The sequence below is a fragment of the Zonotrichia leucophrys genome, chromosome 4A, assembly GCF_028769735.1.
Source record: "Zonotrichia leucophrys gambelii isolate GWCS_2022_RI chromosome 4A, RI_Zleu_2.0, whole genome shotgun sequence".
Classification (NCBI taxonomy): domain Eukaryota; kingdom Metazoa; phylum Chordata; class Aves; order Passeriformes; family Passerellidae; genus Zonotrichia; species Zonotrichia leucophrys.
In genome coordinates, this window is record NC_088174.1 from 6334295 (window position 1) to 6478473 (window position 144179).

General features: G+C 38.1%; 1 protein-coding gene and 2 long non-coding RNA genes across 4 annotated transcripts in view; 1 reads left to right on the forward strand and 2 right to left on the reverse strand.

The window, feature by feature from the left end:
* Positions 1-7240: 7240 nt before the first annotated feature.
* On the reverse strand, positions 7241-99874 carry LOC135447960 (uncharacterized). Of its 2 annotated transcripts, none has more exons than XR_010440357.1 (3): positions 99841-99874; positions 75618-75748; positions 7241-7456 (listed from the first exon to the last, which is right to left on the reverse strand). It is a non-coding gene; the product is annotated as an uncharacterized LOC135447960 (long non-coding RNA). The 2 variants fall into 2 exon arrangements; XR_010440356.1 differs by lacking the exon at positions 7241-7456 and adding an exon at positions 42006-42270.
* Positions 36572-37540, forward strand: LOC135447749 (testis-specific serine/threonine-protein kinase 2-like). The gene has a single exon (XM_064712830.1). It carries the CDS (start codon positions 36572-36574, stop codon positions 37538-37540), a length of 969 nt encoding a protein of 322 aa, XP_064568900.1.
* Positions 99875-128986: 29112 nt separating the features above from the next.
* Positions 128987-144179, reverse strand: part of LOC135447959 (uncharacterized) — a 20570-nt gene continuing 5377 nt past the window's right edge. The window contains exons 2-3 of the long non-coding RNA XR_010440355.1: positions 131006-131197; positions 128987-130751 (exon numbers count right to left, since the gene is read on the reverse strand). This is a non-coding gene — a long non-coding RNA (uncharacterized LOC135447959). The remainder of the gene's footprint in view (positions 130752-131005; positions 131198-144179) is intronic.

Sequence of the window (144179 nt, forward strand, 5' to 3'; positions counted from 1 at the left end):
ATATTATAAAAATATGATATAAGTGAGAATTGTTAGTCTTGTTTTCATTGGCTATAAATGCAAAGTGGGCATCCAACCACATTCTTCAACACTAAAACTAATCTGTCCTGTTAGTAGGTTTGCCACAGCTCTTGGAGGACTTTCTTTTCATATTGAAAAGAACCCAAATAAGTAAAATTTATCACCAAAATAGTTGGTCTGGAAAATTTATCTACATGCAAAAATCTATTTTAAAAATCCCCAAACTTCCTCAAGCTTAGAGACAGACAGGAGCTGTGTGAAAATATACATCTTGCTGGAAGGTTTGGGGTTTTTTAGTTAGTGAAACCCAAAGTAACTGGACAAAAATTAAAACTTGGCCAACAGTTTACTGATAAACTGTTAGCTTGGTTTGTGCTCTGGAGTCCACAATGGTGCTTAAGAAATGAAAAATGCAAAACTGTTAAAGCTCCCCTATCTCTTTTTTGGTGCCTTATTCTTTACCAAAAGAGAAATCACCCATATGCAGCATTGTCTTAAGATTATTTTTATATAGTTATATAAATATTATTGTGATAAAATAGTGATTTTTTAAAATAAATGGCATAGTTGCAGCCTTTCACTTGACTCTTCATTGTGAAGGCAAACACTACTTTACAATAAAATACAGTAACAATGGAATTCCCTCTGCCTTCAGCTTGACTCTCAAATGGTGCCAAAAATCTTGCAAAGTGCCAGGCTTGCAAGCAATCCTCCATTCCCCAGCCTATTCAGAGACCATGCCTGCTGTTTCTCATCCAGAACACCTTTATACAGAACATTTTGCTTTTAAAACAAGTCTCAAAATTGTAAACCAGGCATGACCACAATCCATAAAAATTCTCAAAGTAAGGAAGTTAATAGATTGAGGTGTCAAAAAAAATACCTAATTACTTTAAAAGATAGCTGGAGCAAAGCAAAAGTCAATAGATAAAGTTGATCTGAGCCAGTAAAAGAGTTTGCAAAAAAGAGATACAGAAAAAACACACAGAAGCTAAATCATTTTTATATCAAATCCATAGTCACACAGAATGTTTTTAACCAGCAGGACTACAACTTCTTTGTGACAGCTGGGAGCTGAATAATAAGTTCATGCAACATTTTATCATATCTGCTTTACACTTGTTTCTAGTTCCATTCTATAATCCCAATATATTCCCTTCTCAATTTATTACCTGCAGGCTTTATTAGGTAAAACTTCTAAAAGCTAATATTATGTATTTTATCTACTTCTGAGCTGGGTTTTGAAGACACTATAAAAGAGGAATTTTGGAAAAAAAAAATTAAATTAGGATTTTTTTTCACTTTTTTTTTTTCATTTACAATTTTGCATGCCACATTTTTAATAACGAGAAGAAAACATCAATTTCCAACAGGTCATGTGTATATTTACCCTGTAACTCCAGATTTAAAGAATCAGAAAAAGAAGACAAATTCAGCACCACACAATAAAAAGACATAGCGACTTTGCAAAATGTTCTAATTTGGTCTTAAAATACTATCCAGCTATTTAAAATTCTAAAAGATTGTCATCTCATATGTCTGAATCACATGAAAAACTAAATAAGCACAAGACTGATCCTCCCTTTACAGATTGTAGCTACACACCCTCCCACTAGTCACTGATCAAATGCTTTATTTCACATATCCAAGGAATTTAATGCAAAATCACCCCCTCCAAGTCTTAAGTGTCACTTTCTGGACACAGACCAGCACCTCAAAGAATCTTCAATGTCTCTACATATCAAATCCTTGACCCTGCAAGACAAACTTGGAGGTAAAACCTGAAATCATGTCTCATCATAGATAACTTCTCAATTTTCCACAGCCCTGAGCAGTCCACTTATTCTGTAAATGGAGAATTAATGACTCCTTTCACCCAGAAATATTAGATATTTGAAAATGTTCAATCACAGCTCAGGGTATTTTAGAAATTTACTCTGGCAATGCTCTCACAGAATTATTAATAATTAACTGCCTTTATAATACAAAGCCTCTCCATCTAGGAGCACAATGACCCACCACTGAAGGGTAATTTTCAGCCCAATGACCCTGTGATAGGTGAGGTACCAATGATTATCTCGCCTTCCTTCACTTTGAAGATCCATTACAGAACAAGACAAAGGACTAGAAAACATCAAGTAATTTGGAGAATGAGGCTGTAGGGGCAAAAGCCTGGATGGGAGGGTTGTTTTCTTCCTGAAGCTACCAGACTGAAACCCTAAACAGAGTGATATAATTACAAAACTGCTTCCTTAAAATCTCCATGAGCTGCTACAGGAGAAGAGTTTCTAGCTGGCTTTACAATCCAGATGTAGGGAATAGGTTAAGGTAACACAAAGGTAGAAAGCTTTGGGGAGGAATAAAAGGCAAAAGCCACCAAATCATGATTCAGAACTGCTTTTCAGTTCTCTGCCTCCCATAATTAAAAAGAATGAAAGTTGCACTTTATCATGGTTTTTTAAAAGACCTGTTAATAAACTTAATATTACATTAATGCATGGGTGATTTGCTGAATAAGAATGGAAGCTCATTTATTTAAAAAGGCCATGCACAGAGTAAGTTCCCATTCAAGAATAGCTGAGAACCTTGTTTAGCAGGGAATAACATTCAAAAAACAAGAATAAACCCACTCTATACTTCATTTTCTTCTAGAAATTATTTGAATGGTTCCAAGTGAATTAATTTAACAATATTTGAAGATTGAAAATCTGGTTGCCAAAATTATTCAATTAAAACACAAAATGGCTCATATCACTTTTTATATACAACTATATAAGGGATTACATCAAAGAGAATGCCTTACAATTACTGTGATAGTCAGAAATAAACAAGTATGGAAACAATTATTTGCCTCCAGAGTGGATAACACTTCCAGTTTAACAGTCACGAGCAAAGTAATTTGGGAAGTTTATTAAGATAATGGTTTTACAGGCTTTAATTTATTGAGACAAAGCCACATTTATGCAGAAACATTAGGACTCATTTGATATCAAATATTCTTCCTGGAATAAAATTTTCACATAATTACTTCAAATAAATGAGGTGTTTACAGTCAATGAACTGATTCCCTTTAATCTGTTTCTGAAATAATACGTACTTATGGAAAAATAGCATAAGTTTTTTTCAAATTAAAATTAACTTTATAGTGAAACAGATGAAGTGCCTTCCTAAAGAAATCCTTTTACTTGAATAAATGTATTCCTATATAATGTAAACAATTCATTTTCTAACTATGCACTGACTAGGTCTCAAATTGCTGACTCATTTCTCAGGTTCTTGTACACAGAATAGGCATTATCAGATCAAATTGCCACACTGTTGAGAAGCTGGTTTTTTAATACATTTTCAGTGTCTTGGACCAGACCTACTGTGAACAACAGCAGAGTGTTCATATCCAAATCTAAATTAAAGCAACATTTCTGAATCCAGTGAATGTTGTTGCAAGTGCAACTTCTATGTATCTGCTTCTCAGTATTTAAATTAGGGAAATCTTATAGAAATCTTGCAGGGAAGATACATGAACAAAGCTCTCTCCACAGTCTTCTCATCCCTGCCAAGAGATCTATTTGTCAGTGGCAGATGAAGCTCAGACCCCCCGTGATTTACTGACTCCATGGTTCCTGACTCAGGCTGGGAAATCTCATCATGTCTATGCACTGAATAATTCACAGCATCAAAACAGAATTCCCTGAATAATGGGAACAAAGGAGTATCAAAAATATTGCTAGTGGACCACAGAACCAATGCCTTAATGATAAGGTGATTTACATTCACAGTGGCATTTTAAACATATTGCTCAAAGTTGTCTTCAGCATTCAGTTACCTCCAGTAAAAAAAAAAAAAAAAAAAAAAAAAAAGAAAAGAAAGGAGTTCTTTATATTCCTGTGTTTCAGCTTGTGCACATTGCGTCTTGCCCTCTCACTAGACACCACTGAAAAGGGACTGCTCCATTTCCTAATCATCCTCCCTTCAAGATATTTTCATATTTTCAAGCAGTCCTGCTGAGTGGTTTCTGCACCAGGATAAACAGTCCCAGCCTTTCTGCATGTGTGAGGTGCTCCCATCCCTTAATCACCTTAGCAGCCCTTTGCTGGTATCCTAAAAAAGAAGTTTTCCTCCTAGCTGGGAATAGATTGAGCCCCTGCCTGAGCTGAAGTTTTGCAAATGTGACCTCCCTCAACAGGCAGCCCAGTACAGAACAGGCTGGCCTCTCATGGCTGTGAGCAATTCCTAACATCTGAAGATTTCTAAAGGCAAAAGGAGTGAAAAATTGAGTCCCTTTGAGTTCAGCTGGTAGAACTCTGCTAAACTTCAGTAACTCCATAAGCCAAACCCTATTCTGTGCCTACTGCTTGTCTCTGATGGCAGATGTGTTCATAATACACTTTACCCTGGAGGAATTTGTGCATTTTTATGTCAATCCAGTAATGGTAACCTGATTTACATAAAGTCTACCAATGCAATTCTAAAGCTCTGCAAAACTATTCTCCAGGGTTTGGTTGTTTCGGGTTCCAGTTGCTGTTCCTATTTTTTTTTTTTGTTTTTCTTTAAGAAGACTCAAATGCATTTTATTAGGGATGAGAACATGGGAAAGAAAGAAGGGAAAGAAGTACCTCAAACTCTCTGGGAATACAGTAAATTCAGTGCTTGGAAGATTAATGCAAATAATTGCAATTAAAATACTATCTGGCTGCTACTACTGACTCACATTGCAGCTTTTTAACAGAATATTGACTTACTCTTCTCAAGCTAACAAACACTGTAAATATATATGTTAATCTCTTTGGAAGTCAGTATTCAAGAATTTAATCTAAGCTTTCTTTTCCTCAACAGGACAAATCTCTTCTTGTGGCAAAAATCAGTTAGAAGAACATTCTGTAAGAGTTGATTAGAAAAACCTTATAACTTATTTCAAAGAGACAAAACTACTTTCTTTTCCTTAATAAGTAGTGACATAAACTAGTAAAATCTTCAGATCATTAGGATGACTTTGTAATTTTCCTCTTATTTATTACTATGAAATCCATATGTGTCTCCCCACTCCCAGATATTGTTGGACACAATGAACTGAACCAACTGCACTTCCTTAAAGAAATGCAAGTACCAATATGATAGATCTTCAAAATTTGTGTGTTCAGACCCAGTCTTCAGCAACCTCAGAACGTATAACAACTTTTAAAATCTGTTTTTAAACCTAAAAAAACCCCAGCATTTCCATTTTTTAAGCAATTTAAGTACAGTACAGGGAAATTTGCAGCACAGGCAGCATATCACATAATTAATTGCAATATTTAAAAGACAGAAATTTGTTTTATCTAAAAATGTAGCCTTGATCTCTTTCTTCTATGTGAAACTTGATTTTCCTGAGTAGATGATCAGTTATTATTCATGTTCTTTCTTATTGAGTCCAAATAATGATCATGTAAAGATAATGAGGGATTGTTAATGTATTTTTGTTGGTATATTGGTTAATTTAAAAAAAAATCTCAGCCAGGGTGAACAAAGCTGTGCTGGTCCAGCAGGTGGTAAAGATCAAAAATGAAATAAATCAAAGAGGATGTGCAATAGTTGCAGGCACTATTATAGCAACTCACTTATGATGTGATAGCTGAGGGTTTAACTATCAGTTTCATTAGAAGTTCCTATTCCTTGGTGTAGACAGCTTTGAAGTGAAAACTCCCTTGATGTACAGACTTGGAAATAGGAGTTCTCAGCTAAAAGCAAACACCTCCTCCCCTATGACAATCCTGTGCTTTTAGTTATATTTCTTCCTTTAAAAGAAGTAGTTCCAAAAAAGAAAATGTCATAGTTTATCGTCAGTGTGCTTGCTTCTAACAAGCTGGTAAAAATTCTTCATTTCTTCCCCTGTTTACCCTCATGAACAGAAGCTCTTCACAGGCCACTGTTTTTCATAGGAGGCATCTCTTATTACATACAAAAAGTAGACCTTTTTTTCCACCAGTCTTGCTGAGCCTTTGTATTCCTTGTGTTCCTTTTATATAAATTGATCACTTAAAATTCACTACCAATTGAACACTGCCATGCACATGATAGGACTGTGCCTCTTAGAGCAAGCAACTATATTTGGGGATTCCCACATTCTGTTCCTAGGGAGGAAATATGCAACTTTTCATTTTCTACCATGCAGGTTTAAGGAACTGAATCCTAGAGTCCAGTCCCTCCTTCAGACACCTGAGAGACAGCACAAATTAAAATTCTGTTCTGAATCATCCCCTAGAGAAGCTCCTCTGTTCAGCAATGGTAGAGTGCACTTTGATTAAGCAGGTAATGCAGTAATTATTTGTTCACAGTGGTATGAAAATAACTTCCACTGTCTGAAATGGGGAAGAGGAGGCATTTGCAGAGCTCACCGTGGTCCTTGTCTTTGGGGACAAACCACACATGGCACATCAGGAACACATCAGGGGCCAGAGAAGACACCCCAGAGCATGTCAGCCTCTCTCCTAGCTTAGCACAGAAATGTTCACCCCTGGTGTGCCCCTTGCAGGAGAGAAAATAGGTCCTGCTGCTCTGTGCCTTGTCCCAAAGAGCAGGCAGGAGGGGAGAGAGGCAGCAGAGCCCTTTGCCAGGAGCCAGCTCAAGTGCAGGGCTGGGATTTGGCTGCTCAAAGACAGGAAACAACTTATTCCTCACTGATATGAGATGTTCAAGCAGAAAAGTGCTAGGGTTTCTTTGTTCTTCCCGGGATAATAGAATTACCCAGGAAACTCAGAGCACTTTCTAAAATTACATTTCAGTCCTGTGTAATCTTAAGATTAATTAACTTCTGTGTTCCTTCATTCTTCCTCTGTGTATAATACTGTTTTATTGACATGTAAATTTGGGGGTGTGGGGGAAGAAATCCTCAGAAGTTCAATATCTTTTGCAGCAGAGCAGGAAAAGTAAAGGCGAGGTCATGCAGAAATTCAAAGCAAGGGAGTCACAAACGAATATATTTTCCATACACGTTCCCAGAACTCTGCTTAAATGACTGCTGCACATATAAGAAAAGCAAATCCAAATGAATGTCAACCAGATATTGCCTTTTCCTTCACCTCATCTTCGTAAACACAGGGAGGTAATTTCTAATTAAACTTGCCCTTCCTCAATTGAAAAATTAATCTGCAAGCACAATTAAGACATCTTTTCCCATATCCCTCCCACACAGAAAATGTTGGTAATTTTGGTTCAAATACAAAGGGCTCCTTTAAGCTCAAAACATTTTTTCCTTGCCCAGTATGTGCATTTACAGTTCTCCATCAATGCCACTGTTAGATGTTTGATGTGTTGCTATAGTTAACTTCAATGTGTAGAACTTTTTTGAACTGTTCATTCTTCTATGCTACAGTTTCCTTTGCTCAACAGAGATTTATTTTTCTTTACAGTTATTAGAGTACTTCCACCTTATTGTTTTCCACCAGCCAATTTCTATCACCTGTGAGGAAGAAATCAAGAAACAATGAAAGTACACTAAAAATACCACCAACACTGGAGGAAACTATAAATCATGTTTTTGTTTGATTTCTCTGGTCATCTTATTTTATGACTACATGGAATTAGGTGCCATACACATATACTGAGATTTTATTTAAGCACAAAATTCATATGGCTAAGATGGGTAACTACTTGTAATGTTTAAACAACTTTGATCAGATCAAGCTAGGGGCTTTTTTGTTTTCTGTTTCCTATATTAGTGTAATTAATTTAGAATATTTCCACCAGCAACCAAAGAGATTTTGCTGAAAATGTTACAAAATACCAACAACAACAAAAAAAGAAAAAAAAAAAACACACCAAAAAACCCAACAACCAAAAATTAAAAGCCATGAAAATAGTTACCATTTTTGGTAACATTTTTGGAGAATATGCAGAATGGATTTAAATATCTTTAAGCATTTCTGCATCTCACATTTTGAACAAGAATATCAAACAAACATATTCCATCCTGGTCCATATAGACACTCCAAGGTGCAGCAAATCTGCAGCCAGTGAAGTGCTGTGACCTCTCCTGGTATGAGTCCAACCCCAATGCCATTGCAAACTTCATCAGCCATCAGTGTCACAGCAGAATTTCACAGCAAACAGTGCTCAGACACAAATCATGATCCAAGTTCCAGGCAGATGCTAAAGTGGCAGCAAGCCCTGAAAAGTCTCATTGAAAGAAGAGGCCTGTATGTTCTTGTAGAGCTAAAAATATCAGAGTACACTATCTAAACACACAAAACCTAGAGGAGATGAGTTATTTGACTACAAGGGACAAAGTCATAATGAAACACTTTCTTCTGGGCATACCAAACTCTTTCATTTAAAAAAAATAAAAAAAATAAAGCCTAAAATGTGCTTTCACACAAAATTGTATTAGACAGTTGTCTGTTGGCAAAGATGCCCACAGACTGCTAACATGTTGGCACCTTTGTCAGCTCCAGTCTTTATAGTGTCTTTCAGCCACAACCTCCTTGATTTAAACATTAGTGCTTCTGACCTTCAGGATTATGTAAAACCATATTCTTTACCTTCTCTGCATGCCAGGATATGTCTTGTCTAGTGTTAGAGGGTATTTTTTTCACTGCTTAATCAGTGAAGTAACTCTCCAAAATAGACAGAGCTCTATTTATTTGGCAATTATGTACCTGGGGAAAGGGAATGTGGGAATACATCCTTTGAGAGCTACAGAGGGTTAAAAGTAGGGAAGTACTGAAGAACAACCATATGTGTCACAGAAAATTAACACCCTCCATTAATCCAAGGCTCTAGCTATATCCTAGATGTGCTTCTATCTTATTCCTAGCAGATAATTTCCAACTGATCTTCCTTGTCATCCTGTACACTTGTATTGGCAGCAATCCCCTTAATGCACAGTTAACCACAGATGGCAGGACTCCAGCTTCAGATGCAAGATTTTGAGATATAACATATAAATAAACCTTGAAGCACCCTAAAGCAGAGCTGTGAAAACTTGTTAGTGCTACTTTATGTATTTAGCTTGAAAGGCAGTGCCATTCTAAATAAGGATGCAGGGAAGGACAACATGATCGTACATGGAAGCAACAAGTCTTTCTGCACATGATTTAACTCTGTGTTTAGTCTCAACTTGCTCATCATCCATCAGTAAAAAGATTATGATTCATATACATAAAAATAAAATTTTCAAATAAACTACTTGCAGTTTTTCTTTTTAAGAATGTTTTTTATCAAAAATAATCACTCAGTGAGTCCAAAACCAATAGGAAAAAAAATAAGTAAATATATAAAATCTAAATGAGATGAGCTATTTAACAGCAAAGGAAAGAGAAAGAATGAAATGTTTTCTTCTGGGAATACCAAACCCTTCCATTTAATAAAAGAACCAAAATATTGTCCTTTTACATGAAATTCAATTAGGCTCCTCCATAGGGCTCCCTTTAGAACTCTGAAGATAAGATTTCCATCTGCTCTTACTGTCATGTTACTTAGAAATCTGCATTTCATTTTTCATTAAAAAACAGCATCACAAATTAGAATAAAATGGGCTTATGTTAAGGATTTTGTATTTATGATTCACAATAAGGAAAATAATCAAGCAGCTCACTGCTTTTGGGGAAGTGGACAAGGAACTCAGTTTGCAAAGCATTACAGGAAATGTTTGACACAGAGCAGCTGTGGCTGCCTCCTCTCTGGAAGTGTCCAAGGTCAGGCAGGACATTGGGGTTCAGAGCAGCCTGGGACAGTGGGAGGTGTCCCTGCCCATGGCAGGGGGCTGCAACAGGGTGACCTTCAAGGTCACTCCAAACTCAAGCCTGTCTATGATTCTGATTATGTATTACCCTTTATCAATTAAACAACCCTTTATCAATTAAAAAAAAGTATCAAAACAAAAAATTTTAAATTAAACTGCAAACAACAAAAACAAATTGTGTGAGTATATAGAAGTGAAAGTTCTATACAACACAAATTCATCGAACCACTTGAAGAGTTCTCAGTCTCCCTTTGATTCTAGCACCAGTACCACCTTGGTGTCAAGCAGAGGTTTAGTTCCTGGGAGATTTACTTACAATTAAGAGGGAAGAAATTAAGGTTTGTTTTGTAGTTTGCTTTTTTTTGTTGTTGGTTTTTTTTGTTTGTTTTATTATTATTATTAAGAGGGTTGAGCATTATCAGCAAATCCAAGAGCTGCTAGAGAGAAACTGATACCCTGGTATAGAAGCTTACAGAAGAACCACCAGGAGTTGTCAAGCACAAATCCAGGTTACAAGAATACTACTTCAGTTGCAGAGAAATATGGAGATTTGTACTCCAAACAGTTTTCCAAGTGGGATATATGTGGTCTTGCATGTTCATAATAAATGGAAGTAATGTGTAAAAATGCAGCATAAATAGGGAATTTGGTCAGAAGAACCTTGCTCTCTGAATTGGAAAACTCAAGGTGTGCACTTAGCATGAATAAAATATAGAATTCATAATTTTTTATAATGTTTTCTTAAAATATGAGGCAATTAGTTAAGTCTCATTGTCATGGAGCCTTTCCACACTCTTATTCAGTAAAGAGTATCTTAAACATGGTCTACCCTGCAGGCAGTCATTATCTTATGACTGCCTCTTTTGCACTTGTGGTTATTCTGGTGGATTGAGAATGTTCCAGTTACACTGCTGTTAATTTATTCTTCCTGTTTGGTTGGATCATAGATCAGCATCATTGGTGCCCTGCCAGGCAGCAGAAGAGCAACAATATCTGGCAACTAAAGAGATTTAAAATAATTGGTGGCAATATACCAGCTCCAAAATGACTGAAGGTCTGGCTCCTGTTCAGTTGTCAAATGAAATGTTATCTTAATTATAGGGTCTAGGCTTTTCTCTGAGCATAGTAGGATGGTTTTTTTCTCCTTTTTCTCTACAGCCACTGAATCCCAACTGTTACAGGATTACCTTTTCATATCTTAATACTCCAGTCAACACAGTCATAGAGAAGCTGCCGCTTGAGAAAAAGAAATACAGAAAGGATAATTTCCAGAGGTAAACAACATAATGAGCTCCAACTCTGCAAGTAATACAGAGAATGCTCCCATGAACTGAGAATATTGGTGTTCTCTCATTTCTATGCATCATTTCAGTTTATATAATTGCCAAATTTGTTAATTAAAGTCAGACCTTAACAAAAGAAAAAAAGTAGAAATTGAACATTGTAGTGTTTCATGAATAAAATAGGACACTGTACTGGTCCAGGTACTTTATTCCAATTTCCCCCATCACCAGTCTTGCAGTACTGCCACTTTCCTGATGTCAACAGACACACTCAAGATTCCCACCACGTGCATACCAGAATCAGAGTAGATGGTAGGGAGGAATTTTCAAAGTGGTAATACATTCATGGGAGAATTTCAATCACAGACCTTCTGTGCTGACTTTCACATATTTTTCTACACCTTAAACTGTAAGGAATTAATAAACGAAACACTCAGCTTTGTTTCCTCTATGAAAAATCTGGCTTCCCATTGCCAGGACTAGCAGAGCTGGGGGGTTTCAGATACTTCTTGTATCTTTCTCTTCAGTCAGTCTGAATATTTGGCATATCCCTCAGGCTTGAATATCTCCTACAGCAGTAACTCAAAACCATTATTAACAGGGTAAAAACATTGTTACATGCAAATTATTTCAGTCTAACTTGTGTTAAAATCATAAAAACACTTCTGTAATTAAATTCTTCAATGTTTCATAATGCAATATTGTTTGGGATAGAATGAGAGAATGTGGGATAGATGGGCTAAAATTAGCAAATCAGACTTCTCAATACAGAAGGGTTAGAGGGAGTTCCAGTCACCACAGGTTAGTCAAAATCATTAATGAAACTAGTAATAAATAATATATTCTGTTATTTTATTCCATAAATCATGGACTCTCACTAGAACTACTAATCCCAAAGTATTGCCAAACCAACTTTGTGTAGATTAAGACCCAAACTACTTCAGTTTCTGCTCACAAATGAAAAAAGTACAAGGACAAAGGATTCTCTGAGACCAAATAGATCCTCTGTAATTGTATTATTGAATCAACAACATAATACAGCAAAAGAGATTTATAGATGAAGTGTAAAGTCTGCTTTAGAAATGTCACCTTGATCTAAAGATTTCAGGTGATAAAGAACTTTGGAAATTTGTTCATACAGTTGCTGTTAAAATTTGGTCCCTATTTCCAACTTGAATTTTTCCAGACATTGATTCTTTTATTGCTTTTATCTGCTAGATTAAATCAGATAAAAACAATAAATGATTCTTGATTTGAGAAAATTAGGAATAGCTGGAAGATGATGATGCAAATACCTCAACTCAGCTTTATTTTTTGAGCAGAGCACATAGTGTGGAACTGCAAAAAATATATATCCTTCCTTTGGAATGACAATTAATTTGATCAGCACAAGAGACAAATTGTCAGTAATTTCCTATATGCTGTACAGCAGCAACAACTGTTTAAGTGATAATGAATCACCTATTCAGCCTAAGCCTATGAAAATCCCACAGAAAATCGGAGTAATAACAGCCACAGAAAATCTGAATAACAACATCTCCACCAGTGCCCACATTGCACATTTGGGCAATCCACATCTTCTCTGCACTATCTACTTCTTTCTAGCAGACTTTGTGAAATGATTGTTTCTTGGCTCTGTACCCATGAAAGGCATAGTACTCCTGCTCTTCAGGGTTACAGCAAATACATCTGTGATAAACATCAAGTTCAGTCTGGGGCAGCTCACAAAAACTGGAACACAAGCAACAGAAAAGAAAAATTACAAGTGAGGAAAAGAAGAAGTAGTAACAAAATGAGTTTCTTGTACAGTGCTGGTCCTCCCATGTACTTCATCTAAATGCCATTTCTTTTGGCCTTCCCAAATGACAGAAAAGCACACCTAAGGCTTGACTTCTACAAAAATCACGGTGTTTTGATTAAAATAGCTACAACTTCAATGGAGGATGACTTCTCAGTCATCTTAAAGCCACTGACATACTATTGTGCATATATAAAATATACATATATATATAATGCTGATTCTCCATTAAGTTCTGTAAAGTCATGTCATATAACACCAGGTGATTTCTATGGCATTTTCTAACACAAAATGATTATCTATTGTGTGTTGCACTGCCTTCTTGCAAAATGCTACATTTTTAGTATGTCCATAGGCAATAAGAAAGCAAATTACGTTACCTGAGGGGCGGTAGGCTCTGTGCTCCACTGCCAAAAATGTAAGCAGTCATGCACACTTATGAAATAGATTTTTTCCCATTTCTCCCTTCTTGGGGGCAAAAAAGTAAATTAACAAAAAATGCCAGCTTCTGCAGCCTGCAAAAATTGCTTTTTTAAACTTCAATTCTTGTTATCTTTGCAGTTCCTGGAATAAGGATCCCCTCTCATGCAGGGTAAGTCCTGTCTGAGTGCATCACATCGCACAGCAGCACGTAACCCCCAGAAAGGAAAAGTAAATGTCATCTCACACCCCTACAAAAGATGTAGGATTTTTTTCTGGTGGTAAATCCAGATAAGGAGTTTAACAGCCTAATTCATAAACACAGAGGAATGTTTAATATCTTTAGCACCTGAAAAATCCCATAAGAATACAATCCCTCTAAGACAGCAGTTTTCACTACAATACACAACAAACCCCATGCGGTGACTTTTATTTGCAGGCCTCCTCCTGCCTCTCCATGTGCCCCAGCTCTTGTGAAAGCACTGGACCTGGGAAATAGGTCATGCCTTGCCTGGGACCCTGAGGGACACCGAGCATCCCCAGGGCCCTGCACAGGTACAGGTGTGTGCAGCTGCCCTGGGGAACCCATCCTCACCCACAGGCATTCCTTGTTTCACGGCAGAACTGCAGCTGCCCCCACAGAGCAGGTTACTGTCCAACCCTTTAATCTTTATTAGTACAAATCTCACATTGAACACAGAGAAATGGAGGGGAAAACCACACACACATGCTAGAAGTCTCTGTTATTTTATGAACCTTCTACAAGGTTCCCTCTCAGAAGCACCCACTGTACTGTGGTTCCCTCCTCTTCTTGTTTTGCAATATTTTCCATGACCTATTACATGAGAAAAGGAGCGCTAAACTTCAAAAAATGAACTGTTTCAATCTTTGTCTTAAAGTCTTACTCTCACAGCTTATTAGTCATTAAAAAACTACTAGATTATGCTCACCACAGTGCAGATATTTTACCATGTGGAAATAACTCTGCTGGGTCCCGCACTTTATTTGGACTGAAACCTGAAATAACTTTGAGACAACTGCACTACAGCCCATTGAATTTCACCTTGTGCCAAAGAATTAGGCTTCATTCCTAGACTCCAGACTCAAATTAGAATTTGAATTTTCTTTGCCTAATGCTAAAATCAATGAAATAATCTGTCTCCAGAATGAGATTTGTTGAAATGGAAAATAAGAGGCTCTCTATTGAAAATCTTTTACATGTTAAATCTAATAAAACTAAACAGATATCCAATCTAAATTACACCAGTAGGACTTGGGCAGACTATGGTTAAGCTACAGCAAAATAAAATCTAGAAGCCTGAAAATTAAAGGACTGAGGAAATACTGTTAAATACTTGTCTGCAGTAAAATGTGGCCAGAATTCATTCATAGGTTATATACCTATTCTGAACTCCACAGAGGAAAATCTGATACACATGAGGTCAATAAAGGACTTCACTCAAGCAAAATTTAATTTTGCAGATCAGAAATAGCAAGGGGAAAGAATGACTTACTGGAGAAAATATTATACATTCTTTTAGTTGAAAAAGAAATTAATAATTTGGAACACTTTGTTTAAAAAAAATGTACATTTTATCTTTAACTTCAGTTGGAATGCATTGTGTGTCCTCCCTTCATACTTGGAAGGAACCCCAATTGCTTTGAAGCTCATCAGCCTAATGAGGAAGTCCATATAGCTCAGGCAACTGCTGCATACTTAGCAGCTCTTGAAAAGGAGAACCATTTATAAACTTAAAGGGATGGTTATTCAGACATAAATATAAATTCACTTACTAGCTCTGCCTCTGACATGACTCATTGGACTCTGAGTGCTACATTTTGATATAACATGGGAAGACATTACTGAAGTTTTCTTGTTTTAATTCACTGCAGCAGAGAACATGATCTATCTACAGCAAAAACAAAGACACAGCTTCCATCAAAGTTTTTCAGTCTTGGCATCAGATGTGTTCAATTACTGCACCATCTGAATGCTTTAAGGATTTCAACACCACTCTAGCAGCCTGAATAAAGGACTGCACTTTAAATGATTTACCAATGGTTTAATAACAAATAATAAATATTTACTGTATTTTATTTCTTGCCTTATACAGTATTTAATCTTCTTTTGAATGCCATAAGCTTGGACAAAGTCTCATGTCTGAAAAAAACAGTAAAAGTGTCATTTTCTATTGGTACTGAAGCACACTGTATTTAAAATCTACCTCTGGGAAGATGTAGATATTAAACACAGTTTAATAGAAACCTGTAATCCAGTTAATTCCCTTATACTCTAAATTTCAGCTTCTAATCACATACAAGAAACACTTATTTAAACCACTAGTAAAGTCATGAATTTGGATCACATGAGGGGAAGGAGAAATATAATGTCTGCATGCTGCACACTTCATGAAGTATTTTTGCTGCCTGCATATTCACACATTTCCATTGCTTGGGGTTTTTTTTCTGTTCTTAATTACACTGTAGATAAATTTCTTAAGAGAAAAAGAATTTGGAAGGAACAGACCTCTCAGAGACAAGGGCAACAATTAAGCTGGAAATGCCTGCTTTTTCTTCAGCATAAACTGAAGCATAATTATGCAAGTGATGTTGCTGCCATACCATTTCATTATCTGTGTGCCAGCATAGAGGATTTCTGTTCCTTTTGGATGGAGGTACCCGAGTCAATCTAGGCTGTGCCAGCATGGAAAAATCTGAAGTTGCCCAGTAATTGTGAATGCAAATATAAATAGCAGAAAATCAGAAATGGAGTATTTATAGATGTGCATGCTTCCTCAATACCCACGATTATCTGGAGATAAAGACTAGCAGAGTTATCCCAAAGTGCATTTGCAGGATGCAGTTTCTTTCTGGTAACTTCAGAGGCTGTTGTATTTCTGCTTCCTGCAGTGCACATAAAATTTAACTCTGAAGTTTGCAGACCATGAAAAAGGAAGCTAAAACAAGGTATTCCAGAGTCAGGCAAATCCAGAGTAAAAAGGGCAAAGAAGGGCATGTGATAAAATGTCACTCCAACTGCAAAATAAGATTTTTAATAAAAATTAAAAATAAGTATTAAATATTTTCAAAATAAATTCAGCTTCACTCCTTTGATCTGGGATGACTACTTTCAATATTACAATATAAAGCTTCTAAGGTAGCATTATATACCTCACAAATTAATGAGGGGTGAATACTAACTGCCTTGTATTTTTCCATGTATTCAAACAGTTTTCTTGTTTTTATGTGTAAGCAGAGGTGTTTGCAGAGATACTGAAGACATTAATGGACATTTTCAACCTCCAAAGTAAACTGTAGGAACTTTTTAAAAATCTGTAGAACTTTTAAGTTTGCCTAGTCCTCAATTTGCAGGTTAAACATGTAATTAAGTTACAGCATTCCACAGACGCCACCATGTAAAACAACCAGAGGAAATAAAAGGGGAGGAGAAAACAAGGAAATTTCATTTTACATACACGGATAAATAGATGGCAAACATAGCCATGAAAGCACATTAGCAGAGAGCAAAAGCACAGGGAATTAAAAGTAAAGAACACCATCTGGGTATCCTGGATGGTGTGACGGTTCCCTCCCCTCAGTCCAGCTGGCAGGGGCTGGGACATGGTGCAGCTCACACTGCTAATGGAGCTGAGAGGCTCAGCCAGCTCGGGGCTGCCCAGAAATCTTCGTGTCTGGCTGCAGCAGGAATGAGGGCACTGGCACTTTCTGTGGCCAAAACGCAGTTCCTGTGATTCAGGATCACTTTCCTATCCCTTCAATCAGCATCAGATCAAGCCCTGAAGGTAACTGGCTTAGCAACACCCATCATTTTGAATTAAATTCTCTTTGAGTTGGTCACTTCTTTTAAGGACTAAATTCATAAAGGAGCAGATAGAAGGAAAACAAGAATGATTTTTCATATTTGCTACCGCAAAGAAAAAGTCTCTAAGCTCTTCTCTGTGACCATTATATTCAAAGTAGTCATAAGGAAATTAAAGTACAGCTAGGAGAATTTATACTGGATTTTGCCACATTTTCTAATTAGGGTAGTTGATAGGAGTCACCAGGGACACTGTGATACCCATCATTGTATGATTTCAACAACACCTTGGAGAACTTTAGAGAGAAAGCTTTAGATACAGTCCCTTCTGATTCAGGAAAAGATGATGGAATGGTTGGAATAGCACCACTCCTGACTCAAAATCTCATGCCTGTCACCTCCTGGGGAAAAAACAAATGGTGAATATTTGGTGAGCTGACTACATTTTCCACAACCAACACACAAAATACCATTCCTTTATCACTGTGAATTTCAGCAATTTTGCTTTAAGTTACAATGCAGCTGTCCTCATTCTTCAGTAATATTTTTCTCTTCTCCTTCCTAATTATCTGTTAGAATAATTACCATGTCATGGCTTGCAGTCTATCCTCAGTTGTAATCACTGGTAATTTGTCTGAGAAACAGACAGCAAGTTCAAATTTTGCAAGAATCTGAGGACTAGGACGACCCCTCCAGAGAAAACAGCACCATAGGATGGTCTTTTATCTGAAGCTATTCTTAAACTTTCCAAGTGGCCACAGTTAACCTGTTATCATTCCAAACATGATAACAGACTCCCAGAGAGTCCATGGCTCTGCCTGAGTGTCTTGCCAAGGCAGGATGGAGCTGTTGCTAACAGCTGCTGAGGCTGATGTAGGTGATAGTCTGTTCATAAAAAACTACCTTTTGTATTTATTTATTTGTACTGTCCTTGCACCCAGGAAGTGAGACATAAACACACATCTACGATTAAATAGGTGGAGCAGGGGGCCTTCGTACCCAGCCTGTGCTGACCAAGATCAAACTAGCTCATAAACAAGAGGAAATTTTTCTCTCCTGTGTACTACATGACAGTTCACAGCAGACAGGCTAAGTTAGCCAAGAGTTCTTTCTCACACTGAAATATATACTGCAGAAATTGTATCATTCTGTCCATCACATTTCATAGTGTTCAGCTATAGCCCAATAAAATGGATATGCAACCTGAATATGCCAAAAAATTCCTCCTGAGAAATATTTTCATTAACTATTCCTGAAATAGAATGTGCAAGTATAACTGAACCAGCAGCTTTTTCCAGAGAGAAATCAAGAACCATTGCCAAATGATGTGTCAATTGATATGATCAGGAACTATATATCCAATGACAATAGCATACAATTATCACCGTTTAAAGGTTATCTGGTGCCAAATGCTATTAAAATTCTTTTTAAAACCTCAGTTTAATACAGATGTTAATGTGCAAGATATGTTGGCACCCTTTAACAAACTTCCAGTTTGAGGTTGTCAAGAGTGTCAAGGATCAAACAGAGGTTAGTGCAAATTCCAGGCTGTCAAGAAATACCTGACAGAGAAAAAAGAGCAAAATTCTGCAATCTGTTTTAATTTGACACTGATGGGTTTTACCTTGGAAAGAACTAAAGTATGCAGTAAGGTATTTAAGGCTAGATACAGAAAATGCAGAAGTTATTGTGCTACTAACAGGTATTTACAGATTCTTATAAATGCATGAACCATGAGCAAAATAAAACAAAAATAAGTGGATTGTAGAGAAAAAAAAAACCTGAATGGAAAGTTTCTAAGCCAGGATGTGCTGAGATGAGGGAAAGTACTTAAAGTTTCAAGGAGATGTAATGCTCTTTTTGAGATTCAGAATGCACAATTCCAATGCAATTGTTTCATGATGCCATTGAATTTAAAGAAAAATCTAGCAATGATAATTCTACAGAAAGACATGGAAAATCTTTGCCATCTGAAGAGTAATCTTACTTTGGCTTTACAGGGAACAAACAGAGGGTTTTTTTGGTTAGATTAAAATAGCAAATGCCCCTTCACATCCCCCAGTTTGTTTTGTCTCTTCATGTGTTCTGAAATCAAAAATCTGACAGTGTAGGGCCAGAAGTATCTTTATTTTCATATTTGATGGTCATTTCTTTCCTTAAAATCATGATGTTGTTTCCCTTATTTTGCTATCTAGAGGATGTACGAGTAATCAATATTATTCTAAGCACTGAATAAATAATCTATTGAGAACTATTTAACATGCTTATTTCTCATCTTTTTTTCATGCAAATCTCCCTTCTTAATTATACTACAGAATATAATCCTTTTGTTTCAGTACTCCCCTGAAGCCACTGAAAGAAAACTGAAGGCTGCCATTCTCCAAGAACAAAGTTTTAGTCTTAGTTACATTTTATGACTCCTGTGAGTTGGAGTAGGTGTTAAATCTGTTCTTGTAATATTAAAATATCCACATGCTTATGACAGTTTAGTTGTCTGTGTCACACTAGAATTTCTTTTAGTTGTCTGGTGCTGACTGGCCATCCTACTTTACCATAAAGATTTTAGTTATTCCCTTCACATTTGAAAGTGCTGGTAGCTACAATGAAGTTATGTCCTTTGGTTTTAAGCTTTTATAAAGAAAAAAAAATTCCCATCCCTACTCTTAAAGTATAGAGAAAAGCTTGAAAGACACCAAAGATCCAACACCCAAAATCAAGGATAAATTTCTACCAATGTAATGTTTTTAATTTCATTAGTTTGTTGGATTTTTTTTGCGCCTGATTTCTTCTGAATGCCTCAATTTGACATTGCCAAACAAAAGTGTGCTTTGCATTTACCATCAGCAGCACTGTCCTTCACAGAGACTGTGCTCTTCTTGCAGTGCCTCAACAGGGCAGCTTGGTTTTAGCATGTGCATATTTGTCTTTAGATAAATCATTGAGCTCCCTAAAGAGGGCTCTTCTCCCTCTGAAATGCAACAAGAGGCCAACGTGTGCCCTGGACGGGTTCTCATCACAGAGACCTGGGAGGTGGCTCTGAGAGCTGCATCCATCTGCCACGAGTAGCTTTGTCTGAGATCAATAGCAGTCCTGGTAATTAGCAGCCCAGATAATCAGAACCTAACCTGGGTCTGTCACACCCTCTGCCTCTGTCAGTGAGTGGACACCCTGCCCTGCATGCAGAGTGACATTTCCATGAGGATAAGACTGTGACACTGCAAACAAAGCCCATGGAACTCCAAGCCTGAAAAGCAAAGCTAAGCTGTACATGCCCCTTTGGGACAGTTCCACAGCTTTAGAATAAAAACAAAAACACCCTAGAAATACATAAGATAGGGTTTGAATTTGGAAGAGAAAAATGCCTTAGAAACTCTTCTTTGATTTTTGCATCACCACTGGTTGACTTACTGGAGAGAAACCAGTAGAGCTCAAAGCCTTATTTATTTTCCACAGAAATTTTTCACAAAGTTTGGTGCTGTCCACAACTTTGCACTTAAAGTTTAAATGCTCCATGTTTAAAAACTTTCTCTTTCTTTGCTTGGAAATGCTAATCCTGCACTGATAACTTTCAGTATTCACTCATTACCAGTGCCACTGAGCCTAATTGATACCTTATAAACAAACAATGACTGCAAATGGACATAGTTACAATGGTACCAACTTCACTTTCAGTAAATAAATTATGTTTATAACTCTCAGCTACATAATACCCCATAAGCAGCAATCCCCATGTGCCTTCCCTGCTGGGCAAGACTATTAATCCTATTTCAAAACAAAGTCACCTAGGGAAGATGGAACTAACCCCAGAGAAGGCAGGTTCTAAGTGTATGCAATTGGATCTTTGTCAAACCATTTCATCCTTTCACTGTGTTAGCTCAGAAAAGTTAAGCAGGCAATCCCATCATCTCAAACCTAAGGGCCCACTGAACCCAAATATCTTCCCTTTATTCTGCTTTTAAGTAGCAAGAGCTTTATCCAGTAGAGATTTTATTTTTTTAAGCTTAAAACTGATTCTAGATTTTTACTTTAAGACAGCACAGTCAGCTCAAGATGTCATTGGCACCAAGCCACTCAGAGATATTCAAACCTCCTATGGGCTGCGCTGGCACATGTACAGTACACAGTGTTTTTGTTCAATAAGTTCTTAGCACAAAAATGTAAAAATTAGGTGCTTCTGAGTATTATAATTTACAAAAAGGTTCCAAGCAGCTAATTCAAATAACTTCAGGATTAGAAAATTTATCTCTCCCAGTGTTGAAGTGGTGAAATGAGCAATAGCTCATAAAGTAAAAGTACTGTTGGAATCCATTCATTCCCCTATGACCTTGTGTTGGCATTGAACTTCAGCTGGCACTGAGATGCAGAAGAGAACCAACAGTGCTTACTGATGAAAAACATAATGAATGCAACCTGCTTTCTGGAATCTTTTGTACCTTGTACAAATGTTCTGATTTCTCATTAATTCTGTTGCTTCTCTGTTAGTGCAAAGAGACTAATTTTTAATAATTTCAGCAGCTTTTTATATTGCCCATATAGCATGCTTAAAGTTTAAAAAATTATCATGATCCTGATATAAATTCCACAGCCATTAAGCTGTTAATATCCAAAAAACTAATTTAAAACTACAGAACTCATTTTGACCTGCAACACTGTGAAAACTTATTACAATAGATAAAAAATTATGCCTTGAAAAATCATCTGTTTTGTAGCCTACTGTAGCTGAAATAGACTTCTACTAAAAAAATTAATGTATTCAAACTAAAACTTAAGTGGCCCATTCTCATTTACTGCCTGGGGTAATTAGATTTTTTTTTTTTTTAAGTTCAATTACATTTTAAAAATACTGTTTGTTTTCTTTCACTGATATAATGAAATGGGGATAAAGATCACCTAACGTTCCAGCCAGAGGGCTCTTTTAATACTTCTAAGATGAAGAGCACATAGATGACAGCAAGAAGGAAAAGATGGCTTTTTGTACTACCACGAAATATGCCAAATACATGACTAAGAAGTTGTTAAAAGGCAAAGAAAAATTGTTGAAACAAATTGGGTTTTAGGCTATGTGAGCATGCTTCACTAGGAACATCCTTATTATTTTTAGAAATAGGAAAGTATCCTAAGCTTTGAAAACTAAGATAACAAATGCTATTGAACAGGAAGATATTCTTAATCTCTAAAGACTTTAATTGATGTCAAATAATTCCATAGGGTCTATCAGGCTCTGTTTCCATACACTCAGCCAAATCTGATTTGCAATACAATTCATTTTATCCAAAAGAATAACAGAGGGGGCTAATTTTACTGGTCTTACCAAATTTGGATTAACATACTTGTACTGAAGTGATTTACTGATTTGAAATGTTACATCACTAGGATTGCACACAACCACACAGAACTCAACTGTCCTTGAGTTATTCAAAGGTCAGAAGTGCATCAGACTGGTTATTGGTTTCTCAATGGAACAAAAGACAATAGGAACTCAATAGACAGCAAAAGATAATAGTCTTGCTCACTGTGTTTTTTGTTACCTATTTTCTATTTTTATTTGAATAGAGCACAGCTTTGTGAGCTGAAAATAAACACTTGAAAGCTTCAGTACTGTGCTAATTTTATCTTAATGTCTGTTTAAAATTTAGTTGCTGGTCATGGTCTGTCATATAATCAACTAAGGAAACTAAAATTTAAAGCTAGATGCTAGTTTTTAACATGGAACAGAGCTATCAATTCTAATAGAGTCAAATGAAAATGTCCAGAATGATAGAAAGGGAAAATGCTTTTAAAAAGACACTAATGTAACTCCCACAATTTGAATAATTATCTGTAAAGTTAAATACATTTGCATAAAATATTTTTCTTTTAATGGTACCACTGAGAAATTATTAGCTTTATAACTTTGGTAATGTTCAGAGACAGCTGTGCCTCTGATCTTGCCCCTTTATGAACACTATTAATCAGCATAATTTCTGACACACACACCAAAAAAAAAATCCAGAAGGCAATTAAAATTTTTGGGCCTTTCTAAAATATATTTACAGAAAAATCCACTCCACATGTACCTAAGAAAATCAGTGAGTGTTGTATGAAGCAGACACAACTCTGGGGTTTCTGAAAAGCACGTGAGTGGCAAGGGCAGGGAGAGATTTCCTCCATCAGTGCCCTCCCCAGCTCAGGCTGAGCTGTACCCTGTGGGATTATTCACCCTTTGGGCTCCTGTTCCTACCTTTCCCTTCACCTAGAGGAGCAGCTCCCATCCAGCCTGACTGAGCCCCAGCAGTTTGTGACACTCTCTCACAGCCCAATCTCCTCTGCTCTTGTCATCAGGAAACATCTATTTACCAATATATATACTATATATATATACACACATATATATATATACACACACACTCTATATACTACATATAATATAATAACTCATATTATTATAGTAATTAATTAGTAATTAATTGGAGCTAACAAGACCTTTCAGGTAACAACAGTTGGCTTTAACTGCATTTATTGTCTCCCTTCTACACTTTTTTATTGGCCTGCTTCAGAAGTGTTTTGAGTAGAAACTACAAAGAAAATGAAATGCCTCTTTGGATACTTATGGAGATGCTCTGAATGTGTAATTAGGGTCCTGATTTTAGGGTTCCTCAAGAGGCTGGATCCCAGGGAAGTTTTTTATATGCTTAGTCCTTCTACTCACTCAAAAACACATTGCCATAGTCACATCCAATCACCTCACCTACTTTGCTGGAAATGGAGAAAAATGAAAAAAATTAAACATTTCTCCAATTAAAAACTCAAGAGTTAAAAAGAAGACAATAAAAATCATATCTCAGACATATTTTTTTTTTTGCTCAAGAAATCTGCTTCAAAAACTAGACAAAACTCTCCACTGTTCCTAGCTTTTCATCTGCTTTGTCTGTGCTTGGGTTTTCTGTATCTCTCCGTGGCCAAGGGTTCTGCTTTTGAAAACTGTCCATCTGTTCCTGTGTTAATTGTTAATATGCTTATGCTAACTCCTAATGGTTAGGTTTCCTTATGTGCACTTTTTTCCACAGAAACTTTTCATCAGAGCTGACTCGAGACAGCCCAGTGATTATGGGGTGTTAGGCACACAGGTGGGTGCAGAAGCCCATTGTAAGCCAACAGCTAATCTACAAGTTTGGAAAAAATATTATATTGATGAACATGACTTGCAGTATGGAATCCATAGCTCACCTTCAGAACCCTGTAATAATCTGTAAAACAAAGCTTGTTCATTTACTCATATCCAAAATTCAGGAGGTATAAAAAATGCGAAGTAAATCAGTTGCAAAAAAAAAAGCAAAGTCATCCTCATGTATGACAGGAGAATATCCAACTGAAAATGTTCTTTTTCTTCCAGGCAATGGTATTCCTGTAATCTGAAACAGTCCTCCCTAAAACAGAGGGATTTTCCTATTTTATTCAATTCTATTTAGTGGGTTACAGCAACCTAGCTCCAACTTCCGATAAAAGAAATTTGTTTTGCAAATATGTTGAGGATGAACAAGTTGTCAAGACTTTGCATCTGATCTTGTAGCTTCAAGAATAAATAGCTGCAAGTCTAAAAGTCAAACTGACAAACTTCTACCTACTGAAATTACTAATTTTTGGTTAAGGTTTGACATATCTGGCCAGAATATCCCCAGAACTGTGCATTTCAAAGCTGTTATAAAATGACAGATGTTATAAGCAGTTATGCAGGTTTAGCCAATCTGATGACTGAGCAAGGTCAAGGCTCTACTGCTATCAAGGAACCCTCTCTGCTGCCAGAGAACAGATTTCCTTTCTAATGGACAATCCTGTTAATTTACTTGTAGAAAGAAAGGCTCCAGTAACCTGAGACACGATACACAGTGTTTAGATCAAATAAGGGGAAAAAAAAAATCTGTAATACAACCACTACAGCAGCAATACAACTACTACTGCAGCAATACAACCACTACTGAATGCATTCCCATTGTCTAAAAGATAAATAAAAGACACTAAAAACACCCTGAGATACTCTCTGGGAGTAAGTGCAAATGATTATTTTTTGCATAACCTGAACATCCACTTAAATTATTAATAAATTGCATCTGTGTCATTTCTGAGCACCAGAATCCTTTTCCTGTATGCACAACACCCCTAAGGTAGATTGTTTATTCCAATTTCTAATCTTAATAAATATTTTTCCATCTTAATGTAATTTCATGTGAACTAGAATGAAACTCAGATCCTTTTGTTTTTACTGTCACAAAAAATTCAAGATGTCCACTGATCTCTGTCCCTCTCCCAACAGAATCAAAGTTGCCAATTCATTTACACAAGATGCTTTAGTTTTCAAGTCATGTGGGTCAAACCAAAATTTTTAACTTGCTCTTTAAATTCTTAGCTTAACACAAAAACTTTTAATGAACACTGGGGCTTTTCACTTTTCAAAGGTTGAACATAGCAAAATACACACTGTAAAGTCTAATAGTGGGATAGTACTACTGAAAGAACACAATAAAACTGTTTTACTTGTAAGAGTTAATGTTTCATTTAAACACTCAGTCCATTTGAAGATGTAGAAAGAGCATGAAACTAAGATGTTTATGTTAATGTATTTTGCCTGATAACCCTGTTTATATTTGTTTACAGTTCAGCAGCACATTAGCAGTAAAGTAGAATAAACATCATAAAGTGATGGTAAGACTTGACTGCCTTAGCACAAATAGGGAAAAGTGTTCACACCACACTGAATTTAGATTAAAATCTCTCAATGTAGCGACTTTCAGAAGTGCATAAATGCAGACACAATTAGAAAAGGAAGAATAGATCCTAAATTAGCTCTGTGAATTCTGCATGTCTTACTCCTCCTAATGCATGGCACCAATAAATGTTGGAATAACCATGCTGGTGCCAAGGCTCCCATTGTCCTTAATAAGCTTTTCCATTTACAAAGCAGTCTCATGCAGGCAGGTAGAGGGTAAAAGCAGATTACTTAATGGAAAGTGTCAGTTCTGAAGGAACAGAGCTATTTCTGGGTCCACCAGGAAAACCAGTGCTTCAATGGCCAAACACAATAATTAATATCATCATCCAAAAGCCAAATGGCAGGAGAAGTTCAATAAGCTTTACCTCTTAATAAAAACCTCATTAGCTTGGCTTGGCTTCTATTATGTTATTTTCACAATTCCTGTCTTAAGTCATTGTTCTTCCCCTGTATTCTCAGGGTTACTCAAAATTGCAGTTCCACTGTGAGACTTCAACAGGAATGAGGAAGCTCTTCCATTTCAGGCACAATACAGAGGCTTTTCTACTAATCCAGTCTTTGACAAAATTATTATATCATTTATATGCAACATTGTGAATATCTCCAAGGAACCACAGCATCACTTATTCACAAACTAGACTGTTTGATCTTTAGGAAATGTCAATGTGATTTTGGGGTACTTACACTACTGTGTCAAAAACCTGGTACCAAAATTTATCATAAAGTCTGATTCAGTCTTGCAAGGAAAAAGTCAGAATAAGGTCACTGTCACACCAGACCCAGCCTCAGCTCCCACACTCTTAATTCCATCACACAGCTTTGTAATGGAAAAAAAGAGAACTACATTAATAGCTGCCTCCTGAAAAGGAGCTTTGCTCTTTCTAAAGCTAAAAACCAATTAGCTAACACCTACCACAAAGATGAGTTTGAAGAAAAATCAATCAACATGTTAAAATATAAAACAAAAATTGGGAACTTGATGTTCAGGAATATGCCATTGATCAGAAAGAAATCACTTGTGACAAAACAGAAAAGAAAATTTCACTACACAATGTCCAATAATTTTTTTGGTCCTTTTTGTCCCTCATTTCTTAGACTCTTTCTGTGCTTCTGATTTAGGAAGAAAAATTTCAACTACAAATACACACCAAAAATTCATCTACAGACTGCTTTAAACATTTATTATGATTCAAGGGGAATGAAGAGAACTTTAAAAGTCTGTTTTGATTTTTTATTACTATAATGCTGTACCAAGACTGCACAAGTGACGGTTCCATTGAAATAATTATCCTGCTATAGTGAGTTAAGTGACAGAAAATGTGTATTAGAGAAAGAATGCTGATATTAGGCAATAATTACTGTAGCAAAATCCCTGAAACAACAGTTGTGACAAATTAGGTATAACTAATTCTGTGCTCTCCCCTGATTTTAGATGTACTGAGACACAGCTGAATCCTGCCCAAAGAGATGACAGTTGCCTTCCTAACAGCCAGTGAGGCATCGTGGTCTTCCCCAAAGTTACCCAACATTCACAGCATCCCTACATCCCCCCATATCATAGGAAACCTGATGGATACCCTGGAAGAGAGGCTTTTGCCTTGGTGTGGATTTTATTTTCCATTTAGCAAATTTAATTTGGGGGTTTTGCTTTTTGGGTACTTTTCCACTGATCTTCAAAACATGGCAAAAGAACTTAAGAATGTACAAGCTCCATTGCAAACATTATGGGATTTTACCAACACCTTGTTTTCCCTCTCCTGAAAGACAGAAGATACACAGAAATACAGGTAATAAACCACAGATACAATGGAAGTTCTGGTTTTTTTCTCATTACTTTCTTAAGTAACATTTAGTCATACTTCCTTCCTTCTGGGTATTTGGAAGCTCATGATTTAAAAGGAAGCTTATGATTTAATGTTAAAAATGGCAGTTCTGGAAACTAAAATCAAAACAGGTCAAAGTTGTGCGTGGTAGCACTGTCAGGAATCATTTGACTACAACTTAGGAAAAGACACTGAGAAAATATACATGATAATACTAGCAATTATAAGTAATTATAACAGTGACTTTCTAGAAATAAACTGGCAGCTATAGGCCTTTATTCCATTCAAACATAATTTATCAATTAACTAAACAGCACAGAAGTCCAAGAAGGAATTAGAGAAACGACAAATAAGAAAATCTGTCCACTATCCACATTATTTTAATGTTATTTGCAAGTTCAATATCCCATAACCTCACTTTGCAATAAAATCCCATTGTGGTTTCTGCAATATTGAGTTATTTATATCACTGAAGGCCAATTTTTCTCCACTTAATACAGTCAACAAGAATTTGAACAAAAAAAAGGTGTCATACACCAAACCACACAGAAATTGCTGTTGTTATTGACCTTAAATCACTGAAGTCAACCAGTCAAATCAAATCTACAAATAGATAAAATAAGTAATATTTTACAGATAAATAAATAGATTAAAAGAGTAAATAGTTCTTACTTTATAAAAAGCTCCATCAGAAAAGTCATTCTGACTTCTGACAGCTGACAGAGCAGGTGTTGACATATGTGGTCAATGCATTAAAAGGATTATGCCCAGTATTCTCTGCTGATGCAGTGATTGCAGGAATTGAGAGGGAAGAAGGCAGAGCCAAAATTATTTAATTATTGATTTTCTACACATGGTTTAAATTTTCTGTATTATCAGCTAATTTGAGAGAGAGAGAAGCTCAAACAATTGGCATGAGAGCATGAAATTACATAATAGTAAAGTAAAAAGTTTCAGGATCAGATCTGTTTGAAAAGCAACTTGCTGCAACAGCTTAGTCTAGAATTTCACTCATGATTTCAGGCTCAAGAAATGTTAAGGCTCTCTGAAGAAGGGGAGAATCTTAGAAACACCCTATGAGGAGTACACGAAGCTCAAAAAAGGAGGATCACAAACACATTAAGGATAGTCTGCATTATTGAAACATTTGTAAAACAAAAATTCAAGAAAATAAATAACTCTGAATTACTAAAGGACCACCTGTTTCCACAATTAAACCTGTTTCATTATGAGGGAAAAAGACTGAAAGAAACCAAAGAATAAAAATTTCATGATTAACAGAACAGAGCTCTGAAAAGAAATACTTTGCTACTTGTGAAATGTAGCAGCTTTTATTTTTAATTCAGTGCTGTTCAGACCAGATCTTGGGGATTAAAGCAGCAAAGAGAGACAGGAAAAAAAATATAAATGGATAAAAAAAGTTTGCACATAGCCACCTCAATAATTCAACCATCAGAAAACTCCACTTGCTGCCTCCTCTGACTCAGATGGGACACACAAACTCAGGCCCTCAGATCAGCTTGGCAGAGATTTCGTGCATCTATGCTTAGTTCTATATTAAGATGATCAACACTGTGCTACTCCTTATACACCATATGCCATTTTCAACACATCACATCCATCCATGCTCTGTGCTTGCTGCTTCATTTCTTTGCATTTAATTTGTGGCCTTTGTCCACAGGAGCTGTGTACAGAAACGCAAAGGCCTAAGGAGAGGTGAGGAATTCAGCCCTGTGCAAGCCAGGCTCCAAGGAGCAATCACCAGGGCAACAGCAGCTGCCTGCATCCTTCAGGGGAGCAGCAGCCCTGGAATGAAGGGACCCAGCATAATTTATCTGACTCATAGGTATTTATATCTGCTCATTACCCACCACAGTCTGCATCCTGTTTTTACTACAGAAAATAATGGAGGGTAAAACACAGTCATTGGTAAAAAAATCCAAAGTTGTAAATTTGAGGTTTGAGCTAAGGTATTGGATGAAGTGGGATACATGAAAAAAGTATTTTCAAGTCCTTAGAAACAATATTTCCTATTGTACATGATGAATTCTACCCTGACTGATTTAATGTGGTTTGATCTGCAGCCATGAACTCCTAAGACAAACAAAAATACTGACTTGCAAATTACTTGCAGATACTATTAATGATTTTCAGAAATTCGTGTTATTGGGTTTACCAACTTTCACACTATTAATTACACATTCAAGTAAATTTTTTCTTTAAACTGTAGTCCGTGAGCTAATGTTTCTCTGTTGCTCTACATCATCATTTTGGACAGTTCCAAACACAGCTCAGACACGAATCATTTCCCTACGTTACCCTCTGCTGTCACTTTTTTTGTTCTATGTAAACGTCTCTTTTGGCAATTATTTTCATAATAGATATTTTATTGGAAATGTCGTTTCTTCCCCCACAATCTCCTAATTTCTTCTGCGAAAGTTTCTCAAAAAAGAATTGCACAGGTATCAAGGCAATAATTGGGTATTTTGGAAGCATTTAACTTGTTAGTTAGTTTCAGTATTCCTTAACATCATTCCTTCTGATTCAGGTCATCACACTGCTGCTCTCTGCTGTCCATAAGAAGATTCTACATGAAATTATTACAGATAAGGCATTCATTTTAGGCTCTATAACAAATGTATGTACACTGGAAATTTTTAAATTCTAATTTTGCTTTCTTATGAAAATCAAATCTAATTGTAACTGGCAAGAAACAAAAACAAAGAAAATTCAAATAATTGCAAATACCATGAGTTAAACATGAGAAGAATCACAGCGTTTTGCAAAGCAGTTGCACTCACACTTGAATTTTATACAAACTATGAGATACATGCTCACCTTTAGTCCTTAATTCTTTATTTCTGTTTTACCACCACCTGATGAAAAATTCATTCAATGGATACTTTTCAGTATGTACTGAATGGATAATTAGATTCAAATTTGCACACTGCAAGTGGTCTCTGCATGGGCTGACTTCAAAACAGTACAGAGAATATAGTTGTCACTTAATAGCAGTTTGCATATTTTCCATCATGACAAGACAGAAATGAAACTTTTAAGAACAAGAAAGTTGAAACAGCTCAAAGATTTAATAGAAGATGAAAAATATTACCTCTCTTGCATGATTTTTAAATTAGATTATTTGAAGTCATTAGAATGAATACACTTCCAGGACAGGAATTCTTCTAAAGGGAAAAATCTTTCACAGTAATAATTTATATTGACCTAGGTTCTCCTACCTACAGTTTAAGAAGAAACACTATACAAGAAGCAGAAAATAATTCTTGCCAACTGATGGCACAATCCATAACAGATGTAATTGTGTGAATACATGTATCAGGTCAAAAACCTGTACCTGATACATACACAGCAACATTTGCGAGAACATTGTTTAGTCTATAATAAGAAAAGGAATGCAACTGAAAACATGAAATTTTGCACAAAGTGGGCTTAGGTGTTCCCCATTTCTATGGCTTTATTCTCCTGAGATTCAGTTTATTCTGCCCCTTTTTTTCTGCCCGTCACTTATCATTTCACTTTAATGGTACCACCCATGGCCTCCTGAATAAAACCCTCCAGAATCCTGAAAATCTGACAGTTATGCCAAATTATATATGCAACACCAAACAGGCACAGCTACAACAGAAATTGTGAATCTATTTTTGCATGGGTATATCAGAGATATTCTGATTTAAAGTTTGGCTGCAAACACAGTGAGCCTATTTAGATTTTGGCCTCTTACTCCAAAAATCCCTTCATCCATTTTGTTTAGGATGCTTCTTCTGCTCCAGTTCCTGATACAATGGGGAAAAGGGCCTCTATAAATGCCTGAAAAACACCAAGGAAAACAACTCACAAATACAAATTTTCTGCATTCTGAGTTAACAATAGCAGCTGGATTGTCCCCAACACATGGATGGGATTAGTCAGTCTTCCAGGTGCTCATGGCTACAAGCAATAAACAAAACTGTCTTAATTACGATTTAACATAAATTAGGATTAGCATACCCAGGAAGGCTTAGTGTGTTATCAGCAGCGTGCATTTTACCTAAGCTAGCATTTTGTGTGCTCTCAGTTATACCAGCTGTTTATCTCCTCATGTAGGTTGACTCTGACACAAAAGGATTTCATGACAGGTAAGGTGGGATTTCTAAAATTCTGTATAGAATATAAGCCTAAAAGCATTACCACCCAAACAGCCATGTACTTCATCCAGCATGTGGGATTTATTTTTAATTAAACTGTTTATTTTCAATTTAAATGCCTAAAAATGCCCTTACATACTTTGAAGGAAATGTTCCCCAAGCAGTGGTCAATACCTGTGACTATTTCCAGAAACACTCTGTTCTCATTTTGTTTTCATGCAACATTCTTGTGAAACCTGGACTATTTTCACACTTGATATTCACAGCATGTACTTATTCAAAGAACTGTATTCATAAGCAAATTATTAAGGAAATTTAAAAAAGGACTTTTCTAGTGTTCATACACTTATAAATTCACAAAACTAGAACACAAATAGGTTTAATAATTGCTTGAAAATTTTCTCTTTTTCTTTTTGCTTGTTTTTTGAAGTCTTAATGCACTGAACTTTTATTCTGGAAAATTATTTTGGTAGGTCTTAGAATATAAACTGTTGTCAATCCAGAGGAAAACATCCACAACATCCACGTCTGCACAGTGAAAAAGGACATGAAATAAAAGGATTTCAACTCATCCCTAATTCTGACCCAAGACTCACCTTTATGTCACCAAAAAAACTCATTCCCCCTCTAAGATTGGCAATTTGCTTGTCAGTTTCCCCATTCTTGACAGATTTAGGCAAGATATGATGAATGGCTTTGGCAGAGCTGCCATCAGCAGGATGTTAACATTTCCCCATGAATATCAGCAACTCCAGCTCTGCTACAACACAGAGCCACAGAGGAGAACAGAAAGCCATGGAGAAGTCAGACCACAAATTGCAATTCCACATTAGGACTTGCACATGAGATCTTGCACTTTAGGAACAAAATTCCACATGTGCAATGTTGGAATTAAAAGTCAATCTGAAGTTCTTATCTCCAGAGATATTTTCTACAAATAAATCATATTTTGAATTTCCTTCAGACATTGAAAAATATTCCAGGAAATTGCCAAGAAAGAATTTGATGCCAGCAGAGTACTTCCCGTGACAATACTCTAAAAAATCCATTACATTTATTGTGTGATAATTCTTTCATATTAGGAAACCAGGACAAATGTGTTGTGAAATCTCTGTGAAAAGAAACCATAAATACTAAAAAATCAATACCTAATTCTGGTAAGGCTGGAAAATGCTTTCAATACTCTCATGGTTAAACCCCAGATGGTAACTGAGCTCCACACAGCCTCTCAGTCACTTTACTCTGGTGGGTTTACTCTGGTTGGGGAGTGAATAAAAGTAGGAAAAACTCATGGTTTGGGATAAAGGCAGCTTAACAGGTGAGGCAAACCAAGGGACTCATTGCCCACTCCCCATGGCAGGCAGGGGCTCAGCCATGCCCAGCACAGCAGGGCTCCATCACCTGTGACAGTGACTGGGGAAGGCAAACACCATCACTGCAAACGTCCCCCCTTCCTCCTCCTGCCCAGGTTTCCATGCTGAGCTGGTGCCATATTATGGGATGTCCCTGGGGCAGCTGGGGGCAGCTGTCCTGGCTGTGTCCCCCCCAGCTCCTTGGGAGCCTCTTGCTGGTGGGGTGGGTGAGGAGCAGGAAAGGCCTTGGCTCTGTGTTAGTGCTGCTCGTGATAACAAAAACAGCCCTGAATTATCAACAGAAATCCAAAACATAGGCCCATACCAGCTACTATGAAGAAAATTTACTCTATTCCAGCTAAAATCAGCGCAAATATTATTTAAAAATGCATTATCAGCCTAATCAATAAACTTCAAGGAGAGCTTTCTGATTCCAAAAAAAAAGGAAAAGGAAATAGAAGCATTTTTTAAAAAAAGGGGGCTTAAGGTTGTGTGGAGGTGAGTCCTAGCAGTTTGGACCCTTGCCTTCCATCATGAATTCTATTCCTGGAAGAAAATATACTCCAGGTACCCTATTTTTATAAAATGATGCTGCACAACTATAAGAAAAATCATTTGCTAGAAGATTTAGCATGCAAGGAAATACTCATCCAGGGCTTAAAATGTTTCTAGCTTCCAGCTATTCTCCCCACTATCAGTGTGCCACAGTTCCTCTTGTATTGATCCCTGATCCAGGGTTAAGCACCTGATTTTCGAGACACTGCTGGTGCACGTGGGGCTGCAGTGATGCAAAGGGGATTTCACTGCTCTCTCCATCACCTGACCTTAGAGGGTTGTGAAAGGGGAGGACAGCAGAGCAAGAAAAATAAAGAAATCAATCGACAACCAGGTCCATCTGAGCGAAGATGAGTCCAGCAACTCCATGTGCACAACATGTCCAGTAAGGGGTGGTTTCCTTTGTTTTTTTAGAACAAGTACAACTAAAGTAACTAGAGAGGAAGCTACTGAATTGCTTCTGCCAGATGTAATGAATTAATAGTTTGCTCTTCCCCCTCTGGATTCAGAATTAATTCTTAGCCTATACTGGCATTTCTCTCACTGGAAAATTTAATTTGCATCATTAAAGCCCTGAGTCTATTACAACTGACACAGATGGGCACCAGAAAAAAAAACTGTATAAATTTGGTAAATTTGTTAATATTGATGATTCTAAGTATTATTCAAAATTCTAATTAAACACCAATAAACTGTTTTAGCTAAAGAAAATCTTACATTAACCCCAACAGAGACAAAAATGTATTTCACTGATAATAGATCTGACTTCTCACTTAGATTTTAAGTTTACCCACATTAACATCAAACGAATTAACTGCTTTCCTGAATATAGAACCTTTTTCTTAATCTATTGGTTCCATGGTGACATGATGACTGATCTTACACAGCAGGGAACAAATATCTACTGGTTTCCAGATCCATTACCTGTGACAACACCAGCAGTCTATTACTCAAAAAATTATGCGTAAGTTGATACACTCGATTTGACATTCAATTTTGTCTTCATTTATATTAATAGTAAAAATATGAGCATTCCCAGAAAAACATGATCATTTCCTTAAATGACTGTGAGAAGAAAAGATTGTAGTAGTGTTCTGATAATACTGCCACACAGCCCTGGTGGAAATCACTGCTTAACCATTCCACCATAACTAATACTTTTCTGTATCTCTTTACATAAATTTCATAATAATGACTATAAGAAGATACAAAATCAACAAGCAGAGCATGCCTGATACATTTTGGGTACCTTGCACCAAATATAAAAATGTCTAGATGCAAAACAGATTTCCTAAAGAATTAACAGGCTGACATGAAGATAAGCTGGAGTGGTTTTAAGCATGAGTAAGTGATATGAGGCTATCCAACATTTAATACAAGGCCACATTTTTATTTACACCTGAAAAGAACCAATTAAATTAATGTCCTGGAAACAACCACATGTAATAGTCCACCATAAATCTTTATGCATTCTTGCATGTATTTTAAAGACTTTTCCTCCTCTTTGTTCTTTCCAATGTCAGCACAATGGTTATTGCCTTCCCTCTCACAGTTCAGATATTGGCTGCACCTTCAGGATGATGCTGAATAGTAAGACCTATACTTTGAAATTGTCCATGCCCTTAAGAACATTTGCTCTGGAATAACAGCAGGGAATTGCTCATTTCCCCTTACCCAAAAATTTTCCCTTCCATGTGCCTGATAAAGACTAAAACAAAAACATGCAGAGCAGCATGTGTAAATATCCACTGCAAATCCTCCTTAAACTCAAAACAAAAGACTTGATGCAATAAGAACAAGCATCATTTAACATGGAAAAAACCACAGGTTTAATCCCTTGGGAGCTACTATCATTCCAGACTTATAGTTGAACTTTTTGGTTTGTTCACATTTATAGTAACCTTAGAGAGTCTAGAATAAAATCTTCAGTTTAAAAGAATGCCATCAGTTTGAAAGCAACTCAGAGTATTTTACCTAATATCAAAGAACAGAACTACAAAATTATTATTAATATTATTGAAAGTGATTGCAGTTTTCTGTGATTTTCAATTCTTTAATCTGGTTATGTGGATGTACCCTGCAATGTCATCATGGCTAATAAAAATTAACTTTTCTCTACAATTTCTTGGGGAGTTTAGTAGTACTAAGTGCTAAAAGCAAGGAAAGTAGTGTGCATACAGAGGGAAATTATTTGCAGTGACAATTTTGAATTTCCATAGAATTATTTTCTTCTGAAATAAGGAGACTTCTAGAACTCTCATAACAATACTGACATAAAACACTGAACTGGTGGGACTCCTTGGTACTTCCTGGAGGACTCAGGATGGTCTGCTGTTAATGTAATCAAAGTCAATAAACAGGATTTATCAACAAACCAGGATCTATCGTAGCACAAGGGTGGGGAGGGGAGGGGGAAGAAAATGTGACTCTGCTCCACAAAGTCTCAAGTCTTCAGGTAATTTTTGTTATTTTCCTAAAATCCACCCAAAACCACCTGACTATGATGTATTAATGATGTACAGCAACAACACAACTGAAAAACATTACAAAACTAAGATACAAAAACAGTCCTCCTACTCTGACCATGTTAAAAAGAGAAACAATCTTGGAGAAATTATCTCCTTTTTCTGATTGCAATGTGCAGGGGCGACTGTCAGTGACAGCACAGAGCAGCCAGCGCCTCCATGTAGGGTTTTGCCACCGTGATGTCACAGAGCAGTTCCATGAAATGACAGAAAGCTCCTTCCAGGGTGACTGTTCATGAGATCACCCTGTAACCGCCCACACACCTGGCCCAGAGTTCTCGTGCAGCACCATCAGGCGTGGAGCACAGCCCAGCAGCACAGGATGCAGAGCAGCTCCCGCTGGGGCAGGTCCCTGCAGCTCTCTCACGATGGATGCTGTGGTGCTTAAAAAGAAGGGCTACAGCCTCGGTGCTACTCTTGGAGAAGGCTCCTATGGCAAAGTGAAAGCTGCCTACAGCCACCGCCTGAAATGCAAAGTGGCCATCAAGATCATTGACAAGAAGAAAATTTCTCAGAATGTCCTGGAAAAATTTCTCCCCAGGGAAATGGAGGCTTTGATGAAACTGCACCACCCAGCAATCATCGAAACCTATGAGATTTTTGAGACTTCCTCAGGGAAAGTGTACATTGTGATGGAGCTGGGGGAGAAGGGCAGCCTCCTGAACTACCTGAGCAACCAGGGGGCGATGGAAGAGAGCGCCGCTCGCTCCAAGTTCCAGCAGCTGGCTTCTGCCATCCAGCATTGCCATGACTTGGACTTTGCCCACAGGGACCTGAAATGTGACAACATCCTTCTTGATGACGGTCTTAACTTCAAGCTCTCAGATTTTGGCTTTTCAAAACCCCTGTGTCGAGATGGAAATGGAAAAACCATTCTCAGCAGCACCTTCTGTGGGTCTCTTGCGTACTCAGCCCCCGAGCTGCTCGAGCATATTCCTTGTGACCCCAGGATTTCGGACATGTGGAGCCTGGGCATTATCCTGTATGCAATGCTTTTTGCTTCACAGCCATTTGACAGTACCAACGTCAGGGAAATGCTCCAGGTTCAGAAACAACAGAAGATTCCCTTCACGAAGGCAAAAAATCTCTCTACAGACTGCAAGAACCTCATTACCCACTTGCTCCACCCTGATGTGTCCCAGAGGCTGTGCATAGATGAAGTTTTGAGACATCCCTGGCTGCAGAACCCGAAACCCACGCGCAGCCCGCGATTCCCAACCGACCCCAAAGCCAATGTCAAGAAAAGCCCCAAAAAAACCAGGATGGAAAATCCCATTGTGCGTAAGTGTAAGGAGTGGAGGAAGAAATCAGATTCTCTTAAGGATGCTTTCCTTTAACAGGGCCACAATGTTGGCCTCACCTGTGAACCGCATTAGTTTAAACTCACATTAAAGAGATCTTGTCTGAAATTCCATGTGGCAGTCATGTCCCTGCTCCTGCACAGTGCTCTTGAAGGAGGAGCTTTAACACTGCCAAAGTCAAGACTGTGAAACACGGGGGAAATAATGAGGGAGGGAAGTTTTAGAAAGTGTAAACAAACTGCAGAGGAGGACTTTGTATATAATATTTGAAGGAGGAATGTATTTCAAACCTAACAATGCAATTTTTTTAATATATCTGAATATCAGACCTGGTGCACTTTATAACAATTTATAACTATTTCAATACTCAGACTCTAGGATCTGCCTAGACATACTGCTTATGAATCAAAATTTATCTGATTTTCTCTTTTAAATTTGAGTCTTTCAACAAAAATATGTGCAATGGAAACCATTTCCCTATTGTTAAAAATTAAGAAAGATTACAAATCAGTTGTACCATAACAAAAGTTTTAAGTCAAAAGGAATGAGGGAAAGGGTTTTCATTAATTAGGAAGGAAAATTGAAAAAAAACCACACATCCAAATATCAGCTGCCTTTTAACTGAAACTTATTGGCTCAGCCAAAGACATACATGAATTTCTTTTTCTATAACAAGAAATATTATTTTAGACATTAAGAAATAAAACATATACCTTCAATGCTATGGTTGTTTAGCCTAAAACTCAAAAAAATAATGTTAAATATTTTACTTGCATTACAGCTCTGCAAGGTAAAAGCCTGCAAAATGACAAGTCTCCTGTCCCATTGGTGTAATACATTTACTTCTAGGTCCCACAGGATTGATTCAACTGGTTAAGTTATGCAAGCACACATTTACAGGCCAGCCACTTCCTGCAGAAAAGCATCAAAAAATGTCATGTGGGTAAAATCCAATCCCAGTGGAGACTGTGGGAGGTTTATTACTCAATTCTTTGGTACTCAAATAATTGCCTGTCACTAAAAGTAAAGCAAAACAAATATAATTTCATGGGTCTTCTTGGCTACATACATTTGACCAGTTATCGATCTACAAAGGTATTCATCCAACACCTGAGGATGTTGTGCACACAAATGATGACCTACTCATCATTTACTACTGCTTAGAAAGGGTCAGGCTACTATGTTTAACTCTCTATAAAATAGAGAGAAAGTCAAAGTGCTACTGAAAAGCAGCAAAATGTCAAAAAGTACTTTAACATACAATTTGACAAGACAAAAATTATGTTTATCCATTATTTCACCCATTACACTTTACAGAAAATCTGCTGTTCCCATTAAAATATTATGCTAAAATATCAAATATAAAATACTGCTATTGGCAAAGCCATCAAATATCAAAAAAACTGACCATAATTAAAACTATTATTTCCATTTAGTAAGTGTGGAGAACCAAATCTATTCCACGGAAAGAAACCTTTTTGCTTAATAATGTGAGATTATTTTTGATGCTAAGAACTCAAATGCACTCTGGAATAATTACAAACCTTACTCTGAGTAGCCTTCTGCCTCAGAGAGTGGATTAAAAGATGGATTGTACAAACAGCCATTCAGCAGAGCTCTTACTATCCTAAATAATCCAAGGAGAGACAAAGTCAGATCCAGCTCTAATTAACACTCATTGCTCATGGCAGGAGAACATTAACATGGTACATTTCCACTGGCACATGTTTAGAAGTCACAGCCATTGAAAAGGACACTTGGACAAACAAAGTGGAGCTTATGAATCCTTTGAGATTGCAGTTCAGTAGAAAACTTAAAAATATAGCTTATTGTTATTTTGCTTTCATTGATTTAATCTGGGACCAGAATACAGTACTAAAAAAAAGGTACTAAAAAAATGGAAGCCATGGAAAAAAATTTCTTATTCTATTTTAATTTTGCCACTTATTATTGCATTATCAGATACCAGATACAAGAGGAAACATGACTGGAAAAAATCACATGGGATGTGCCACTAAGAGGTGTGACACCTCTTCCTGCTGTACTAGCAGCTCCTTGGGCAGTACAGGCACATTCTTATTTCCAATTCTGTGGCCAAAATACATCTGAGTGCACAGCCAAAATCAAAAGGCAGGACAGCTCTCTTACCAGAGACCTTTCCAGGTGATTTTATTACAGATGTGGGCTGCTCTGTTTTGTAAATTGTATAACAGAGAGCCTGACATGCATCTAAATAGGGTGGATTTTGCAATTCTGGTCTCCTTGGGAATTCAGTTTTATTCCAGTCCTTTTAAGTTAAGGCAGGACATGCCATTGAAAACAAACATCTATGTCCTAAAAAGCTTCTAGAGAAAGAGGACCTATGAACTGTGCTGGTGAATGCCACAACAAAACAAACTAAGCTTACTAAAAATATAATTCAATTGAATGCAGTAAATGGGGTAAAATGTGTCCTGCTATAATTCTGTTCAAATGGCACTGGGTTTACCTTAACTAAAGATCATAGAATCATATATTTACTAAGGCTGGAAAAGACCTCTAAGGTCTCAAGCCCACCCATTAAATCAACACTGCCAGGTCCACCACTAACCATGTCTCCAAGGACATCATGAATGCATTTTTTGAAAACTTCCAGGGATGGTGATTCCACCATGTCCCTGGGCAGCCAGTGCTGGAGCCCCCTTTCAGTGAAGAACTTTTTCCTGACATCCAGTCTAAATCTTCACTGGCACCACCTTCCTCTTGGTCCCCTTGTTTGTTACCTGAAGGAAAACACCAACCCCCTGCCTGCAGCCTCCTTGCAGGCACTTTCAAGAGTGGTGAGGTCCCCAAGCGTCCTTTCCTCCAGCCTAAACAACCACAGTTAACTCAGCTGCTCCTCAGTTCCCTCAGCTTCTATCTCCTCAGATTTCAAGAGGAATCAATACCACACACCTAGCACTGGGGGATGAAAATGGAGATTGTTGTAATCACTAATGTTTCAGATCAAAATTTAATTTGCACTTTCCTCTACACATTACAAGTGATTAAGTGAGTTTTAGAATCATCTTTTCCCTAGCCAGAAGTGTCCACACTTTCTTATCTTAAATCATTGGCACTTAAATTAATGGCTTTTATCTAACAGATACAGCAGTCATAATAAATATTTAAGATAACTATTTAAATTTTGGCTGTATTAACATTATAACGTAAAGAATCTTAATTTTATTTGCCTCGATAAATCAAAGATTAAACTCACTCAGACATTTTATCTTGCTTGCCCTTAGAATAACTAAAGAAATTCACTTTAAATATGAATAATATGTCTTCATTTTATGAGCTTTGTTCATTTCCATAAATTTAGTTTGAAAATAAAATTATTTCTAGTACTTACTGGAATGCTGATAATGAACTATTGAATTAATATTTTTGTCTCCATCTAAAAATCACTTGAACTCATTTGAAGGGGTTGGATTCTTAAAGGAGAACCTGCCTCAATTTATGCTGCTTGCTATGGCACTCAGAGCCATATGAACCATCGTGGACATTCCATCAAAAAATAAGGTTCAGAAAGTTACAATTTGTCAAAAAGTCTCAGTACTATCCCTTGAAATACCATGCATAATATTTATTGAAGTATATTTCAACACTCAACTTCACAATTAAATTTTGTAAGATTGCTTTCCAATTCCTGCAAGGGTTTTCAGTTCAATGAGAATTAATAATTTTGCTCACACAGATACTGTTTCCAAAATAAAACCTATAAACATGACCATGATGGTCTCTGTACAGCCAGTAGAAGTACTTCAAACGACAAAAAGAAAAATTCCAGTGGATAACTTTGTTGGTGGTACAAAAGGGTGTGATTTGGTGGAATTGTGCAGAATTTGCATGCAGCACACACCAGTTTGAGTGTCCAGGACAGCACTCCCATCTCCTGGAGTATCATTACATTTTCCCCAGAGGCTGTATGTTTCCTTGGCTGGCTGTGTGGTGTGTGCTGCCCCCTCCCTGCCCTGCCAACCAGCAGGCTCTGGTGCCTCCATCCAGCTTCCTGGGGACTCTGGGGACAGATGGCTCCAGGGCAGCCAAGGGCTGTCTGGAACGGTGACCCAGACGTCTTGGCACTATGCAAATACCACTATCAGTCAATCATTTTATTATAAATACTGGACAGCCCAGGGCCCACTGAGCTCTCCCACTGGCAGTGGCTGCACTTGAAGAGCTCCTGTTGAGCAGGGACAACTCTCAAGGTTACCCTCAAGGCTGAAATGTTCCTTGACACAACAGATCCTCAGGAAGTGATCAACAGAGTCTCAACCTTTGAAATCTTAGCCAAGCGATACCAAGGATTGACTGTGCACATAACCTCCTCTGGACATAAACCACTGGCCAAGTCTGAGATGAGGACTGGATCCAGCTGCAGCGTGAGAAGGAGTTTAGAATGCAAGGGTTCCTTCCTGAACCTCATGACTCAGTGGGAAATTCTCCGACAGCTTTTTCTGACCTCGTCCTTTAGGCAGTAAATAGTCAAGTGTACCTTGTTAAAGCACTGTCACATTCCCCATTTGATTTTGTTAACTCGTCATTTTATGTTAACAAGGTTTACTGCTGCTTCTCTCTCCAGTGAAGGGCATCACTCCACTCAGGGCAAGGTGCAGTGGACAGAGGGAACAGGTGAAAGGGGTTAACAGAGCAGCACTGGAGGGAATAAACATTGGAGGGAATAAACATTTGCTGATTCTTCTTTCAGAAAAGGCAAGTTATCTGTTATGCCACTTGACAGCCTGTAAATGGATGAATGATTGCCTTTAATAGTGGTGATATTTACTGCCTCAGAAACCTAATTCCTTTGACCTGAACAGAAATGGTCACAGTCATTAGAGCTACATAAATACAGCACTCAAATCTTCTTGAGCACATAACAGTCCTATGAAAAAATCACAAGTCTATTCATAACACAAGACACAGCCAGAACAAAAATTAATCTTTCAGAACCTGAGTGTCGAAAATTGTTCATGACAAATTTTAATGGACCAAAACCAAAGTTCATTCAAGTCATTTGGAGTCCTTGGTGTTGGTATTTACATCAGCACCAAAACCTTCATGTTATTTACAAAGATAATTCATATTATGCTGTTTTACCCAAGCAATTTCTGCAAGATGAGACCATCTAGACACGTTAGGTACTTAGTTTACTAGACTGTGTTAGACACCTAAAATTAGCATAAGTCCCAAGTACATTGCAGCATTTAATGCGTTTATCTCACAGTATCCTTGTAAAGAAGAGGAATAACATTATCTCAGCTTTACAAAATGAATCTGAAACACAGGATGAATATGGAACTTATAAAACATATTAAGTTCTCAGATCCTATAAGCACTGAGTGCCTGATTACTGTTAAAAATCTGAGCATATGTGTTATACTGGCTAAATCACTGAAAACATAATCTGAGACAAAAGTGATCTCAATCAGGAGCAGTAGCCATGAACTATAGTGAACTATAACTGCTGCCTGTTTTTTCTGCCTTTGATGAGGTTTAACTAAAAAAAAGAAAACAAAAACCCACAAAAAAGCCCAAAGCAAAGAAAACCCACCAATTTCAAGCATACTCCTTCCATGTCTAGTTGAACATAGCATCTCTTTGTTACACAAATCAAGCTATTCAAATTTTGCCAAAGAAATACCTCAAGTTGCTTCTGCCTAGGATTACATAAAATTCTAAATATTCCAACATATACAAACTTAAAAAATGAGCTGGATTTTCTTCTTAACTTTCACTGTACCAATAACAAGATGGAAAAGTCAATAAAATGGGACTGGTTTGCTTGCTCTGCAGGATCAACTTGGTCTGATAGCTCATTCCTACCAGTCCTGCTCAACACCAGCCATCAGCTTTGAGATGTGATTTTTTTTAAATGCTGTTCAACACAGAATCATCAATCCAGCAAAGTACCTGCCAGGATATATTCACCTGCCAGGATATATTCACCTGCAGTTTAAGAAAATTATGTGGGTTAATCAGAGAAAAATTTCTGCTTTTCTGATGCAAAGCTGTGAGCTTTACATTATCTTAAAGCATGAGCAATCCACCAAGGAACTACATATTCAGAGAGCTTTTAATGAATATGTATACATTAGTCTTTTATGATTTTCCTTAAAGGAAAATATTACATCAAAGCAAAGCTAGTTTGGCCTACTACAGAAATGATTTCTTCTGTATACTTCAATGCATCTCAGAAATGGGTTTTCTTAGTAATAAATATTTCTGATGAGGAGGAAGAAATATTTAGTTTATTATTTTCCAAATGTTTAAAAGTAAAAAGGCCAAAATCTTATCTTGATTTTGTAAGGCTATTGTGTTTTAAACTAAGCAGTGATACAAAAAAAAATTAAAAATCACTAAAACAAACTAAAATAATGTTTTCTAGAATTAGCTTCTTCCCTGTCTAGCCACAGCACCATGAGTACAAAAGAACTAGAAGTGTCTGAATCTCGTGCTAACTTCACATTACTGCTAGTTCTGACATAGTCCACAGCTCCAAGACTGTTCTACAGTATTGTCTCCATTGTCTTCTTATTCCTTTACATCCTTCCAAAGGATACTTTGCATTTCTGGGAAATAGAACAGAATTCATGAACTGTTGCTCAATAGCAGTTTGAACACAACATATTGTTCACTGTTAAAAGAGAGATTTAAGAACAGTTCACAGTATGTTCTAGTCTTGTGTCTAGTGTTCTTTCCTTTTCATGTCCAGATGGGACTCCCATTATCCTCCTTTTTCTCTTGTATGATTCATCTCCAAAGATTTCCCTCATGCACTTACTGCAGCAGGTGTTCTATCCCTTAACTGTATTCATATGGAAACCTATGAGGAGAAATATTGAACCAAAAAACTAAATAGAATGGAATGTAAATTAAAATATTTTTAGTTCTATGTTTTAGTGTATTGACAACACATATTAATATTATTATACTGAACTGTAGCAGAGGTCTCAAAACCTGATGTGGTTGAACAATAGTATAAATTTATTGTATTCGTGAGTGAAGATGCCTCAAGCAACTTGTAAAAAAAATCCAAGCTAAATAAAATTTGGTTGTGGTGAAAAGGTTTCCACTCTAATTAGGCTGCCTTCTGTGAGACCACTGTTTTATCTTCCTACATGCTGTAAACTTCACATTCTGTCATTACTGCCAGTAATCTCTGTAGAAACCACCACTAATGAATGCAAAAACAGAGCAATGTAGAGACAGGAATCAGGAGGAATCTAGCAGGAAATTTCTGGGTATTCCTGTGGAAATTCAAAACTACTTTTTCCCCATTAAACTTGTTTTCACAGTTCTTAGGGTTCTTTTTCAATCAAGGCATAAGTCTCCCCTTAAGGAAAAATGCAAAAACCAACAAAAACACATTATCATTTCTAATGCTAGAGTTAATTTGGCTACTTATATTGGATTCATCCTAATTTCATATGTAACAGCTGCCTGCCTTTCTTCTCCCTTTTTTAATTTAATGGATGTCAAAGCACATTTTCTACATAAGCAACAGCAGTTCTGGCCTCTGTTTACACGTTCTGTTGAAGCTGTAGACCTGGAAGGGGCTGGACGTTATTTAAACTGCTTATCATCTCATAATTGAAAATACTGAAAAGTCAGAATTCGAACTACTTGGAAGTAATGCAAAGCAACCTCTTGATTGTCCCAAAATTACCACCTTGCATAGCCACACTTCTCAGGTCAGCTTTTGAAAGGGAAACAGCCACGTGAACAAAGCCTAAGCTCAGTCTTTACTAAAATCACCACAGTCAAGGCTGGTGAACCTCTGTCAACTGAGACTTCCCCAGGAATTCCTCCACAAAAATCAAGTGTGTGGATCTACAATTTCAGCAAGTGGGTCTAGATTGCCCAAACTTACTCTAAAACAAAACCTTTGTCATCCTGCCAGTTAAAAAGATGGGGAAAAGTGCTTTGGAGCTAACATTTCCTTGAGGATGTGTCAGTGATGCAATAGCAAGTTAGAGAGACATTCTCCTGCTGGACTCCCAGGTGTGATATTCCACAGGCAGCTGCTTTGGATGCAGCTCCCTCTCCTTCCAGCCCACCCTACATTCACATCTAAGGCACAGCTAAAATCTGGGTACATGGAGGTGCACAAACTCTTGTTGTGCTCAACAACAAACACATTTGGGTCTTTTGAAAAATCTCTCAACATTTATTTGCAACATAAAAAAATGAATTGTTCTGGATTTTAACCTGAGGACTTTGCTCAAAATTGATGCTAAGCTTGAGACTAATTAAATATGACACAAGGTGGTGTCAGGTTGGATTAGCATTAACAAACTACTGTATCAACAAAAGGGAAAATAAGGTAAAGATTGGATTTTCTAACCACAAATATTCTTTCCCCTCTGTAGTGAAATTGCCAGAGACAAGGAAATGCGCTGCAGCAACTGAAATGCCAAAATACACTTTCAGATAATCCTGCAAAATCTGCTCCTAAACCCATCCATCAGTGTTTGGAAATACTGTCACCCCATGTTCTCTCAGGTAAACAGTCCAAGGGAAGTCACCTCTGTTTTCAGACCAAGGGCTGGATGTTTGTGTAACTTTTGCTGTTTTGCTTTAAATGGAGAAATTGGCACTTAAGATGAAGTCACAAAAACACAAATCACAGTTTATAGTACAACAGCCAGCAACTCTCATTTGCTTAAACTCCAAGAGTGTAACATTTTGCTTGCAGCACATGGCAGAAGTTCCCATTAATTTTACTAAAATCACATGTACATTAATTACACGGTAGTAATCCATATATTACCATTTTGCAGGTGAACTTATATTTGGGGTTCACATTTTAAAAAATTGCTAGAATAAGCTCAGCTTCATAGATTAAAATAAAAAAAAAAAGCATATTATATTGTTTACACTACAAATCCATCTGGCACAGAAGGAAAAAACAACTGCTGGATGAATAAAAGCTATGTTAGAAATATAAGGGCTTTCCATATAAAATCATGTCACTAAGACAGTAAAATAGTAGTAAGTAGCAGGAGTTTCAGCAGTAGGAAATTATATGGCTCATGACTGTCACCTCTGGTTTGCTATCCTCTAGTTATGTTTTACATTTGAGAGGAATCACAAAAAACCTTGGCAAGAGTAGAGCCTCACACATTGACCTAAATTCCAACCCAGTTTTTCATGAGGTCACTTCCTCTAGTCTAATGTGTGCATCTAGAAAAATCCAAGGAAAAAAGAAGCTCAAACCCATAATGAAGTGCAACATTCATAAACATTCTGAAGTAAACTAACTCACTTCAAAATAATCACTAATAAACTTACATTTTAAATTTTATTTACAAAGTGATTGCTTTAGAAACAGAGTGCCTGAGCAATGCTGGACTGGACAAGATCTGATACTACAGATGTTATATCCAAAGATGATGTTTTTGCTCCTCCTGTTCAAGTTCTCCCTTTTGGTCTGTTCTGCACAGTTTCACAGATGGATGTGTCACTGTTTACCTGCCCACAGTTCAGAACAGGAGCTCACTGTCTGAACAGGCAGCTTTTCCTCAAACCCAAAATCTACTCACGGAATAAAATACTACCATAAATATGAATGCAGTCCAAAACATTTTAAATACAAGGGTAAGAAAATCTGTTTTAATAAGTTGAACACTTCATAACTTACAAAAAAAAAAATCTTTCCTAAATATTAAGGGCTGCCATCACTGTATCTGTTGAATGCTTTCCAGGAAACAAACTTTCCATTCAGGTATAAACTACTACAGATCTAGAAATACTCAGAGACATGTTCCTGGAAAGTAGAAATCCCCAGCTAGTCAGTCACAGGCACTATTGAGTTTCCCATTATTTGCTCATGGAGGCACAATTTTTCTCAGTTAAGCTGATGTTCCAGTTCACAGTTAAGGCAAAAGAAAACTCCTGGTAAGCATTCAATTCAAATATAGCAAGATATTGTTTCTACCAAGTACAAGTACTCCTCATAAAGCATATTAATGTTCTTTTGTATGGTTTAAAATCCAGAGAGAATGTCACTTATCTGAACAAGTCATACGCTGTCTAGTGGAAAAGGAGATATTTTCTTTTTTCAAGTCTTTAGGCCATTGTAACTGTACACAAGGCATTAAAAATCCAAACGAGATAATTTGAAAAGCTCAAAACCAACTCAAAAGTACCGCTGCTCTTCAGCAATTAGTTTTGAGAGCTGAAGCAGGAAGAAGCATGTAATTATCTTCATCACTTTCACAGCTCTGAGTTTTCCTGGTGACAAGAGAAGCAGAATCTCTTCCTTGGACCTGCTGCCAATGCTGTTTTTTGGTGCAGCCCAGGGCAGCTTTGGGCTTTCTGGGCTGCAATGGCACATTGCCAGGTCAAGGTGAGCTTTTCATCCCTCAGCACCCCCAAGTCCTTCTCCTCAGGGCTGCCCTCAATCCATTCTCTGCCCAGCCTGTGTTTGTGCTTGGGCTTGCCCTGACCCAGCTGCAGGACTTGGCACTTTGCCTTGTGGAACTTTATGAAGCTTCCATGACCCCACACCTCAAAGCCCATCAAGGTCCCTCTGGGATGGAATCTTGTCCCTCCAGAATGTCACTCCACACACCTCAGTGCTGTCAAACTTGCTGAGGGTGCCCTCAATGCCCCTGTCAGTGTTAAACAGTGCCAGCCCAGCACTGACTTCTGAGGTCACTGCTGCCACTGCTCCCCACTCGGACATCCAGCCACCAACTGCAACCCTGAGTGGGACCAGCCAGCCAGCAAGACATGGTTCATTTTAAAGACCTATCATACTCACAAAATTGGGACTTACCAATGCAAAGTAAATCCAAAGCAATTTGGCAACTTTGTGGTATGCTATAAAGAGGCCGTTGGGTGAATAAGCAACTATTTCAAGGGTAGCACTTGGAAATGTGCCAGAGCAATAGATTTATTGATTTAGAACAATAAAAAGGACATATTTAGGTAATGGATGGATCCAATGCACTCTAAAGTCATAAAAAGTGTTGTGCTTGGATTCAGTGGGTTCTGCTTAAGGACATAGTTAAAAATAATGCAAGGTTATTCATTGCAGGACCACATAAGACCAAGAAGTTAAACACAACCACTGCCTTTTAAAGGACAGATGTGGTATTGCTAATATTGACTCTTCTACTCTGCATGGTTAGTGAGAGATTAGTATAATCTGCCATTCATTTTGATACTGAAATTAGAAAGATTATAGGAGATCATTTTGTCCTGAAGTCACATAAGATAGATGTGGAAGAAAAATCTCTTCAGAGATGCCGTGGCATTTCACCCATCCTTAACCCTTAAAGAGAGACACCTTTTCTATGCAGTGAGAAAGGAAATAGATTCTATTTGAGCAGAAAATAACAAGGATTACTGAAGAACTTGTGTTAGTCTTTCTCAGGATTGTTATCAGAAGATATTGCCAATATTGATTTTCAAGAGCCCCAGCACCTGAAAACTTGCAATGAGACAGAAATCTGATTCACAGAACACAGTGCCACTCACAGTCTGCATGCACACACAAGAGCATGTAACATTAAATTCATTACAAGACAAAAATTTTAAGTTTCAGTGTTCTTAAGTTTATTATCCAACTAATTGTACTTTATCTGAAATAAAATAGAATCAATGGGGATCATTAACTCTGTTATCTCTTTAATGAAGGGCTCCACAGTATAATTTGATATTCTAGTTCAGAATACTTCAATAAAACTTCTTGCATGGTGACAACTACTGAAGACATTTAATAACTCCACAATAGCCAGCTTTACTGACAGCACCTTAAGGAAAAGTCACACAGATCTGTTTTCATTGATGCCTTGCAGTCAGAAAAGTGCAAGTATCAAAATGAAAGAAATTAAATATTACTCTTTTTGAAGAAAATAATTTCAAAGATTAAAAATTAGATGTCACCTTGGACTATTACAGTAATTCATACTTTTCCCCATTTTCTCTTCAAAAGCCCCATGTTATTCTATTAGATTTTTATTGACATTCAATCAATCTTGTAATAATTTGAGTGCATCTGTTTTCTCTATTTTGTTTCTACCCTTGAGCTTGAGTCATAGAGAATTTCTCAGAAATCATAAATATGCATTTCCAAGTTAATACAGGACTCAGATCTCAAGGACATAAGCAAGATTGTTTGTTTTGCAAGTTTCCTTCCACTCTGTCACTAGAAGTAAAAGCAGTAGCATTTTGCTTCTTGAGGTAAATAAGGTCATATTGCTGACACAAAACATGGATAGAATGGACACAGGATAGAGATGCAGATCTGCAGGGAGAGAAACCAAGCACAGCACTATGAAAGGACACTTGAGTTATCTGTCAGATGTGGTTCTAAAACCTTCTCTAGTACAGTTTACTTTCTTAGTTGTCTCTAAGTGGCATCCTTTGCTTAGTCAGATTATGCCAGTGTCAATTATCAGACAAGAATAGAACAGTTATCAGACAGATGTGAGAGGGATAATTATACCATAATTAAAACTATGTTAATTGGAGGGATTATGGTAGCATTCTTCTGCTGTAGTTACTTTTTCTCTTATTACCTGGGAAAGTTCAATCACAAGGCCAAAGCAGGGAGGTTCCTATTTACTTTTACCTTCCCATCTGTGTTCTTTGAAAACGACAACAATTTGGTCAAGTGGGAAGGTGTCAACATTCTATTACGTAATCCAGGATCTGGAGACTGACAAAACTGGTGGCCTAAGTGGAAAAGATAATCATTGCTCTTATCAGTGAGTTCTTTAGACTTCAAAGCAAATCCTAAAGCACAAAACATGCTGGCCTAATGACAACCACAGTGGTTCCAACACACTCTGAATGTGTGAATGTACTGTCCCTTTTGCAGCAGTCCTAAAGGCTGAATTCTTTCCTTTTTCTGGGGAACATGTATGCTTTTAGCTGACCTCCACTATTTTCACTACTGAAGCACTCATCTTTCCCAATCAATAAAACTCAGAGCAAGACCTCAGCACTAATTCTACTGTCACATGATGCTACAAAATACTTTAATCAGAGATGCTTTGCCCACAGATGATAAGACTCAGAATTCCATAAAGATGAAGCATTTAAATCACTCTGCTTTGTAAATTACAGCTGGTAGTTTATCACTCTCAATGAAGCAAGAATTCTTACAAGTGAAATAGCCCAAATTAATGTATTGCAATACTTAGTGGGGAAATGAATGCAAGCCCTCTGTCCTGAAGAATAGCTAATTTAAATGTGTTAGAATCCCATACTCTGACTCTCCTCCCACTCTCAGTAATTTTGCTCTGGCACAGCCAATGGATTTCCTAGAGATCACCACCAATTTACACCAGCATCAGGATTATCTGGTCCAGAGAGCTAGTGAATAGGTATTTAAAAATGAGATACCATAAAACAAAAAAGTTGTGCTAAAGAGTGAGATTCTAAGGTGCATCTATGAAAACAAAATGAACATGAAACACTTCTTTCTTCTCTGGCCAGAAATATATGTCAAAGCACAGTGGAAAATTCAAAACAGTCAAAATGAAGGTAGCATATGTGTGAAGGGTAACCAGTTTATCCAAACTAAGAAAATCTTGAACATGCCTTGTGGGGTCATTGCATTGCACAGAGTTACAAAATCCATTCAAAACTGACAAAGATGTCAAAGCAATGCTCTTTTACATTGCTGGTAATAGTAAGTCTGAATGGAAAGACTCTCCAAACCCCCTTTTATACAAACCCCCAAGCTATAACTGAATAAAAACCAAACCACTATTAAAAGAAGACAATGTGATCCTTTAAGAAGTTCAGAAATTACTTTGCTTACCAAAAGTACAAATAAAGTCTTTGAGGCCAGCTATCATGGGTTTCCATGAAAGGTTCTTCATTAACCTTCTATTCACACATAAAAATTGATTAACAAATCAGCTAAACCACCTGAACAATAAATAAAACAAAATGTCAAACACTTGCTTTTGACTTTATTTTATAATTACTTTTGTACATTAGGAACATTGCCTGTGCCGTGGGATGCAAGCCAGATGAGGCAGACAGAAAAATGGCACAGCAAGAACAAGGCTTAAATACACAAAATGCCCTTCCTCAGGGCCTTACAGACAGAAGTGTCTGCACTGAGGAACCTCTCTCACACTGGAACCTTTGGTGTGATAGTCCTGCATTCAGATTTCTCTCTGAATTTCAGAATGAATCACTGTGATAAAAAATATTTAGGCACAGATGAGAAGTTCAAGGAACATTTCCCAGGTCAGATTCTTCATTATTTTTCCTTTCTTAATTCCTTTCATAAGCTGCCATTCTCACTGAAGAATTTCTAATGCAGCACTGTAAGGATTCAAATGAAATTCAATTTTCTCTCCAGTCTCTATGTGACCACCTCATTATTATTCTACAATCAGGAACCTGATGTTCTTTGTCCATTTCAGATACAACCATTCATCTCTCCCATTTCCTATCACTATCAGAGGCTATTCCAACTCTGTTTCTGTCTTTGATTATATTTCTGATGGTCGCTCTGGGCACATGTTACATGAATTTTTATATTTGTACTACTTACACTGCATTGAGTACAACATGATTTTGCTTTTAAAATTTGTAAACTGCTTTTGAACCAATGAGTAATAAAGTGGGTTCAGTTATCCAGAGATTATTTATTCCACTTCTGCATGAGTCTTCTCAGTTTTTGCTCATACAAAATTCAACTACTCCAACCAAAGAGTATGTGAATACATACAAAGAAAAACTTTTACTTGGTATTGAAAAAGGATACCAATTTTGTAGGATTATACAAAAGGCTGCATAGACAATTCAACATATTCACTGTGCAACAGAAATATCTTTAACAACTACAAAGTTATATAATTCCCTCACCAAAAATATATTGAAATTTATTTCTTGATAAATATCCCACTGCAGAATAAAAATGTTGGAGGTAAAACTTTACAAAAGTCATAAATCAGAGGTTGCATACTATAGTAATGATGTTTTAGATTAAAATTTATCCTTTTAATGTTCAATGTTACAAAAGCCTATTAGAAATACACAAAGAGTTAAATACCTCTGAAAAACCCCTTCAGTTTCCCATGGCTGCTTTACTTTTTTAGGTTTAAAAGTGTGAAAGACTGTGTCAAGATACATGGCAATTTAGTGTTGCAGAGGCAACACTGACCATTAAAAATTCAAAATTTAAAAATCAACATAGCAAGCAAAAATAAAAGAAGGAAATTATCTAAAAGTGCATCTGACTCAGTCCTTCCTGTCTCCTCTCATTCAATTCCAAGAGTGCTTCTGGACTACCTGACCTTGTACTGCTGTAAGATGTGAGGAATGGACAATTGGTTTAAAATAGGTCGTTGGGGAGGCTGAGAAATTTGACATTTTTGGGTGTGAGGATGGCACTACATGTTTAAGAATATTGTATAAGATTACATTTAATAGTAGGAGATTAGGGATGCCATGTTTAAAATCTAGCATTATATTTTTAAATATTTACCATCTTTTAATTCCATATTTTAAACACTCAAGAGTATAATCAAATGTAATTCTATACAGGATTTTATACATCTGTATAATTAACATATATATTAAGAGTTTCTTTTTAGAATACAAAACTTGAAGGCCTAATCAGTAACCAGCAAGTGCTAATTACACAATTTATATTTGACAGATAATACTTTGAAAAGCACCTGATTTTCAAAGCACTGAAAATTGAAAGCACAAACAGACTTTCAAGTAATACATCCAGTACCAGTTGCATTTTTGTGAGGGATAATTATTTTGAATACACTTTCTCATGAGTATATTTGTGTGTGTGCATGTAATACTGAATGAAGGTAAATAAAACTAAAATTTCTCTGAAATACACTTTTTTACCTCAGAAAAAGCAAACTTTTTTTAATGTTTAAAATTATCACAGTAGGTCTGGAGAAACATGTGCAATCCTGGTAAAAGTTTAGACTTTGATATTCTTGATATAATTCTGATTTGATGCATACAGAGGACTGTAACATCATGCTTTTGCCACACACCAAACAAGTCCCACCACTGCAGAGCACCTCAATATTTCTGCCTATTTAAAAGGGCAAACAGTTCCCTTTTAGTAAAGACTCAGTAATGAGAAAAGCCAAACGACTCAAAGCTCTCTCTTTTTCACTCTTCCCCTGCTCTAGCTTGCTCTCCTCTCTCCCTGGGCTCCTGTGTCCTGACGAAAGACCTGTCCCAGCACGGGTTCCCATGGGTCACAGCCTCCTGTGGGCATCCCCCTGCTCTGGCCTGGGCTTCTCTCTCTACCAGGACACCTGCACAGCTTCCCACGGGTCACAGCCTCCTGTGGGCATCCCCCTGCTCTGGGCTGGGCTTCTCTCTCTACCAGGACACCTGCACAGCCTTCCCATGGGTCACAGCCTCCTGTGGGCATCCCCCTGCTCTGGGCTGGGCTCCTCCCCGGGCTGCAGCTGGATCCCTGCTGCCAGGCCCCCCTGTGCTGAGGGCACAGCTGCCTCTCCATGGCAGCACCAGGGGCTGCAGGGGAACCTCTGCCCCAGCACCTGGAGCACCTCCTGCCCCTCCTTCTGCACTGCCCTGCCTGTCTGCAGGGCTGCTCCTCTCACACATTCTCATTTCTCTCTTCTCTGGCCACAATTACTCCCACTCAGGTTTTTTTTTTCCATTCTTACATATGTTACCACAGAAGCATTATCATCATTCCTGATGAGCTTGGCCTTGGCACCAGTGGCAGCTCCATCCTGGAGCTCTCATAGGCTTTGTCAGACAAGGGGGAAGCTTCTGGCAGCTTCTCACAGAAGCCAGCCATGAAGCACCACTCAGTGCCAAAAACTTCCCACACAAACCCAATACATCTTCCTTTTCCCACATGGATAATAAATTCCCTGCTTATTTTTCATTGGTATACTGTGGTGGTACTGGAATACTTTAATACAGCCTCAGAGACTGATTATACAGATTAGGAAAATCTTCACCCTTGTAAATCAGCACAACTCCATCCCTTTCACTACCTGATGAACCCTACCAAAATTAGCCTTTAGTCCATCATAATACAATTTATTATCCACAGAAGGACATGCCAATACTATGCTATTATAGGTGACATTACTCCACTTAGACAAATTGTTCTCCATTGCTCCTTAATGAAAAAATGCTACAGTTCACCAAGCACCAGAAGTCTGTTTTACCCACCCCAAAATACAAGTTCTTGTTATTACCACGGATAAGAAAGTAAGAAAACCTTCCTGGGAGCTCTGAAGCTCTACAACAAGTGAGTACTGATAAATCTTATCTTCTATATTAAACATGCAGCATGTATCTCATTTTCAATATAATCCTAGACTAAGTATTATCAGTAAAAATAATGTGTTTACTCTCTTGATCCACTTCAATGACTTTGTTACAGAGGTAAATGGCATCTCATAGGAAATTCTGAGCAGAATGCTGTGAGATTTCTAAAACCAGCCCTTTCAATATTCCTTTCCAAGTTTTTTCAGTAGGTAGGTTATCTTCTACCTTTTTACACTTTAAAGTTGGCCAGAACCCAAGTCAACTTTCAACTAGAAAATACTCATAGAGGCCTGTGGACATTTTGTGCAGCCTGAAGCCAGTACAAATGGCACTAGAAAAATGAAAACAAGGAATGTATAAAAGGTAGCCATTGTGTCTCATTGCACAAGCTTCAGGTATTTTGTACTCCAGCCCTTAAAGGAACAAATTTTCAGCTTGAGTATATTGAAAGGATCCTGGGTATAATTTTCATGAATATGATGGCCTCTACCTTACAGACATTTACTGGGGACTCAGCAGGACGAAGGATGCAAAGTGAGCCAATTAATATGTGTTTAATAGCACTGGGATATCCATGGCTGGGAGTGGAATCAAATGGAACAGCATCACAAAATAGGGAAATGTGGGTAGCATGCTAAATTTACTTTTTGTAAGTGTAGAATGTCAGCATTTGGAAACATATGAAATGATGCACAAGTTTCCTGGACATTGGAGTCTTTTTTTTTATGGCTCTAGGGAGAAATGCACACAGGAAATTTTGGTAGCTTTCTTAAAGCCTAAGAAACAACACAATGATGAGGAACATTCAGAATTTTTCCAAATTGTCTTCAGTCTTGCTTTCTCTGAATTTGCAACACCTGAATCAGCTCTCACTAGCCAAAGCTTGAAACCAGTATTCATGTGCACCTATTTTGAGACAAGTCACCTCTCTTCAGCATTGCAATTAATAATTGGTAATTCATGACTGATTCTAAGCATTATAATGATACAAAAAGAAAAGTTTCACAGTATCCTTAAGTTCTACTCTTGATTAAATGATTATTCTCTGGTAAGATACTGGCAAATTCAATAACTGATATGAATTTTACATGATGCAGTTTTGCAATATTGTATTTTGCACCAACTTTGGTGAGATTTCTGCAGGCTGGCAAATTCTGCCATTCAAGTCCTAAACCTTTTGAACTTTTACTCCTAAATTTTCTTGGTAATTTCTAATTTTAACATGAATGTGCCAATATTTAAAGTTGCAAGATTTCTACTTTGTCACTGTCTATCTGGGGATAGACATGAGCACAGTAATGCCACACCAGGAAAAATTTCAAAATACTTCAAATCAGAAACCTTCCTGCAAGTGACATTGCCTGCATGTTTCCTTCTACAGCTATAAAACATCTACACTCTCTATACCAAGCCTTTAGCAAAATTACTTTTCAATGTGAGATTCCTCTCATCAGCTGATATAAGCACGGTTCTGTATTACAGGATTAATTTAAAAAATAAAAAATTGTGACCTACACGCTTTAGTCTGCAGTGTTATGAAAAGTTGCACTTCTGTAAATTTGCACAAGAATTCACCTTTTTCAATATGAAATTCAATATCCTCTGTAGTTCCCTAGCTCTGTAAAAGCAGTCTGAAAGAATTGGCATGCTACTGCACTTGCACTGTATTAATTATAAATCAAAGCACTCCCATAGTATCTTCCACTTTAGAATCTCATGTTCCACCAGCAGTGGTTTCCCTGTGTACAAGATATTCTGGGCATAAGAACTATCAAATTTCAGAAACCTCAGCTGCTGGAATAATGGTTATTTTTACCTATTTTCATTGTTTTTCTGTAATCACTTTCTAATGATTTAAAAATCTTCTGGCTTTGTTTGACAGAAAGGCAAAGCTGCTGCTCTATCTGATCACCAGCCTGTCTCTGGCAGGCAGCCAATAATAAGTTTCTTTACAAGTACTGGTAAAATTTTGTTTCCTTTTATGACTAACAAAACTGTTAAACAAGTTTCTGAACTAGTGCTAATTTGTATAAAGCTTTGTCTTTGATTCCTTGCTAGGCTTCAACCAGTGCTGGAGACTGATGAGCATTAACCTCACACCAGGCTCAATTCAGGGACTGAAACAGCCGCAAATGCATTTTCTATTTGATTCATCACTGGCCTGCACATCACACACTGGGCTTATGGAGGCTCAGTGGTTGTTAAACTCTACAGTTCTGTGTTTGGGGTAATGAAGATCCTTAATTTGATATTTGTGACAAACTAAGGTTGGTGTTCTTTAATCCCTTTGGTCCATGTGTGGATCTTTAACACATTAAGAACCTTAACTGCACATTATCCCAATGTCTTCTCTAGTTACAATTCCATCATTAACACAAAATTATACTCAATATTTCTAATATAATGAGGCTATAAAATCACTAGGATTCTATAACATGAAAAAAATTTCTCTGGACCTTAGCTGGTTTGTAGATAAGATGAATACTTAATACTTCACTGAATTCTAGACACATGAGTATAAATGTTAACTTTATATAGATCTATACCCTTAATTGTAATGACTTTTTAATGCTAAGAATACTTGCTATCAATGAATTGCAAAACTTAATTTTGTATTAAATTTTGAAGGCATCCTTCATTTAATGCTAGCCTGCTGGTGAAGAGATCCATGGTGGTTTTTAATTTCAGATGCTCTTCTCTGCATATTGAGCTCTGTCGATTCATCAGTTTATAACTATTGGTCATAATGACTTTTTTTAGGCAAGGAATTCCCACTTCAAATTTAAATTCCAGATGTGGAGTCTCGTTCTCTGGAGTTATTCAAATCCTGCCTGCATGTAATCCTGTGCAACCTGCTCTGGGTAACCCTGCTTTCTACCTGAATATTGAAAGTAAGAATACAGTATAAAATGAATTTCAGATAAAGTTGAATAAAAATTTTTGACAAAAACCTCTCTGCAAATGGATATTGGATATTGACAATTAATGTGCAAAAACTTATCCCATTTTGCCAAACAAAATAATTTTCAGAAAATGAAACCACATATTAATTTAAAGAAAGGCAAACACAGCAAGTAGTTACAGCAGTTATAGTAAAATGTCAATGTGTATAATTTGCTGCAGCAGCCTTTAATAACATTGCAAATACCTAAGTATTTCAAAGTAATACTTCTAGATGTATTACCAGGTAGACTGCATAATGAGATCCCAGAAAGGACATAAGGAATTTTCTGTTCCTTCAGCTTTCCTGGCATGTCAAAAGTGCAACTTGTGCTCCCTTGCTCTCAATAGAATAAAATTATTTAATTAAAGAGAACCATTTAGCAGAGAATCCATGGTAAGGACAGCATGAGGGTGAGGTCCTCCTTCCACCTAAATAATCCAACATGCCCCACATGTCTCTGAAAGCCCCCATGAGTTCATATCTGTTATTTTAGCTTTTAGAAGGATTCCCACTCTGGAGATTTAATAGAGAAGAGAACAGAATACATCTTGTGCGTGGAGATAACAGTGATAGCCTGATGCAGCCCTGGTAACCACCCTGTGTGTGAAGGTTGTGACCCACCCAGGCAGCAGCTCTGTCCTCTCCCCTCCTGCTCTGGTGTCCTGGGCAGCCTCGCTCAGAGCCAGTCCTGTGTCTGCAACCTGATAAACACACATCTACAAGCAGTTTTAATCCTGCACAAAGTGGGTTCATCATAAAATCACTTTGATTTCCTTACACTACATCTGACTTAAGCCTTCATTAATTCTAAGAAAATCAGTAGGTGATTAAAGCAATTAGCACATTTTGATTTTTCACGGCTCTGTAGCTACTTTTAAACTGCATGTGATCTATCATTAACTTGGCATTTTGTTGCAACTGAAAATGATCTAAGCCTCAATAATCACAGTCATATGATTGCAAGCAATCAGAAATCAGGTGAGTTACAACAAAAAATTATGATTCACACAAGATTAACACATTGTATTACGATGCTCTTTACTAGGAATGGGTATTGATATCCAAGCAGAGGGATACAGAGGTTTACACGGTAAAGTTATTTGTTCTTAATGCATTCATCTTATGTGATTATTTATAAGACTGCTGCTTGATAAGTTTCTTTTACTCATGTAGTTCAGCCTAGTATTTTGAGTAGAAGGTCACAAGTTAGAAGAACCTGGCTGATGAAGGTAAAATGTTGCTCTAACATATAACTGCTCTTCCTGTGCTATCCATTAATTGCTGTTAGATATGCTTCCCTAATGATTCACTAAAACAAATTCTATGGATTTTTTCTCCTCACTGCAGATGGAGAGAGAAGATCTCTGCCACAATTCTCTGAAGCAATACATTTACATATGTAGCAAGTCTCATTAATTTTCATGATTCAAGACAAACTGACATTTTTCTCTTCACTAGTTAAGTAAATTCTTTTCACAGTATTTCAAAGGCTGTTCCTAGCCCATGTTTTTTTCAGCATATTAAAGTTTTCTAGTGTTTGAGGTTGACAAGCATTAGTATCCAGACATTTACATTGCAGTCAAGCCATTCATAATAAAAAGTTTCAAATCAAACCTCAGAAGCTGGGACAGTGTATTTTTTAATCACTAAACCAGGCTTGTACAGTCAGACTTAAAAAGATAGGGAGAAAAAAAATCAGAGTAGTTAAGATTTGAACTTAAAGTGAAAAATCATTAAAATAAAGACCCTTAGTATAATCAGCATCTGATAGGACACCAAAATGCATCTCCCAAAGTGGAGATTTTTAATATATTAATTACCTTGGGTGGAAGTCATACATCTGTTAAAAGACCTGAGAGCACCAATACATCTTTTATTTCTCCAAGAGCTTCTCTATATTCTATTCCCTTCTGTGCTCAGGCATCTATCAGAGACCTCAGCCTGCTCCAATAAAATTAAAAGTACTGTTGGCCACTATTTGACTGTGGTAGTTTTCTAAACCAAAAGGCCATGCTTTGAGACAAATATGAATAAGGAAGAATTTCCCATCACTCCTTCCCCAAATGAAAACTGAATCTCTAAGCTTTTCTCATTAACCAAAAGAGGTTTTAATTTAAAACCTTGGAGACAGTAAAAAATACTTAAATTCAGCCTCTTTTCCTGATTTCCTCTGGGATTTAAGGCAGGCTGTGTAATCCAGCTGCTCTAATTAGCACAGCAAACTGCAGTTTTGCTTATAAGAAGAAACAAATTAAAACTTTATTCTTCTGTTTCTCAGTAAACTGTATTCCCCAAATAAAATAAAGTCTCAGAAGAGTAGTAAAGATAGAATACATTTCATATAAGTTTAGTTTGACAAAAACAGGAAAAAGGTTTCCACCTTTTCATAATTTACCATCTTGATTTTTTATTGATATTAATGTTGTGTTAATGTCAGTCCATCAGTCATGGAAAAATTATACTAGTAACTGAAAGGTCTAAAAGAAATAGGTCACACACATGAAAATATTTCCATTTAGAAAAATAAGAATAACTATTTAATATGTGCTTCTGAAGCCCATATGACACTGCTCATGTTTTCCTTGAGATTCCTGATGTAGAGCAATGTTTTTAATGAATCTAGATTTGGAAGTACACCTCACAACTCCAGAGGCTGAAGTGGTTTTAAAAATTAACTTAAATATAACTTACTGTGTACACAATAGTTTCTATTCAACTAATTCAAAGTCAAACCATATTAATTCTGGAATGAAAAATAAATGTATTACTCTTCATACAGCTTTTGACATTGTTGTGTGTTGAATCCTGGCTGGACTCCATATGCCCACTCAAAGCTGCTCTATCCCTCCTCTCCTCAGCTGCACAGGGGAGACAAAGACAAAAAGGCTTGTGGATCAAAAAACAGTCAGGGAAACCATCACAGGTAAGATGGATCCAGCCTGGGGAAATTAGTTATTACCAGTCAAATGCTAAAAAGACCTTCCTTCTCCTTTCCCCACTTCTTCCTGGCTCAGCTTCACTCCTGATTTCTCTACCTCCTCCCCTGCAGTGGCAGGACAGGGAATGGGAGTTGTGCTCAGTTCATCACACACTGAGGACTCCTCAGACTCTCCCCCCTGCTCCAGTGCGGGTCCCTCCCACAGGAGAGAATCCCTCAGGAGCAGAGTGCTGCAGGGTGGGGTTGCAGGTTGTTATCTGTTCCCCATGGGCTGCACACATTGTTCCCCCTCCAGGGAACTCTTCTCTGGTACCTGGAGCACCTCCTTCCCCTCTTTCTGCACTGGCCAGTGTCTGCAGGGTGTTTCTCTCACTCATTCTCACTCCTCCCTTGGGCTGCAGCTGTTTGTACACAGTAAATTTCCCCTTCCTGAACACAGAATCCCAGAGGCACCCCCAGCATCACTGCTGGGCTCAGCCTTGGCCAGTGGCACTGTGCTGGAACCAGGTGCAATTGGCTCTGTCAGACATGGGGGAAGCCTCTGGAAACCACCCCTGCAGCCTCCTGCTGCCAAAATTTTACCACACAAACACAGTACAAAGTCCCCTTACAGTCACATACCCATGTACATTTCTGAAGATAAAAGAAAGGTTTCCTGCAGAGGAGATGCAAAAGTCAGGGACTTCAGCCTCAAAGACATTCACCTGCTGGTGTTGGGTAACAACCACCACGAAGAGAATATTAAAAGACATTTCTCTACACTGCTGGAAGAGTTGTGGCTCACAACAGCTCTCTGACATTCTTTGTGTATGCATATATATGCACACACACAGAAATATACACATTTACATCCACAATGGGAGGGGGTGGGAGAATCATTTCCCATTCTCCTCTGAGCATGGAAAGTATTCTGACAATATAATTTGAAAATAAGAATTGTCCTTTTCAAATTAAATGCAAGTAAAATACATTTTTGTCAGTCATCTAGAAATAGCAGTTCAATAAAGCCTACAAGTGAAAGACACATTAAACATTCAGCTGAATGGCAAGTTATGCCCTGACAAAACCAAGAAGGAGTCAAAGTGAATTTATAGATCCAGTTTTCCTCTACATTCTTTCTTCAAATAAAATGTCAAGATTTGATTATATATTAAAAAAAAAGACACTGTCAATACAAGAAAAAGAAATTCTGACTATGGCAGCCTGAAGCAAGATACCTCACAGGCTTCTTGACAGTGCCTAATGGCTGGAGACATCCAGCTTCTGCCTGCACCAACACCTTTCTTCCTTCTCCATTGTATACCTGGTATTCTTCACCTCCTTGTATTGAAAGCAAAAGCTAGGTCAAATAAAGGATTTAGGGTCTTGGAAGTTAAGTTCTGTCATAATTACTATTTCAGTCCCATGGCACCCAAAAGGGGTGGCAGAGCCCTGGGCCAGGTCCTGCCTGGAAAGCATCTGGGGTAGGTGAGTTCAGCCCAGCCAGGAGATGGACACAAGGTCACTACAGAGTCAGGTGCCTACAGCATCCACATGACCAGGTCCAGCTCACCAAAAACTGAGCTGGGTTTAAGAATTGTGTGTTCTCACCTCTCACTCAGTGCTGAAGCCTTTCAGAGGACAAACCTGAGCTCTGCTGGTGCATTCCCAGGAGGCCCAGCTGGACCCAGGGGGTGCCTGTCCTTGCTGACACTGAGCTCCTGCATCACCCCAAGGTGCTCACACACCCTCTGGGTTTGTGGCTGGCCTCAGGCAGCTGGCCCCAGCAGGAAGGACATCTCTGAGGCACAGAGCACTGGCTCAGGCAGGGACAGAGTGGTTCACAGGGCTGCAGAAAAACTCACACTTAGCACCATCGCCAAAGGAAGCAAAGGCTCAGCCACAATGTGCTTGGAAGTGGCTCAGGAAGGAGCCTGCCAAGGCAACAAGAATAGACAGACCTGCCTCTAACACCTTCCTTTATGTGCACTTTCCAAACTTTCATCAGTACCACTGAGGGCAGTGCCAACCATCTATTGTCCAGAAACTGGGAACAACTATTCCCCATCTTTCCCACTGGAGCCAACAGCAGGCTCTGTAAGCCTGAACACTGGGCATAAAAAGTTGGGGGGAACAAGTCTTAAGTTAGTATTTCTACTCCCAGAGCTGATTCCCAGCTCAATTTGCATTAAATTTTACACTAAATCTAAAGCCTGAGACTGCCATGGCCTAGAAAACATGAGTTTGAGTGATATTCTGATTGATCTAGAATACTTTTATTCCAACAGTGACTGAAATTCATTATCAGAATAGATATTTCATTAGCTTTGTAGGTGCTACCACATTAATGCATGCCAGGAGGGAAGCCCATATAATTAAAATTTTATGAATATAAAATTAGTAGAAACTCAATTATGAAGCACTTCATGAACAGAAGAAAACAACACAGAAAAACAGTGTGAATATCCTTATAGCAAAACAGTACTCAATTTAATATCCATTATTTTATTAATGACATAACATGGCAAATGTCAGTCTCCCAAGTAGTTTGATTTAGACTGACCTAATAAATTATTTGTCAGTGTAAGAAGATTGTTTCTTAATTCATAAGCAATTCCACACATATTTATAGAAAAACCCCACTGACATCAGTGGAAGCAAGAGTAATCTCAGCTGACTATATCATCTTTACTGCAAGGAATGTGCATCCTGTATCACAAAGGCAGGATGAAGATGAGAGCAACCTTGCATTAGTTATGAAGGTTTATAAACAAGTATTTAAAAAAATCACACCCAAGAACATAAGAATTCTTCTGTACCACTAGGAAGGAATTAAAAAATATATAAAAATTACAGTCTAGGAAAGATTAACATTATTTGACCATCATTTAACCACTATTTAATCACCAGCTCCAGCTGACCAACAAACAAGTGTCTGTGTAGGGAAAAGCAGCAGGAATTGAGGTGGTAACTATCAGCTAAATGCAACTCCTACAATAAAGTTAAACACTATGGAATTAATATCGAATATATAGATTTGTGATTCTCCCCACTTAACTCACTCCTTTGTTGATGTTTTTACTATATATCCTTCCAATAAACGTGGATTATATTAATGAGTGAAATAAATCAATCCTTTTGTTTATCCTACAGTAATACAAAATATCACCCTCATTTGGATGTCACATCAAAATAAAGCAGCATACCAGAAATTCCAAGCTTCACTGCCTACTTTTTTAATCTTCTCTCTCTGTTCTCTCTCCCTCTATTCAATAGGAAAATGAATGAGAAAATATGGCCTACATCATCATTCATTTTCAGCTGAGTGATTCTGATCTTTTTGGTTACTAAAGCCTGACCCAAACCTTACCAAAATCAATAGCAATCTGTCCAGTCACATGCACTGGTGCTTCACATATTGACCAATTCCTTCAGCAGTGGTTAAACTGTTTATACATGAGATACCAGAAAACCACAGTCCTAACTCTCATAATTTGTGACATTTTCTGCTCTTAAATGCATTTATTCTACTGATAAGATTTATTTGATGAGATCTTATTACACAGCAGCTAATGGAGTACTAGAAATGGCAACTTCCTCATTTCCTTATTGATTTTCCCTCTTTCAGCTCTCAAGCAAGTGCTTCTCAGCATGCTGAACTTCCCTATTTGGAAAGTCAATAAGCAGCTACTTTCTCCTGATGTTAAAGCACTGACAGAACAGAAGGGAAAAAGAACAACAACCTTGATGTTTTCCTTTATTATAAAACATCTTGATAAAAAATAGTGTTGGCAAAGATATAATCAAAATCAGAACTCAATTTCTAGTCCACAGAGGCAGGATTTTTGTATATCCCTCATTTACTTCACACCTATCAAGATTCATTAGTCACACCACTGGTATCTGTGCTGCTGTTGTACTATGTTTGTATGCTTTGCCACTGCAGACAGGTACCTGCAGAAATCATTCTAGAACATCTATTTTTCCCTTTCATTCCTGACCCTATATAGCCAGACAATTTTTCTTGAAAACCTGCGTTCCCAGTGCAATTTTGCAAAACAATAATGCTAAGACAAATGTAACTCAAGGTACTTTTAATCTAAATGCCAGCACTAAGTGTTTTATCAATTGCTATAAATAATCTTCAAGAGCAGGGATAGATTTTTAAATTTCAAGAGTACTGCAAATTGGACAAAACAACACATTTTAAGTATAGGTTCAAAGTAAGTTTACTGTCTATAGAAAAATTTCAGATACAAATAACATTTTTATTGTCAGAAACAAGATATGAAAGTATTTCTTGTTCCATAGGAAAAAATAATCATGCTAACAAAGAGAAAAATGCTTGTCTTAGAAAGAGTCTATATTTTTGCCTACATAATGAAATTGTTGCATTAATTATTAGAAATTCTCAGGTCTCTAACTAAGCATATTCCATAACGAAGTTAATTACTTATGTAATGGAAATTGCTGCTTACCCACATACCCAAACCCTCTGTATTCTCCTGTTTAATCACTGTTTTATTTACTTAAGTGAAGAAAAGATTCAGGATTGCATAAATGCATTGTCCTCCCCTGCCTCCCCAGGTTTTCACTTATCTATAAAATGATTAAACACAACAGTCACTCACACAAATCTAACCGACCATGATCTAATCTTGCAACTGTTAACCTGAACAAACCCTTCCAAACTTTCTTCTGCTCCAAGAAAAGGTGGAAGAGTACCAGGTTTTGAGCAAACTTATGAATTTAGGGATCTCTTACACATGCAGGTGCCAAATGATAGGTTTGGGAGGCCATCTGCTGCAGGCTCACCATTTTGAGGCTTTGGCTGGCAGAGACCAAACTGAGCTCTCATGGTATGAAAAATGCATCATATATTCCAATATTTACAAAGGATTTCCTGACACAGGGCTCTGTTTCCCCTTTCATAAAGCAGATGCTGCTGCCTGAAAGCTGAGGCTAGTAATGGCAAAAAACGCTGCCACCAAATCCTACCCAACACCTGAGCAAACTGGCAAACGGACTGCAAAGATCTGATCATCTTCATTGAAAATTCACTGTCTCTTGAATGGTAAAGATTATTTCTAACCTTTGATAAAAAGCTTTTTTGAGGCAGCATGATCACACTAGCTTCTTATGGGCAGCTGATACAAATTATCATCAAGAAACTATTTAAGAGGCATTGCAGCACTTTCTCTATTGAAAAACACGACCTCTGATGACAAGTAACTGTAATTACATATTTTAGCCTGATTTCAGGGCTGAACAAAAGAGAAACTTATGATAAACTCCCACGCTGCCAAACAAGCTATACAATATATCATTAGTGAAAGTAAAACTGGTACAGTTCAAATGGGGCAAAGTCTTTGCAAAGAGTGCTGAGCTTTCCAAACAGTAGCAGCTTGTGTTCTTTGTGCCTCATGTCTAATCAGTAATTTGTGGGCTTGGTGCTTTCCTGACAGCTGGTATATGGACACAAGATCAAAAACTGTAGGTGTAAACAACATAAGATTTGTTAGAAATGAGATTCCAGCAAAACTACCTCTGCAAAAGGAAAACTAAAAGCTTATATTGCAGTTTTTGTTTGGAAGGCAAATTTTGCTGAATCTGCATGAACTCATTATCTGCATGATATAGATTTATCCCTCACCAGGCATTCTTCACGTATTTCCAAATTAAACTCCCTCTTCCAAGTGTACAAAGAGTCCCTGTCACCAAACACATTTTCTTTTATACTTCTTGAAAAATAGCTTGAGAAGTTTCTGTAGTTCCACACTTGGTCTTATGTTTTCAGGTTAGGCAGCTCTGCTGTTTCTTGTTGAAGTTTTGGTCTGTCTTTACATTACAAAATAACTCAGAGAAAAAGAGTAGAGAGGCAGACAGGAAAAAAACCCAAAAAGCAGAACCAGAGCAATATAGCAGACCATACCCAAGGTCTGCATGTGGTTACAAGCATGGAACACAACACAACACCAACAGAAGAAAGCAATAATGTGTCCAGTCCACAGAATCTCCAGGAAAAGTCTTGAAGTTACACATCTTCTGCTCAATAACCACAGTAGTGAGGTGGCAGCTGCAAAGTTCAGAACTGGGGAACAGGAGCCAGCTTAGATTGCTATGATGATTCTTTTCATTGCAAAATGTCAGCAGAGGTGGTTTTAACCAAATATGTGGCAATGCACTCCCACCTGAGCTCATGGATTGCAATATAATAAGCACAGTTAGTCCACCCAGAATTGGTTTTATAACAGCACTTTGCTCACTATTTCAGAAAGTTCAGATGTTGCCACACTTCTCCCACCAACACCTCTGCAACTTTCTGAAGTAATATCAGTAACAGTTCTTCATCTCAACCTTTTCCTTAATTCTAGCAGTTCAATAAACACTGCAAACACTCAAAAAATTCTCATACTTTCTGTCTCTCTGTTGGTAACTTCTCAGAATCTCAGTCTCTGTTCTGTACTTTCCTACAATATTTGGCTCGGTGTGTGGGTTTTCATGTGGAAGTAGTTTAGAACATTAACCTCATTAGGAGAAAAATATTTTTTTTTTAAATCAGACACATCAGAAGAACATTTCTGCTTGTCACACACCACTCAAATTCTCATCCTCTGTGAGCACAAGAGGACAGACAGCTGATAGCAAGTGGCAGGTCAGCCAGGCAGACAGCTCATGTACTGCTGAGCACAGCAGCCCATATACAATGCTCAGTTAGGCTCAAGCCTTGCCCAACAATGAACTTATCCTAAGTTTTCCATAAAGTATAAGTGTACAAGTAGTGAATACTTTTGTTTCTTAAAGTTTGGATCTTAAGAATGTGAGCAATCCTAATCTGCAGGAGGCACATATGGACTGTAGGCATATGAGCTACATATACATAGTATGCATACACACATTTTCAATAAGAAAGTGCAAAGAAAGATTAATCCCCAGATCTATAATAATCATAACCTGGTCCTACATTGAATCTGAGTAATACAGGTTTGCCCATGAATGTTCAGAGACATTAATTTTAGAGATACATCATTGCTAATGTAACTGTATTTTCAATCTTTCAATATGCATTACTATAAACAATTATCAGCAGTAAACTTAGTATTATAACAAAGGTTTTCATGTCTACAATACCAAATTAAATTTAAACTTAACCAAAAGCATTTACTGTCTTAGTATCCAATCCCTATGTTTTGTGAAGCAAGATGATATTAAGTTTGGTGCTAAATATGATAAACCTCACACAGAAACTGTTTCTTTTACAAATAATACCAGCTAATACTTTTTTTTAAAATTTTCAATTACAACATGGAAAATTACTGATTGCAATATTAATACTGATTTTTCTCTGCCCCATTAGATACTGGTAAAACTACTCCTTTATGAAACCATGCTTAATATTATTGATACCAAATTATAATAAAGTTCCAAGTACTAAGCAGATATGTGTAATCAGTAGAACAAAGCAACCCTGACTGTGGCATTCATCAATTTAATCAGCCATTTGCTGCTGTAAATTATGAATCTATATTTCTCCATTTATTTCTTCTTCATTTAGAACTGTTAATCCTCATAAGCATTTCTCAAAAAGCTGAAGTGAAAACCTAATACATTTACTTGTTTAAGGACCTTCCCATTCACTTACATCTGAAATCTAGAATCTCATTCACTCTTGCAACCTTTAAATCACATTTCTCCCATAGCACACAATCTGACAGATGTCAGTCTCAGCTCAAGATGAAAGCAGCGATGTGTAAAGCACAGATGAAATATTTTGACAGGTCTGTCCCTAAAAGACTCCCTGGTATCTATATCTCGCTGGAGTCAGCACCGTTAGGGTACCACATACCAGGCTTCCATACAAGTGGTTTGAGGCTAGCACAGAGTCTGGTGGATTTAAAAAACCAACCTTCAGCTAATTCTGCCTGGAAATTGTCAATTCGCCCAGCTCTGGACTGGAAGGGCACAGTTTTACACATTCTAAGTCAGCTCTTTCAACCCCGATAGGGAAATGTGTTCATTACACCACCTCCCAATTTTCTTTATCCTTCTTTGCCACTGAAGCTACTGTTGCCCCTAAAGCCAAGATTGCAGCCATAAATAAGAATTACAGATTCTATGCTTAATATCTGTATTCAAGCTTATCACAACCACATGTCCTATAATGAAACACTGCAAAATGGCCATGGAGAGGTTACCAGAGATGTGCACTGAGCTCTGCACCTTTACTTGGCCCCAATCCTTCTTAAATTATCTTGTTGTGCTTCTTTTCTAAAGCCATTTTAGGCATTTTGGGCTGCAAATGCTCAAATGAGGGGTTTGGGTTTAATGCTACCTCTACTGAACACCTATAAAGAGACAGTACCTGTGACTTACTGGAAAATATTTATGTGGATTCTACACTGTTGATATGAGCATAAGAAAATGAAACTTTTGACAAATGTATCAGAAATAACAAAGGAAGAAATTAATAAGACAATTTATTCTGCCTTATGGCAGAGGAAAACAGCAGACCTCAAAATCTGTTCTCTGCCATTCTGTAACATTTACCATGTAAAAAAGAGTGATTTTACAGAATTTATTCCATGCAGTGGGTATCCCATACATGGGACATATTTCTCTGAGTCCCCAAATCAAAAGATTATTCTTATGCTTAAAGATGTCATCCAGTGGTGCTATTTGCAATGAAAAAAGCTCCAACTAATGCCTAATACCGAAGTCCCTTCCTAAGCACGGCAAGAACTAATCATTTTTTTTTAAGTGTGTCCCTGGATGAATGAAGATGATTTTTTTAATATTTACAGCACAGAGCTCTGCATCTTATGGCAGAATTCATGATTGCACTGGTAAAATATAACACTGGAGTTGAAAGTAATTCAGGGCAGCTCCTCAGTCCAACTCAAATTTTTTTATGACTACAAACAGGTAATTAGCAAAATGTTCTGTAACATCTTAATTAGGATATTATTTGATACAATCATTCCTTATGAGCCTACAACACATTTTCTTTGCAACTTAAAACTATCAGTAACTCTTACTGAGAAACAAATCACAATCTGATTTAGAGTTTGATTAAGCATTTAACTACCAAGCTGCAAAACAGAGAAAATACTAAGCCTCCACAAAATAAGACCACACAACACAACATGGAAAAACAAGGAAAAAAGTAGAAGAGCAAAGAATATTTTTCACACAAAAATGGTAACAGGGAAAATGTTATAGATTTTTCTGTGTTTTACTACAACCCTTTGGCTCATGAAATTCACGGAGCTACACCCTCAGAAAGCACAAAATAATATTGGCAATGTGTTAGGAAGGCCTGAAAGCATGTCATTATCTCTAGAAATCTGGCTGCTGTCTCCTCCATTTCTATACATCCAGTGGCTGAGACACAACTCAGAGCACTTCCTTCCGTGGTGGAGAACAGCCAATCAATACTCATGCCTGAGAAAATAAAAGCTGAGAAAACATCCCAAGGCATATTTCATTAAAGCATATATTAATCACTCCATTTTTAAATAAGAACATATATTCAAAGAAGAACTTCTGAATAAAACACACTGAATTTGCAGGCTATGTTTCACATTTCTTTTGAATTAAAAGAAACTTGCATTTCTCTAAGGAAAACTCAAAGTTATTTTATCCCAACTCAACACTTTACTGGCTCTCAGTCTCAGTTCTCCTTCACCCAGCACACATGTTTAATTTCTGGAACTAAGAGTTTGTCTTTGTGAAGTTCTTCAGGAAAATATAATTAGATAATACATAATTACATTTAAATAATTTTATATAATTTGATTTCTAACAACTCATTTATGGGATAATATGCCCTCACACTGCAGAATCAATGCAGCTCACAAATTAGTAGTGGATTTTATCTTTGCAATGCCTCAGCAAAGCATTATATACAGGAGCAGCTGAAGGAAAGTGTCACTTAAATTACTTGCTGCAGCAGCACAGAAAGTCTGTAATTGATCCACAAATCTAATTGGAATCCTGAGTCAATATTCACTGTCCAAACCTCAAGTATTTCTTTCTTTCACAGTAGATAAAGCAGGAGAGAATTTGGCCATTGGACGCACTTTCCACCATATAAAAAATGAAATGTATCCCAATCTAGCTCCTCTTCCCTAGGGCAATTCCTACAAGTTTATATGCCACTAAGTTTGTCTTACTCCAGATATAATAACAAATTAAAATAGCAATTGTTTTGCATAACTGCTATTTATCAGTGAAATCTCTGCAGTTTTAAAGAATCAGAGATCTCTAATTATTTAACACCAAATGAATTGCTATCAACATTAGCTGAATTATTGCTGCTTTATAATTACTCCTGGTTTGATCAAACTTCCATTGAAATTTAAATTCATCAAGGAGGCCTGAATCCACTAAGTCCTTATCAAAATTTTCTGACATCCCTAGTTAATTAACATACATCATCTATTTCCTTCAAGCACCCTGAAATTGATTCTATGTATAAACATTTTTATCCTTCTGAGTGTCAACTGAAAATTCTCAATAAAGATGCCAGAACAGAAAGATCAGCTAAAAAAACACAACTCACTCTGACAAATTACTAAGCTTACTACAGTAAGAAATAATAAAAGTTATTTTACAGGAAAGTCAGATTATCCTTAGCCCTTTATAAGACACTCATAAGTCTTCAGTGGACCTAAATGAACAACAACAGCAAAAAAGACACAATATCATATATCCTGATAGCTCAGAATGCTTTTAAAGCCTTCCTGAGTAGTTTCTATAAAAATCAAAGCTCCTCAAACTGAAGACTTCAAACTTCTGAAGAAGGATAGCTACAACAACCAAGGAAAATGTGAAACACTTGAGCCTTTAAAAGGTCACCTCACCACATACAAAACTTTAGCACGACCCCTTGCAAGAAGCAGAAACTGTTTGTCATCAGAACTGAAGACAGTGATGAATAGACAGGTTTTTGTGCACAGTTTGGAGTAGCTGATATTTACAAAACCTTGGCAGAAATAAGATGGTAAAAATGCTAGGACAACTCCTAACATATTACTGTCTATTGAAAAGGAAAAACTGAAGTGTCATAGTCTTGATCAAAACATTTTCATCAAACTTTGCAGGCTGGTTTATTCAACAGTGACTAATTCTCCTCAGGGGCTTCCAGTTCTAGAACACAAGAAAGGTTTTCATATGCTTAGAAAAAACAGAATAGCCCTTAATCTGTACACAAAGCACTTCATCTTCCCAGTTAGAACAGCTTTATATATAAAAGGATGGAGCTTAGGGCTATGCAGTTTCCTCCTGCTTGACATCCCTTGGTACTTAGGTACCAGACTGACATCCCTGTAATATTTCCTGATAATGTGCTAATATTTGGCTCTTTGGCCTCACTGCTACTCTGAAATAAATACAGTTTGAAGACTGCCAGCAAGCTGTAGCATGGATCTCCTAACTGTGAACTCTGCTTTAGCAGAATTTCTGTTAGCTTCTGAGTATATTTATAATGTATGACAAACTGGTGTCAGTGTTGGTTCCTTGTTAAATAAATAGGAACTGGGTTTTTTTATGTCATACTTAATTATGGATACATATAAAAACTAATCAAATCCACTTTCATGCTTTGTTTTTCCTACTTCAGAAAGGAAAGCTATTGGTCTCCCTGTAAAATAAAACTGGTTATGATACTTGCCCACCTTTCAGTTCTACTTTATGCTCATTTTTCATTCTAAAGGGTGCCCTTAAAATGGCTACTCAGTGCTTATGTCACAACACTTATGTAAAAAAACCCTATAGGGCTGATACCTCCTGGTGCTGCATCTGCATTTTCAGGGGTACATAAGTAGCTGATCCTGAATAATTTAAAAGTATCTCTTTTTTCCCCTGTCTAATCACTTCAGCTTAATTCATGAATTTTTAAGTGCAGGGTGATCGAGGCTTTTTAGTCTGGTGATGGATTTCTGGGGTTCATTTTGGAGAGAAGGGTTTTTTTCCCCTAATAGTTCTTAAAATGATCCAATTTTGCCTGCATCATACTCTGATCTTTTGCCTAATTAAGAAGAATAGCTTTGAATTCTATATCACTAATTGCAGCCTGGGCAGCTCCAACAGCAGCCTCAGTCATAGCAGTCAAATCTCATTGCCTCCTCTTCCAACCTTCCTCACTGCTGTGAATCACATTCCTGCAGCAACAGCTTCACAAGTGGAATCTCTAGCTTAGGGCTGATGTATTTGGTGTAACTGAAAGGCTCATTTCTGTGTGCCAGTGGCGTCAAGAACAAAGACAAAGCCCCAGGCACAAACAGCATTCCTGCAGCAAGCACAAACAGCATTGAAGAACTCGGGATCACTCAACAAATAAAAAAGCTGGAATCAGCAATCAGAAATTGAGACAAAGTTTGTATTTATGGAGCATTTCGATTGCACCATGGAAGCTGAATCTCATCTATCCTATGCCCAGCATGTTAGCAAATGATCACACTGAGATAAAAAATCATGGATTTGAATTGCTTAGCCACTCTGATCCCTTCCTGTTAAATGAAGACTCTCCAAATTGCCATTTCTTAAAAGTGTTTTTTGCTAAACAAATCCCTTGCTTGTCTCGAGATCTCTTTCCATGTGACAATGAGTATTATTCAAATAGACACAAATTAATGTTATTGCCTTGACAGAGAGTATGAAAAGAGCACAGAGAACATGATATGACACTGCAGTGATGCAACAACTTTTCACTGAAAAAACAAGCAGCAAGTAAATAAGCATTTGCAGGGGGCAGCCACTGATCCTGCAAAGGCACAATCAAACCCCATTACCATCCATGAGGTGCAGGTGCACTCACATTGCATCCACGCACAGGGTTTGAGCAGCCTTAAATACTTCCAGCACCTCAGAACAAAACTTTGCTTCAGTTTCAGGGAAATAGGCAAGAGAGATTACAGAGAGATGAAAGCTATTCAAATCAATCCACAGTTTTAACCAAGCTCTTTAGTAAAATCAAGAGTATTTTAAAACACTAAGATAAAAAGAGCTTTAATTTCTATGCATATTATAGACACATTGTTTGATTTTAACAAATTATACATGGACATTTCCAAGTTTTATTTAAGAGATTTTACCAGGTTCTTAATCTGAGGGAGGGAATTTGCATAAATACCAATACGAAGACCCAAGTTTTATATTTCCCAGCTATAGTTAATTATCATTCTTCAAAAAAGAAATTTCTCAATTTTGAAAAAAAAAAATCTGCTATTTAAACTGACATCTAATTTAAAAGCTCTTTTTTCCTTAAATGGGAAATTAATCCCCCTTTTTGAAATGTTCAAAAATTAATTTATTAATTTTATTATTAATAAATAATAAAAATTATTTATTCAAGTATAAGCATTCTACTTTGAGTCAAAAAAAAGCCCTAAAGAGAATAAAAAGCACTGAATTAAAAACAAAGCTATTTTTTTAAAAAAGTGAAAAAATAAAAAGGGAACAGAAATCAAAAGCAGATAACTTTATTCTACTGTCATGTCACCTACAAATAAAAAAGAAATCAGATTTCTACTATGCTAGACAGGTGAGGGATCAAACCAAGGAGACGTTTTGGGAAATCTGTGAAAGAAAATGTACAATACTTCCTAAAAGATCTAAAAGACAAAAGCTACCAAACAGGAACAGCTGTTGTGGCCTCTTTTCTCTAATTCAGAGATGGAAAGTTTGCTTCCTAAAGACCCCCCCCCCCCATGAGACAAGAGAAATATAAACAGTAGCAAGCAGAATTCTACAGCTCTGACAGAGGAGAATGTGCACTAGAGCCAAAATTAAAGGAAGATCAAAGAAATAAAATTATATATGCTATGTGTGTGCATAATGGGTTCATGTAGAAAACACTTTCTTTGCTCATTGTTTGGGAGCTGCTGTGATTCTCAGAATATTTTAGTGTTACCCATGTAGAAATGCAAGAACACACACAGCTGAATGCTTTCCTCTGTCACTCAGTGAAACACCTGGAATGCACAAAATGTACTTCAGCACATTTCCTTCTGTTTCACTTTTATATTGGCACTTTTAGAAATGACAGAAGGATTATGAAGCACATAATGGCACAGTGCTCCCTTTTCTGCAAAAACAGCTTGTCTCCCCAAGGGGTTTGATTTTTTACAGCATTTATGTTTCATTATTAGTAGTCACTGGATGAAGAATTGAAGTACTTCATTTGACCAGGTCATTATGCTGCACTGTTTAAAAGTTTGGGGAGTTTCAGACTAAAACAGACAATAGGCAACAACAAAAACAACAAAAAAGCATAGTCAGAGCAACAACTACATACACTTCATGTCATTTCCTTGAGAACACTTGATCAAAGTAAAAAGAACAAAGGGAAAAAAACAACTGAAAAAAACAGGGGAAAATAATCAAAACCCCCTCAGAGGTATAGAGTGGTTTTTATTTAAATGAAAATTCACATTAAATATTTGCTTTAGTTGTGTTTTCTCTGTTCATAGTTTGATCATCACATCTCATGACTTTTCAGAGTAGTAAACAATCATTTTCCCATAGGAAGCAATAATTTACGTGGTATTTTGACATTTAAGATATAACAGTTGAAGTTCCCAATAGGCATAATTAGAGCAAAAAATGCACTAAAGTGAATAACCAGATAGCATTTGTGCATTGATATTTGAAGAAATAAAGTCCTAACCACAAGGGTACAACCAGTCTTGAGAAGTATTAAACAGAAAAACCCCAGAGATACTCTTAACAGAAATGGTCAAAGAAATTATTCGGGACTTATGATTAGAAGCACATATCTTAACCTAGACTCCTGATAAAATGATCAAATTTCCTCATGGCACACCAGAAGATAAATAACTTACTAAAAACCCAACTTGCTGAATTAATGAATATATTATTGGGAAACAAAACTCATTGATATTAGGAGGATAATACAACACAGATATTGGATAAATGTTGAGAAGACAAAGGGTTGGACTCACCAGTTCAAAAGTTCACCTCTAAGTCCTGTGATTTCACCTGATGCAATAACTGGTGGCAACTTTGCAGCACATGATTACAATTTTATCTCTTGAAACTGCTCTACTGCATACAGAGCATATGGGTATCTGACCTAAGGAAAAAAAAGAGGCAAAAATAAAATAAAAATCAAAGTTTGACAGAAGACTCTCTAAATGAAATTATTTTGTGAGTCAGTAAAAGGTCATTCCTGTTGTGATTAATTAGGATCATGATATAATTACCCTTACAGAATCACACCATCTGTTCAGAAGGGTCCTTACAGCTATTTTTCAATCCTTTTGTTTTTCACTAGTCTGGGTCTAATTTAGCAGAGTCTCTCCCCCTAGTTCAAGCACAGCCCACAGAGGGCTTTGCCAAGCAGGGGGCCCCAAGAGGAGGTCGGGGCCCCCCAGCAGCCCCCAGTTCACAGGGCAGCAGGGGATGGACCTGGGCAGGACACAGGGCTTGGGGCTGGTCCTGCTGGGAGCAGCTGAGGGAGCTGGGGGTAATCCTGGGCTAACACAGGCTCGGGGGGATGGCAGCACTCTCCAGAACTCCTGCAAAGGAGGCTGTAACCAGCTGGGGGTCAGGCTCTTCTCCCAAACAATAGGACCTGCAGAAACATCCTCAAGTTGTGCCCGGGGAGGTTCAGGCTGCATATTAGAAAACATTCTTTCGCTGAAAGTCAAGCACAGGAACAGGATGTCCAAGGAAGTGGTTGAGTCACCATCTCTGGAGATTTTTAAAAGATGTGTAGATGGGGTGCTTGAGCTTTGGATTGGTAGTTTGGTCAGCAGTTGGACTCAATCTTAAAAGTCTTTTCCAACTTGAACAATTCTATGAAATATTAAGTACATAGTCAAATAAATATGTCACCAGCATATTAAGACTGAATAAAACAAAAAAGAAAATTAAACCTGCAGTTCACTTGGTCAAATTAATCAGCGAAACAAAAGGAACAACAGCTATAAATAAAGCTACAAAATTATTAATCTGCATTGCTCTGAGTTACACATATCATTTTTCTGTAGTCTGAGATCCTCTACATTTTTCAAAGTTTAAGTCAAAGATGTATTAAAGTTCCTTTTTCATCCATAACGCTGTGTGCTAATATGTTAATATATTTTTGCTAAACCAAGATTAAGTGAAATGATTGATGATGGTGAACACTTACAAGTCTATTTTGACAAATCATTATGTAGCCCCCAAGACAGCTTTATTTATAATACATGCCAGTTATGCCTGGTTTTTTCATATTGATTCTTTCTACTGGGTATGACAAGCAAACAGAAGCAAGTGGTTTCAGTGAGATTCATTTAGCACAGGAGATTTCCATTGTTACTAAAAAAGATTATTAAGGGGCGGGGTTTTTTCTTAAATATTGTACAATAAGCTACTAACTTGTTGTAACCTTCGCTGCAGTGTTGTTCTTCTCCATTCTCTGCAGCACAGTCCTTCCTGTCTTCTCAGGGGCTCCTCTTGGGCTCTTGACCCACCCCTATTTATTTCAGTTACCTTCACGAGCTACAGCTGCTGCCCAACTAAGGACCCTGCAGCTGCAGCTCGTTTGGAGCAACTCGGACCCACACAGGTCTTACAATACAACATATATTCAGGCCCCCACATTTCCCCCTTTTCTTTTAACAATTATACAATTACAATATACATACAGTCCCAGCTCTCAGGCTGCCACAGCTCTCAGCTGTCTTACATACATACATAGAATATATGCATATCCCTATACAGTCCCAGCTCTCAGGCTGCCACAGCTCTCGGCTGTCTTTAGATGTTCCAAGGCTCTTTTCCTTAAAGGCCATATTCTTCCAGCTTTCTGCTGCTACAGCACCTTAATTCAAAGGCCATATTATATTCTACAGTCCCAGCTCTCAGGCTGCCACAGCTCTCGGCTGTCTTATCTTCTATAGTCCCAGCTCTCTGGCTGATATTCCGAAGTCCCAGCTCTCAGGCTGCCACAGCTCTCGGCTGTCCAGGGGATTCCATACCTTCTTTCAATGTTTGGTTGCATGTTCTCCCTCACACGGGGTCACCAGTTGTTGTAACCTTCGCTGCAGTGTTGTTCTTCTCCATTCTCTGCAGCACAGTCCTTCCTGTCTTCTCAGGGGCTCCTCCTGGGCTCTTGACCCACCCCTATTTATTTCAGTTACCTTCACGAGCTACAGCTGCTGCCCAGCTAAGGACCCTGCAGCTGCAGCTCGTTTGGAGCAACTCGGACCCACACAGATCCCACAATACAACATATATTCAGGCCCCCACATTGACACACACAGGTCTTACAATACAACATATATTCAGGCCCCCACACTAACTCACTGCAACAACTTTGTAAAAAAATTCCTGTTTAATTTCTTATGATATATACAATTCACATTTATCTAGGCTGAGGAGAAATCTTTAGGGTGCTGTCAGATTTGAAGAATATACTTTAAAGATACTCACTTCTTTTTCCCCTATTCTCATGTCTCTTTGATCTTACGTTGCTAAATTTGTCATTTTTTAGTCCCTGAATTTCCACATTTCTGCTTCAAAAACAGCTCACACTAAAAGCAAGCTTAACTATTTAATTCATCTTTTAGACAAACTATCCATGTCTAATGGTATCATCAAATTTACCGTGGCTCTTATGCTCCAAAATTGTTCCTTCTCCCTCTCCAAGGAAAATTAAAGGTTAACAGCTAAGATTTTTTTCACACTGGATATCCACATGGATGAGAACTGCACACCTGCCACATGTCTCTTTTTATAAGGATTAAAAAGGAGAAAGATACTAATCTCAATGGTTTTCTATGGCAAAATGTGCCAACTGATACTGCACATTATTGTCCTAGATGTTTCTCCCTTCCCAGTCTTCCTTCAGTTACTCTACAGATGTTCTCAGTACAGCCAATGTCACCAGTGAGCATCTAATTCATTTCCAATGTACAAACATGAAGCATTTTGGATACAGGAGAAGAAACTAAAACTACTCAGAGGAGAGGTTGTTAAGGTCATCAGAGTGTATCAGTTTTTCTTCATCTGAATTTAAGCACCTGCCACACATCAGTTTGCCCAAGAGCAGTTAGAAAAGCTTTTATTTCACCTAAACTTTCCAAACAGAATTAATATTGTAGTGAAGGGGCCTTCCTCCCTCCCCCCACAGGACATGAATGCTGGCTCCTTACACACGACTTAATGACTTCTAAATACTTTCAGATACTGTGTGTGTTTCAAGGGAACTGCTTCACACTGTTTTCATCTTGGAACCCGTACCACAGAAGGAGAAGGAAATTAAATTTTGCAGCTATACAGAGTATTTGCGTTAGTTATGCAAAAGTCTGACAAAATCAAGTAGCACCTCAATTATACAAAAATAATTTTCAAGATAAGAAAGCATTGGGACAAGCCTTTCTCCATCTTTTGCAGAACTTCCTGAACTTCACAGGTGACAATACTAATAAGCAATACAGTGTGCTACCCAGAGTAACTTTGCAGGATAGCAGAGAGGTCCAACCATTGAGGACCTGAGCACAGCACTTGTTTCAGCAGCTCACATTTAATATCCCTGGTTTATGTGCACCAAAGTGAAAATCATGCGCATGTAAGGTCAGATTTGAAACACCACTACTGAAAATATTTGGAGATAATCAGAAACGGCATCAGACCCTGGTCCAAAACTCTTGCACCAAAGTTATCAAAAGCCTCCTGCTCAGCCTGGCTCCGTTTCCCTTTGGTCCCCCAGCCCTGCACGCTGTCACACAGGGGCAGTGAGACAGAAACCACCCCACTGCAGGAGCAGCAGCTGGCACTGAAGGGCTTCTCAGAGGATGCACTTATTCCTTTAACAGCTGCCAGTTTGGAGTTCTAATCTAGAAAGGACAGCCTAGTATGAGAGGGTTTTTTCAATTATTTTTTCCTTAATTCCACAAAATTATTTTTTCCAATTCCACAAAACAACTCTGAAGATTGTCCAGTTAAAAGAGCTTTTTTCAAGAACTAGATATAAACACAAATCAAAATTCCACATTGAAAGGCATATACATAGACTCTTAAATACTTAAGAAAAAGCAGAAGGGTTTTTTGTGATGATGCAGTCATTGAAGAGAAGACATTAGTACATATGCACATCTACGCTTCCCTGATATTAATATCCAGTGTTCATAAAATCCAGTTTAATTTAAAAAACCTCACAATCCTATGACAAAATTCTAGTAAAAGAATAATATTTGTCTCTTCCAAAGAGTTTAGAATCCATAATTAATTGTTCTGTTTATGTAAATCACAAATGTGAAACCACATTTCTAATACTTCTGAACTTTAAGAAGGATAATCATTCATATTTCAAAGGAAAAGCCTGGATCTTGGGATGAATTTGGAGCTTAGTTCTCATTTCCATGGATTTCAAGAACGTGAAATTTGGGGAATTAAGCACAGGCCTTTAGATAATAATCTTGATTAAGTTCTGTAAAATATATAGGAAGAAAAAGTATGACAGCTGCATTCCTGTTTGGTTTATGAAACAAGAAAAATGCTACCAGCAAAGGATACACAAGGTTTAATGTTATGTAAGGAAATAAAAATGTGTATGTGTGTCAGTCAGCTGTCAAACAACATATACCCACATTAGGAACACAGGAAGAGAGGAGCAGCATCACTTAATAAAACCTCTATAATCCTTCACATTTCATTCCATGGCCCAGTGATTATGGGACTGGAGTAACTCAGAATGAAGAGATTAAAGCCTATTCTTGCTTTTCCATCAGTCTGCTGAGTAATCTTTGGCAAACCATTTCATTTTCTACATGTCAGCATCCCAACATGACAAATTGCTGTAACAACATTTAATTCCTTTATAAATCACCTTGACATCCAGCAATGAAGAGAAGCTTTATTGCACAAAAAATAAAAACATTAAATAGTTCTGAGCTATTTGATAATATGTTTAATAAGACTTGTAGATGTATAAGAGTTTGATTTTTGTCAGCTTAGGAAGAAATGAGCTTAGAAGTTCAAATGCATATTCTTATTTTACAAGTCAGATATTCCATCTCCGCAATTTTTCCTACCCTTCCAAGACATTAGACAAATGCCAAAAGACCTTTCAGGGTTTTTTCCAAAGGTGCTATCTGAAAAATATTTCTAAAATATTCTCTATTTTATGTTTCAGATACATCCCCAGAGTCTAAACTATATAACTTCCACAAAAACTAAGGGTGGAGAGCTAACTATGGATCACTATCCATTTATGATGATTTTGTTTCTCTTTCATTTTAATTCAGAAAGATTAGGCCATTCTTCCAGGATTGCATTGATGAGTAGGAGATATATATATATATATTTTTACTTCACATGTAAATACTTTCACCTGAGTTACCTCTAACAGGATTTTAAAATTCTCTTTTACATGGCACACAAACCTTCTAAAGAAAATGGAATGCTGAAAATCCACCTTTACTACAATTCTATCACACAGAGCACACCAAATATCTCATCTCCGCTCCTAGAATTTCCCTTTTGTTTTAAGGAACTGGATTGAAGAAGACCCTCTCTTCTCTTCCAAAAATAACCTTTACATAATTAACATAAAAACATTCCTTTCCTCTCTGACAATGTTTCAGCTTCTCCACTGAGCGTTAAACAGCTTCTAAATTGTCACCCTCCAACAGCTTTCATCTCTAGACTACACTAAAACATGTTTCTCACAAAATTTTGCATCCTTATTAAGCACACCTGTTTAACAGAAGAGCTTTTTAAGCTTGGCTTTTTAAAGACTCTAGCTCACATTTTGAAGAAAATTAACAATAAAACAGAGGAAAAAATTTCAGGATGAAGGACAAGGTTCAAGAGACCACTAGATATTTGCATTTGCTGATAAATTCTGGTTTAATTTTGACAAAAGTATTGCAGATTTGGGAAACTGAGCGCAAATTTTACAGCATCTCACACATTAAGATAAAATCAGCTTTTCTTTAAATAGGCTCAATGTTTCATTAAATTTTAAAAGTATAGTAGCTGCAGCTTCCCAATTAGACATGAAATATGAAATAAGAACTTTGCACACATCAGTGACTTTTTGAGACTATAATTGCATGAGTCTGCATGAAATTGTCTTGTGCTGAACATATATCCAAAAAGGCTTAGACATTTTGTGAGGTTCTCATTTTCCTTGTTTATACAGGCACAATTATTAAAAAAACAGCAGCAAGCAAAATAAAAAGCAGCAAGGTCCCACTGTCTTCTCCACCAGAAATACCAAGCCTTACCGAAATAATTTGCAAAACTTACATTTAGCAGCTCTTAAATTCCCAGAATCTTTTACAACACACAGATTCATGTAACATTGGGTGCAAGAAAATACATCTAAACTTGAAATTAACACTGCCACATTCCCATATAGACCATTGACTAAAGAAACTCTGCTGAGCAGCTGCCAGGCTTCTCCACTTTTAGAGCATGCAATATTTTAAGTCAGAAGTACCTGGAATTTACTGCTGGAAATTTTTAATAGAGTTGATTCCAATAACATTCCAAACTAATTTGAAATACAATAAATTTGAACTTTCTATTTCGTTTTCTGTAGCTGGCAGCTTTAGATTAATTCATAAGAAAGTGCTCATAAATGCTTTTATTCTATATATATTTTTATATCCATACATCTGTAGCTAGATATGGATATTCATGCCAACTTGAAAGAATAAAAGATGAGAATTATTTTTTGAAGTACTTTGCCTGACAGAAGTTACCTTCAAATGAATTTATATCTGAATAAGTAATTTTGACTGCACAGAAAATTATGATAAATATAATGGTTGAATTCACCAGGCAACTACCAATTACCCACATCTAAAGCACTCATTGCTAGATATTTATAGAGATATATCCCCACACAAACAAAATAAATCTTCATACCAAAGCACACAGATGCTACAACACAGATTTTAGTTTTATAAAATGTGATTAATAGAAAGCGATTTTTGGTTTTAAATCTATTTTTGAAGAGGGGAGAAAATGGTGTCATAACTTTGATCTAACAGGAAAAATTCTATCAATTTTGCATCCTCACCTAACTTGAAAACATAAGTATGTAGGTTTATTTATAAAAAGATACATATATATTCACATATTCTTATTTCTAAAGTCACAACTACTTCCCAGGCCAGATGAGTAGAAATCCTAAAACACAGGCAAATTTTTTATGCACTTTATAAACCACAAATTTATGTTTTGAGAGAGGAAAAAAAAAAAAGCATTTTATACTGCCACTGGCAATAATATTTAGAGATGCTTTTGCTTGTGCAGGTGTGCTTAAGAACAACAACATGGATGTGAAGACAGAGCAATAAACAATTGAAGAAAGAGGAGTGCAAAGCTGTCACAGTAGAATTAAGGCTTTCAAACTAGAAGAAAATATTCACAAAGAAAAAAGATTAAAAGATGGCGCCTACATTTCCAAACATTTCTAAAGTAGGCTTTGATGTGAAAAATGACTGCATCCCCACAATGACTTTGAGAGGAAATAGATGAATTCCTCTTTTAAAAGCATTTATTAAGAACAAAGCAAAGAAAAGAACTGCAGCAAGCCAGCTGCAAGGGTTTCCATAACCTTGTAGAAAGATAAACAGTGGGAAATATGTGAAGACCAAATCCAAATTTTTTCACAATTCTGTGCTTTTTTTTTACTATAAATTCCTCTCTGGGCAATATATATAATATTTCTGCTGTACCTTAAAACTCCACAAGCTGCAGCACAAGCACATGCACTAAAAGACTGAAAATGAGGACTGTGACAACAAAGGTGTTTATTACTCTAAACAAAGTTATGGCTACCATTTACTTAGAACCCAGTAAATGTTTAAACACTAAAATAAGTTTTTAATAGTCTTTGAGGTGGGTTTTTATTGGTTGTTATTTGGTTTGTTAGGGGGTTTTGTTCTTAAACAATCATTATTGCAATCCTAAATCCCAGAAAAATGAACTCAAACTTTAATGCCTCCTCACTGCCCAAGCTAATTTAGCATAACACCCAGAGAAGTATTTCCTTTATTTAGGATGTGTATTTGTTCTGGGGCATGGAAGTTTTCAGGTTTTTGGGGTTTTTTTAAGGAAGTGTGGTACTGTTTTTCTTTTCAAATCGAGAGGAACTGTGCTAGGAAATACAAACAGGACACTTTTCTCCCTCACATTAATAGCAACCAGACAGCAACATCAAAGATGTAAGGTTTCCTTTTTTTATTTACTGAAAGTAAGAAAAAAATAAAGGATCTTTGACCATGTCAAAACTAATGCAGACATTTCTAACTGTTTGAAAACTATACACAACAGTAGAACAAAAAATTGTCTGAAGATGCAAGGAAAGCCGTTCCAAAAATGCTTTATCCCTCTTCTGTCTAGGAAAGTAGGAGCAGACAAGAAGCAGCATTTGTTTCCTTCCAATACTCTATTCTTAATGATGAAAAGTTCATATCCAGGAACATGTGTAATTGATAGAACTAATACCAAAAAAATAACACATCTGAATTTCCTTCAACACAACATACTATGGTTCAAACCAGCAGGGAAAGCAAAGACTGAAAATCTTTCCCAGTGCCTTACACCTTAATGAAGCTAAGGGTTTCCTGCAGATCTCATCTGGTAACAAGTGCAAGTTTAAGCAACAACCTGTGTGCTCACAGAAGACAATTGTGCTTCCCAGTCAGATCAAACTGACCCAAACTTTGCCTTCACACATTTCCCAACAATCTGAGAACACCACTGGCAAGGGGGCTGCTGGCACCAGGCTGGGAGGTGCCACTGGATCTCCAGGGCTCCTCTGCTCTGCATCCAGGGCTTTGAGGCTGTGCCTGTGAGGGGCAGCTGAGGGCCTTGGGATTGTACACAAAGGTATAAAGCTGTGAGAGAGCATCCAAAGGAGAATGCAAAAATAAGATTCTCTTTTCTTTTCAGTCTCCTTTGGAATATCCAGCGAAGCCTCCAGAGGAGCAGCTGAGGGCAGGCACAGATCTCTTCACTCTCATGGCCAGTGATGGGACTCAAGGGAGTGGGATGAAGTTGAGGCAGGAGATGTTTAGTTTGGATATTAGGAAAAAGTTCTTCCCATAGAGGGTGCTTGGACAGAGTCCAGCCAACCAGTCCCAAGCCTGAGAGCGCAAGGAGTGTTTGGACAATGCTCCCAGCCACATGGTGAGATTGAAGCAGTCACGTTTAGAGGGCCAGGAGTTGAGCTTCCATGATCCTCATGGGCCCCTTACAACTCAGGATATTGTGTAAGTTACAGGAAAATATTGGAACTTGGTCTTCTAGCTTAAAATACAAAGATAAACTTCTAAAAGAAGGAATTATCTGAACAGACTGAAGTCATTACTATTAACAAGTATCAACACTCAATTGCAAGCAACACTGCAGGGCTTTAATTTTCTTTACACCTTGCCAGAGATAAGGTAACATGAACAATTCACCTTATAAATAGAGAAACAATTTTAGTTACAGCTTAACATTCATATCAAACAATATTCCTTGAAAATTGATAGATATGGAAGGTGAGGTAACCCTTACTAAGAACAAGGGTTAAAGCTCCAAATTATTTCCTAAGCAATTCCGTTCTGTAATCTAAATATGACAACAATTAAAATGGTACATATGTTGTCTTTTCATTTGAAGGGAACTCAAATTAATTTTAAAAAAGTCCTGGCATTTTAAACTTACTGATGATGCACAGAAAACAAGAGTAATGCATATGTCAGAATTTATAAAGATGTGGGAATAGTTATCGAGGAAAATACTGATATTTGCCATATTTACTGCATTTCCTGGTTGCCCAGCAACTTGAAATCACCTTGTGACTGCTCAAGACTCCAAATTAGATGCAGCAAGATACTTGGAAAGTCTGAGCTTAAAGCACTTAATTAGGAAGCATCTCCCTCTCAGAAGTATTTCAGAAATACAGTTTCTCCTTATGCAATTCCTGGGGAAAACACAGAAATGTCAGGCCACAAAGTTCTAAACAGACAGCAAAACCTTCCAAGGAGACAAAAACATAGGAGCTACATATGATCCTTCATTTCTCTGGGGAGAAGATACAGAGCCAAAAGCAAAGATTCTGTTGGGTACCCAAAGTAGAGAATCCACCCATGGGTAGGGGACCAGCAAGTGCCCTTTTAGATATCACAGCCAGGAGAAAAAGAGTGGATGACCACTGTACCTCCTGCAAACCCATCCACTGAAGCAAAGTGTGTGAAGAGAAGTTCAAATATTGGCATTATTAACAACATTCTGCCAGAAGACGGCTTCTGTTTGAACTTTGTATGATTTGTGCATAGAAAACATGCAAGCGTTCAAAACAATAATCTTCCTAGTTTAAATACAGGTCTTGTTTTATACTTCTCCTAATATCACATTGATGGTAAAAGAGGTGTTTATTCTTAACTGTATGGCAGAAAACCCCTTGGCCTATGTGTGCAAATGTTGTTTTCTGGACAAGTCCATACAGAATATGTTAATCACTAACTGCCATATTTTGAAGTGATTGTAATAGAAATATAAGTACAGAACACATTTTTCTTGATTTTGACAAGTTCAGGACTTTGGAGTAATTTAAAGACCTAAGCCAAGTTTCATGTTAATATAGCAACTAATTAAACTCGGTTTGAGCATGAGGAGCTTTTCCAAAATTGCTGCTTTTCTCTATTGTCATAATATGAGAGGAGAATGAAGGCTTTCTCCACAAGCATGGAAGCAATGGTAGATTGAACAGAGTAATTACAAGAAAAAAAATCCTGATACTAAATAGTTATAAGTCAGGCCATCTCATAGGTCACCAAATAAAAAATGTCCCAGTACTCTTGTCAGCTCTGGACATCAAAAACATTTTACCTCATAGGGAAAACATTCTTTCCACATCACAGCAAGAGCAGCTGAGCACAGCACATTGGTATTTTTGCAGCTTGGGGTTACTGGTCACCAAGAAGCAGGAACACCTTGTGCCTATTGACTATTTAGTTTTCCTAAAGTTCTCAGTGAATTCAGGATATTACTCACTAAAAATGGATTTCAGACAACCACATCAATTTTTAAGGCTCTACTTAGTATCCACCAACTTACTGGCTTCAGCTAGAGATTTCTGCACTTCTATTACACCTCATTACAATAAGGAAGCTACCAGCTGTGTTAAGAATAAATGTCTTTTGTGACTCCCTCATTCCCTCTCTCAGACACATACCATAGTCTGAGGTTTAAAAATAGAGCAGACAAAATCTCCCATGGCATTTTATGTCATTTAATTTTCATCTTCATCTGATTTTGAAGGCCTTGCAGTAAACAGCAATAACTGAAAACAGCAGATGCTTCTGTTTGGGTTTTGTTTAGGTAAGTGTTTCAATAGAATAAGTCCAGTGTAACCATCACTTTTGACATCTTTGAGACCTGGCCTGCCCTGTAAGTTAGCCTGCCTAACAAATAGCTTAATTACACATATTTGACTAAGCATACTTACATAAGCATCCAATTATAGCTTAAAAACAACACTCAACATGCATAGCCATCTGTCATTGAATGTATCTGTTGTTAAGGCATAATGGTGCGCTCAGCTTTTTCCTTTCCAAACATATTAAATATTTTCTGCAGCTACAGAAAAGAAAAAAATGGCAAAGTAACCATTTGGAGTGCAATAATGCATTACCTTGACAATTGAAAACATATTCACAGGACAACCTGTGAATATTCTCCAAATATCCCCTCAAATAAATGTCATTTCCTTTTACTAAAAATTACAGATAACACTAGAAGTAGCACTTGTCAACACAAGCAAAACTGACTTGAAATTCTTCTACCTTTTCTTTTCAAAATATTGCTCAATTTCATCTTCTTTCTAGGATAAATTATCAACATTTCTGCCACTGAAAGATAAAATGACATTTAAATACATCTCAGGAGAATAGGAGTCAATCAGCACAGAAAAAAGATAAATGCATGATGAGATATATTTAGAAAGTGCTGTAATGACACACTGTTTTGCAGTGGGAGGCATTAAAAACCCTACTATTAGTCATTTCTTCTAACTACAGAACCATGATACTGCTTTTACCAGTCAGACATGGTACCAGCTGCAATTACCCACAGAACCTAATGTTAAGTTGCCAATGACAACCACAGTACACATACCCCAAGACTCAACCATCATTAGCATAAATATCTACATCATCTGTGCCTAACACTGGTATACTTTGTCTCAAAATTATTTCTACCCTTCAAGACATTTTGCCTACTTTAGCAAAGTGTTCCTTTGTCTACAAAATAGAAAGAAGTGTATTACCTGCAAGAAAATGAAAGACCTTTTTATGTAATGATTATTTTAGCATCTGTAATATCAAAGAGATTTCAGTCTGGAAATAGCAAATCATACAATCACAGAATGGTTTGGGTTGGAAGGGACTTAAAGATCACCTACTTCCATCCTCCTGCCAAAGAGGGGGGGGCACCTTCCACTAGACGAGGTGTCTCAAAGCCTCATCCAACCTGGCCTTGAACATTTCCAGGGAGGGGAAGGCCAGAACCTTTCTGCCAAACTGTTCCACTGCCTTGTCACTCTCAAGGGGAAGAAATTTTTCCTAATGTCTAATCTAAACCTGCCTTTTTCCATTTTGAAGCCATTCCATCCTTGTGTCACATCATGCCCCTGCCAAAAGTCCCTCTCCAGCTGTCCTGGAGCCCCTTAGGCAGTGAGAGGGGCTCTGAGGTCATCCCAGACCCCTCTCCATCCAGCAAGGCCACATCTCTCCAGTTTGGAGGCCGGGATGTGGAGCAGGACCTGCTCTGCACCAGCCCAGACTGAGGGGGTCAGTTACTCTGCCATTATTCACCAGCTGTAATCTCATCATAAAAGGCCACCAAGTTTGTCAGGCACCATTTGGCCTCAGTGAAGCCCCACTGGCTATCACTAATCAACTCCTCATTTTCTATGTGTCTGTAGCTTCCAGGAGGATCTGCTCCGTCATTTTGCCAGGCACACAGGTGAGCCTGACTGACCCTGCTCCTTGAGTCTTCCTTTTCCTCCCTTTTTTTAAAATGGGAGTTGCATTCCCCCCTTTCTCCGGGCACCTCTTGCTGGCACTGGACTCATACCGGCAGGAGTGGGGTGGACTGAGATTCCCCTTCACAGGCACCCATAGTTTAAAGCCCTCATTAGGAGCTTGTCAAGCCTATGAGCAAAAATTCTCCTCCCATTCTCTGACAGATGGATGCAGTGAGCCCCCAGCAGATACCTTTTACTATTGAGGGAAACTGTTCTTATTGTAGCTTCAAGTTTGAGGAAACATAAGCAAAAGCGGAAAACAAACTGAGAAAAAAAAAACTACCAAAATGAAAAAGTTTCTGAAACAATCAGTATGATGTAATAGTAGAAATAAAAACACCTACATCATTTTCAATAAATGTTTAAATAGCAGTCTGCTTTTTCTCTCATTACGCTGTGTAATAAATGAGGGTCCATTATTCATCCCTTGAATAAATAATGATAATATAATGAAAACCTATTCTGCTGAAGCAGATCTCCAGATACTTACAGCATGCAAGGCAGATTCATGCAAAGCTGCCTCCTGAACCTGCCCAGCCCTGTGTGCACAGCACAGCATCCCTTAACAAGGCTGGCCAGACCTGGATCCAACTGCATGTGCCAGACTGCAGCTCATTACAGCAGGCACAGGGACCATGAAGAAACACAAACAGTTTAACAGTAATTCCTAAAGCTAACTGTGAACACTTGATTTTAAAAATTTCAGTTTGTGGACAAGAACAAGGTGCTAAAATGCTGCAGAGTACTTTTACACATTCAAATTTTATTATCTAAATAAAAACAAGCCTCAATTTACAATCCGTCCTATCATTTGCCCATATGAAAGAGTTACCACAACAATAGGCTATGGTTTAAATTAACATTACAGTGCTCTAACTCCTCTGAAACTAAATATTACCTTGTAAAAGTGAGCACACACAAGGAGAGTCAGTGTAAAGTAGTGACAACAAATTTGTGTTGTACATCAGCTTCTACCTGTGCAGAATAGGCCTGAAGGTGGCAAAACCCTGGTCACCACAAATCAAAGTGATTTTTTTTTTTTACTTATCTGGCACTAAACCAAGGTTTACTGCCATGAGGATAACATGACAGATGTCAACAAGGCAATTAGTTAATTTAAATGTTTATATTAATCCCTTTTAATAATTTTAAAGTAAATCAAACATGCCTCAAACTATTTCAGAGGAGAAGAAAAAACAAAAAAATGAATTTTTGAATGGTTTCACTTAAATCTCTTGCTATCACAGGAGCTTAGGACATTCATATTTTGGGGCTTGGGGAGGTGGTTTAGCAGACTTCATTCATTCATTCCACTTAAATTTTTAATAAGGCACAAGGACAAACTCTCCTGGTTATGAGGCATAGGCACACAAACTATCTGAATTCTGAGCCAGTTATCTACTACACAATTACCTGTACACATAAATTATTTATGTAATGACATATGATCCTTCCAGTTGTACACTTCCCACTTCTTGGAATGAGCCTGCTCTAATCTCAAACTTGGTGTGAAAAGTTTGCTTAGATGCCCAGAATGTTCTCCTTAAAACCAAACCATAAAAATTCTCTGGTTAATTTTCTAGAACTTCAGAAGTCAATCTTTAGTATTTATAACAGCAAGAAGTTAACAACCGATTAGAGCTTGTTAATTAAAACTTGTGGCCTTATTCTCAGGGTTTCTAAAGCCAATAACCACTTTCTTTTAGCACATCCAATAAAACCGTACAGAAAAAAAGATCCTAGTTGTATGTTATGTTTCTCCTCTTTCAATACCCAACAACAACAATTTGCCTTCTTTTAATTAGGAGCTCATTTGCTCTAATGGTTTCTATTTGTATCTCAGACAACTAATAAATAACACTTCTAACAACTCTCAAACACTGAAATGCAAGAACCTCTGCTCTGGTGCACAAGAGCACCTTTACTGCTTTTTAGAATATTTCTTCTCAGCAGCAAAAAAATAAATCTTGCAAAAACTCCACGATTTATTTAAGAATTTTAATTTAATTGTAATTAATGAATTAAAAATGTAATTTAAATTGTAATTTAAAGCTTAAAAAGCCTTTTTGTCAGGAATTTTATCTTAATCTATTTCTGCACATTTTTGACTTGTTGTGTCTTCTCATGTATCTTAATTTATGAGGACATAGATTTGTTAGATTCTGAGTGCATTTAACCTTGTTGAACTTCATACAACTGGCATCTTGTTCAATAGCTTTATGTAAAGTACATCTAAAAATACACATTGAACCCAGCTTTTATATATAAATTTATTTACACACACCCCTATATATATTCATAATGGTCATTTTAATTAATTTGGTCCAGGGCAGCAATGATTTTTATTCAAAATACGGTTTTTATCAAAAACCTTTAACATCTGTCTAAAAAATGCAATTATTTTGGGATATCATAGCACCTATTGAAAATACATTATGTAGATATTTACTGTAGCTTTAAGTTGTTTTTTTTCTCAATATTAAAAGCATCAATAATCACAAGTGCCCCAAAATTGCTGAAAGTGATGCTTAGAAAGTCCATCTGTGGATGGAAGGAGTCCAGCAGTGAGGCCAGGCTGCCCCAGCCTGTGAGCCTGCCTGCAGCTCCCTCTCCTGCCCTGCACACCCTGAGGCAGAGGCAGGGCTGGGGAAACACGGGGGGCACAGACAGGGATGGAGCTCAGAGCTCCCTTTGCCTCCTCCCCATTCCCTTGTGATCCTCTCTCAACCCTGCATTTAATGAGGTAGGTCAACTAATCTGACTGTGTGTGCTCTTCACACAATCACTGGAATTTTTGTGGTCTTCAAACTGTGCTCCAAATAGCTCAAGCTCCAAAATGCTTTTAAGAAAATGAATTGGAGGGAAAAGATAGGAAAACTTACTAGCAATGCTACTACCAGCAAAATCTGTGTTAGACCAGCTTCCCACCTAAAAGATGCACTGAACACCACATTTTGTTTTACACAATGTGGAGCACTGACACTCATGGAAGCTCTCCCCCAGCTGGCAATACAACACTGGGGAAAATTAACTAAATTTCCAGAGAGACCTAGCACCATCCCTTTAAAGGCAGTACAAACCTCTTGTCCAAATCAGGCTTCTACTTTGCCATTTTCTTATCACCAAAGCATCCCAAAATACAAATAGGATGTATTAAACTAATTCAATGCCAGTCATATCTGCCAAGGATTTGCATTTACAGCAAGATGCTAGAGATCAAATGAAATATCAACAGCATCCCTGGATTTGGCAATGGCATATTCTCATATTCCCTTGACAAAATTAAACATTGACATCAAACAGAACTAGATCAAGAACTGAACCATGAATGAACTCTCATCTGATATGGCCTACAGCAAGAAGTCTGCGCTCTGTACATAACACTTGAACATGATTTTCATTGTTCCAGCACAGACTGCAGCAAAAAAAGCCATGGAAATGTTTCAGCTGGCTGGGTAGCACAGCTCTGACTGCCCTCCGTGTACCTACAGAGATTGTGCAGCTTCCAAACTTCTGGCCAAGTTTGAGGCCTCCCTTTACAGCTCAAAAGACAACACTCACCAAGATTCACTTTCTCACAATCATTAAAACAAAACAGCTAAAAAACTTCCCTTCAAACCAGTTAGGGTTCCTCAGGAATACATCAATCCTTCCTTTTACATACTTCAGGGCACCAGAATAATTATTTGACAAATAACCAAAAACATGAGTTACATGCCAGTCACAGAGAACTCAGCCAACGTTATGTTCTTTAGTTTATTTTTGTTCCTTGTGAACAAGTTTTCATAAAAACAGCTGCTCTAAGGATATACTTCAAATCAAAAGTTCATTCCAAAAGAAGCTGAATTTTTTTTCATAAAATAATTCAGTTTACAGGAATATGACCATTTTCACAGTGAGAAAAGAGGCATAAAAACTCACCCCTCAAATCACACCACAGCTCTTAGAAAAGCTCAAGAATAAAACCTCTAATTTTTATAAATTTAAGTGAAGCACCTTAATTTTAAATTAATGCCTAGGTTGTTTCACAATTAATCCTTTGCTAAAAGAAAAACTGTGGTTTAAATATAGTCTTTTTTCTTTAACTTTTCTATTTAAAACAATTTTTAAAAAATGTTCTAACACTCCTTCCCTTCAGCAAAGAAGAATGTTTCTCCTTCCAACCCCTGTAAAATCAGAGAGAGTTGTGACACATTCACTGTTTGTCAAAGAAGGAAAGGAAAGAGGACAAGAATTTTTTAATATAGATACTTAAGCATTAATCCATAAATTAAAAAAAATAAAAAAAAAACTGTATTAGTGAGTCACAGGTGACAAATTCTTTTCCACTCTACCTACATCCTGAAGCCCATTAAAATAACTTACACCAGGCAGCATGGTAGAGGAGATGCTCTGGATTCTGTGTGCCATTGGACTCAAACTTTCAAAGGCATTCAAGAGCCTATGTCTGAAGTTTAATAAAAGTCTTCAATCTCTTTGAAACCTAATTTCAATTCAAGATATTCCCTTCAAAGGGCCCTTCCAAAAATACATAGGAAACTGCCCACAGGGGAACAGGAAGAATCATTAGACAAGGAATACTTGCTGGCATGCAAGGAAGGACACAGAGAATGAAGAATACCCTGTTCTAAAATTCTGGAAGTGAGGTGGTGAACTGATTTTCAGGGTCAGATGCAATGCATTTATTTATGCAGCAAGTAGGTTTAAAAGTAAGTATCTAACAATAGTGCTAGAAAGGAATTCAATGGCTTGCTTATGAAGTTTGTGCAAGCTTCTTGTGCAGGTTTCTTGGAAAACAAAAAAGAAAAAAAGTCAACAAAAAAAGTCCAAACATTTGAGACAAAAGTTTATCAACCTTTTTTAAAAAAACAAAACAAAAAACCAACAACAAAAGCAATCCATGGCCAGTTTTGAAGAGCAGAGATTGGGTAAGGCTTTTCCTTGCCCACATCACTCTTCTTTACCCCACCACACCCCCATACCCCAAACCCCATCTCCTCTGTTACTTTTGCCAGTCGATCTGGCAGAGGATGAATTCTCTCCTCAGCCTCTGCCAGCCCTTAGTGACTTCAGGCATGCAGGTTTAGTAGGAGGCACAGAAAACAAAAGCCAGGATCCTCCTGTGGCAGAGCCTGCACCACCCCGGGGTGTTCTCCAGGCTCAGCCACCTCTGTGCTCTCTCTGCTCCCAAATCCTGCAGGCAAAATGCTTTAGCAGCAGTCCCTGCCTGCAAAATTACTTAATTAGGCTTTGAGGATTTTTTGTGTTCTTATTTGTTGTCATTTTGTTTTTCACAGCAATAGACTGACTTTGTGGAAGGGAAGAGTTTCACTTCTATCCTCATCTTAAAGTTTCTTGGGAGTTACATTTTCTCATTTAATGATTCAACAGCAATAAAGGGAGCATATATGATGCAAATTTGTTAAACCTTCAGCATATTTTATTAACCAAATCACAATCTGCAGGCTTGAAAGCTTCTGTATGATAACACCCTACTGAATGACCTCTCAGATTTATTCTCTAGAAACCATGCATTAGACTTAATAACACACTTTTCCATTATCGTTTATTCTGACCTAAAGACTGATTGTGAGTCCACAGGAGAAAACTTTTCCTGATAATTAGTTCCCCTTGGTTGTAGTCCACAAGAAAGGACAAATTTCACCTTGTTTAAGGGGCCTCTTGATAACACATAAAGCCAACAGAGGAAGCATGCATAATTTTCTGCTTTTTCTTTAGACATACATATGTTTTTCTCCTGAGTTTGCACCACTATTTTGTCCAATCACTTGCTATTCTACTTCCCTCAAATAACTGTGGCCTAGAGACACAACTGGGTTTTATCCCTTCTTCTTCAGGAAGCTTTGATTTTGACAAGATGCAGCATAATAAAGTCAAGCCCTTGACAAAACCTTCTTTGCATACAGTATTGTATGCAAAGATTTTACTTTTTTCCTAGAGGCTTCCAATACCTCTAAGTAAACTCTACTGAAAAGTGTAAAATGAATCTACATATAACTGAAAACAAGATAAATAACAAAAGTCCCGTTTCTCCTGTCTCCTTCAATAATCCAAGAACTAGATACCATTATAAGAAACTGCACACTCATATGCCTGATACCACCCCTTACTCCCAAAAATCAGACATATGGTCTGATTGCATAGAGTGAAAATGCATCAGGGAAAAAGAAACAAGAAAAAAGGCAGCAGTTAAAATGAGCCTGAATATCCCTGGCTCAAGGCAGATCAAACTTTTTCATCTTCTTGAGGAACCAAGATGCTCATTTTGTGGCTAAGCTATAGAAGCCCAAGTGCATCCACAGAACTGAACATCAAAAGACAGAAACAGACCTTGGGCTCCAAGTCTGAAGGCAAACACACCTTTGTAGCCACAGCTCTCTCCATGGAGAGCAGGCAGGCACAGCTTCCCAAGGACATTTCCTGGGAATCCCAGCAAGGAATTCTCTTCCTCAGAGGAAGAGAAAACAATTCTTATCTCTCTTCTCTGCTCCTGTTGTTTTGCACATGTGGAATGTGTTCGGAAGATTGTTTACCTGAAGGGAGTTCTTAATTGGATTCTGCTGAGGATTGTTTTGTTTCCTTGGCCAATTGGGAAAAGCTGTGTCCTGGCTGCCTGGAGACAGTCACGAGTTTTCTTTAGTATTCTTTAGTATGATTTGTAATATAGTTGGGGTGTTTGTGAGGGCCCCCAGGACGAGGTGAGAGGTGAGCATCTGACTCCAAGTTCTCAGAGAGCTGATTTATTATTTTATGATATTATATTAAAGAATACTATCCTAAAGCTATACTAAAGAAAGAGAAAGGATACATCCGAAAGCTTAGCAAGAATGATAACGTGACTAACTCCTCAGAGTCCAACACAGCTGGCTTTGACTGGTCATTAATTAAAAACAATTCACATGGAACCAATCAAACATTCACCTGTTGGTAAACAATGTCCAGACCACATTCCAAAGTAGCAAACACAGGAGCGGCAATCAGATAATTCTTGCTTTCATTCCTCTCTGACTGAGGCTTCTCAGCTTCCCAGGGGAAAATCCTGGGCAAAGAGGATTTTTCAGAAAATATCATGACATATAGTATGTATAGTTAATATAGCATAGTATAGTGTAATATAATATAGTTTAATAAAGCAATTGTTCAGCACTTCTGAATCAATGGAGTCAGATGCCAATCATTCCCTGGTCAGGGGATGCCTGATTTACTGTACACCTCAGAGGAAAGCACACCTGTTTTTCTGAAGGAACTACATCTGTCTTACTGTTGAACTGCTCCTAACCTTAAACCATCAGAAAATGGAGCAGTGCACAATGGCTTGAGAAGCAGACCCTAAAGTTTACTTTGTTGGGAATCCACAAATGCTGATTTTCCTGGGAGAGGAAAGAAACTTTGAGCAGTTGTCAAAGCAGAACTTTATGTACAAATGCATAGAAGGCTTTGATGTGTGAATTTTATGCATCTGTTCAAATTATTTCAAAAATTCAAAAATAACATTTTAATGTACAGACTTTTTGCAATATTTCATTACTCTTTTCTTTTTACTTAAAAACTGGAATAGAAGCCATTTCCATGCTTTAAAATATTCATTAGAATTAGCATACTTTTCTGTTCTAACCACATAAAGTTTTAGCAAAATTATTAACAATTTAACATAAGAATAGTGTTCACAAAAGCACAGCATTTGAAAAGCATGTTGGAATCTGATGTTCTCTGTGAAAAAATTCATGCTGGGTTTTTCAAAGCAGCTTTACACTGGTGACTTTCTCATCAGCTTTTTAAATACTGTAGGTCTTTCTAAATTAATTCATAAATGATATTGAAACATCTTATCTCATTGCCAGTGCAGCTGGAAACCAAGCCACTGCTGCAAATAGTTTATTCAGATTTATCCTTTATTTTGTTCGTGGAATATTTCATCAGCAAGTAAATCTCTTCCACAGCTCCCCTGGCCTCTCCTCTCATCCTCCCCCATGGTCTCCAAACAGCTTACTGCAAATGTATTTATTGTTATGCTCAGGAAGGCTTATCATATGTAGCATGAAAGCACCTTCATTACCAATCTGAAGAACAGAATTTTAAAGTGAAACAAAACAGGAGAATTCATAACCTCAAACTGGGCATTTGAAAGAGATCTTTTACTGAAAGGGCTTTCCCCCTCCTGAGCTGGTATCCATTTATAACTACTGGGCTCCTGTAGGATTTATTTTGCATCAGCAGAATTAAAATTTTATTCTCCCCATGCCTTTTCAACCTATACATGTGGGCAAGCATGCAAAGAACATCAACTGTTCATCATTTTAGTTATTACTTTGCCACTAAAACACATTGTACTGACTTAGGAGTGGATCTCAATGTCAAAGCAGACACCAAGATGGGAACACATCCTTCTCTGTATTAGCTGGACTTAGGAGGGTTCAAGACAGACTGAAGTTAAACAGCAAAGGTTATGAACCAAGATAATCACCATAATTACCTAATGGCCAAGTCAGCTCTGGAGCAGAAAGGAACCCATGGACTATCACTGGATATTTTCAGAAATAGTTTAGACAAGGCTTTGTCAGGAATAAGTGTAAGTTGAATTGCATGTGGGCAAACCAAGTAGAGAACATCCAGTCCTAGTTTTTACAACTGCCCTATATTATTCCAGTTTCCAGTTTTATTTACTATTATGTCTATTAGCATGCTAGCATATATCAGGAAGAGTATGTGTATTTCTTTGAATCTATTTTTCTGTTTAGTTTTTCATACCTATCCATCTTTTTTTCTATATATTCTGTTTATATTATATATATGTTTATATTCAGATATACCCATATTATACTCTTTATTTAGCTTTCTTTAGTAAGAGTCACCACAGGCAAACAATTCTTTCTCCATTTTTCTTCATTTAAACAGCAACATCTTTAGTTTAACACTTAACAGCACATAATACAAACTGAAATATTTGATGACCTCTAATTTCTACTGTTGTTTCCCCCTCCCACCAAATAATTTGTCATTCAACTGAGGTATAAATCACAACTAGAAACCAAATTAAGTATTTCCTCCTTCCTTGTGTATTAGTCATTATCAGATGACCAGCACAGTTATAGATAGATTAAATCTAGTCTGAACATATTTAGAAATGCCCATTTTCATGTTAACCAATATATTTGTATAACTTCAACAAACATGAATCATGAATAAGAGCCAAAAAAGGCACCGGATTTGCACTCTGCAATAATATTTATGACACCAGCTTAGATGATTTATGGTTGTCAACAAGTCTAAGACAGAAGGAAATAATCCCGAGGTCCCTGAAAGAGATAAACTTCTTGATATTGAAATCACCAACATTGTAGCAATATTTCCATCTACTGGGGGCTGGATATAATTAGCAGCTACTCACAGCTGTCACATCCACTTTTTCCAAGGACAGTTTAATTATTTTAGTATGAATACCTCTGACTGATATGCTCCTGCAATCTGGCCCCATGATTTCATATTTTTCACATAACTACACAACATTAAGACAAAAATAACAGGATCTGTTAAAAGCTGTTGCCTTCTTATCTTAGAAGGACTAGGACAAAACAAAGGCAGCATATAGAGGCCATCGCAGGTAGGTAACATATACAAGTCAAGCACATTTCCTACATAAAATGTGAAAGAATCTATTAACAAATCATTTGCTCCATCAGTGGATTCATTTCTCACATGACAAAGAAACTTGATTTAAAGATCTCAGTGTTTAAAGAGTCAATGATGTCAATCATGGCTTTATTTTTGTCACCATTACATACTGCAAAAGCAGAACTTCCAAGTGCCACATAAAAGAACTCCATTTCTCCATGTCTGCATCACTGTTTAAAATATTCTCCCATTTCTAATTGGCATTTTACAAAAAGTTTAGAAGAGTGAACAACATATCACTGCTAAATAGCAAATAACCAGTCCCAGTGAAACCAAGGTCTAAGCCCTGATTCTAAGAGAATTTGTTTCACTTTAAAGACTTTGTCCCTCTTCAAACAGAAAATACTTGCAATAGTTGCCTTCAGCTAAATCCCACCACACATTATTTGAAGATAGTTTGCATCAATAGGCCAAGCAATTTATTTTACTCATAAGGATGTTCACATGGGCTGCTGGGGATTCTGAGACCACTGAGTTTTAAGGGTATCACAGATTTAAGAAAACAACTTTACATAAAATAACTAATTAAAGCCCCCACAAGATGAGGACTCATTCAACTTTTTGCAGCAGCCATTGAAGGTTCATATAAACAAGGAAATACCAGGCTTGGGTTTTGCAGTTACCTCACACCACCTCACTGGCAGTTCCAAAGAGAATCCACATGCAAACCCAGCCATCCATTACAGTGGCAGCACCAACTTTGGCCTCACCTACCCTGACATTCTGGGCTCTTGTCTGACAAGAGAATTTGACTCTGTATTTATGTACCCTCACACTCCCATAGATATCCCTGATTGAAAGCCAACACAGCAATTCCAGCATCAATACTGACAGGGTCATTACAAAAAAGATTACTGTGTCCCTTCTACAGCATGCTCTTGTCAAGTAAAGCCTTTTAAGTGTATGTGTAGAATAACTTAGGCCAGTACTATCTGTTTTTGTTCATGGATAACGCAGCAGACACTGGCAGTTAGTCTTGGTTGTGCAGGCATGTTACACAAATTTACATTTTAGCACCTGATTCTATTCTTTTATTTGTTGGAGGTCACCCAATCAACATGGAAGCATTGTGCTCCCCTTTGAGGTGGGTCACAAAATAAAAGCCTTCAATAAAACTGCATTAGTTCAACCCTCAGAGTCCACAGAATCCTCAAAACCTACACAAACTATTGTTGTACACGTGTACTCCTACTGAAATGAGGTGTTTGAGCACAAATAAAAACAACCATGAAGAACTTGCTAAAGGTTTTTACTATTCTTTACTATTTATGAGGTACTGAAAAGTATAGCACATGCAAGAAAGTTGCAGATAGCATTAAAAATATATTATTTCTGTGGCACATTTGATGATCACCAGTGAAAAGTAACTAATTTTTAAACTGTAGAGAGCCAACAAAGAGCCCTAACTTCCATTATGTTCTTTGACACAAAACACAATTAAAAACCATTACCTGAAGTGGAAGCAATAAATATTGTAATAAAAACCCCCACATACATTCTGAGGATACATCACAGTGACTCTTCTCACCTTCCAAATAAATCAGCTTTTTCTAATGAACTTAAAACTTTGCACCTGCTCAGTGGGGAGAGTAATTTGTATAATTAATCCAGAGGTGTTTCTGATAAAGCAGCCCAAAGGGCCACCAAAGTTACAAAGATAAGGCAGAAGTCCTGGCTGTGCAGGGTCTGTTGTTAAAAGGAACAGGTTTAGGCACTAAAAAAAAAGTCTTTCCCAGCATCACAACAAATAAACATCAGGAAACCGAAACAACAGCTTCTTAAAGGAGGGTTCAAAAATATACCCAAGTGGTTGTAAATATTTATTATAATTATATATTTATATCAACCTACCTGAAATAAATAGGATTTGAAGTATGGATTCTAAATACCTCAGAAGAACCTTCCACTGCTTAATTTACATCTTTGCTTAAATACCTAAATCCCTGGAGCATGCTGGCTGACCCACCTAAAACATCATGGATAATTAAAGAAACATTAACTGTCAGCAATTGCTTTTTTGGATGAGGCACCCACTTCCCCATCCATCAGCATTTCTGACACTGATGATGTAAATCACTGCTGCACTTACAATGCTACAAACAGTGCTGGAAATGGAAATTTATCACAGTAACTAGGTAGTGCTCAGGAAAGACTTTCATTTCAGAAGTATTTCCCAATAACAGTGCATAAAGCAAGACACTGAGCAGCTGTTGTCAGGCTGATACCTGGGACAATTCAGTAATTACTTACTCACAGATTAATGGAAACTATATGGAATAGAGCCTTAGAGCCCAATCCTTTTTAAACGCGTGGTGTTCTCCAATTCAAAAATTCCTGGTAAAAATAATCAAGAAACCCAGGTGACTGAAAACTGTAGATAATATTCAGACAAACTGAAAAGGATTACAGAATCAGATTTTGAGAGAGAGCAAGCTGGTTTTTTCTTCCTGTTTCCATTTTAAGTTTTTACATCTTCTTTCTCTTCCATTCTTAGTTTCTCTTTTAGTTCTTAACATAAAAAGATAGAAATTGAGACATATGTGAGAAGCCAGTAATTCCATTTTATGGATAACCTTCCAATTTTTATCTTTGCTAAGCAGAAGAAATACCTTCAGGCTCTTAGGCCAGCTTTTCAACTGCAAGCTGTGTAATCTGCATAGAAACTATGAATCTTCTTTTCATCTTCCTTATGTACATTATCGTCCCCTTCATTCTATGACTATTGTTATTATAATGACAAATGGAGGAGCACCCACTATGAGAGACTGTGTAATTACACAACAACACTTTTCCTTGAAGAATCCTTTGCTTTTGGCTTCAAGGCCATGTTTCAGAGAGTTTCCAACAGACATGTGCATCCAAATCTTCATCAAGTATTTTCTTTCTCTCACAAAGTAAAAGTGTACTATATTGTTAAAAAGTTTTTTCATAGCTTAATAATCTAATAAATTTTCCTAACTTCATCTTCAGAAATACTTGAAACTTGTCAAAAACTCTATAACAGCTCAACTAGAGGCCCACAGAATTAGTTAAAGCAAGTTAGCAAATAAAAACATGCCTGTCAAAGGGACTAAAAAGCAGTATAAATAATGATTTACAGCACAGCCCAAGAACATGAAGAGCCCCAAATTTCCCACTGCCCAGCTCTCACATTTTATAGGATGCCTTCTCTTTTAAAAAAGTACCAGAGTGAAACATCAGAATGAAGTGGTACTATCAAAATGACAGTGAGTCAGTGATAGTCACTGAATACAACTTGTAGTTTTGTGAAGCATTTGGCATCTGAGCTGGTGGGAAGCACAGACTCTGAAGGTACCTCATTTCTCATCAGGTCTCACGTCAGTTGCTGTAAAAACAAATCTTGCTAAATAAAATGCAAGCACAATAAGTTATCATCTCTGGAGTTTATACTTCTGAACTTATTCAGCTGTTGTCAAATAAAAAGATCCTTCCTAGACTTTTGTACAAGTCAGCTTGCAATCCTCTATAGAAAAGTTCTGCAGTTAAAAAAAAAAAAAAAAGGCAAAATTTTCACACAGTTAATTCTCTGACCTCCTGGGAATCTGAAGGGAAATATGAATTGGCTTAACTTGTGAATGTACAGTGTTAACCTTTCAGCTTTTAAATGCAAGTAAAAATTTGCTGCAGGGAGAAAAATAATAATTTTTCAATTAACTGAGGTTAGAAGTTGAAGTCCTTCACCTTTTTTTTCTTCCTGTTTCTCTAAGTAGCTATCCAAAAATATAACCTAAAAAGCAATGAATTGTGAGGTACCCATTTCTTCAACCCTCTGCCAATAGCTTAACTCTGTCAATAGTGTATATCTCTAATAAAGAGATCTCCACATCTCTCATCCCCTCTTTAAGAGGCTGTTACCACACTGAATTAAAGGTGTTACCATCCTGTGATCTTAAAAGGTCGTGGCAAAGGTCAACCATGTTCACTTCATACTGGGTCCAAAACTGCCAACCAAGTGTTAAAAAAAAAATAAGCCAGAGATCCTAAAGCATTCAATAGGCCTTAAAAATATTGCCAACTTTTAATATGCACCACTATTTTAAAGAGCATAAAAGTTCTCTTAAGGTCTGGGTCCTACTGAATCCTAAATCTCACAGCAAAAATAAAATCCTGAAGATTTCTGAAATGCAATAAAAATAAACACCATTTTTGGAGCATCAAGCTCCAAAACTTCTTGAGAACTTAAATATACCAAAACCCATTTTCTTTTCCTTAAGTTTTGGTTGTTGGTTATAAATCTATTCCCATTCTACACAGCACTTATTCTGAACTGTATAGGAACCAATAAAGAGCATAAGAAAGACAAGTCATATCAAATTAATAACTTTTCATGGAAGAGCAATAATCCAGACAATTTCTTCTTGATGGAAAGCAAATTTTACTTTGAGGTATTGCATGTCAGGGGCATGAGACAGTCAGGTATCTACTGCTGTTCCTATGGCATTTCTCCTTACTAATTTCTGCCTGTGATAGAAATAAAAGCAGTAGGAAGGTAAAACTCAGTTATAAATGACCTAAACTAGAAATCTTTGCCCAAATACCTTTGTAAAAGATGAGCTAAGAGGAGGTAGGGGAAGTGAAGTATCCAGGCAGGCAATCCCAGGGGTGCTGGCAGCCCTGCTGGAAAAGCCCTGAACACAGACAAAACCTCACAACCTCACCACATAGCTTTGATTTCACTTTAAATGTCTGAAGAGATTAAACTGCTAAGCAAAAAAAAAAAAAAAAATAAACCAAAATATATTTTTGCCAATACCCTGTGAATACAGAGTATGAGAACTGTGAATTGTGTCAGTGTGTCTGTACTGACAGCTCCTGTCCTACACACCTGCTTGTATAGCAGAAAAAGGTACTTCCAGACACATACTGAGCTCACCTTCATAAAGCACAAGTTTCTTTATCTACACAGAGATACTCTAGACTGTCAAAAGACTACAGCTTGGATTATCTAGACTTTATCCAGGGTTATGGGGTTTTTGTTGAATTTCATCCTACTAGGACTGCACTCAGTGGTAAAATGCAATAATTTCTTCCTAAGCGCCCACCTCTTATCTTAAAAGAAGAAAAACTCCCAGGTGTGATTGTTATTCAGAGCATCTTTTCCACTTAAAGTTTTCCCGTTTCAGCAGAGATTATTTGGACTATCCCATGATCAATAAAACTCTTTTATCTTTTGCTACTGACATTAAAACGTTTCCTTTCTGTGCCTATCTCTACAAAGCAAAGGGAGTTAACTTAATTCAATATTAATATAAGCAGCAGCAATTCCAGGACTAATAGGACCCTAAAGGGACTGGGAATTAGCCCAGTGTTCATGTTGGCACAAGGTGCATGTTACACTAAGCCAGTACAGTTCTGCTCCCCTTGCACTGCACCACTGCACCCTGCTTTGTCCACAGCACAGGAATGGGAGAAATCCCTTGAGGATTTATGAGAGCAGAGCTGTTCTTTTAACACAAATAGATATCACACTCCCTCTAAGGATGCCCTGCAAAGCTAATGCATTGCCTCCCTCCTTTCTTTCTGTACTGCAGTCAGGTCCAGTCAGTCTCATGAAACCACTGGAAAAGTGTGTATTTCTCATTTGCCTTGAGCCACAGCACGTGGTATCAGCCTTCAGTTCATCTGGGGGCAAAATCTGAACAAACTACAACCCACTAGAAAGGAGAACATGCAAATAGTGGCCAAAGGAGCTGCTGTGTCTGACCTCACTTGGAGTCTTCTTTCCCTTCTTACCCATTCCAGTGAACTTTATTCAGGTCTCTCATGTGTTAATAACAGACATTCAGAGATATATCAGGCATCAAAAAAAGCCAGAAGGCATTTGTGCAACTGACTGGCTCTCTTTTGCTGAGAAAAAGAGGTTTTTTGGGGAGGAACTCAGCTTTTGCTGATAGCCTTTATTCTCCCAAGAGCCTTCAGATATCAGTCATTACACAGGAGTTGCAAGGAGCAACTTGAGCAGGCATTTGTGGAGAGAATACTTTGTCTTATTATCAGACCTATTATCATATTATCTGTCTCCTTATCAGAGAAATAGTTATACAAATGTACTTCACTCCTTCCCTTTAAGCCAAGTACATAACATAGAAATCCAACAAAATGCTACATAGATTTATAAACAAAGGCTTGCTGCTCTCCCTTTTACACTGTGTTTACAAATTGCTTCCACTTCAGAAGTGCTGGCAGTGCTCTGATCTGTGAGAAGTGCAGAGACATCTCTGCAGCACTGGAACACTGCTCTGCTGCACTGCTCAGCCTGCTGAAGCTCCATGGTGGTAGGGCTGACTGCAGGCAGTGCTCTCTCCATCTTTTCATTTTGCTGCAAAGATTTCTTGTTAGTTTTCCCTGAAGTGGAAGAATAACCAGTTTATGTGGAAGGGGCTAAAGAGAAATCTGAAGTTATCTCAACTATATGTTTTCAAGGGAGCTTAATTTTTCTGTGGCTTGATTCCCTCAAGCAGTTTTTATTGCCTTACTATCAACATCACAACACCTCTCCCTAAAGTACATACATACAGAACTTTGGTACAATGAAGACCTGCTCTCAAAGGACCCTGAAGCACTTGGCAATAAATTGGACTTCTGAAATACCATTTTTTTCCTAAATGATAACAACTCAAACCTAAGAACATAAGCTTCTGTAGAGCAGCAATCTAACAATGACAGTAATTTGACTGGGGTATGTTATTTGACAGACATTTTGCATTGGCTAAAAAACAGGGAGCTCCACTGCAGCACAGAGACTCCCTCATTTCTACTTTACTTTTTCCAATTTTACTGTTTTTTCATTTAAAGTATTTCTAAGTCTGCACTTAGAAATACAGATTTCATTTGTATTTCATGCTGCTCCACTATCTGGTCTTTGACTAGAGGACAAGGAAAGTGGTTTTGTTTGTCTTGTAGGAATCTAAACAGTACTAAACTCTATCTCTACCAAAACAAACAAGGTCTCACAAACATTCCCAAATATGAGTATGTCCTTGTAATACAAGCCTGTCTGTCCTCACTTTACAATTATGCTAAGTAATGAAACCATGTGTGGAATCTGGATTTTAAAACTGCATCTTCAATCAAAAGACAGATCTTGGTAGTTCTAATAGTAACCCAAGAAATATTTATCAGCTCTTGTGAAACTGCATCCATTTGAACTTGAAATACTTCCCTGGCTAAGGAAAGCAGTTTTTTCCACTGAATCACTCTCAGGCTAATTTGAAGCCTAGTTCTATGTGGGCTCAATTTGATATTAAGGCATGTTTTAAAGTTTAAGCAGCTGCATAATCCTCAGGAAGGCTTCTGCACCACCTGTACTTGGCACCATCTCACTGAGACCTATTACATTTCCTTTGTGGGATCTGCTACCATTGGGGCAAGTTCAAAATGTGAAGGTGCAGTCCATTTAACTTCAAAAGAACACTAATACTCATGAGGAAAAATGTAATCAGCTTTGACAAACTCCAATCAAGCAAGCTGTAATTAAAAGGCATCTCTCCAGATCTGAAGAATTATATCAACATCTATTATCTTCCTTATCTTACTTCCCTTCCTCCTCAACAGTAGATTATATTCTTTGCTTTCCTGCATGAGAGAGTAACAACCTGTGCCAGCCCAGTTATCTTTACCATAGAATTAACATCTGCATAATCAAACACTATCAACTAGAAAGTACAGGGTCTAGGAAGATAAAGGTATTTCTATCATGCCTTTGATTGAAAGGAGTTCAAACATAATAGAGCCAGCAAATTCAAGCCAACACTGCATAATACATTGTTAATATGTAAACTTTACTCAAATTCCCATCCATTATAAATTTCTGTTTCTAAGAGGAGCTCCTGAAGTTGTTACTGTGATATTATCATGTAACTCTTACAGATAAGAGAGACAAAACTAAGGCATCTGGGAATGTATTTACCAAAATTAAGCAAGCATTCTTTAATTTCTGGATGCTTGCAATGAACTATTATAGCCATTTTTATTTACTAGTGCAGTGAGCAGGTCGTTTCCACTGATTCACATTCAAGCATTTGCTACATGGCTTGTCTATTATTTGCAAACAGAAGAGTGTTAATTTGTGCAGTAAATTGGATTCAGCTTGACTCAATCATGCTGCATTTCAGGAGGTAAATAATTATTCTCCCTTTCTAATTCTACTCTGGAATATAAAGAAAACAATCCTTCTGACTTCTAAGTCCATCATAAAGTGTCCACATGAAGTTAGAAATCAATAACATTCACATCTGGTCCATGTGACCTTTGTGCATCCTCATCATGAGTGCTTCAAACCAGCTCTTTATTACCTTTAGGTGCACCTGTCTTGGTCCTGAGACAATCAAGCTGTAGGATGGGATTGGGCTGCTCAAAACCTGACAGCTGTCAATTCTGAGGAGCTGTGAGGAGATTTTGGCATTTGGGTCCTCCTTTGTGCAATTCACCAGCACACAGCACTCTGCAGGGGATGCAGCTAAACATCAGGAGATGTTCCAACACAAAAGTCCATGTACTGCTCAGTCTGACCTGAAGGAAGCTCAGCTGATCTTTTTAGCACCAAGGAAGGCATCAAAGTGCCTTGACTGCAGCTGGCAGTCCAGAGTGCCCTCCTGGCAGATCTGAGACTGCCTGGCTGCACAAGCCCTCCCTGACTCTACACCTCTCCCCATCCCCACAGCAGCACTCCCCCCAAAACACACTTTACCTCTCATTTGCACCAAGAAAGTAATCAGAAGTAACCAGAAGATGCTTCTGTCAAATCAGCACAAGTTTGACAGAAGCATCTTCTTCACTAAACAAGCCATTCCTATTTTGCAATAAATTCTCACACAAAGTTTTCTTGCTGCAAATGTTGTGATGCTCACAAAAGCTGTCTAGTGCAGTTCAAAGTACAAAAGTTTGACTTTTTGTGTGGTTTTGCTTCTGCTTAAATAAAAGAAAGCACAGCTCAGCATCAAGTATTTAAGTTTTTCATGCCACAAGAGCCAACAAATGTCGACTGATCTGATGATAAACTTTAGCATCTGTGTGGGTTTTTTTAGCAGGATGATTAAGCTTAATTAATGTAGAAATAATAAGTTATTTAGAGCTGATTGGTTTTGTTCTTGGACAGTGCACAGGCATTTAGACTTGTTAATAAGAGATATCTTTAAAGAAGTCAAGCAGAAACTTCCTAATTTTCAACTGTTTGACAGCTTATATAATTGTGGCTTTAATTAGTCCCAAACAAATAATAATTCTTTCTCTATCACACTATTTGAAAAAGAAACTTTCATTAAAATGGGGAATAAATAGGAAAGAAAAATAATACAATCACCACCAATGGTTATAAACAACTATATTGTTCAGCAAGCTTCTCAAGTCTCTAAAGTGAATTTGTTGCTTCCTCCAGGAAATGATGGATTAACTGTCCTGTCTCATTCACAAATGCATGAATCACTTCCTCCTCTGCAGACAATATGACTACTTTAGGTGCAACTGCTGAAGTGTTCACACTCTTGGGTGTCCCAGCATGTCTGCTGGGCTTCTCCTCACTGGGACAAGTTCCATGTAGGCACATAAGGTACCAAACAACATCAGGCTGACCAAAAGAAATTCATCAATTTCTTTTTTAGTGTACTATCCCTTTACATACACTAATTTTTAATTAGTTTGGCAATTTAATGTCTCCTTTTAAATTTTGTAATTTATAATGCTACTCACCTTCCCTGAGAGCCTGCAGGGTTATTTGCATAGAAAAATACAAGCTGGAAGATTGATCTGGACATCCATTTTTCCTGTTCTTATGCTGAAAGATGTTAAAGAAAAGAACTTTCAAAGAACTTTCTTTTCACTTCCTATTAGTCAAAAACTGATTCTCTCACCCAAGTCTTCTCATTTTTATTATCCTAAAAATTCTATGAAACCAGCTAAAACCAATACATTTATAATCATTTTTTCATTTTCAATTTAAGCTAATACTTGCCCTGTCTCTTTGTAATATTCCTCAAATTCTATTCAATGTATAAAACCATAATAAAATTGTATGTAATAATAAAATGAAGTACTGAAATTCACTATATTTAATTTACTGACCTAGTCCAAGACATAAATGAAAACTCACATTTCTTTGTCTTAGGCTTTTACTTTAGAATTGCAGAGTAAAGTGCTGTCAGCAATTATACCTACTCAACTCTGAGGGAAAAAAGGGAGAATATGGCCCTTGTTCCTCCATTTAAAATATTTATATTGGCCATTTAAATATTTATATATTTGTCACTTTAAAATATTTATATAACTATCTATTCAGCACTTCATATATTGGTGAGTGAACTTATATAATGCAAATAAATTATGTATTAAATATTTACTATAGGTTAATATTTTATGAAATTTACTGTACACACAGTAGGAACAAAACTGGCAAGGGATGAGGAACTCTGGAGATTACTTTTGCATTTTCAGCACAAAACAACAGGGTTCCCTTACTTCTGCACTGCTTTTAACAGAGTTTATAGGTTTGCTAAGAAAGCACCTCTGTTTAGAAATTATGTAACTCAACATCCTGAGATAATTTATCTTTGGGCAAAATTCCACCAAGGTTTGTGGAACTAGTCACTAAGTTGATCCGAATTTATAAGCTAGGAGATCAAAGAAGGAATTGAATAAAAGGTTCGATATTTTGAAATATTTATACTCAAAACTTCTAAAACTGCTTTTGACTCCTGTGCCCTCAATATGGGCTTCTAACATGGTACCCAAAGAGCAAAGCAAAATATTTTCTTTATTCTGCATTTAGACATGAGTAGAACTTCTCAATACCACAAAACCTGATATTTCATGTAGCAGATTTAGAAAAACAAACAAACATCTTCCCTATGGCCCTAAAAGTTTTAACATTTTCTCATCCCATAACTGAACTCCACTTTTAACCATCAAGCCACAACTTGTACCTGTGCCAAATTCAAAACAGTCACAGTCCATCTGAATCTTCTAAAAAATATGGTGTGAATTAAGAAAGAAAATAAACCAAAGAACAATCCAAGGACCTGTTCTCCGTGCTCTCAGACACCCAGGGACAACATCAGGAGCTCAGAAAACAACCTCAGATAACCATGAAAGCACTCTACTGCTGGCATAGTCTGTGTGCAAATCAGACTCTCTCAGTAAAAACATATAAGAAATTCATGCTAAAAGGATATTGCAGTACCAATACCCTCCTCATTTACATTTTTATGACAAGCTGATGTATCGGCAGTAAGTTAATACCAAAGGGCTTATATGAGTAGAAAAGTCCTTATGGCTTTGAAATTTCCTTGGAGCTTTTTAATTCTGATTAACAGTCATAATAAACTCTAAGTATACTCACAACCTTCAAGCATTAAACTTTATTAATCTACATAACATGCCAATTAAGTTAATATACTTTGATTCTGTCTAGTTCTGAAAGATGTTTTAATTTTACTGACAAATACAAAAGCAAACCAACAAGCAAATCTCATCGCTCAGTTTTTGAGCAATTGACCTTATTTTGCTGCATTCCAATAAATGAACTTCCCAGTGGGAAGCATATATTTCAGGAACTAGGAATTGGTTTGCTGCTAGCAACCAGCAAGATTCCTGTCCTTGCACCAATCACTTCAGAGAGGCACAGGCATCAGATAAGGTTTTGTTCCCTTACCCAGGATTTGTTCCCTTACCCAAGTGAAGTTCCTGCCACATCCCAGGCTCTCTCCTCTGTCCCTTCTTCTTCTCCATGCTGCTCCATCAGCCCCATCTCCTGCCTGTGTTTGCTGGTGCAGCACACCCCAGCATTGCCTTCTGCTGCTCTTGGGGGTCACCATGACCCACTGCCTCCTTCAGCCCCATCTCCTCTTCCTCTCTGTGTTTCCTGGCACAGCACAGCATAGCATTGCCTTGTGCTGCTCTGGGGGTCACCATGACCCACTGCCTCCTTCAGCCCCATCTCCTCTCTGCATTTTCTGATGCAGCACAGCCCAGCATTGCCTCGTGCTGCTCATGGTGTCCCTATGCCCCACTGCCACAGCAGGCGCGGCCTGCAAGGCCTCCCTGGCGGTCAGCGGCCTAAGACTGGAACTGCCGAGTCATGGTGACTGCACCTAAGAAGCCCCTTTTTCGGCCTTTGGACCCTTGCTTATCTCTCTGTAAGACCATAGGTCACTTTCCTTTTGACCCCTGATATTGGACAATTCCTAAAACTCCTGTACCCTATAAAAAAATCCTATTTTTGCCCAGCTCGGCAGAAGAGCTGTCCCTGAGAACCTTCACAGAAGGCCAATAAAGACATGCCTGTGGAACCTCACACAGCCTTCTCCTCTCTGTCCCTGAGTCTGCCCAAAGAACTTAGCAAGCAAAGAGCTGAAATCACAAAATGAGCTGATAATCATGAAAAGCTGTTATCACCTAAGCTTTTTAAGGTAGCCTGTGACTGGGAGCTGCCTGGGAGCCTGGGCAGGCTCTGCTGAACAGGACTGTGCTATCCAGAGCAGCCACAGCCAGCTGGGCATTCCCCAAAACCCAGCCAAGACTTCATGACACTGCCTCCTTCAGCCCCATTCCTGAGGAAACATCCCTGTCTGGATATTCAAGAGCCACTGGCACCCACCCGAGCTGGGACTGAGGCCACCCCACAGTCACAGCAGCTTTCATGGGCTCAGCCCCTGGCTTCTCACTGCACAGCTTCAGCCATCTAGGTCCTTGAAGTAAGTTATTCTCTGTGCAACAACTAAATAATAAAATAATAGCTCAAACTGGTATCTCCAAGAAGTGACTCCAAAGAAGGGCCCCCTGGGCTTTTATCTGCTCACAGTCTGAGTGAGGAGAAGCCTGGAGATCACTGTCATCTTCCTAAGAAATGTCAGGAGTAGTCTCTGCCTTGAGAGAGCTGGCCTCAGTGGCCCTTGTTTAAATTCAGATAAGGAGCTAACAAGGCACCCAGAGCTCTCAGACTTACAGAATCATTTATTTTGATGGATGGCTGTTATTATACCTGTCTGTGTTTAATTGGTTTCTCCTCCAGTTACCAATAAGCCAATTAGGAAATGCCTCCTGCTTCTTCCTTTTGCATGGATGGCATCATTCTGATCACAGGCTTGTCAACAAGAAAGAGAAAAAAGCTTCTTCCAAAACTATTTGTATTTGGTTAATCGTCCTTCTGCTGCAACTGCCTCTACAGAAAGAATTCAAAAATTCTAGCTATTAAAAAAGGGACTCCTCTCAGGTGAGGTGGCATGTGGTTTCGCAGATGGGAATTTGCTTTAGTTGTGTGCAAGTGTGCCAGCCTAACATTTTTAAACCTTTTAGAAAGTACTGCTCTGGCCAGAAGCAGTTGTGGTGTGATGGCCAAGGCACTTCTGAAGCAGCTCAGATTTTCAGAAGAAATAATATTCCCCAAAAATGCCCCCTATGAATTTTCCAAGCAATTTTTTCACTGTAAAATGAGTCATGCTTTGAATACCTTTTTTTTTGCATGTAGTACATTATTCATTAATCAAAAGATTGTGTGGAGGGCTTGATACAAAAGTGAAGTATTAGTTTCACCCATCCATTTGAACATCTCTGTATTTTGTACAGCCATGCATGCAGTAAAGCACTGCAAATTAATTTAGCTATGTCCTTAATCATGATAAATCAAAGCAAGGGTAATGCCATGTCTCTGATGCCCCATTCATATAGTGACAATTTTCAGGTGATGAGATACTTGTCTAGGGCTCCCACAGAACAGCAGATTGCAATGCATTTTAAAGTTCATTTAAAAATATCTTGTTGCAGCATAGCTTGGAAAGATTAATTTGTGGTAAAACACACTGATAGTCTCTTGCCATCTGTGTCAGACTTGAAAACTTCAATCCCAAATAGCCCTGTGTATTAAAACTAATTGTCCTTCTCCCCATCCCCAGAAGTTAACACAATCTCAATGCTGATCAGTTACCAGCAAAGTGTCATGCTGCAACATGAGTAATGACAGTACAATGAGATCTGTATAGCAGCAACAAAAGTCAGAAGCTTAACATAGGTACCTAATAAATTATGTTTAAATGCTGTTTTACAAAGGTAAACAAATAAATACTAACTATTGTGAGTTCTGGATAGAGAGAGTTAAGGTACACAATGACTATTAATAAACTGGCACTCCAGAATTCAGTAATCTCCTTAGACACTGGCTTGGGAATAAATGCTGAGACATGAACAAAAAACATCTTCATCTCCACAGAGTGAGAGAAAAAATCACTGCAGAACTGAGGGGAGAGTTATACTTGCTGACATCTCTCATTTTTCTCTGTTTTCTCAACTTCCCTTTTGCACTTGGCAGAATCACTAAACAGCCTTTTTTCAGTGAATCACTCACATGGAGCTTTCAAAGCCTCTGAAGAGCAGCAGTTTGTACAAGACTCAAGGCTCAGGGCACCTACAGCCATGGTCCAGGCAGAAATCCTGAAAAGCTGCCAAACTGCATGCTCAGGATGGCAGCCAGTGGAGAGAGATACATAATCAATCATAAAGGCCCTTCCTTGGACAATTTAGAACACAAACACAGGAATAGCTCAACAGGTGTGCAAGGGCACCAGACACCCTAGAGGAGCAGATCAGCCTGGTCCCCATTGCCTACTTCACCTGGGCCCTGCCTCCCAGGAGGCACAGAAATAAAATCTTTCCAGAAACCAGTACAGAGCCACCAAGGAAATAGAGAGGGAGGGGGAAGGAACCACAGTTATGCTCGTGCTGCTTAATGGGGATCTCGTACATGACCCCACATCAGTATGAAATACCACTAAACTTCTTATTCAAAGTGATTTTCTGAATTCCATCCATGTGTCAGTCATTGCATACATCTCTGACACATCCTTTTTGAATCTCACACTGACATAACCCCATCATCTGACTCTTTTCTGTGAAATGGGGACAATACAGCACACAAATAAATCAGGCTGCTCAAGTCCTGCACTAGAACCTCCACCTAACTGCCCACCCCTAGTTTTTACCTGTACACTCAACACAGTCAGTGAACATCCCTGGGGTTTGTCTTGAAAAGTTATTTTTGGAGCAAGATTTGCTTACTCTGGAAAAGAAAGGGGTTTGCATTCTCTAATAAATCTCCTTACTTTCTGCCAAAGATTAAGTACTTGTGTTTGCATCACAAGGACTTGCCTGCCCATATTCATCCAGGCAGACTGCACAATTAGTCACAACCAACTCAAAGATCAGAGATGTCATTCAGTTTTATTTATGGAATAGCATTGATATAAACAAGGCCAATTCTTCCTGCTGGTATTACTGACTTCTTTGAAGTGGAAAGACTAAAAGGAATGTCAGACCTTTGCTCTTTACTGAATGTTGCTTTCAAAAAACAAAGCAAACAAAAAAACCCCAAGCAACAGAGAAAAAGAGACTTACCAATTCACAGATATCCCTATAATTTTTTTCTTACTCAACTCTAAAAACTCTGAAAAACTCATAGGCAGTGTCCTCCCAAATCTAGACACAGTTCCTAGGCACAATCAATCTTTGACTGATATGCTAAACTCAAGCTGCTTATAAAGTGACTCGGTGCAGGTTAATGGAAAGGAAGATTATATCATATAAACCAAAATATTTTATGGGATAGGTGTTTGAAATCAATGAGTCACTTAGATTTTATAGTCAACCGAGTCACAACAGCAGATGACCTTGTGCTTTTCACATCCCAAGGATCAAAAGTGCATACTTCTTAACATTTTTCTTCTTTAATCTCCTAGCTCAGCCCTGCCATCCTCATTTTTCACACTTTGGTTTGCCAGTTACAGCAGGGAGATTATGAGTGATGGACGTGCCCGAGATCAATGTGCCTGTAAGGGGATGGAATTCATATTGATCTCCACTCATGCAGCACCTGTGCCTTGCTTGCTATAATCCTTCCACTATAAACAGAACAACTGCTCCTGCATGCTGGATTTTTTTTCCCTTATTGATGCTCCAGTATTGCTCTTTCCTACTCCTACATCCCCTTCTCAGGCTGCTCCTTTCCAGTCTTTGCTCCCAGCCTAACTAAAAGCTCATGGCAGCAACAACTGGGTCTAACATTCCATGGCAGCAAAACAGAGTTTTATGGTTGTCCAAAAGAGCCAATCTGATTAATTAGACCTCCCTAAATCAGAGCAAGGACAACAGCTCATAGTGGAACTCATTTCCAGTACCTCTCTTCAGACTGTGATACACAGCTACACTGGGCATTGTGGTAAACATGTTCTGACCAGAGATTGACTGATGGAGGGCTTGAAGAATTATTTGCACATGAAATCATTACAGTACTTACAGTAAAATGTTCTATTTCCTGATTGTTTTGTGTTTGTGTCCTACTGCAGGCATTCATTATGGATGGACACATACACTGCTGCAAGTACATCACTCACAAATATGAGCTGATTGTCTCACAAAGAGCAGTATTTTATACAGAGAGACTACAAAAAATTTCAAAAATTTAAAAAAAAATTTAAATCACACTTTGAAGCAAACCTTTCCAATGTAGCAGTCAGGCTACCATTCCAATTGCCTGGCATACTCCAAAATCCCCATGTTGTTCATGATTCACATAGGAATTTAAAATCTGAACACTGAGTATCCCAACTCTATAAGCTCCAGCTGCTGGGAGTTTTTGCTGCTGTTTCTGTGCTCCCCATCAATATTGCAGTTTAAAACAAACAAAAGACAAAGAAAAAGCACTCTGACTATGAATGGCTCCAGTGTCATTCTGTTGTTGGGCAGGAAAATTTCTCAGAGCTCATATTCCATAGGATGGGAAAGTTATTTTCCCACCCAAAAAATCCAATACTGTGATGTATTATAATACCTAATCACTACTTTTAGCTGAGCCAAATGTGATGAATACTGAAACAAGTGTATTACCTTATTTGTTTCATCTTGCTTGCAGAAAGGTTTATAAAAATTCATGTCAGGACAAGGATTTAGTGTTCTTCCTATGAACATCTGCAATCCCATCCCCTGCAAGAGCTGACACATCTCCTTACATTGATAGCTTTGCTTCCAATCATTCTGATTTTCAGTCTTTCAGCAGCTTGTAAACCTGACCCATGACAAGAGTTTTTTCCATCAGATGGAGGATTTCAGTCCAAATTAATGAATGTCTGTCCATCCATTTACAGTATAAAGACACTTCCAGAGTTTCCTCTTACAGCAATATTAACTCTTTGCCATCTTGGAAATATTTTTCTCCCTGAAAATTACTCAGTTTAAAAGCAAAGTGAATCTATGCATGCAAAAAACTGAAAAAATACTATATATGTCAAACTGTCTAGATGGAAAACAAGAGACCTTTAAAGATTACAAGCTGTGTGAAATCATGCAGGTTCTGCCACCAGTTTGGGAGTAGCTCAAAGCACTACTCTGACTCAGCAATGCCAGCCCTCGACAAAGAGGGAATGGCTCAATGTAAGTAATAAAACTAAAATTATACTTCCAGTCTTGCAACAGACCAGAATTTATACTCTTTAAAATCAATGCCTCCCGCTGAATTATATTTATCCTGCAAACATTAAAGAGAACTTCAAGAATACAAAAAGCTTTCTATAATTTACAGTAGTTTAAGAAAAAAAACAAACAAAAAAAATCCCAAACCAAACTAGTTCTCCAGAGATATTTAAAAGTACTATTTTTTTTTTTCCTTTTCATGAAGCCAGAGGATTATTCTCCTAAACAGACCTCTCCATTGCCACAGGACCAGCAGCACTGAGCCACATGATGCAGAGGTGCTTTTCCTCATTGAAACACATGACAGAAATACAGAAATACAGAATACAGCACCTCACCAAGGTACAGAAAGAGCAGGGCCAGGCAAGCAACAAGGCACAGACAACTGGCAGAGCCTGCAGCCTCCGGCCTGACAGCATCCCTGCCTCATGCCAACACCAATGAGACAGAAAGTGGCAGCTAATAATTCCTTTTTTTTAAAATATCTAATTTTGATAATCCAAAGCTAGCACTTCATTTTGGTATTCAACCAGTTTTCAGTGAGTGCATAGCTCTCTTCTCAGAGTAAAAATCTAAATATAAAAGAGATCTGTTGTGTGGTATAATAGAGGCGGATCTACCTCCTCAGCAGAACTGCAACCACTTCAAAAATATGGAACATTTGCATATGAATATTTGCCATGGAAATTAAGCACCTTTTGAGTGTCTACATATAGCACAGTAGTACAAATTAACTCATACCACTGTTGATGTGAATTTGTGAAAGTGAGAAAGATTTAACAGAACAGTCTGTGAAAATGTAGTCCAAGAAGATTCCTGTAAAAATTAAGATATTAATTGGCATAAATTATGATTCTACTCCTTTGTATGAAATGCAAAAGAATAGATTCCTTTCTTAAAAATTGCGCACACATCAGCTCCCAGCACTGACTGAAACAAGAAGAGGTGGCACTGCTGACCTCAGACTTCAGCCACAGACTGACTGGATTGCACTACAGCAGCTAAAAGAACACACACACATGGCTGAAGCAGCCTCTGGAAAAACATTTCAGCATATGGAGTTTGTCTGGCAAGGGCTTGGCTGAACATCCACTGCAGAAGGTGCCTATGGCAGCAGCACAGAGTGCTCTGGATGATCTTTGAGTAGCAGCTCTAACTCTGCTGTAATCTGGACAGTGAGAATGCCACCAACTGCCCCAAAGATGTGGCAAGAAGTGGCCTTTTCTTCTCTGCTTCTTTTCATCAAAAGGAGAAAAGGGGTAAAACAATATGAATAACAGTTAAAATCAGCAGATCTGTTGCTGTCACTGGGCTCTTGATCTGCTTTCCCACTTCTCCTTCAGCCTCACAGGGCTTTCCCTGATGCTCTTGGAGCTGTGCCCACTTGTGATAACACACAGGGCAGGCACGGAGCTGCACTGGGAGAGCCACACAGCAGAAACACTGCCAAAGGAGGGAACAACAAACAGGTGAGAGATTGTTTGGTTTAGATAGGTGTTGGAAGAGCACACAGGAGAGTGCTGAAGCTGCAGAATCAGAAAGCATTTAGGAGCAGAAAACAGGCTTCAATTTAATCCCAATGAGTTAGCTCAAGGCAAACACTGAAAACATCCCTCGTGAGGAATGGCAGCTCTGGTATCCAAGCAATGTGTCCACAGCTGGAACATTCACACTGGACTGAAGCCCTTGGGACATCTCAGATTTGGAGGCACACGAGTGGGACCTCACAGACCAGTGGTGACATCAACAGCAGACACCTTACAGCCATGGTTATGGGCACAGGGTTTTCAAAGTTTGGGGGTTTGTAGCAGATACAGGAGAAAAAATGAGTAGTGAAAAAAAAAAAAAAAAAAAAGCAAAAATGTATCAAAATCTGCTGAGATTTAAATACATTCCCTGCAGGAATCCTCAGCTGGGTGATCTCCACTCCTCAGAGTGTGGGGCTGAGGTAGCTTGGCCAGTAATGCAGCAGTTTGGAAACAAAATTAACAAAGCCCCAAAGCCTTAAAGCACTAAAACAGTTTTCAACATAAAGACCCAGATATTCACTGTTATAGCAACAAAATGGATTTGTTACATAAAATTATTTTTCCTTCTCTTTAAGCATAACAGGGGAAGGAAGGATTAAAATATAACTCAAATGGCTTAAAACATAGCTCATACTTCCAGGGCTCATTACTGGAATTATACATTTCATGTCTCGCTGTGGAATAGATGGATGTTTTTTCCTCCTTCCTGCAAAACAACATTTGCTTATTCAACTGCCTTTTAGCAATGGGTATAATCATAATCCCAAGTGACATATGCAGTGAGAGCAACTGACTACTCACCCTCTCTCCAGCACTTTATTTCTAGGGATGCTGTGTTTAATTAGCTCCACAGTAGTCAGAGGAGCAAACAGGTCACCTCTGTGTCAAATCTCCCAGTAGTCATCTTCCCTGTCACCACCCCCAATGCCTTCATTTATTTGGACATTTTGCATGCTAAAAGTAAGGTCATTAGTGTCACATAGCTGGTTTTCCCCCCTCTGTCTGTGTGTTGTGTTATATTCCTGAATAACTGCACTTTGGTTAAGGGAGTGAATTCCCTTCAGCATGCAGAACCTTTATGGAGGGAACATATTCTAAATTCACACAAATTCTAAATTCAAGCTGATCTAAACAGAATCTCTTGAACAGATGATGGCATAAATGTTCCAAAACACAGAGGACTTGGAATTGGTAGGAGGTTTACCTCTGTCTGGAATCCAAAATTTGTAGGTACCCCAAGCCTTCCACTTTACCAATTCCTCTTCTTTTTTTTTCCTTCTCCTCTGCAGATAGACATCATCTCTGTCACATCCTCTCCTCTGACCCTGGACTGGCATTTCAGCAGTGCCACAAGTCTGTGCCAAAATCTATAATCTCTAAAATAGACCTGCCACAAATGCTGAGTCCCAGGGAAGCCCATACAGAGGCAATTGTGTGCAGAATTCTGTTCTTTGATACTTTGCCTGAAACAGAACAAGCAGGCAGGCACAGCACAGGGACAGGATGCATTTACAAAGCCAGGCTGTGCAGAAGGCACAGAGCTGATGACTTCTGTGGGAGGCAATCTGCAGTCACTGGCACTGGGGCAAGACCCAAGTGAGTCCAGTCCAATCTGGAATATAACCAAGGTCACTCATCCCTGCCTGTGTTACTGCTGCCCAATTTCCCAGTTTAGCTAGCAATCCTTTTGGCAGTCCTCTTGTACAGTGGGGATCCACCTGCAAAGCTCTGGTTGCTTTGAAATCAGATGGTACTCTTGAAAGAAAAGCAATGTTTTGTAACACTTGCAAGTCACCAATGTCTTTTCCAATTTCAGTATTCTTTGATCACCTTACAGACCATGATAGGCAGATCCCACAGGTCACAGTTTTGTTTGTAATGTCTGTAATTTCACTACTATTATTTTTCATAGAATGCAAGTTTGTTAAGTGTTTATAAAAAGAGCTGAGAAAGGGATGCAAATATTTCCTCTTTTTGCATACTTTTTAAACAGGTTTTGAGATTTGACAGTCTTGGAAATAAAGAACCAACCTCAGCTGCTGGAACAGACTGATCTCCACTGATCTCAAGGCAACCACACTATTTTATGCAAGCTGACTCCAGGCCCCACCTACCTATTGCCCTACTGAACACTGCACAGGCCAGAGCAAACATGGACTGCTCCTGCAGTGCCCAGTGAGCCTCATCTGGCAGGTTATACCTGAAACCTCTTCACAAAGTCTAAGGGGAAAATCCTTCCCAGATGATGCTATGACCTTTTTATATGTTGTTCAGCAAACTGTGTCCTGGAGAATTTCCTGGATGGGCTTTTGGGGATTTTTTGATTTTGTTTTCCTATCAAGAAAGGTCAGTCCTCCTAAACTGGGTTAATTTATCATTTCATTCATTGTTTCCCATCTCTTTGAAGCTTTCTTTGTTCTACTGTCACAAAACTCACTCACACCTGAGTTTTTCACCATTAAATAAAGCAGCAGTGATTTGTCTCCATTTGGTGGCAATAAGAGCCATGGTGTTTCTTCCTGTGAAGGGACAATGGTACAGCATGGCTGGTGGGCTCCTTGCCTGGGAGAGAGACAATGCAGGGCACAGCTCGTGGGGCTGCTGCTGCACGTGCCCAGGGAGCCCCGAGCTCTGGCCTCTCCCAACACCCCGACTCTCTGTGTAAGATAAACTACGAAATTTGCCCTCTATAATTCAAGATTCAAGGAAAGTAGAAGGTTTTAAAAGGGTTTAAATCAGATGATGAAATTTCTGTGCAATCTTATAAAAGGATACGCAATGATGTCTTTGAAACATTATTTTTAGTGAGGTTTTTTCACAGCCTATAGTTCATATAGGCTGATGCAATATGCACGTGAAATGTACTGGCAAGTAGCAGGAAATATCCCTTTATGATCACCCACAATAGGTGCAAATCATTCCAGCTCAGGCTCAAATAGCCGTGATGCAAGGAAAACTCTAGAATATTACTCTTTTTGCTCTGGTGGTCCCTTCTTTCTTAAGCAAAAGGACAGTCATTGCACCCAATCACCACACTGAGCTACCCCAGGAAAGAGGGTTTGAAATACCAACTCTTTGAGTGTGTCTGTACTAACCTACAAGAATGACAAGATTCACACAAAAGCCTTGGAGATTTAATGGATTAGTCCAGGTGACACTGGGATTTCAACTTTGAACTACTGCTAATAGCCAAAATATTTAATTTAAAATTTATATATATAGTGTAAGAAGACAGTCAATGCAATAAGGATGTACTCATCTAAAAAAGGATCATCAAAACAGGAGGCTCAGAAAGGGTGAGTGACATGAACAAAGAATTACTTCCAAAATTATCAGCTCTTCTGCTTCATTCTTAGTTGGAATTAATTGTAACAGGGACTCCCAAGGAGGCAAAGGCCAAACTCAATACATTCACATTTACAGGCACCTTGCCAAACTTTCCTAATGCCAGTGGTTGAAGTGGTGACATTTTCAAGCATAAAATGCATATTGTTTAGAGGCTTAGTGAGGTCAAACAGTTTCAGCAGTTGTTTAATGCTTCTGAGCTTCAGCTACAACCAGAAACATTACTCAGTATTTAAATCTTGCTATTCCTAACATTTTAGAGATGCTGTTTTACATTATGTGCATTTAACCTTCCACTCTGCAAATGATTCACCACTTGGCAAGCCCATTAATAACAAGTATTAAAAAAAAAAGTTATTCCGCTTCTTCCTGTTTTATTTAGAAACAGCCCATCAGGAAACATGGTTTTTTTTTTCCTTAAGGAGTAAAATTTTAAAAAAGGCATGAATTTTATTAACCTGAATATGAACCTTTTCTTTCTTATTGTGATGTGCTTGCATCTCAAACTACAACTGTCATCAAAATCTGTGTAGTCATACTTCCCAAAGAGATAGCCAAAAGCAGTAGGTTTAAAATTAAACAAGATAAATTTATGTATTTGCATTCAAGTCACTTGAGAGATGAAGATTTATTTCAGAGGAGGAACTGCAGAATTAGTTCTACAGTGCAAATTGTCGTTCCAGCTCAACTCAAATTACCATTTAATGGAAATTTTTTTCCTGATTTTCAGGTACAGGGAAGTTTTGTACATGGGAGCAAAAGCTGAGCAATTGGCACTCATTTGTCACTGTTGGCTGCTTTCAGAGGACTTACACGGTGCAACAGCCAAATCATTAAAGCAGCACCCAGGATGCCAGCACTGTCTTCCTGGATGTTTTATAATGATTTCCAAAGCACAGACACCTCTCACATCTACCAGAATTCCCCAGGGCACTGTGGTGAAGTCTGGCCTAGAAAGAGACACAACTAATTGGGCAGAGATTGCAAAAGCACCCAGAGATGGGGGGCTCTCACACTCAGCCCTAACCCACATCAAGCTAGGTAAAGAGAATATCAAATAGGGGCTGTGCAGTGGGAAGAAAAGCAGCATTAGTTTTGGTCAGTAATTTATACAAGGTTCACATTTCAGTTAGTTAAGGTCTGGATGTCTTCTTCTCTCACATTCATGTGAAATTATTTTAATTACTACTCAACTTAGCCTAAAGAAGCATTTCTCTCATAACCTAAAGCCCTGCCACTTGCCCCTGATTGTTCATAACTGGTTTAAATTAAATTTTAGTGACCTGTCCATGATGTAGGAAAGGGCATAAGAGAAGTACTGAAACATGGTGAGCTGTTGTGTGATATGTAATTCCCTTTAGGGCCCAGGAGCAGAAATGAATGGAGATGAAGAAGGGAGCAGGGATCTGCCCAGCACTTCTCTGATAGGAATTGGGCTTCTTGTACTGCCTGCCTTCTCAGTGCCTCACAAAACATCCCACGGGCCTGAGGCTGGGACTCTCAGCAGCACTGAAATTTCAAGGGAACAGAACAGATGCTTTTTTAATTATTTCACTGAACCATCTCTTACAATCAGCGATGAAAGATAAAAATGATTTCATAGAATCATCTCTTACAATCAGAGATGTTTCAAATATAGCTCCAGCTGAGATCCAGATCAGGCAGACATGCATTTTATCTTTTTTACAGATCTGGTAATCAGAAACCACTGTGATCACATAGCCTGACTTTAAAACCAAAAATTATCTACTACTCATTCTCCTATCAATGACATCTCCCCAAAACTTCATGCATTAAACAATAGGAATTTTCCAGAATTATTGACCTCAACATATCAGGGTGGATAGAACACTTAAGAAAGCTAAGATATTATATTCCAAAACATAATAATAAAAGCATCTGAGAGCTCTAAGCATTTGTTACTTACTAAGAATGTTGTACTTTAACAAATGGAAAAGAAAGAATACTTTTAAAGATAGATATTTCACTCTTTTAATTTTCTTTCTCTTTTAGACTAACTTCTCTCAGCCCATTTGAACTGGGAAAAAAAAAAAGAAGATGAATAAAGCTTGATGAAGCAAGGATTCCTGCAGAGACAAGGTGATTATGAAAAAAAGTGAGTGGAAAAAAAAACCAGAATCAAAAGAGATTAAAGTAATTACTTCACCTAAACTGTCCAAATCATATTAAGGCCTGATCCTTCAACTTCTCACTCACAGTAGGTTTCTGTGCTTTTACACCACTTGAAGGCATGCAAAAGATTGTGGATTGAGGCATTTAGAAGACTTCTTCTATTATCCCCATGGTGGATATCTGAAAATTATAGCAGGAGAACTAGGAGCATCAGTTTTACAGTTAAAGATCTTTATGTATAGAATTAAACATTTTTAAAAATTGTAATTGTACTTATTCATTAATACTTTTGAGATATATATATATTTATAAATAGCAAAAAAATGCTGTTTCTTTCTTTTTTTGAGGCAAGATACTATAAACAAGTTCCTTTTGCCCTGCACATGTCACAGCAGATGGTGAGTATTAACATCCCTCCACTTCTCATAGCAATAGTAAGCAAGGTCATGTGTACATCAAACTGTGGTTTCCTGTAAATGTAATGAAAAATCTGTACGACTAATCTTCCACCCCCTTTGAGCAATGGGAAATATTAGCTTCCATACAGTTATGTGAAGAATTCAGTGCTTTGGGGTCCTGCCTGGTTAAAATGAAGGTAAAAGAACAAAAATTACATAGAACAAAAATTACCATTAAACAGAATAACACCATGTCTGAGCTCAGGGCAACATCTCCAAAAGTTCAAGTAGGTGCCCTGAAACTCACTGTTAAAGAAAACCAGAAATGCTAAGATTGCCCATAAGTTCAGGAAACTTTTTTTTTCTTTTTTAAATAGTCTGTTAATGGGGCTTTTTAACATCAAGGGCTGCTTGAGGCATTTGAATGATCTTTATACTTGGCATGTTATTAATGCAGAAGCTCTTGGAGGGATAAAAGTGTTTTGAAGTGGGGTGCTATTTTCATAAAATATAGATCCAGCTAATAGGTCTAGAGAAATCTTTTCTCCTATTCATTATCAAACATTGTCATGGAGGTCAAAGCAGATGATAAACTCGGACAAACTTTAATTCACAACCAAAACCATGGCCCAAGCTGACAAGCAGGGGTAACCATGATGATGCTGCAACGCTTTCTCAAAGGTTCCAGGTCTCTGTGCTCCTCCCATAAATACACCATAGAAATTCACCAAAGGATCCTTGAACTAATGTGAAGATGATATTGCTCACTGCAATACAGTAGTTTTTTCCTTAAGAAGGAGATTAAACAGTCTGAAATTTAAGCAATTAAGAGGAATGGCTGCTTTCTCCTCTTCATGGTTTCAGTACATCATAGACATAATGGATATTAATCTTAGAGACTTAATTCTTATCTTGTTTACCACAAAAAAAACCATAGGCAACTTCACTTAAATACCTGGATTTCTACCAAGGCTATCAAATTCATTCCCAGCTGTCATCTTTGCAGGTCTCCAATATATTGCAACATGTGAGACTGGATCCAAAACAAGAACATTGACCCAGTCCTGGGACCAGAGCTGGTGTATGGATACCAAATTGTGCTATTCTACACAAATCTGCCCTTTTGGGCTGCCACAAGCTTCTTGATGTGTGTTTCTTGTATGAAATACGGCCTGTGTAAACCTTTCCCAAGGACTGGGGTCAGTGCATAAGCCAGGTATTTGCCAGTGACAGTGCCCTGTGTCAGTGTGCACACCAAAATTATACCTGGCAAGACACAGCAGTGTGGCTGCAGTTTGGAAGTTTGGGTTTCACTTCATGAGCTTCTCTGCTCTCAGCCATCTTGAGGGGACTGGAACAGATTTTACACAGAAAACCAGGAAGTTCTGTGTAAAATGTGACACTCTTGCATCTGGCTGTGGAGAGGAACAGGGGCATTACTGACAAAAATATCCCAGAACAGGTTCCTGATGCCCACAGATGTGGGGAACACTGCTCCAGGTACCAAAATTAATCTAACATAAAATTTCACTGACACTTATAGATCTCCATCAGCACAGCGTAATGTGGTTCAGTGTGTTTCTTTTCCCAAAAAAATAAAACAGGAAAGTTTGGTAAAAACAGCCTATGACAGTTAACAATTCAGAAGACTGGTAGCACTAAAGGGCTTTGTACTTTTATTGGCTCAACGAACAAAAGATTGCCTGGAAGTTTCATGGGAGCTCTGGGTTATCAGTCCAAAGCTGAATTAAATTAGAAGTGATTGGGAGCTGTTACCATCTGTTGAGTGTGTGGTGGTTCATGCAATATGAGTTAATATACTTTAGCAGACAGATGGGCAGAAATGTGCAGGCCTTAGTCATTCAACACCCCTGTTAGCAATCTGAACAGAGAGATCAGGAACATGGACAGCAGAGGAGTGAATTTCTTTCTTTTCCCTGATAAAGTCCCCTCCATCATGTTTTTGGCCTTTTCCAAGAATGTTTCTACAACTGCTTCCTATGTTATATATTTTGTGGGGTTAAGAAAAGGATTGTTCTTCCCAGGTGCTGCCAACCTTGATCTTTCTCTTGCTCTAAAATAAAATTTAAAAAAGAACCAAACCAAGGCACGTTTCTGTTTATGACTTCAGGTGTTAAACCCCACACAATTTTTTCACGGACTGAATGTCACAGCAATTAAATGATGATGTGGGAAAACATTGCCATAAATCATATAAATTATGAAATCACACTCTCTCTTTTCCTTTTTTCCTGTGCTCAACATAGAATTCTAGGCCTAAAGTCACTTCTTTTCCCACAACACAAAGAAATTCCAGTCAGTACTGACAAGGAAACTGTTGTTTAATGGACAACTGCATTGTTTCTTGAAAAAACTGCTTTGTTGTAAGGAATATTACATATCTTATTAGAAAAATCCCTTTCCTGTGCTACTTTAGCTAATGAAAATGAACTGTTTTAAGCAAGAAAAGAGGAAAAGAGAATAGAACACTGCAGTGGGGTTACAGAGGCACCAGAGCAGGTCTGTAGTTAATGCCACTGCTGTGTCCTGCCTCCCTCTCTGTGCATCAGTTTCCCCACTGCAATTGGCAGCCCTAAATCCACAGCAGCCACCATCAATCTCCCAGAGCCAATGCCATCTTTTGGGTTTCCAAATCTCTCTTATCCCCTACTTGTCTCAGATCATGCCTCAAATTAGACAACAAGATTTTGGAGCCAGGGGATTACCTTTTAATCTTCAAAATATTTACCACATTTTCAGAAGCATATGTACACAGAGTTTCATTAAAAAAATCTACATCAGAGATATATCAAGGTTGTGAAATCAGTCACTCAGCATTACCAAAGGCCAACATAAAGGCTTCACATGTGTTTTGCATACCCATACTTTTTCATCAAGTCCAGCTTTCATGTATTCTCTGTGTACTTTAGTACCAAAAAACCTGTCTTTTTCTGAAATTTTTTTCATCCCTTATGCTAACAATGTGTATAGTTGGTGTACCAAAACCCATACATGAGAAGAATAATTGAAAGCTTGAGTACTGTGCATAAAACAAGGGTGCAGCTTCAATAGTTCCTTACAAAATTTTCACATGGAAATTGGTTCTGTGCTTGTGACCAAAACAAAATCTCAGTGCAGTGCAATCAGAAGAAAATATGCCACATTATCAGTGTACTAGACCTTTAAACTGGAGTTATACAACCTTTCAATAGATTTAAAAATATTTATTTCATAACAATTTTCAGATAATGTATCTTATTAAATGACCAGCATAAAACATATTGTCTACCAGTTGAGTGAGGTAATACAAAATAATACATAAATTTTAAAAAACAACAGAAAACCCTGGGATAATGGCCTTAAAGTATCTCTGAAGACTCCTGCTTTCTGGGAGGTGGACAGCAGAAGATGAGGGTGAACTGTAGTAAACAGGGTGCAGGGGCTGGCTGAACAGCTCTCACAGGCAAAGTTTTATAGAGAATACTGAGTATCTCCGTTCAAGAAAGTGCAACATGAAATAGCACTCATGCAGGTGACAGATGAATGAACTAATGTCCCATCATGGTGCTCAGAGCTCATGAACTAACCATCTTCCATCTGAAATCTAAAACAAAAGCACAGGCTGATTATGTTTTTTACTCTCAGTAGTACTTGTCTCCAAAGGAAAGCTTTAGCCCATAAAGCTCAAGCCAGATCCCACTCTGAGTAATTATATTCTGCCTACAGTAATTATGTTCTCTTTGCAGCTTCACATGGAATAATGTCCACCCACTTGCTGCACCGAGCTATTTTATTGCTGCACAGTTGCTGTAGCAGCTGAGGATTGTTGGGGTGGGAGAGGTAACCTGGGGCCAGGAGAGCTGCTGTGTGTGCTTGGGGACAAACCTCACCCTGCTGAGTGCCCCAGAGCCTGCACTGGGGCAGGCACTCAGCTGGAGAAGGGTTATGGTTCCTGAGCCCACAGGAGCTATTCACTCCAGATAATTCAACCTATCAATATCTCACTAAGTGCTGTGGGATCTTACAAAGAGAAAGGCACCCTGTGCAAAGTGCAATCAGGTCAGGAGCTCTTGTTAAATGCAGCAGCACATTCCTATGTTGTACAGAGCAATGAGAGACATAGCACTAAGTAACAGAAAGATTGAAAACACATCAAAAGAGCAGTGCCTTCTCTATTCTTGATGTGGGTTTCCTTTGTCATTAAGGTTTATATCAAGAGCAATTGAAATTAATGGATGTTTTTTCCAGGGACTTCAGGGCAATCTTAAGCATTGTCATTCTACCTGATGAATTTAGTACAGTCTGAAAAAGCCTCAACTGAAGCATGGCATCAACATGAAATTCAGAAAGTGCATTAAACACAAAGTCTGAAAGGATGTTGCCATTCTGCTTCAGCAGAAATGGAATCCAGTGGAAGCTGAGTGCCTGGATAAGTATGGGTTAATGGAACTGTGTGTGCAACTAGAAACAACTTTGTTTTCCACAAAGGAAAAACAGCAGCTGTTCTTCTGCAGACACTTCCTCAGTAAGGAGGTTTTTAAATGTCATAAAGAAAGAGAAGAAATCTTTCACTCAGAAAATGGTGAGGAACATGTAAGAAGGGCTCCCTAAACATCACTTTGTAAAATGCAGCAATGCCTGGCCTGTTGCAAAGTAACCCATGAGCTCCTTCCAGTGCTTTTCTGAGAAGCACTTGGACACAAATCACAGAGAGGATGCACATTTTAAGGACACCCTGAATGCACCAGCACTATTATAGCTCACTCAGTGACTCTGTCCTCCTCCTTTCCATGTTCCTCAGCAGATTATGTCAGTCTCTCACAGATTTCCACCTTGCTCTTACAACTCTGATTGTTGCTGGGAGCCCTGTCTCTCTGACTAGTAGCTACTCATAGCAAGTGCTCTGCATTATCTTTCAGTAAGCACTGAAAAATTTTGCTTTATCCTCAAAAAGAACTACAGAACTTCTAAAATTATGCAGATAAATACATATAACAACCTTGAATTTCCTTGCTCTGTTCATTATGTCCAGTAAGCTATATCTTTCCAATTGTAGTATCTTGCTTTGCTCCTGTGTTTTCACTGCTTGCTGCAAGCTGGGGTGTTTTTTAAAGTACTCAGTGTGTAATGAGCCTGACTGAATGCAGTGGGGCCCAAGTAGTCAGACCTAACCCCATGGTTTAGCACCACCTAGGTCTAAGTATCCTTCATGTGTGTATTCAGCACTTCAACAAAAGTTTTCATGAGATTTTGTCCCAAGATATTTTTGCTGCTGATGAACAGAGGTCTGCATCTGTCTATTGTGTTGATGGGATCCAAGAATAAAGTCTAATTTTAGTAGTTCAAGATAACAAGACAGAAATCAGCCAAAGCTGAATAAGAAGCTGAGTAGAAGATACAAGAAAAAAGAGATTCAAAAAGGAAAATCACATGAATCAGATCTATTTATTATTTCAGCAGCTGTCTGCAATTTACCACCATGAATAACAAGTCAATCATAAAATCGAAGCATTTTTTATTAAATAGTACCTTTCACAAGGTGCTGAATATTATTCTATTACAATTAATAGCCCTTATAAAACATCATAAAGTCCCTCTATAGACATTGACCATTCTGGCCACAGAGGAGCAGTGGAACTGAAAGATAATGCTTATATAATGATAACACATTATATCAATGCATAGATGAATATATCTAAATGAACCATGCCCAGTCTTCATAAGGAAGGAAGATTTCTTGTTTGGTTTTTTGTTTTTGTTTTTTTTTTTTTTGTCAGGGCCTACATCCTAATGAAACTCCAGCATCTACTGTGAAATAAGAGACAAACCATGATAAAGTAGAGAGGGTATGACTGGACAAATTGTTTTCTTTCTGCAGAGAAAAGCATAATAAATTAACAAAAGTCCTGGTTTGGTCTGCTTTTCAAAGTGATGGCTTCAACATGTAAACAAGTCACAGCAGAGGGAAAACAGCACTTTTATTGTGAGACAGTGGACACTAGCTTATTCTTCATCCCTTGTTTTTCTCCTTTTAAACTTCTTTATCTAAATCCTGAACTGACTTCTTCCCTTTTTTCCTATTTCTTGTATTTTCAAGGCTATTAATATTCAGAATGGTTGATCTGTTCTTCTGTCTTGCATTGGGACTTCATCAGTGGTTGCTGGGCCACGCTCCTGCTGCCCTTTTTTGAAACCTGACACTGCTCAAAATTCACATTTCCCATGGTGACCTTCCACAGTAGTTAAGAGCCTGTATTAAATTGATCTATTTGCCACTGAAAGTTTTCCACATGTCTTCAGCCATCACTTACAGATTCTTGTGGTGAGCCAGCAGCAGGCAGGGAGGTGACATGTTCCTCTCCTTCTTCAAGTGTTTTAAATGAAGCTTTTCTCCCTGGGCACCAGTGGTATTGGAGGTACATTTCCTGGCTCTGTTTCTCTGCAGGATCTGTGGCCTGAGCCTCAAAGATGAGTCTCAGTGTCCATAAGCTGATGGACACTCATCAGCTAATAGAATTTGAAGAGAGACTCTACATGTGTTCCTGAAATACATTGTGAATATAATCTCCATATAAGCCTCTTACAGCATTCAACATCTGTTCTGTTGACTGACACTTTCCCCAGTGCTGTTTCCCCCACAAATCCCAGCCTAGCTGATTAATGTGGAAGTGAAACTGGTGCCTTTTAGGGCTGATTGTGTACTTTGAAAAGGGTGCTTCTACAAAGGCATGTTATTTTGTATTTTAAGACCACTTGTTTGCCAAGAGGATTTGGTGGTTTTCCCTTACCTGAAAAGAGAATCCCATCCCCTTTCCTGACTGCAGACATTTTTGCAACTGTAAAGTGCTTCCAAGCAAATCCTGACCTCACTCAGCACACAGAAAAATTACATTGACTCCAGCATGGCCAGGCTTGCTCTCCAGATTATTTGTGGCATAACTGTTTTGTAGGCAGTAATTGGATAAGCATCCACATTGGATAAGCATTAACCACATTAGTTATGTTTGCAATCCATATTAATTCTTATAAAAGAGACATGGTGTCAACAAAAAATAACCTGTTTGTGAAAAAGGAGCAAAGAACACGATTCAGAAAATCCCCTTCCCAGCAGAAGATTTTTCTTTGCTGGTTATTTACATTTAGGGACTGATGCCATGCATACAGAGCTTCTTACAGGGCATTTTTGACTGATTCTTTAAATTCCCTGATGTCCAAAGAAGGGATTTTTAAAGCAGCTATTTTTCAACTGGTTTCTGCTTTGCCTTTCTTGATGGGTAGGACATTCCTTCTGGTGTCTTTTCTTTGTGCTTCTATTTCTCAAACTGATAGCATGTTACCAAATGTGTCTTTCCACACAGTTGCACATTGAAGTACTTAACATAAATTTTGTTTAAAATCATAAGAAAAAAGTTATTTAATGTATTAGTCATGAAAGTTTTTACTGCAGGTTTCACTATGAGAAAGTTTCCCAGCTGAATCCCATCATCTCTGCAAACAGAACAAGTAAGATGAAGTAAATCCCTTCAGTAACAGATTGTGGGTTATGTATTTTCCCTTAGACCCCAGGTTCAGTATTGGGCTCCTGTATTTCCCAGAATTCCAGCTGTTTCCCAGCTCTGCCAATGCCATGGCACATGTACCTACAGGACTTAAAACACACTTGTGTCTGCCCAGCTTCAGCAGCAGCTGTTTGAAGAGATGTAAGATAATTTTAACCAAAAAATAATTTAGTGTTTATTTACCTAGAGGTTTTCAGTAAGCAGAAACTGTAACCCAAATCACAAAGAGCTGAGTAAATCTGGCTTTAGGTAAACTCTGCCTTTCCTGGGACAGCTGAGGAGAGTCAGGAGGGCTGGTTTAAGTAGGGGGTTCCTGCCTGCACACGAGGCTGTCTCAGCCGTGCACTCTCCTTCCCACCAGGACAAACATGGGAACTGAGTAACAAACACAGAAAGGAAGAGAGGTTTGCCTCTGGACATGTTAGATCAAGTTCCCAACGCTTTTATTTCCATCTCTGTAGCATTGTCCATTTAAAACAGCAGGTATCTGAGCCTGTGCCCAATTTCTATTGAGTGAATTTATAAAGGATTGGGACACTTTAAATTTTTCCTGCCATCCCTGGTGCATGACTCAGCAAAGCACAAACCAACTGACATGTAAGCTGCCATGCTGTCCACAGAAATACAGCAATCACCTCCAGAGGAAGGGTTTTATCCCTCACAGCATCTCCAGTTCATGCAAGTATTTACAAAACCTTTCCCTGGATATGATAACAGTATCTTTAGGGTCACAAATCTGAGCTTTTCTTCTAAACTAAGGAGCTACAATATAACCTCAAAAAAAAAAAAAAGTGTGGAATTGTAAATAACTATAACCCCCAAATATTCAGATGCTGTAGCTTGGAGTACAACATCAAATATTGTGAGAGTCATTATAAAAAACACAAGACTTGGCATGATGGAAGTGTGGCAGCCCATTAAATTGTAGCATTTTATAATCAACATCTGGCATTCCCAACCATCCCAGCCCCAGGTCCTGAGCTCTTCCCCTGTGGTGCCCAGAGCCCACCAGGACAGGTCATGTTCCTCCAGCAGGACACAAAGAGGGGGGAGCAGGAATGACCTGCCTTGGACAGAGCTGTGCCAGCACTGCCACTGCCCACACTGGCCAGCACGAGCCAGCTCAAGGCAGAGCTGCTCACTCTGCTTCGCATGGATTAACAGCCCAGGATTCCTACAGTGGCTGCTTGGAGGGATAGACTCACTAAAGTGCAGCTTAAATAAAATTCTTTTAAACATTTGGCCTCCTGGTCTGTGTGTTTGTCAAAAGGCACCTTCATTAGGCGATCTAAAAGCAAAACCACATTCTATAGAAATGAGGAATTTGACATAAAATCCAGAGAAAAGTTAGGAGCTAGGGAGACTGAAATAAACCAAGCTGTACTATCAGAAACTTTTCTTTATGTGTGTTGGAAAAGTGCTTCTCTCAAGAAGCCTTTTTATTTGCTTTTTATTCTTTGATAATTTCCACAGTAGAGAAATGCAAGATTTGAAGCTGTGCATGGGCACAGAGCAGATCAGATGCTCAGCTGGTACAAATCCCTGACATCAGTGGAGCTCTGCTGATACACCCCAGCTCGATGTCTGCACTAATATATCTGCAGACCACTCACGTGAGAAAGCTGCTTTGCACTGTTTGGCCACAAATGCCTTGTGGCCAGCTGCCCAGGGATGGCCTCCCAGGGCAGGAGTCAGTCCCACTGGGGTACCTGTGCACCCACTTGAGCCCTTCCCATGAGGGTGATGAAGGTGAGACCATACATGATCTTTTAGCCAAAAATTCCATGGGATTTAAACACTTACAGAAACAAAAAGGGGTAAAACAGCTTGTTCCCTTTGAGTTCAGTCACTGGTAACCACTTAAGGCTTAAAAAGAATCTTTTCCTCCAAGCCAGTTTATTCTGTAAGATATTTTATCATGAGGTTCCCTGACATACATGGGGGTGGCAACCTCTGAAGGGGGGATTTCAAACTCACTAGAGCTTCAAGTATGACCTAAAATGACAATTCCAATATTTCTATCAAATATTGAGTGGTGCTGAGCAAGAAAAGTGTACAACTACCTCTCTTCCAGTCATTTATCCTTTCTAATGGATCCTGGGGATAATGAATACTTTAGTGTCTGTTTATAATAGATAAATGTTCTACAATAGTGCCTCTCACTAAGAAAACATAATTTTAACTATGTAAGAGATTAAAAATAACTAGAGAAATATTGTGACAGATGGTGCTGCTCATGCTGCCTTAACATTTGGGCATGTTCTGTCTAATGTTTCTTTCATTCTCCTGATTCAGAACAGAAAATCCAATTAAATTAAGCATGTTGTAGCATTTCTGACATTTTTGTTCTTGTTTTGTTTCTTCATTTGCTGATGAAATCAGTCTGAATTTAATGCTCAGTTTAGATGAGGAATACAAGGCCAGGGGAGTAATTTACTCTGAGCAGACGTTATGAAAATTTGTCTGCCACACACTGAACTACTGCAGAGGGCAAGCACAGACTTCAGGCTCTGAGGTTTTCAGCCCTCTACCTCTTGAGGAAATGCAGTGAGCTGTGCTAAATAAGTGATGATTTTTCTTAGGGGATATAGCTAAAATTTCCCAGGGGGGTAGGGAGCTACATGACATTGGATTTACATAATATTCTCCTGTGGTTTTCCCCATTTTAGAGGTCTCACGCCTGCCTCTTTAAAAGGTGCAGGAGAGATCATAGCCTATTCCCAAATTTCTGTTTAAACTGAGTTAAGCACAATCAGACTCAGGTGTACCATCAGTAGACATATTTTGACCATATCTGTCACGGGATTTTAACAGATGTAAACTTTAATTGCTTCCATCAGACTTAAAATAAGGCCTTTCTTTCTTCTCTTTTCCAACCAATTTTATGTTTCTGGTGGAGGAAATATCCCAAAGCTCCATATCAGAGTGCTATAGCTCTCATTGATTGTGGATCCAGACAGAGTCTCTCCCTCTCAGAAATGTCTGTTTCACAGGAGTGAGGCTCCACCAGAGAGGGAAGGACCCAGGTGTCCCCCCTTTCCTGCCTCTGCTCATTGCTCAGGTATGAACCAGGTGTTGGCAGCCCAAAAGTTACTCTTATGCCTCAACTTCTCAGGCTTTTTACCAAAGTAATTCCATTTCAGCCTATTTTAGCTATTCTTGGACTGCATAAATATTAATTATTATAAACTTTGTACAGACAATTACATCAAACATTAACTATTGTCCAAATCTGACGCTAAAATTTGATCCAGCTGCACCCACAGCTGATTTTAAAATCCACAAGGATTTTATAAGTTTTAGGGGGTCCTGTCTGAAACTCATGACTCAGTGTGAGGACCTTCCTTATTCTTTGTATCTCTGGTCTCTATTGAACCATTCTAACCAATTTCCATGCAGTAATTAATAAAGTGCCCCTTATCACTGTGCTTATTAAATCTTGTCAAACCACTGTTAAACTGTGTTAAAGTCCATCTAGCTTATTGAACTCTGACAAATTACTATTTTACCTCAATAAAAGAGACTGCTGCTTCTCTTTTTTAAGTGGGTTGCATTCCACTCATCCATGACAAATTTGGATAGATGTCAGGATCCTGAACCTGGATTCACAACCCACTTTGGCAGGGGCTTTTAAAGAAAACTCCAGTCCTTTCTCAGCATGAACAATGGTCTTTCCTATACATCTTACATAGGTTCTTCCATGTTTTGGAAAGGGGAAGGGTAGGAGTAATATGAATTCTCCTCATTCAGACTCACAGGCTGACACCAGACAAGTCTGCAGGTGGGATTTCTACATAAGGATCTCAATATATTGATTCTATTTCCTAATTTCAGCTCTATCAAAATGGTTTTTCCATGGGCATGGGTTTGTAATTCTTTGTTACAGCATTGAACTCTCCCTCCTGTGAACTCATCCCACAGGTGTCCAGAGGGCCCCTAAAGGAAGTCAATTCTTTCTCCAGCTGGTGCCTTACTGCTGGAAAGTGGAAAACACCTCTCTGCTGAAAAGGAAACCTCTCAATGTCATTCACTCTGGCTGTGTAGAGCTGCCTGCACCTTTTCATATGAAGAAATTCAGCGAGATCTGCACACACAGCACAGCACAGGTCAGGTCAGTGCTTGGGGCTGTCCCTGGCAGGCTCTGGCAGCACCAAACTCCCTCCCACACCCCAGTCCTGCAGTGTCCATGGGGCATCAGAAACAGCCTGAGGCAACAGCTCCAATTTCCAGGGAAGCTCACCACCAAGAAGTAACATATGAACACACTGTGGCCACTTCAATCATTTTTAAGTATTTTGTCTCCACCACTCCCAGAGGAGAGTGAAATTTCATTCTGTTGCTTGGAGAGGTGAAAAAATATGCAATAAATCATTTCCACAGAGAAGAAACAATCCTGCATCTTTAACTTCAGCTTTGGTCCCTAAATAGGTCCAGCTGCCTTTATAAGAAAGTAGTGCTCAGTAGGAGTGAGGCTATCTGTTATTAAAAGAGTTGCAGCTGAAAGCTTGGTAGCTATATGAAAATTAAACTTAAATTGCATTTTAACTGATCAATATCCACTTTCTATGTTTTTTTCTAGGTATTTATGTATGAGTTCCTTTATAGACAGAGTAGCACACCATGGAAAACTCCCTTCTTACAACTGGCAAAACCTAAAGAAAAGGAGTTAGGCTTTAAAAAGATACAGTTAATGGTTTTTCTTTGCTATTGATATTGCAGAAATTTTTTATTCACTAGACTTCCAAGATGTTTCTGGGATATTTCCATGCAGCAGATTCTGTTTTATTCTATCAAATAAAAAAAAAATGCAATCTGAAGAAACCTAAAAATATATGATCCCCTTCATATTAATATTAAGTTATTTCAAGCGAATACAAGCTGCTTTCATCCCTCTATTCCTCTCTACATTTTGCAGGTTTTCATTTTCATTCCCTATATTGCTTTTGGAGGGAGAGGTAGCTTATTTTTAAGATTATGTAGGTGATTTGCTTCTGGGCTGTGTGTTGCACAGCTACCTTTCCTGGTGGTTTGGCAGGATTGAGTTTCTATAGCATGAGAGGTTAATGGTTTTTGGATAATGAAAGGAATGATGAGTCTAATGAAAGGAAAAGTGATGCACAAGCAGAGAGTTATAAAAGAAGAGGCAGGCACAAAGGATCACAGGGCTATGGGGTGTCTCATCAGAGTCTAGGGAAGTTAGCTATCCTGCCTTCCTGCAGGGAAATGGCATAGAATCATAGAACTATGAATTCTTCTGGCTGCCAGGGCACTCTGTTAACTCATATTTAACTTGCCATGAACACAAAGCCCCAAGGTTTGCAGGAGGAAGAGAAGAATTTAATCTCTGCCCTGAACTAGAGAGAACTCCTCAGCACTGTACCTGCAGAAATCCCAAATTCCTCTCTCACTCAGGCAGAGCTGCAGCCAAAGGAGCTCCTGCCCCTCTGCTCTGCCTGTGAATTTTCAGTTAATACCAGATCAGAGGGAATTCTCAGCTGGCTGCCAAGCTGCAGCTCCTGCTTATCCCTGCTGCTCCTCTGTGCCCTGGCTGCCCATCAGCAGCCAGTGCCCCCCGGCCCAGGGAGCGCTCCTGGGGCAAGGGCAGGAGTCTCTCTGTGTGCCCAGACAGCACTCGAGACACTGAGCTTGAGAGCTGGAAATAACAGCCCCTATTCTGCCAAAGGCTTTCAGTTTGCTGTACTATTGATAACAGCTGAAAACTCTTTCTCACTGCCTATGTGTGTTCCTTCCTTATCCTCTCCATATCTCTGGCTTGAGGAGCAAAGATAGTGGGACTGGTTCCCTAACATCTGTTCTTTGAATAATTACCTTTCTGGGCAGAGTGGATTTGGAGAAATGGCCATGTCTCACCCAGCCACTCACACATTTTCCTGAATAAAAGATTCTATCTGAAAGAATATTTTGCATAAGCAGAATTAATCAGCTTGCTCCTGCTCTTGTGGTCATGGGGAGCTAAGCTCTTGTACAGATTTCATGCACTGTACAGAAGCTTCACTATGACAAAAACAGTGAGAGAGAGCACACAGTTAAACTCCTTTAGAGAAGCAAATGGTAGCCAGCAAATAAGCAGTAGCACCTTCCATTAACTGCTCTGCATCCTGCCAAACACTGTTTTCCCAAAGCAGAAAAGGAGACCATTTCTTCTCTGAGTCTCTTGATTTTAGGGATCCATTATATTTTTCAACCATATTTCCCAATGGATTTATGTGCCAAACAAGGCAGCATCAATGATGCCAACCTGCATTCTGGCATTCTGCAAAATTCAATTCTGGAATTCTGCAAAATGCCAAGGATTTCCTGGCAACCCAAAGTAACCAGGTATGGGGGACTGGGCAGAAGGGATATTTTCACTGAAGATTCCAGTCAGGAGTTTACCTGTCCTTCTTTTTAATGGGATTTCCTTTGCAGATGCTCAGATGTTTTGAAACCTAAAGCTTTATTGTTACAAATACTGCTGCAGTGCACACCTCTGTGACAAACAATTGTCAAAGCCATCAGCTTCTACTGCCAATTTATGCAAAACATTGGGTGAAATAGACCCTCACATGTCTGAGTGATTGTCTTTGAAAAGAGTTCTTAAAAAAATAGAAGTCAGGTTCTTGGTGAGTCTCATTATTTACTCCGGGCTACAACATCTGAAGGCGGATTTTGCATCTGGCTGCTGTCACCGTGAGTGAAGTCAAAACATCCTGCTCTAGCTTTTGTTTACATACTGCAACCAGCTCCCCAACTCAGTGTGCAACTTGAAACACAGCAAAAACCTGCTTAAATATGTGCTCCCTGACATACCTCTCTTTGCCTAGGATGGACTGCAGCAGTGATCTTTACTGACAGAAAGAATGCTAGCGTTAGGTTTGCAAACAATGCTCAAAAAGCAGGACTTTTTTACAAAACAAAAGTACTTGGAAAATCTGCCAACCAATGCTTCAACCACTGCCACGGGGGTTCTGCAAGAAGGCATCTCAAATTTCACTCAGAGCTTCTGTTTGGGAAAAAAAAAATCAGGGAGGAGCTGAGCACTTGTGCCCTGATGTCTTGTCTGGCACTCACTGAGCATGGTGAGGGAATGTTGGAAGGGGTGAGGCTGCTCATAAGTGGAGCAAGGATTAGAGCAGAGGTGGGCTGCAAAAAGCCCCTCAGCGTGCTCTCATGTGCTCTCTGAGGGGTGCTCCAGCATTCTGACTGAGAATTCTCCCTGGAGAGCTGGTGCTTTCTCCTGTGGCTGGTGCTGGCCTCTCTCTGTACCTGCCTGGGGCTCCTGGGAGGCACCTAAACCTGACCACCAACAGTCAGGAAACCAAGAAATCTGCTATTCCAAAGTGACTACATGAGATAAATTCCCTCTCCTTCTAATATAAAGTTCAGTGTCCAATTATTATTTGATCTGCTTGCTTTTAACACATCAAGGAGCTGGGAGAGCAGAGAGCTGCTGAGCAGAGCAGAGGTTTCTGTGCTGGCAGCCACCTTCCCTCCACTGCTCCCAGAACATTCCTGCTTGGCAAAGGCACTGAGAGGGTTTGATCCTGATAAGTGCCAGACAGAAGGGGAATGAGGAGTAGAAACAGACAGACCCTGTCCTTGAACACACCAAAAGGTTGAGCATTCAGTTGATTTTTCACTCCCACCTTTCTCTGTCACCTGCAGGTGAGTGATGTTCTCATTCCAACTTCAAATAAAAGTGTCTGAATAACCTGATGTCATCCTGAGGATTGGCTTTCCAGTGGATAAGATGTAAATGAAGGATTTATTTTAAAAGGGAGACAAAACCACACGTTCTATTCTGTAAAATGCTCTTCCCATGGAAATTAAGGGCTGTATTATTTGGACAAGGATTACTCATTGTTTCCCTTTTAAAACGTAAGACTGGAACCAGGATTATGCTGCAAAACTTTATTCTTAGTGAGAGCAAGTTCCAGTGGGAAATTCAGTCTTTCATGTTTGTAATTTAGGGATGATGTTGGTCTTTACTATGCCACAACAAGTAAGACTTCAGAGAACAGAATGAAATTTGTATGTAATATTAATATATGGATGCTTCTCATCTCAGTCTTTGTTCCTGATTTAACATTTGCATGAAAGCCCATTGCTAACTTATTTAGCATTTTGGCCTCATAAAGAAACAGTGTTTCTTATTAAAATGCTACTACATTTTCCTTTGAGCCTGATCCTTCTCTGGTTTATTGTGCTCAGCCTCCTGTGATGAGTGTGTCCTCTTCAGCACAATGCGCAACCAGTAATTTTAATGTACAAAGATCACTTCAGCTGACTTATCCTTGGAATGAAGAAAAGCTTTGTTCTTGTGCCTGGGAACTTTTTTAAATTCTTATGTGCATGTCTGAATATTTCCAGTATCGCAGCATCCTGGCTTTATGTTCCATGCAACAATTTTAATTGGAGTAGACTTTATGTTCAATGCTAAAATTATGATGTTAGAGGATAATAACATCGACATTATCATTTCATTATCCAGCTTAATTTCTTAAAAATAATGAGTTTGAATTTTTGTAACAAATTAGTTCTGAGGCCTCACTTCTACGAACTGAGCAGATATGTTAGTCACAATTAACAAAAGGGAAACCATTAAAGAAAGTGAAGGAGGGATACTGTGCTAAAGCTACAGTCTTCCTGGTATTTCAAATCCATTTCCATCACATTACTTAGTTCCTACTTCATGGAGTCACTGCCAGCTGGTGACATTCACTGTAAATCCTAAATGGTGTCCTCTGGCTTGTTCCCATATACCCAGTCATAGATGGAGAAAGAGAAAAGACAAGATTCTCAGCCACTCCAAATGATTCCTTGTTGGAAGCCCCCGAGAGTTCACAAGATGTCTCTGCAGCACGGTTAGTGCCATATTATAGAAAACATGGAAATCCATGTCAGCTAACCCAACACCATTTCCACAGACAAGCTATTCTTCATCTGAAGGCTTAAAAAAATAAAATATCTTCTCATGTCTGTGTGGCTCCTTGATTCCTATCAATAAGTAAAAATGCTAATTATCCAGAGTGTCTAGACACCATGTTAAAAATCTAGCACTATGAGATCAGCATATGTTGAATAAAATTATTTTAGAGTTCATGGAAGTTTGCAGACAGCTCGAGCACCCTCAGACAGAAGATGGGAAAGAGATGGAGAGAGAGAAAGAGGATGGAAATTGTATTCTTGCCCACTGTGCATAGGACAAGAACAATGGAATTAGAAAGCTATGGAGAAAGTTTAAGTTGAACATAAGAAAAATGTTGTAACGCTAAGAATATCAAGAATGGGACTGGACTGTAAGGTTAGAGCCTTGCCATCACCTTAGGTTTTTAAGAACAGCTTAGAATGATAAATTACTCTTGACAATTCTCTAGGTGTAGTTCATTCTGCCTAAGGGGGAAGAGATGGACTCAGTTATTTCTCAAGGTCTCTAGGAGAGTTTTGTGTCCATCATCCTCTCCGTGTGATTCCACAAAACCGGTACCACAAAGAACTTGAGCTGAACTGATGCATCTCACTACCAAATCTATCTCAGTCTGCCAGGTGCAGTCCCTCCAACAGATAGATTTGGGCACAGCAGCCTAAAACAAAAACAGACCTGTATCAGAGAGCTGCTGGCGAATCATCACTTTTGGTGTTAAATTGATGTTTATGAAAACATGCCTGTACCTTGGACCAGGAAACCCTGTCCTCAGTAATGCCCAGCTACCAATTTGGGATCACTGGATATTACCCAAATATCACACAGCTGACCACATTTTCTTTCCAGGCTTTTATCAGAGGTCACTAAAGCATGAGCTCCAGCCCAGCTGGTTGGAAAGCACAGGGTGTCACAGCTCCCAGAGTGGGAATGCCTGCTGGCCCCTCAGAAGGGAGAGGAGTGGGCTCAGTCCCAGCTCCTGCCTGGGAACAGGCACAGAGGGAGCCTGGCTGGCTCTGCAAACCATCAGCCTGCACTGCAGACCCTGCTCCAGATACCAGCAGAGCCCAGAGCTGGGGCACTGAGGCTTTTTGTGCAAGGGTTATTGCTGACAACACAAGAACAGTAAATTAGAGACAGGAATGGAGCAAGGCATCAAGGCCCCTATGGCACAATCTTAAAAGAATTTAATATTCTGAGTTATTTCACTTTCTACTGTATCCACATGCCATTTGTAATACAGACAAAGCAATATCCAGAAAACAAATTAGGTGTAATTTTCATGCTAATTATGCTACATTCATCTATCCTTTTGTCGTATTTATTTTTATATTGTGTCTTTAAAACATAAAAAGACAATAATATTAAAACACAGAAATTAAATTTTAACATTGTTTTGCCTTCTGCATTCTTCCTATTTTGCATAATAATTCCCAGGTGACATTTTATCTTGTCTTCTCACTTATATTCACAGATGACAGAGTTATTTATTCCCTTGGCTGAAGCCTGGGGGGTTCTTTTCAATCCTTGCACAACAAAACCTTGTATGAGAGGTGCAGGTGTTTTGAGCAAGGGCAGGAGGAGAAATTAGAAGGTCTAATATTCTTTCACTTGTGACTGTGCAAGCCAGGAGTAATATAAACGAAGTTAAGGAATTCACCAGTTTTACAGTGATGTATGTGCCTGGGAAGAATTGGATTGATCACCAGCATTTATACAATATCATGTCACCAGCTGATCAACCAATTCTTTCTCAGTGCTGTTACATTTTTCTGAGGCAAATTAAATTGTAGATTAAATCCATCAACAAGTCCTTGGGTCAGAATGTAGTTGCAGCTATTTACAGCTATTTTAAAAACATGTTTCATAAAGGGGCCCAAGTTGAAAATGTTGTAATTTATTTATCAATGTTCTTTAATATTTCAGGAAGTTCTGATGATAATTTTTATTTATTTATATATTTCAGGGGTTTATTTAATATGCCCATCATCCTCTCTGGATGATTCTACAAAACTCATATCTAAGGAACTTGAGCTGAACTGATGTGTCTCAACACGAAATCCTTCCTAATCTGTCCCAGGAATGCCATGTAGTGCCCTTGTGAAATCACAACATTCAGAACCTATCTGGGAGCAGAGAAATAAAATTTTATGTCTGAGAGCTCTCATGGATCTCTTACCCAGGACTCAAAAAACTTCAGTCTCTTGAATTACCCTTCCCAAAGGATCTTTCTAGCTGTGAAGAAGAGCAGGATGAGATTTCTACTCTAGCTGGAACATTATATCATTTTGGACCTCTTAGGCTATGAAATAACACAGGTAATTAATTCCCATCCAAAATGACTCTGAAAAAGTGCTGAGCTTCAGGCAGACACCCAGCTTATATCCTGCTTACATCTGAGAATAATCCTTGGCTTCACCTCATAAAGGACAAACATAATGCAAGGGTTTATGTCAGTATATTTGCTGTTTATCCCTTAATCTTTTATCTCCAAAAGTGAAATCAAATTGAGAATCTACCATTTTCTCTATTTAAAGAGACTGGCTCTGCATCTGCTCTCACAACTGCAAGTTTTGCTACTGTTTTCCCAAATATGGCTCTTTAGACACATGTGCTGAAAACTCAGTCACAGAAATTAGTCTAATTAGACTAGATTAAAATTACACTCCCAAAATTATTGCCGAGCCAAAGTTTGATGCAAATTTCTATTTGTTTTTTATAAGCCCCATCTCAGCATCATGCCAATTTTCACATCTGTTCATGCTAAGAAAGCAAGACTGGTAGTGATGCCTCAGGTTTTAGCTTTTCTATTTTTCAGATTCTGTGCTGCTTTAGTGTATGGGTCTGGGCTTCACATGAGGGGATGGTGAGCTCTGTGCACAGAGTTGGGAGACAAAACAATTCCTGCTCCAGCTGGGCACCAAGGACAAATGATCCAAATCTCAGGCCCAAGAGCACAAACAACATGGGCTGGAGAGAGGAAAATAAGGATGGGATTTAATGGGGTAAAGCTGTTATTGGACAATTAATTCCAATATGCAAATGGAGCAGAGCTTATAAAAATGAGAGACCTTGTGACTGGTTGTCCATTTTGTGACCATTTTTGCTCATTTTGGGTGTAGCCCTGGCTGGGCTCTTGTGCTGCCCAAGGTGGATCCATTGAGGCCTTTTAATAAATCCCTACTTTGTTCTTTAGCTCTGTCCAGTCCCTGTTCTCCCTGTTTCACAAGGCATTGGCAGCACATCCCTCCCTTATTCAGAAATCACCTTCCTGAGACACAGCCTGACCCACAGCAGACCCAGGGCAAGCCATGATGAGGAATTCCAGGCAATGTCAAAGGTTCAGCTGAGCAAAACCAAATGAGCAGAGCCCATGACACATCCCATATTACAGCTAACCTCATGTTTCATAGCAGTTTGAGGCAGCACAGAAGACAGCTGGCAGGGACTTGCTCATCTAACCAGCCAGCTACAGACAGATGCTGTGCATGAAACAGGAGCCATGGCCATTGACACATCTCACATGCCAGACAGTGGGGCAAAGTGACTCAACCTGACACAAAGAGGAAATTGTGTATGACATGTCCTTCATTTCAATGAGTAACATGTCACTTCTGGCCCAACTTTTCATCTGAAGCATCAAATGCTATGTGACAGGACTTACATGCGATTTCTGGGGTGCTAAAAGTTTGCTTATGTACATATAAACACTCTAAATATAACAAAAAGCACACAACTATGCAACAGAAAAACAATTTCTGCAGTTAAGTGTGTTATTGGAACCCCTGATCAGGATTTTCAATTTTTTGATTTCTTAATCTGTTTTAATAATACACCTTATAACTGCTGTCCACAAGCATTAACAATCATATTCTAGAGAAGCAATTGCCAATTATTAATTCCTTCTTACAAATCATTGGTTTGCTTCCAACAGTGATGTTTCTGGCTGACTGGACTGAAACATGATTCTACTTGAATGGGAACATCAGAGATAATGAGAAACCCTGTGAGAAGTGAGACTGTGAAGTGGGCAGTATATGGCTGTGACAGCACAGATTAAGAAGTCTCCCCCGGTCCTTTGTCAGGTGCTCCTGAACAGCAGTGCTTTCTCAACTACCTGATTACACATTGAGATTTCTTTTCCAAAAGCAAGACTCCAAATTTGATAGGAAATTGGTATTTTGTAGTGATGTCAAAATCACAGAGCTCAGAGACAGATCGAAGTTCTTTCACAATATAATTTCTCCAAGTGAAGGCTTGCCATGGGCAAAGTTATAATGATGTGAATGAAAATAGAATTCCTGTGTAACTATAGGTAAAATCATATATATATATGTACAGAAGGGTCCATCCTAACCTGTGCACAGAGCATCTTTGGAAGAGATTCACCCGTGAACACTTTCAAGCCAAAACAATTCTTATTTTCTGCAAATT

Coding starts and splice junctions, on each gene's coding strand:
- LOC135447749 (XM_064712830.1), top strand. CDS start 36,572: ATGGATGCTGTGGTGCTTAAAAAGAAGGGCTACAGCCTCGGTGCTACT.